Source organism: Melospiza melodia, chromosome 2 (genome assembly GCF_035770615.1).
Source record: "Melospiza melodia melodia isolate bMelMel2 chromosome 2, bMelMel2.pri, whole genome shotgun sequence".
In the NCBI taxonomy this organism is placed as follows: Eukaryota; Metazoa; Chordata; class Aves; order Passeriformes; family Passerellidae; genus Melospiza; species Melospiza melodia.
In genome coordinates, this window is record NC_086195.1 from 76564195 (window position 1) to 76705857 (window position 141663).

Consider the following 141663-nt stretch of genomic DNA (forward strand, 5'->3'; position numbering starts at 1 on the left):
CTGAGAAGCTGCTTGTTGTGGTTTCCTTAAGTCTGTTCATTATGTGAATACCACTCAAACTTGCTGAGTGTTTTATTAATGATGTGTAAAAAGCAAACATTGCAAGTAGAGTTTAAAGAATGTATCAATTATTGTTAAACAGAAGTGCAACTTGGAGTAGTGTATTCCTGATTCTCTTATCTAATTCCCCCTTGTGTTCCAGATGATTTGTACTTGATCCAGAAGAATCGAATGGCTTTATTCCAACGTTTAACATGTGTACTCCCAATCCTTGGCAGTTTACTGTCAGCTAAAGTGATAACAGAACTTGAGCATGATGTTATTAAGCAGAAGACTCAGATACCATTGCAGGCAAGGGAACTGATAGATACAATTTTAGTGAAAGGAAATGAAGCAGCCAGCATCTTCAGGAACTGTCTACGAGATTGTGACCCTGTGCTTTACAAGGATTTATTTGGTATGTCTCTCTGGTTTCCTTTTGTTTTTAAAGGATATCCTTTTATAAAAGTCTTACCAGTGCTCTCACAACAGTCTAAAGAAAAATAAACAGATGCTGTTTGAACATAGATTAGTTAAATGATAAGGATTTTTTTCTTTTATTCTAGTGGAGAAGACCATCAAGTATGTTCCCACAGAAGATGTTTCAGGTACCTTAAATTCTTCCTTCTTATCTTAAAGATTGTTGTAGAACAAACAGCTAACATAAAAAAGGAAATTACTTTAGTTAAGAAAAAGTTTGGTGCTTTACCCTCTCTCTTATTCTACTTTAGTAATATAGACTGAATAAGTTAACCAAAAGTTAAGTGCACGTGCATACTTGCAAGTAAGTCTATCAGCTCTAAGCTGTATCCTGTGCCTTGCTCATGCTTTTGCACATCACAGGATGTAGAGCTTTCTGGAGCTCAGCAATTCAAGAAGCACATGCTGGACTTGATTCTGATAGAAGCATTCAGGCATTTGGTAAAGACTGGAGAATTAGTAGTTGGTTAGCATTTTGGAACAGGTATAATCTCTGCTTTTACCTATACCTATTCTGTACTCAGAGTGGGTATAGGTGTCCTGAGATCTAGCTTGACCAACAGGTGTGTGGATAAAAACTTGTCAGACATGAGATTGAGTTTGCTCTGGTCCTGCAGTTTAATCTGTTAATAAACTGCAGAAAGGTATACAAGCCTGGATAGAGCCCACTTCCACCAGTCAGGCTGAGTTTGTGTTTCTGATATCCAACCAAGAAAAGTACAACATTTGCAAACACTGGTTGGCCTCCAATCCCTGGGCTGTCCATCATCTCACAGAACTTACAAGTACAGATTAGTTCTTTGCATGACACTTTCTGAGTCTAAAAATGCTCACTGCCATCTATATTTAGTCAATACAGGTAGGGAAATAAAAGGTGAAAAGGGGCATGGCTGCACTCTAAATAAATATATTTTTGATCACATATATTCAGACTGACAAAAATATAACTATTTTTTCCAGGTTTACCTATGGAAGAACAATTAAGAAGATTGCAAGAGGAAAGAACATGTAAAGTTTGCATGGACAAAGAAGTTTCTATTGTTTTTATTCCTTGTGGTCACTTAGTGGTGTGCAAAGAATGTGCACCATCCCTTAGGAAATGCCCTATTTGCAGGGGGACAATAAAAGGCACAGTCCGGACATTTCTTTCGTAAAGAGGGAAATTTGCAAAGTCTTTGCTCTGTCATCCTCCTGCTGCTGAAGCTTAACACAGCAGTATCTTAAGAATGGAAAATTGTGGTACAGAAGAGGATTAATCAACTACCTAGCAAAGTATTGTGATAGTAAAGTGTATCCTCATTATGATGTGTGTATAATTATATATAGAAGGCCTTCGGTGCTAAAGATTCTCTGTTCATAAAACTAACTTAATATTAGGGTGAGGTTTTTGTGGCATTCCTTTCTGAGTAGGGGAAGTAGTTTCACTAGTGTCACTTTTATTCAAAGAAGTTTTTTGTTAAGTTCCTAAAATGGAGCTTGACATAACACTTGAGTTTCCTCCATGTGGATGTGAGGAAATGTACTAAAATTGCTGTTATTAATAGTTAATATTAATTAACTTCAGCTACTTCTGGTTTGGCTTTCTTCTCGACTTAAGGAGAAAAGAGGATAACTGTTGCAGGAACAGCAGGACTTCTAAAGTTTTTTCATGTCTTGATACTTGTGTAGTAATGTATATACTAATAGTTTTTATGAAGACTGAATTAAAATATTTCTACTTCTCAAACTTGGGCTTATTTACTCTGTTGCCATTGTTAAAGTCTATCTGTAGACTGCAGTGATAAGAATGCTGTGTCTTTTCCTGACAAAAGTTTGGGGTTGTTTGCCTGTAAAAGTACAATAAAACTTAATTCAATTTGTCTTTCTTTCATTTTTGAACAGAGAAGTGAATGTTCCTGATGTTTGGTGATTTCCTCTTTATTTAAAAATAAACAGTTGCCCCCCAAAACCGCAACAGCATCTGATACTTCCTTCTGAATTGATTCCTCAAATGACAGAAATCCTGGTCCTCGTGACCTTGAAGATGAGACCGAGAGTAGCTATACAGTCTGTGCTAGGGATTAAATGTAAAAGCTACTTTTCTGTGTTTGGAACTTTATAGGGATTGTGCAGTTCTGAAGTCAGCACCTCTGAAGTCTTGGATTTTGTTTTGTAAGCTGATATTTTGGGAGCTCCTATTCCCTTACTGGTTGACTCATTACCTTTTCCAGCTTTTTATCCCTCGACTTGCATGGTGGAGACCTCCAAAGAGAGGTGTTCATAGATAGTTTGCAAGGATTCATGTCAGTCACTGGAAGAATGCTGCCAGGTTAATGGCAGCAAGTCCTGCAGTGGTGGAGTCAGTTTGTCTGGCTCTCATTTAAAGTCAGTCATCTTCAGTCCACAGCTGCCCACACTTAGAGCCTGACTGTGGATAACAGAGTTTGGGGATAATAGAGTCTTCAGTCCAGACCTGGATTCTTTACCTGTAGATTGGCTTGCTGTAATTCTTTCAAATGTAGACTTTTGTTCAACTTTATTACATGTACATATTTTCCATTTATTTTTATTACTTAAACAGTAAATGTTTCAAACCTAGCATGGAGTTTTAAACAGCTTTGATTCATGCGCTTTTCCTTTTCTGGTTTTGAAATGCCTCTAAAAGCTCTTCTGTCTTGTGAAACAAGAAGTTTTCACAACCTTTGACAACGTTTTAAGTAAGAAAGCTCGGGACTGGAAATTTCATTGATTTGTTCCAGGTGAGAAATTAGTAATATTAGAACCAAGTGTACTTTCGACAGATTAAGATGAACCTGCAAGGGGAGCTGAGGAGGTCAGACTCACCTAAAGAGTGTGGAGTTGCTAGCAGGTACACCTTGTTTCTGAGCAGGGAAGAGGATAGGAATAAACATACTGGCAGGCAGACTTTTTAAGCAATGCATTATTCTTTAGAACTGTTTGGGGTGGAAATTTTTCAGACACTGCAATTAACTACATATAAATCAGATGAGAGGATATTCAGGGCTTTACAAAAAGTGCTCAGTGTCATTTGTGATGCCTGTGTGTATCTCCCTCAGGTCCTGCAACACAGCCCATCACTGAATGTTTGAATATCCCTTCAAATAGCAGCTTCAAACAGCAGTGGCTCTCTGCACTAGGCACCTGAACATATTTGAGAAGTGGAAGAACTTGATCTAGAAACTAATGGGTAAAACTCTGTGACCTGGTTTTGCCAGGAAGGCTGATGTAAGTTATGACTCTGCTACGCCCTGCTGTAATGACTGGGTGCCCTGATTGATAATGCTGTGCACGTGAGCACTTATGGTCTCCTTAGGACTAGTCCAAGAAAGCTGTAGTCAGGCTTGGCTGTAGCACATTGCAAACCACCCTGGCAAAAGGGTAACCCATGGGTCACAGCCTAGTGTTCCACTGGGAGAGGGTCAAGTGACTTCTGTCACTTGTGAACCAGCTGACAATGCTCACACTTCATTCTGCATCAACTTCCTTCTTTGAAAGCTTTTCCCAGGGCTCTGTCTGGGTTAAACAATAAAAAAGCCCCTACCCCCAGCATCCTGTGCAGCTCTGCTGACTGAGCAGCTCAAGTTCTTGGCCATCAGTGTTTCAGCCCCGTGGCTTGTCATGAGGTGACAGCATGGGTTGCAAGGCTTAGAGGGTGTGGAGGATGTGAATTTCGGGATCGTTGGAGTTTAGTGATCAGTCTTGCTGTGGGATACAGATAGAAGGAATAATGCATACATCCTGTGTCTGGAGCACAGCAGTATTCCCAGCTGGAGCACAACATTTTTGGAAATAACACAGCAGCTGTGAGGACCACCAGCTGGAACTCCTTCAGTGCTGTCTAGAAAATGCATTTACTTTCTCCACAGGTCCATTCTCATTCCCTCTGCTTCCCTATCCTAGCTAAATTCTTAACCTCTTGAATTCTCTAGGCAATTTCAGTCTCTGGTGCCTTCCACTCGCTTTTGGCAATACTGTCACATTGTTGCTTACATCTTTTTCAACAAAGCTTGTTAAGAATGCTATGTAACTTTTCGGGGTAAAAATGGAGTGGCATGAGTAGGTAAGAGCTCTGAACAAAGAAGAAAGGTATGAAATATTTACAAAAGGATGATGTTCAAGTTACTGAATATTATCACAGCAACATGATCTTGCTTTAACAGTATGGGCTTTTTTTTTTTTTAATAAAAGTGCAAGTACAGCACCACATTTCCAGATTGCCTGGAAGCCTTTGATGCAGAGCCCCATCAAACCAATTAAGCTGGAAGTGCTATGATTTGGTACTGCAATACAGGCAAAAGGAGAGCTGCATGAAAAGGAAAGACCTGTGGGATGAAAGCAGAATGCTGCAGCCCTGAGATGTGACTGTAAGGTTGACCTTGATGTGTTTGAAGGGCAAAAGTAACATTTATGAAAGCTAACCTAAACTGGCATGTTCTGTAGTCAGTGACTCCCCCAGCCTGTAGTATTAAATAAAAACACTTTAGCATGAAGCACAAACCCATGAATATGAAGGGTAAAATGTTTGCATAGAAAGAGCTGCAATAACAAATTGAATGCCGGCTTAAAACATGATCCTGTAAATGCAATTCCTTGATGTGTCAGCAGAGGGGCTGCTAAGGCAGTTGGAATTGGGAACTGCATTGCTTGGCCACCGGCACTGAAAGAAAACACACACACAGTGGATGGACTAGAAACGATTGAATCATCTTTACAAGTATTAGCAAACTCAGTTAAGGAAGGGCTGAATGACCATAGCATCAGCTCCCTTTATAAATCAGTAAAAAAGCTGGGATTTCACTTCCTGTTGGAAAGCAAAGATAAAGTAAAATTCATCAATTGCACTGCCCTTTGTCAAGATTCCAAACACCTGAAAGAAGGTCTGGTTTTATCTTTGCACTGACACTTCTGAGGTCTTAAGCCCATACTTTTGCTTTACTAAAAACAGTAGTAGTACTTTACTACTAACAGTAGTAATTAGATTACAGAATAAATTAAAAATTATTGAACTAGGAAAAATGAACTAGGTCTGGTATTCTAGCAATTAAAAGTATATACAGTAGATGCTCTTATGAAATGGTTATGACTCTGGAAAGGACTGAGGGAATTACAAAACCAGCTAATAAATTAAAAATTCAACTGAAATTAATGTTGTAACTCCAAAGATTTAATTTTATTTGTCTGTACAGCAAAGGTGAGACAATCCCAGTAACTGAGTTGCACTTAACTATCTTAATTTCTACAAAGTAAGGAATTACAGTTCCATGAAAGAATTGTTTCCATAACTCTTCAAGTCAAATCCAGTAATATTCCACCAAACAACACAATTAAGAAAAAATACAAAAGTTGCTTCAAATCACTCTCTCTCCCCTGACCCTCAAACGCAGTAAAAAAAATGAAATAGCCCTGTTACCCCCTTTTCAGGTGAGTAGCTACTAAGATGCCTCACTAGCCATGGTTTGCTAGAGTTGCCTGTGCCTTAGAAACAGTTTTACTTATTCCATGTGAAAAAGAAAAACCCCCATACAGCCACTTTAACATTGCATGTCAGAATAAACTATTGCTTAAGAAAATAATCTGTTCCAGAGTAGTTACATTTTCCCTGATGAGTTGTTCCCCAGTCCCCAACAGACCTGTGTGCACTTCCCACTGTGACTTTCCTCACCTGTCACCATGTCCCGTGTGCCCAGCATGAGGCACTGGTGGCAGCAGTAACCAGGACAGTCAAACCTTACACACCAACCCTCTTCAACAGGGATGGGTCTAAAGTGAAACCTGAGCACGACTGAACAATCATTCAGTGGCTTAAGGAGATGCAGGCCTGTGTTTCCTGATCCTTGTTCTAGTTTTCCTTACAGCAGTGGAAGTCAGGAGCCCATGTGCTGAAGTCAGCAGGTTTACCTGAGTGGTGACAGATTTACCTGCAGATTTACCTGACATGGGAACAGCACCAGCCATCCTGCACAGGACCCCCAGAGCATTTGAGCCTTCAGCTGAAGGTGTGCTCAGAGATGCCCCAGTGCCTTCAGCTGGGCTTCTGACCAGACCTCTGCTCATCTGTGCAGCACGACCAAGTTCTGAAAACAGCTGTAAAAATGCAGTTTATAGTCTGCTAAAATGCTGTCTTATAGGTTTTCCCTTCTTTATATAACTTTGAATTATTATCAAATGCTGCTAAAACACTGCAGACAGCTTCATAATAATAAAAACCAAGAGCCAAGCGATTGCTACCTTCAACTTAAAAGCCAATTTTAGAATTTTTTTATATTTATAATGGCAAAATTACTTTTCTCCATTTGCATTAAATCTTCAATTGCACAAGCTTCATTAGTACACGCTAGAAAAAAAGAAGCTTTTAGAGAAAAGGGTTATGGATGGATACCTCCACTCTGTCCCTGTTTCCTGCAGCTACTCTCCTTATACAGCCTATTAAGGAAAGTGTCTGCAGCTCACGGGTGAGCTAATGACTGATATTTAGTAGTAATCATTATCACCTTCTATACATTTGTCTAACCACACCTCCTTTGAAGTCTATTAAAAATCAATTGAGTTGTTCAAAACCTGAAATTTCTAAACTAACATTCACATCAAACTTCAAAATAAATACAATTTAATACAAAATTTTAGAAAAAAACCCTGAACTTACTTAGAATCACATGGATGCAATTGCCTGTGCTAGTAATTAGCTATTTTAGAGAGCTGTGTGTGTACCTTAAAATGACTCAATATGTGATTTTCTCTAAATCTGGTTACAAGTACTGGAAAAAGAAAATACTGTCTCTACAAAGGGCTGAGTTCCTCTTACAAGAGCCAATGTAAAAATCAAGATGTTTAAAAGCTTCTCAACATTTTGCAGGACAACACCCAGGTTTAGAGACTGTGATAATCTTCATGAAAGAAACTCTTTCAGTAGTTAGAACAGCTGTGACAGGATGGGTTTCCAACATTGTCTTCTCTGAAGTCTCCTTTAAATGATGGCATCGTGTTCATCACTGTAACAGAAACACAGTAATTAATGTTCTGCACTACAAGCAACAGCCAACATGAGAAAGAGCCACCTGCTGCTGAGGTTATGCTGCTGAGAAGGTTATTTTGTGAGCACAGGATGCCTTGCTAGGAAGGAGTAAGGACACACTGATCTGGGAGTTACTGTCCTCTCTGAGACAAGCCTGAATTCAGCTGAACAGTTTTGTTTTGTCAACACTCCTCCAGCTTCACTGGCCTCATTAACACCTTGTCTTCCACATGACATTCATGCACTCTTACATCAGCTGTTGCTCAGGCCTGTTTATCCTATCTGTCTTACCTATAACCAGTAGTAAAGTTCATCAAAGCTACTGCACAAGCTCAGCAGCAGGTTCCCTTTGTTTTGAAGATGCTGTTGATGTGAATTTTAAAATACCCATTCATGAACACCACTTTGGGTAATGGTGCAGCAGGGACTAGCTTCATTCCATGACCAGTAAGGAGGAGTCAAGATGGAGTGAAAAAAAGGCCTGGATACCAGTATCCCAACACTGTAATGACATCACCTCACTTAGAACAAGCTTCTTGACTGAGACGGATGACACTGAAGAGGAAAAGTAAAGCAACCTAGTTCTTAAACTAAATGTGGGTGAGTCCTGAAGCCTGGAGTAGAGAAGAACATAAATAATAGCAAGTGGGATGGTAAGATAAGAAATTGGTAAGGATAAGAAACTTTGATTAGAATTCACTACACATTAATGGCAAGCGGGACGAAACACCAAAGAATGAACACACAAACAGAGTCTAGGAGAAACAAGAAATCTTGCAAACTGCAGGAAGTTTCAATGAAAAGTTAACTATTCATGGACTAGCTAAAAGACCTTCTAAAAAGAATAGAATTATTTTATATAATAGATGAGAGAAAAGAAGAACACACAGAATAGAGGCATATGAAGAATGACAAAAGTGGTGGAAGACAAAACATCAGAGTTAAATCTCTCAATGATACTAAAATAATGTACATTAAACAAATGTATCAGAGTTCATTCTACCCATTTGGTTTTCCTTTTCCCCCTCAAGAAAGTAATAAATGGCCAAGGGACAACGCCTTGGGAACTTACATGGTTCTGTACTGAATACCTCTTCTAGAGTGGTAAGTTTTGCATCCGATGTAGAGAATGACTAGGACTCCAAGAGTCAGCACAATGCCACCTACAAAACTGCCCACATCAAATCTGGATGTTTTGACTATGACAGCCTCTGATTTTGATGTGGCTGAAAAGAAGAAAACAAAAGGCACATTTTAAAGACCTTGCAAAATTGTGTTTTGAAGGACTACTACTGTACATCCTGCCCTCACCATTGATTTATCACCTAAAGACCCACTTAGACAAACTTAACCAAGATCAACTGACAAGACACAAGCCAAGCACACAAACCTAGGGCTCTGGTTTTAAGTGCCATCTTCTGGTGACATGGGCACAGCTGATCCAACTGCTTGCTGTCTCTGCAAGACCAACTGCTCTTTCTCTCCACCCCCCTTTTTCTCCCTGCCTTTTCTCTCTCCTGCTCTCCCCTCCTTCTACACATGGAGCTCTTGCTCTTAGGCCAGTTCTAGTGTTTTTCATACCCTCCATGAGCCAATTTAACTCACTAAGGTGGCCTGAAACGAACCCAAGCATAAAGGAAGCTGCTTTCATCCAGATGAACATAACTGAGTCATCCTGCAAGGGGGTCCAACAGCCTCCAAGTGAGTCAGTGTAGTGGGAGCAGAACACTTGGCGGCAATGAGCTGTCAGGATTGCTTTACCTTGTCTCATGGAATTGTACCCTCACAGTCCCAAGTGAGATCAGCCCTGTAGCCTGACACAAACATTGACACAGACAACATGGCCTCAGATAAGCCACAGCTAGAACTGGTTACATCTGCTACAAACTCACACCAGTCTGTGCCTGGTTCTATTTGTACTCGCTACATACAGAGAGTTACATGATCAACCTCAAATTCTTCTGGTGACACCTTCACTCACCCAATGACGCTTCACTGACATGTGAGCACTCCTGATGTGTTCAGAAGTGCAAGGAAATACTGAATTCTGCACTCACTGCTTTTGTATTATCAGGTACAGTTAAACTGTATTTGGCAACTTTTACATACAGGGTGACTCATGCACAGTCATGCTTTATTCTCTGTCAGGGTAACATTCATTACATTGCTAACAGAACTCAGTATTTTTACCAAGCCAGTGGACAAATTCTGAGATATAGGTCAGCTGTGAAAAAGGAAGTACTAGAGATGAATTCAAATAAATTGCAGAAAGGAGAGCTGAACAAACACAGAAGTTGTATTCAAAATTGAGGCTTTCTCCTTTGCATTGCTGATCTCCTTGCTGATGGCTGCTAGATAAGACCACTGCACTTTTTTTCTTTTCCCTATATCTGTCAAGTCTCTCAGTAAGCGGAGTAGTCAGAGCAACATTATCCAGCTTAGTAATGAATTCCCACTTCACTCTTGCTTTTTAGCACGCAAAACCTTCTTTCTTCTTTTTTTTTAACGCTGCTGTAGAATGAACTGTTCTACAACCCATGTGAATGTGCATCCAAGCCTTAATGAGCTTGCTGAAATGAACTCACCTGTTACAGAGGCGGAGGAAGTCTTAGAAGCGGTCACCACTGTAGCGTTGCCTTGTGGCGATGTGACTGCAGAGGCAGTGGTGGGTGTCACTGTCTGGCTGGTTTTGCTGGGCTGAATTGTCAGGATCACAGACGTGGCGGTGGTGGTGGTGTTGGGCTGACTGGTATTGGTCACATGAGTAGTACTGCTGGACACTCCTGGAAATTTTTGTGATACCACGCAGAAAAATTAATCAAAATAAACAACTGTACACTCATTCAGTAAGACCACATTTATCATGCCCAAACAGAATGACAGAGGAACAATGAAAATGCCACTGCATGGTGTCCAGGCTTGCATACAGACTTTCCTTTGGGAAGGTCTAACTTCTGATTTCTGGGCCTCAAGGTCAAGAATTATTTAACGGAAAGGCTATAAAGAAAACCTGGATAATATGGATAATATATGATGACTTTTAGGTGAGTCATGAGTTAGGTGATGACTTTTTTTTTTTGGTAACAACCTAGTTCCACAGAATCATGCCTAACTTATAAGATGTTAAAATGCAATAAAGTTCTCAATCAAGCATTACTTTTGATTTGAAGTGCCTACATTTTCAGACAACAAAGCTTTTCTGGTAAGAACAGAAGAATTTCAGTAATGATTTGATCTTTCATTTGCTTTTGAACGAAACACTAGCATTACCAGGGTTCCATATACATTAAAATATACCATCGAGAATTCTGAATTTATGTGGTAGGGATAAAACATGATAAAATTTAAACTAAATAAATGTACTGCTTAAGTTAATTATTTAGTCTTGCCAATGTTAAAACAAAGGCTGGAATGCTTTTTCTCAAGTTTCATTCACGTAGTGTCTTTACTTTTACTTACACTTCCCCTTCCCTCCTCAGAAAACACTAATGAACTGTTCAGAATAAAAATACCATTGTACAAAACTCAAGAATAATAGAAATTTCTATTTATAGCAAAATCCTTAGAACTTTCATGGAAGGCAGCCAAACAGAATGATTGTAAGACAATTACTTATTTTTCTAAGAAGGAGCTAACAAGAAACATGAGACTGTTATGCAACTAAACATTTCTTTAAGCAAACAGTAGTATGCAAACAGCTTTTATGTATGAAAGAATTCTAGAGAGAAACAGCTCCTTTGCAGCTGTCTACTTCTGTATTGTTTCTATAGCTTCACACAAGCTGGGCTCATTTTACACCTCTTGAAAACTTTTCAACCAGGAATTTCAAATATCTAATCATATCTAATTATCGATTATCTAATCTATTCTATTATCTATGTAGATCTATTATCTAATTATATCCATGTTTTCTTGAAATTGTCTAAAAATAGAAAAATTGGAGGATAGTTTCATGTCAATTCTAGAGTAACCGTGATGCCCAATTTCTGCCTTTTTTTAATACAGCATTTAAAATGCTTCTGTAGAATAAAATTCTTGTTTATGTAAAACATGAAGAACGACATACAAAACTGTCTTTGCTAAGATTTAAGTATCACAGCTTCCAGTGCTGATATGAGCATCAAAACCTAAAAAAACCCATTAATATAACAACGTAAACATGCAGAAAGTAACTAACCTACACAACGCTTCTGAGACATTTAGCATTAAAACTACTGAAATACCAAAACAGAGATTCCTTTGTAAATGTAATTTGTTTTCCTGTTCTTTAATGTTTTAACTGTATTGTGCCATAAACCCAGAAAACCCTCTGAAATGAGCATTCATTGAGGTGGAACAATTGGAACACTATATTGATTTGCTTACCTTGTTGCAATTACAAAAATTCAGTTCCTCTGTGAAGCATGCATAAAATACATCAGACAAAATTCAGGGCACATTTTAATACTGACAGGTAAAACTCCCCAAAGGCACAATGATCCATAAATATCAAATGGTTCCTCATTGTAGGCAGCAAGCAAGGAAATGTCTACATGGAAACCATCTACAGTTACGTGACATGAAACCACCCCTGGTAAGTACATTCCTAACATAAGTGATACCAAAAAAAAGGACCAATCTGGATACGAGTGTCAAGCAGTTTTCTGTGGGTTGTTTTTGAGCCGAGATTTCTGAGTGTCAAAGAGCCTTCTGTTTCTGAGCAATACAATGGCTAACTGTTAGATGTGTAACATTATAAAATGATGTTACACAAAGCTGGTACTCATTCCATGGGTATTAAATTACCCTACGGAACACCTGAATCAGGATGAAAAAAATCCAAACATCTATGAGGGATTTCAGCACATTTGCACATTACTTTTCCCCCGCTCTCTTTTCTAGTAGCAATCCTTTTTTTTTCTACTTAATCAAGATTACAGCCCTTGGTGATTTAACTTTAACAGTAAAATCTGTCTCATCTCTAGACCTATCTTTCATAATGTGTTTAGCATCAGTCATCTCAAAACGTCATTGGGAAGCCACCTGAGGCAGCTGGAGAATTTGGGAAGCTGACATGAATCAGGCATGAATCTGTTCCTCTCCATCTTTGAAAAATCTTACCTGTACTATTTTACAAACAGAGTGAAGATGAAAGAATATTTACTAGCAACATCTGTCTTTTTATCTTTTATTGCCCTAATTACTTTCCCCCCAAAAGACCAGCTGGGCTTCATCGAACACTGCACTAAACAAACCCTGACTGCCTGAGTTATTTTTTATTATTGAAAAAGGATGCATGCCAGTAATATAGTTCAGGTTTATGATGCTTTGTTTTTAAGTGACAAGTATTTTACATAGTTTGCTACCTGTGTTTAAGTATTAAATAACTATGCTATAATCATCAACTTAAAAAAAATATAAATAGCATATAGATAAGAATCCTTAGAGCACTAAAGGAGTAGCAGCATGTGCTGCTAACTCAACAAGCACAAAATTCAATTTGTGCAAGCACTGTGCTAACATGCAAGATTATTACGGAATACCCTTCCTAAAATAAATACTTTCTCTTGCAAGGAAAATGATTGAATGAAACAGACTTTTGCCTCCCTCACCAAGAACTCCCTTCCTCCCACTCCTCTCCAAAAAAGTAATAGCAGAGACTTTAACCAAAATTAATTAAGCACATATACCTACTATTCTTTTTTCTGAAGAGGGTGAGACAGATAATCAAAATACATGAACACTGTATTAAAATCTATGACATTTCTAATGAGGGATAAAAAAAAGACAAAAGAAGGGGAATCACAAAACCTGCAAAGCAAGGCACAGCGATCTGATAGGTTTATCCTATGTCTAGCAGTAAAGGGCTCAGGCTTCTTTTTAGTGTTATTATCCAAAACTAGTAAAACTCAGAGCTCTCCAAGAAATCTGCAAGGGCTGGAGCAGAAGTCAGAAGGAGCACAGGGTGGGTGAAACACTGTGGCTTCACACACTTAGGGGACGGCCATAAGGCAACAAGGAGAATACAGAAATCTCTGGACTTTCCAAGTCAGACATGCTTGAACTGCTACACTGCAGGCAATGGAATGAGACACTGCACCACTTGCTTCCTATCAAAAGGAAGGTCTTTGCAAAGACCTTTGTAAAGACCTTTGGGGTTTTTTTTTTCTTCCCCAAGTGAGTATTTTATACTTAAATGAAAAAAGAAGCACCTTCTGAGTGTGCTAGCTCAGAGCTTATCTGGAAATTACAGAGACAAAATATAAGAGTTGTACTAGAAATGAAATTACATAGCTGGGACTATAGGATCAGCATAAAACTCCACAAATACACAAAGCATCTTAAGCAGACTAAACATTTCTGCCCTGCTTTCACATGGCTCAACACAAAGGAGCCCCAGTTTCTAGCTTCTCTCAGATGCAATATTCTATCTGTGCACCACAGCCTGAACAACTGCATGATATTAACTTATATCCAGTCCTTACTAATGCAGTGAAATCTCTCTGTGCAAGTTCTTCCAGGAGATTAATGTTTTAACTCCCTTTTTTAACTTACTTACAGTTGTTTGGGCACGTTGTGAAGGAAATACAGTAGTGCTAGAACAATGAAAACATACTCATGACAAATTGTTCCACTTGACTGATACTGGTTTAAATGGCACTATTTTGTGCTATGATCTCTTTATACCTTATTTTCTGAGGTATTAGGTGCCATAAGGTTGTAGTGAGGTGACCTTCGGTCTCTTCAACCATGTATCAAATGAAAGGACAAGAGGAAATGGCTTCAAGTTGTGCCAGGGGATATTAGAAAAAAAAAAATCACTGAAAGAGTGGTTAGGCATTGGAATAAGTTGCGCAGGGAGCTGGTGGAGTCACCATCTCTGGAAGCGTCCAAGAGAAGCCTGGATGTGGCCCATGGGTACGTGGTTTAGGGGTGATTATGGCAGTGCTACACTGATGGCTAGACAGATGATCCTGAAGCTCTCCTCTAACCTTGATGATCCTGTGAGTCTTATGTAAAAAGAAATGGAGTCCTACTCTTGAAACTCAAGCTCCCAGGATTTCATTATGCCCTAAATTTGTTTTTTGTGAAATAACATTAAACAGATATGCACTGTTTGCATAACAACCTATTCATCTTCATGAAAATGGAAGAAGCTTGCCTAAAGATGAAGAATAAACATTTAAAAAACCCAACTTCTTGCAATTCTTCCTCAAAGTTAAATTTTGATTCCTGTGTCTAAATGGCAATAGAAATATAATTTTTGACGAAGTATGGTATCTAAATTTGAGAAACAATATAGCTTCTTTTCAGAGTTGTTTTACATGTTGCTTCCCAGCCTTAAAATGGTAATACCTGTCTCAAATACCCACTTTTGATGGCCCGTTCTTTAGAATTTGGTATGATCAGGGTTAGGGGTTTGGAACTAACTTCTATGTTCACAGTAATGAACAGATACATACCTCTTGTAGGTGTTGCTGTAGTTTGTGTGGATGATGCAGTGGCACTGGGTGAGCTGCTATTGTCTTCAAGGAAAAAAAAGGCAACAAGAAAATCAGTATTATTCATGTTAATTTTAACATACGATAATTAAGGTACCCACAACACAATACTGTCTTCAGGGTATCTGTGCTTGGAGACTACAGCTGGGAATACAGCAGAGAGTAGCCCATCCCAAAGCAGATGGCTTTTATCCCTCTGCAAAATGCTTCCAGATCTCAGTGCAGCAAGAACACAGTTAACACTGTATGCACAGCAGTGCCCAAATGACTTGCATCTGATTCTTTACACATCCTCTGTGTTGTCTTCCACTTCTATGTCATGTTTTATTCTGTTTGCTGCAAAATAGCCATACTGTCACTAATTTTCTTAACCTACTTACGCACTATGAGGGAAGACAGCTTTTTATTTTTATTCCTCTATTTCAGTTCCATTTTCTATCTCTTGATTTTTCTTTCATTTTGTTGCATCTCTGCTGCATGATGATACTGGGAATATACTGCAGTCAAGTAGGGGCAGACAGATACTCTGAGAAACATCTTACTGCATACACAAAAAAGTCCCAAGAATGTACCAGTTTCCAGACATAAAGTGCAACCCAGTCTTAGTGGCCTTTCTCTCCTTTGTTTCACTTCTCCTTTTCCTGTTCTCTTTTTCTTGTCCCTCCTTCCTCCTAATAGTCCTCCTTCCTGCTTCTAGGCTTCTCAGGCACTCCCCCACTCATTTCTCTCCACATTGCTGCATCCTTTTTCAGAGATTAAGTGTCTCTTCCTCCTGGCAAAGATTTACTGGGCTGTTGCTGGGAGTGCCACTGCCCATACCTCCCCCCCTTCATTCTGCACTGTTGTGAATGCTCATTCTGTGACCATTCTTTTCTCTGAAGTAAGTCATCTTTTACAGCACCCTCCAACACTGGCAGGGCTATGTGCCTTGCAACAGCTCTGCTGCTTTTCAGCATGGCTGAAGAACAAAGTATAACCTCAGAGACTAAGAGGAGAGCAACAGAGTTACTGCAATCAAGAAGCAGACCCACACCTATTTCCTCTGAATGGATCTGCTGTTCTTACCACTGGAAAAGTCTAGTCTAAAACTCTACATTATAAGCAAGGTCAGGTTAAGAACAAATACACCAAATTTACATCTTCATACCAAAAAATGGTAGGAGGGGTGGAAATTACAGAGGGCATTACTTTGCTTTTTGTTTGGTATAATCACAGCCAAGTAGCCCCCCACACTGTGTACTGCACAATCAACCCTTACAGGGACATAATTGGGACATTAAGTTGCAGATTTAACTGCCTTTGAGAAAGGGTCTATGACTGTACAATTACAAGCATATTCTCTCTTACATATGTTGACTTTTATCCCACCATAAGCCATGGATATGCCTGGGGTTAAATTTTTTCCACAAAGACCCAACACTGTAACCAGAACACATCTTTCAGTTTTCCCAGGTTCCAAGTGCTTACTTTGGCAACCTTGGGACAGCTCTGGATGTGGACTGCATGTTCATACAGGTAAAAAGGAGCCACATCTACTGCCTGGAATTTGGGTGTGAGTCAGTACTGCAATTCACACAAGACAGAGTGAGTTAACCAGCAGAGTATTGTTGGCCAACAGTAAATGAGATGACTGAAGTAATACAGGGCAAAAATGACTTAAATGAAAAAATGCCTTGCCTTTCCATGAAGATCACTGAATTCTAATCTAGCACAATTCTTGGTTCTCCTTTTAACTGTAAATTCACGTTGCCAGGTGTTTCTAGTTCTATAAACAATATTTTCCCATTTTACTTCTCATCTTTCTGTTGCTCTGGGGTACCCAAGGATATGAACTGGGTTTTACCTTTCCCCTTAAATATCTTTAATTGTCCCAGAATAGGTGTGGCAATCAGAGTACCTCCCTTCTGCCCTACAGCTGCTCACAATTCAGTAAAACAAAATAAAATAAAATAAAACAAAACAAAACAAAATAAAACAAAACAAAACAAAATAAAATAAAATAAAATGCAAATTATTACAAGACAGTTTAAGGAACACAACAAACAATGCATATTGCTTTTCTTGATGCTACTGAGGAACAGCAACAGAAATGTCTAAAGCATTACCTGGCAACCTACTGCCTGGAATCGGAGTAGTGCTGTTCACATCTTCAGTGCCGTTTGTCCCTTCATTAACTATATTAAAAAACACAGGAATAATAAGATTGTTTTAGGTGGAAGAAGAAAAAAAAGGTATAGCATCTGCCACTTGCTTTGGGCATATAAATGACTGATTTACCATGGACAGGAGTCAGTCATAATGATGATATAGAAGCATGATAGCACACCTGATAGCCTGCTCTGAGTGCATTAAAAGTGACATCATTTATACTACCCAACCACCAAATGAAACTCCTCCTACCCTTTATCTTCTCCATCATCCCCATCCCAAGTTTTTATCTTCCTTAAGATGAAATGAGACCAAAAGAGGCAAAAAATCAGGCCCATTCCTTCAGTAATAACATCTGACCTAAATCACCTACAGCAGAAGAGAAAGAATTTCTCACTTCTACCTCTTCCTGTGAAGTTTGCCAGGCCTTTTCAGGCAGAGAGGTGCTTCTCTGGCCCTAAATGGACAACATGATAACACAATGAGCTCCACTAAGAAGTTACATTATTCAGTTTGGGACTAAGGGCATGTGAATGCATCCACTGAGCATTTAGCAGGTGGGAAATGGGACTGAGAAGGATCACGCCTCCAAAGAAGTGACAAAATTTAAAGATAAACCACAGAGAATGATTAGACTGACATTATCACACATACAAGAGGATCAGTCGTGGATTCTGCCTTTGGTAACCAGTTTAGTTCTGATCACCTAATATCGTGTAAAAGACAAGCAAATAAGCTGAACTGAGTATCACAGAAATAGGGCATTTTCTCCATGCTTACAAAACCTTCGTCAAGGTCTCAAAATGGTGAAGTTTGCAAATGGCAAAATAACTCATTGTATCTCATCCCTACAATATCAAGACCAAGGGCAGCATGGCAAAGTATGTTACACTGTTTAATTAGGGAGATCAGGGAAAACAAACAAACAAAGGATGGGACGCTGCTAAACTAAGCTTCCCCACAGAGGACCCAATCCTGCAAAAACTGTTCTATATCCCCACATTAAACAATGATCTGACTGGGAAAGCTAAGCCACCACAAAACAGACACTACATCCTTCTTCAACAGCACACAATGGTTTTTTCTGCAGAGAATTTTTTTAACCAGTAAAAAGGGCTCAGTATATTACTGGTTGAAAGACACAGGCAGGAAATAGAGGTGGAAGTAAAGGCAGGACTGTCTCAGTATAGTTCAGACCAGCTTGGACTGCACATGTTGAAATATGTCAGGGACCTTATCCAGTTTAAAAGATGCTTATTTTTTTCCTTCTTAAACAAACCAAGTTAAACTGGTAAGTTTCTTGGTTTGAATAACATGCACTGGCTCCAGAATATAAATACTCCTTAAATGGGATTTTGCATAAGCATATTCCACATTGGAACACATCACAGTCAATGGGACAAGGCAGATAAAAGATCATCTTAAAATGACACTATTCCCAAAGTGTTCTCTAGCCTGAGACTGTGCCCTTGAATTTGAAGCTGCATGAATCACTGCAGTGGCAAGCAGGAGACTTCAAATGGAGGCAGAAAGGACTCCTTTTATGCAGGGCTGGCTCTGACAAGCAGAACCTCTCATCCCAGACCACAGGCTTCACCGTTCAACTGTCCCAAAGCAAAACAGGGAGGGGCTCTGGCCTTCTCCAGGAAGGAGAAGTGCAGGGGTTAGAAATCCACACTGGCCCAGGTGTAGGCACACATGGGCTAGCACAGGAAGGAAGGGGAGAGAGCCAGCAGCCAGCTGCAGCATCCCGTGCACAAGCAGAAGCAGAGCTCTTGGGGCCACAGCATCAGCTGCAACATCAGGCCTCTGAATCTTAAGCAGAGAAACTCTGTGCTGAGGTTTACTCTCCCTGTGACCCAGAGGAGAGAGGACAGAAAGAAAGGATCTCCTGTTTTCATTTTTCACAGCTAAAAAGAACCAACACAAGGATATACCCAACTTAAAGCTGGATCAGAGCACCACATACTGGAAAAGCACAGAGATGAGGGATCAACATGAGTTTTGTCCAACAACCCTGTTTTGCTCTGTTTAAGGTCAGGCACAGATACAGCTAAAAAACCACAGAACTGTGGCTGGCTGGGGTGTATCTGAAGGCAAGTGTGCTTCCTGTGAAAGCCCCTGTCAGAGTCTGGCATTTCGAGTGCTTTCAGGGCCTCTTGTGGTTTTGTTGCTCTAGTGCATCAGAAGTCACGAACTGGAGACAATCGGGATATGCAAACTTTCAAAAGGGCAAAATCAGTCCAGTTATTCCAGTTTCATAGCTGGAATTGGGATTGCTGAAGTGGCAGAGACTGAAGATTTGTGCTTGTGTGTTAAAACAAATACATACAGAGTGAGTGATAGGGATAGCTCTGATACCTGCTAAAAATAAAAAGAACAGGATGTTAAATGGACTTGATTTTGCCAGGTGCTGCAAAAATCAACACAGTGGATAGCAGTCATTTGGAATCAGTAGTCTCCATCTTAGACACATACCAAATTACTATTCTCCATGGCTGATCCCTGGTAGAAATGAATGCCAATAGTCAGTCAACTACCTGCATGTGACAAAGGTCAATTTGTTCACTCCAACCATTACATAAAAGACAAACTCCTTTCTCAGGACTCACACACTTTAGTGTAGTTAAACTTTATGCTGCACAAAATGTTGGTATATGAACTCCCAATGTTACTAAGCACAGCTTTACGTACTCATTTTGGGGACACGGCAAAAGTTGCATTTAAAACTCTCTTTGGGCATTTTCTCAAGATTAATGCATAGCAGGCACAGAGGGGAGTTTTACGCCCAAGTAATTCTGCTGTTGTTGGTTTAAAACCCCAAAAGTACAGAAGCACTGATAAGGTGCAATCCATCAGAAAGGTCACCCACTTGCTCAGTAATCTCTAAGAAACCCAGATGAGGAAGAGCTGAGATGCTGGAATGCTTAAAGCACAGATCTTAGATTAATATGAATATAACTTCTTCTAAGAGAATATGATACACTAAAATCAAAATATCAAGCCTGTTTTCAGGCCTGAAGGCTGCTGCTGATTTTTTTACTGTGAGTAGTTCTGTACACAAGTAAGCTTTTGGAAAATGTCACTCACTACCTTTTCTCAACACAACAGGAAGGGGGTGGGGGCCGCTTCCTGACAGGGAGAGGGGATTTTCCTTACTCAGGTACCAGGAAGCCAGATGGATTTTACATAATAGTGTGAAGGATTTTTTCAAAACCATATTATTTTAGTTAAATAACGTTTTTTCCACTGGCTTGACTAACACATAGAAATAAAACTGTCCAGCAGAGTAAAAGAGCAGCATTATATTGAAATAACCAGTCTGCACAAAAATATTAACTGGAGTGAGACACATCTGCCACTTTCACTTTTTGCATATTGGAGTATCTGATGAGGTTCACACTTCCTCCTGTAGTGCTGATTAGATAATCACAAATGTCTGCTGAAATCAACACAAATCTCAGCAGTACTTTCTGGAAGTTTCTAAGTGGACAAAGGGAAAAAAAATAAAAGCTATTTCAACAGATACATTAAACTGAGCCTTAAAAGGGCACAATTTCTTTCACATATCACAACTGAGCTCCGGAGGAAGCTCACATACAGAGGAATATGTATGTATAGTATAGTATGTAGCTCACATACTACAACAACTGAGTTTGAGGATTTACATGAGAGCACCCCTGTCCCAGGAGACAGCAGTGACTGTATTTTGAGTTAAATCACCACATGCACTCAGGAAGCAGCATGATAGGAGACAGATCAGTGCAGTCTTATATCACATGAAATGACAGGCTATTGTTGTTAAATGGAGGCCGTAAGATCTTAGCAAAGCAATAAACAAGTTACCTGTTAACTCCTTTTAAAAACAACTTGCTCTTCTTTTTGGAAGGGAAATTATAATAGCTGTTTACATTCCTCATTCTATTTTTTAAAAATCAATTTATATTACAACTTCACCAGATGAAACAACAGCATATTAACACTGCTGGACTGAGATTGCTCGGCAGTATTTACAGCAGGTTAATTCCAGTACCCATAATCTTCTGGCTTCTTTACTTTGGAAAATTGTGTGGCACCGTATGGGACAGTTCAGTCTTCTGAAAAGGCAACTTCAGCAGCTCAGACCTCTACGTTTCTCGGTTTATTTCATGCCTGTCAAGGCTGATTCCCTGGCTGTGATGTTCTGAGCCCGGGCACAAGGCTCTGCATTTGCTAGAACCGGCCACTGCTGCGAGCGCCTGCCAGAAGCGCGACAAAGCGCGGTGGCTGTGGCATCCGCACCGCCGCCCTGGGCCCGAAGCCCCTGGCCCCAAGCACAGCCGCAGAGAGGGCAGGGATCGGCCCATCCCGGCCCTGCCCCGGCCGGACCCTCCCGGGACGCTCCGGCTCCCGGGGGCGGGGCCGCGCCCGCGCATCCCTGCGGGCTCCGAGCGCTCCCCCAGCCCAAGCGCTGCCCGGGGGTCCTTCTGTCGTTGTTGTCTCTGCTTAACAAACACCCCCAACGTTTCCCGCTCCTCCCCGTTTCTGTCACAGCTCCCGGCACGCCGGCCGGGCCCCCTCGGCTCCCGCTCGGGAGCAGCCAGTGACCGCCGGCCCGGCCCGTCCCGCTGCCGCGCCCCGGGGCGCTCGGGGGCAGCCAGGGCGCAGCCCCGGCCCCGCTCCGGCCACCAGCGGCGGGACGAGGCCTGGGTGGGCCCAGCGGAGTTGTGGCGGCAGCCGACAGGCAGGGCGGCTGCGAGGGGCGCAGGGCCAGCCCCTCCGCCCGCCCGGCTCAGCCCAGCCCAGCCCGGCCCGTCCCCCCGCGGGCGCTACTCACGGGAGCCGCGGGCGAGCAGCAGCAGCGCCCACAGAGCGCAGGAGGCGCCGCCGAGGAGCCGCATGGCCGCGGAGGGGCCGCCGGAGCTCGCCGGGCGCGGTCTGTGCGGTGCCGGGCGAGGGGCGGGCCGGGGCGGGACCGCGGGGCGGGGGCCGGGCTGGGCGTGGGCGCGGCGAGGTGGGCTTCTCTCTCTCTCCTTTCTCCCAGCATTTTCCGGCAGGCTGGGCGGCGAAACGCTGCGGTGGCCGTGAGGGGAGGTTAGCAAGCGGAGAGATGCGTGTGCCTCACCAGGTGCTACAGAGGTGACACCCGAGCGGCGCTCTGGCGGTCTGTGAGCACCTGTGGAAACAGGGCCGAGCTGCAGGAGCGCCGCCTGCGAACAGCGCTCACGGCTGGTGATGTGGGGCTGTTTTCCAAATACCATTCAACATCTGCCAGCAGAGCCTCAACTCCGTGGATTTATCTTCCTTGTTAAGCATATCCACCTAACCAACACCTGGATTCACTGCGCACGCCTTCCCGAGGTGCCTGAAATTTCCTGATATGCTTGGAAAATTGTGAAACCGACCACAAAGGCGATGGGGAAAAGCGAAAGGGAACAATCGTATTGTTCAGTTCTTTCAAATTTTTCCTGAGAACTTCTTACATAAACGTGGTGTTGGGAATTTATTTTTCAAAGGGGATTTGTCACTATGTTCTTAAGAGTGAAAACAACTTGAAAAATATTTATCAGAGGAAAGAACAATTTTTAATGTGGATAATTAAGGATCAGGAGCAAAGCCACAGTAGAATATTTTGCATGTACTACTACACTTATGTTCGCTGCAGCACAACGGTGTTCCCATGTTTAGCCACATATCTGAGCCAGAGAGAGTGAAGTGTCTCACTGAGAGCTCACAGGCAGGTTGTGAAGCTGTACTCGGGTACTGTGTGAAACCTAGCTCACTTCCCTGCAGGCAGACGTGTATTTACTCTGTAAATCTCAGCAAGAAAGTGGTGAATAGATATTTTATTCCTTTTTAATTCTAGCCTGTTTAGGCCCCTCAGTCTGCATTCAGAGAAAACAGCTGCATGCATTGTACTTCCAGCATTCTCTTATGCCTTTGTTCTGCAGAGCTTCCTGGGTGGTTTTCATGACTAAGGTACCCAAGGATCAATATGCACCTTTTTACTGTGGATTTTCTGAGATGATCCTGCAAAGCTTTTCTTTATGATAGCTGTAGGACTAGTGTCTCCAGCTAGCATAATTCCAGAAAAGCTTAGAAATACTAGTAATCCATATGTTACTAAGTATCAGGGCCTATGGTTACAGAGGCAAAACTTATAGTGAGAAAAACAATAGTAATTTATTAAACTAACATACATTTAGAGGATATCTCTCTCCATACAAGATATATCTGTATCTTTAACATACCTAGATCTTTCAGCTCTTGCTGAAAGAGTGACCACTCCTCCAGTGACCACCAGGCTTAACCAGACAGGGAACAATTTATTTGGGAGCATCCTAATTAACATTGCTTAATTTAACTGCAGGAAAAGAGCAGTTGAGATAGATGGAACAAAGAGCAGTCATGGGATTGTGGGAGGTAGGAGTGTAGCTAACCTAGAAGTGATGAGTTAGCAGGCGCTGAGGTACAGTTGCACAATTGCACAGAACCTTTGCTGTGTAAGGCAGAGATGCTGGAAGTTCTTGTGTTGATTGCGTAGTCTTGTTTAATTTTGGTGTTTGTTGTTCTGTGCAAGGTGAATTTCAAAGTGTTGGGGTAGCTGGAAGATGTTCCTACACTGTGGAAGAGCCATTCTGGGAAAACTTAGTAGGAGTATTCATATGCTTTTGGTACATAGTGTAAATAATGATTTCCCATACAGATTCCCACATGGAGATACAAATGGTGAGAGGACTCTTTCCCCCCCAGTTCTGTATGATATCCAGTGGCAGGGAGCAGGGAGAATGGGTGCTGAGGGTAACCACAGGAGCTCACATGGTGCACTTCCACAGGAGCTGAGCAGGGCAGGATGGTGATAGTGACAGGGTCCCACAGCAGCCCCAGTCAAGGTGATGAGCCTGATCCTGGGAGTCCAGTTGGGAAGGAACAGCAGGAGAGGGCTTAGAAACAAGGCTATGTCATAAATTTAATGTCATTCCAAGGGTCATGATTTAAGGCTACCACTTTTGTCAGTCTGGAGTCCTTTTAGCAAAACCAGTCTCTAAATCAGGACAGTTGGGGACAGGCTCAGCTGTGCTGCAGCTCAGGCAGGGGCTGAAGGCTCAGGCAAGAGCTGAAATAGAGCTGCTGGGAGAATGAGCATAGACGTGTGCATGGAGGTCACAGGTGAGGTTGATCAGGCTTGTTATGACCAGTTTAGGCTTGCCAGAGCACTCAGAGCCCTGACAGGAACTGCCTGAAGGCAGTTCTTTCAGAGGCACAATCTGACCTCTTAGAGGAATGTCCTTGATTGGTGAGAGTTGTTCTTGTGTTGTTGAGGTAGATGTGTAACTCTTAGGACATTCACACAAGGATTATAAATTAAAGCCTCACAACAGAATTATTAAAAACCTAAACACCCTAAACATAAACATCTCAGATGTATTTTATTCATGAGATGATAAAATGGCTTTGGGGAGATGGCGAAGGTGAAACAAAACAGGCCCAGCGTAGGGTTAACTCACAAGGATGATCAGTGAAAGACCAGAAACACCCAGCTTGAAGAAGGAAAACTTTTTATTCACATGGTGAAACCTGGTCCTCAGGAAAGATCTACAAAGGCAAACCTGGGAACCCAAAATACCAGCTCCAGTCAGTATTCAAAACTGGCCTCAGTATTTGATTAGTAAATGTTTTATGAGTGCTGTGGTTTTCTGTACATCCCATTAGCTAGTAACTCATTGTTGTGCCATGGAAGTTCACTTCTGTAATCTCTCATCTCTCCTAGCTGACATACTTGATGAGCTGTCTTGCTCTCTTAAGGAATGTTAATTTAAGTTACAGCCAGAGCAGTCACTCCCAGGCTGTACTTGGCTTGGTGTCTGCTCTGTACAGATCCCACTTGTAAATTAGTTTTTATTCTCCACCCCTAAGTGCCTTATTCCAAACATAACAGATGACACCTTGCTTCACATCCCATGTAATATTTATGTTCTTAGATGTTGGAGTTAGAGCAACACTGCTAGCTTACAGCAAAGTATTTCAATCAGGAAAAGACAGGAATATGCAACATGTTTTGCTGAAATACTAGCAAGGGCAGCTTTAATCCTTGCTTCTTTGCAATGCAGAGTTAACACTTGAGCTTTGTAGAAGGAGAGATAACAACACAGGTTGATCAAAGTGTCAATCTCCTTAATCAAGACCGTTAGCATTAATGGGTTTCTTCATGCAATTTTTTTTTAAAGTAAGGAATTAAGTTCTAAATCATATCGACACAACCACGATTAGCCATATTTTTTTCAGAAGCGGTGGCCACATGAAGCATCAGCAACTTACAGTGTTCATTGCTAAAACTATCCTGATTTTCTTACTGATCTGTGGGTTTGCCTTTGCATTGTTACAATTTCATCAGCTCAGAAGAGCCTGAGCCCTAATTCTGGCCTTTGCAGGTCTTGCATGACTACTGCTGTTGCAAGGAGTATTTAGCTCTCTTGTATTTGTACTGGAGCTGAGGCTGGCTTGTGCTCACTGACTTTTTAAAATTTTTGGTTTCTTCTTTTGTGTTTGAGAAGGAGTAGGATCCTAGTGCTCTCCTGGTTTCCATTACTCATTCATCCATGCCTGTTATGAACATATTGCTGGGTTAATTTTTGTGAAAAAAATGTTCCACATAGTGATCTGACCTCATTACAAACCTACTAGAAAATTAATGACATCAAGACCATTTACTGAGAAAAAAAAAATCAAAAATTAGACAGAAAGTGGTTTCAAATAGGGACTAGAAGAGTCTGCAGAAGACAAGTCAATAAAAATTTTGCTTCCCTTATTTTTCTGTTTCTAGTATATTCTGGAAAATAATACTTGTCCTTTTTTCCCCAGCTGAATATTGTGTTGATATTGGGGAAGATTTCTACTTTTCGTTTCTTGAGCAAACACACAGGTTGAGGAAACAGTAGACAGAATAAAAAAACTTATTATTATAAGAACTAATAACAAAGTAATATTAAATTATGATTATGTTATTTAAAAATAAGTGGGGCAAGCAGCTTTTGCTGATCTTGTCAGAGTCCAGAGGAGCAGGATAATACAAATACAAACTGCACTGACAGGGTGGTCAGGTAAACTCTTGGCAAGATGAAGTCTTGCTGCTACTGCTTCTGGCCTCTATTTGCACTGATCCTGATAACAAAAATCCTGAACCCAGTCTGATTAGGTCTGGTGCAATTGTTAAGCTTACTAGGAGCTGTAGTATGTGTCATCTCACAGGTTGGCATGCCCTTGCAACAAAAAAGGTAAAAAGCTATTTCAGAGTGTGGTTTGGAAACATGACTAATATTTATCTGACAGATCTTTTGCAACAGTCCTTCTATGTTTTACGTCTTTTCTCAACAGTTTGAGTGACATGAGGGTGTCACACTTGGCTTTGAAAAACATGATTTTTATGCACTTTTTTTCTACGCAGTGAGATTTCTGGGAGGGGTGTGCCTTGAAAAATCATAGCAGAGGGCAAGGAAGGAAAACAATAGATGGTTACATTCCCAGTGTAAGTCTGTAAGTCTCCTTTAGACAGTATTCTCTTTCTTTGCATTACTTGCATTGTATTATCTGATTAGCAGTGTCTTTTATTCAAATATTTCTGTTATTCTTTTTATTCAAATAAGAATTAAAATAATCATAGAAAGATGGCAAATAATATTCAACTAAGCAGGAATTAAAAGAGTGCTGTGCCAGTTCTCATGACATAATCTACTGCAGAGACACCTGAATCATAAAAAATTGTCTTACATGCCATGTCAAAACTTAGATTGAACCATGAGTTTGGGAAGTTATCAATATATTTTTATAAAATACCAGTATTGTCTTGTTGACATTGACTTAGATTAATGAGTTTCTGAGAATTCTAGGGCATTAAAATAGATATAATGAAATATTAAAGAAAAATTATTTAACTGTTGAAAAAAGTCTGCCCTGGATTTCATGCACTGTATGGTAATGTTGCAATTAATAAATCCAGAATACTAGCCATATGCATCTTCAGATGAATCTATAGGGAATTCCATGCCCAGTGGGTGTTTTCTAGGAGAAAAAATGTAAGACAGTGAAATGTTTTCCTTTAACAGCCTTAGGTGAAAACCTACAGAGACAGAGAAGAAAACATCTCAGCAGTGGACTTGGAATGAAATGACCCTGTACTGAGGTCTGCATGGAGCCCATGTGCCACAGGTTGAACTCTGCCTCCTGCCTCATCCCACTGACCCAAAGACATGGCTCATGGCCCTTACCAGCATTCTGCCCGCTGTCACCCAGACACCTCAGCATTGGGGGAGCCAGGGCTGATGGAAGGCCCAAACAATTACAAAATTTCTTTAAAAAACCAGCTACATTAAAACTCCACAGTTAAAGCACTCAAAAATTCCCAAGATGAGGTTTTCTCTGCCAAGCCTTATTCTATCTGATCTTATTCTATCTGATCTTCAGTACCATCCCAGTCTCTAACATTCAGACTTCTCTTTTTCTATTTGAAAAAAATCATTATGTAATTTTACTACCAATACATTGTTCACATGTGTTATCTAATAAGCTTCCTTTTCAGTCCTTTTGCTTCCTTTAAAAGTGTCTGCTGATATAATTGTAAAAGATGTAATTGTTTTTATTTTTAAATAGCTAAGCTTTCTAGATCAGCTGCAAAGAATTCTCAACTTCAGACTGTATTAATTCAGAGCCTAGCACTCTGTGACAGTGTATTGCAAGGAAAGCAGCATTGAGCAGTCTACTTCAACTACAGGGTTGCCAAGTTTTTCCTTTTTTCCCTAATTTTTTAATTTTAATGTTATTGAGTATCCTGAAATACGATGAAATTTCTAGTAGGTTTCATATATGTTCTTGTTTGTTCTTATTTCTGTTGAGGAAAAACAATTGAAAAAAATTAATCAGTCCTGGTGTATAAAGCACAGACCAAACTCTTTCTGAAAGCAAGATTTTGTGATTTATCAGCTGAAAAAATCTGTAAATTATGTCTGTCATAGAATTCCTTGCTTTCGTAGTGGGAACTATGCTACTCTCAGAATGGATGAGTAGATTGCCCTGCAATATATTTTATTCAAATAGATGTAGTGGCAACATTTTACATGTGAAGTGCAGAAGCTCCAGGTGCCTGGAGGAATGTCAGTCAAGTTGACAAAAATACTCTGGGACACAGGATCCTTTTTAAAAGCAAGTTCCTTGCTTTCAGTATTGATGGTCTTAAAATGCTTTCATCCACTTTAACTGATCCTTTTTTCCTGATAGTAATTATGACTGATGTGTTTTAAGCAAGGACTGCAGATATGTCTGTTGTTGCTATGAAAATGCAAGTGAACTAGGTCATTCCTGCAATATGCTGCAATGTGAGTCTTCATTTAGTAAATGTTTTGGATTCCAGAGGATTTACTTCTGTTTCTGCTCAAATCTACCATAATAGTAAGATGAAATATTTATACTGCAGTTGGTTTGGTTAGACCATCATTTTGTTTGGCAGATTGGGTCACCTTTAGGGGAGTTAACAGTTTGTGAGCTGCAAACTCTTTTGGGGTTTTGATACACTGCTCATTGTGGGCACCAGGATATTGGCACACATGGGCTAATACTGTAGCAATGACACAAAGCAGCTGGAAAGCACATTTTCCTCAACCAGCCAGGGTGAAATATCAGACTTTGGTCCTGAACTGGAAAAATGTGCTGCAGGACTCAAGAAGGCAAAAGCCAGTATCACAAGAAACTATTTTCCATCAGTAACTCTTGGTACTTTGGGACAGCTTTTCCAAATATCTGAACTTCTCACTGTGGTTGCCTGTACATCCAGCAGAACATATCTCTAAGCATCTATGGCAGATTATGGAAGGATTGTGGCTAATGCTGAAGCAGGTACACTTTGAAGCATCTGTGGCTGTGGATGGTGCACATCAGCTTGTGAATGCACAGTTTATATCGTCTGATACCTGAAATTAAATTTGAAGTAATTGCTAAGATGGTACTTTTTCCTGTGCTTTATAGACATAATCTAGAAATGAAGTGCCAACAGGGAATAATGTAACTTTCACAGTTTGAATTTCTCTGATAGCACAAATTACCAGATGATGTTTCTTTTTCAACTCTTTAAATTACTGCTTGAAATAAATAATGCATTTAGGCACTTAAGCCTTAATTTATAAAACTTCTGGTTACTTTCATATGGGTTCAGTGCATTGTTTGCTTGGTAAAATAGAACTTTGATCTCATGAGTAATAAATGGAATTGAAGATGTGAAAAAACTGTGATATTCTCAGAATGGATTAATAGATTGCCCTGCAATATATTTTATTCAAATAGATGTAGTGGCAACATTTTACATGTGAAGTGCAGAAGCTCCAGGTACCTGGAGGAATGTCAGTCAAGTTGACAAAAATACTCTGGGACACAGGATCCTTTTAAGATCAATGTGTTTGTCTCAGGCACTTCCAGGGTATTCACACTGTTATTCTTGCTAGGTGATTTTTTAAATTGTTAAATAAACTAGTGCCAAGGTACTACTTCTAAGGTGTAATTAATTTGTGGGAAAGGGGTGAATATTATTTTTTATTGCTTCCTCTTCTGTAATAACAAGGAGGCCAAACAAACAGAACAGAAGGCAAATCATTTTAGGTACCATATAAACATGATGAAAGCACAGCTAACAACAGAAATTAGAACTAAGAGATAGCAGGGTAATAAAAATTTCAGGATAACAGTGTGCAAAGGTTAGGATTAGTGCATTTAGTGATAGGTATGCTGGATTCCTAAGCACCTTTTTGTTGAAATCCAGTGTTAAACCAGAATACGAAGATGGGCAGTGTAATGGTGGGTGGAATTTGCATGGGCTTTCCTAAAGGTTGTATGAGAGAACATGGAGAAATTATTGAGCTGATCTGGCAAGCAGCTTAGATCTGCACAGCTGGCAGACACTTCCAAATAGGTGATCTTATTCCTCATTTTACATACAGGGAGTGTGTACAGAGCATCCCACATCCACATTTCTGTACTGTAGACATCTTATTGTGGGAGATTTGCAATGTGTATGAACCCTGAGCTGTTGGAACTATGGAAGTAGCCTGACAGTGATATGATACAAGCATTCTGCTTCATAGCCATAGTAAACATGAATAAGAAAAGTGATTTTTCCTTGATCATATTTATTATCATCAGAAAGTAGTCTATTCACTGCTAAATTTAAATTATATATTTTTGAATAAGGACTGGATGATCACCTAATGTTTTGGAAAATTATCTCAAGGAGAACTCTTAGTGGTTTTGTTTTATTTACAAAGTTAAGGCACATTTAAAAGAATATTGTGCCAATATTAGAGTAGCGCCAGCATTTTGACTTCTTCTCAAATTATTACCTAATTTTTTGCTCCCAGGAGGTAAAAGTCTTAATATTTTTATGCAAAGAATCAATCCTCATTCCTATTTCTGGCAGTGAAGGTAGGAATGAAGAAAATAACACAACCAGGGAGAAAAAGTTAAATTCAGCTCATTATGATTCTTTCCCACCTCTTCTATTGTTTTTTCCATCCATATTTGGAACACCTAGAAAATATTGCAAGAATTTTGAGGCAAAAATGTCTCTGCTAAGCCAAATTACCAACAACAGCACTGTTATTATATACTTTTCTACTTCAAAGCAATGTCAGTTCATACTGCATATACCCCCATATATTCAAAAATAGAGCAACATTGTAAATATTAAAGTAACACTAGGAAATATTTTCGTATATTTTGTAATACTTTTCCCTTTCACCCTTAACTGCTGTGAGTTGTAACCATCCTGAGAAAGAAAGGCTCTGTTAGGTATAAATACTATGATTATAATAAGACTGATTCCCTTTAAGGAAAGATGAGACAGTACTGTTTCAGGCTGTTCCTGATCCTATGTCCAGTCACAAATGACAAGAACATTGTTCTCGATCTTTTATAAATCTCATTTTTGTAATGCACAAATTGATTTTTAATTGGAGAACCATTCATTTCAGAGTACTGGTTGAATTTGGAGTGAAATAATTGTCTAAAGTAGTCTGCATTCAGGAGCACTACCATGCTGTCCAGTAATTGAAAATAAAAGCTATTTAACATTAAAGATTCAGTTTTACCTTCAGGATTTTGGTTAGCATTAATGGAAAGGCATTCCCATGCTCTTGGCATTCCTGTGAGTATGCTTACTCATACTGTATTCTGTAACTCATGCCTGAGCTGTGTCCATTGGTGTTGAATGCAAACTGCTTTTTTGGCACCACCTTACTTAGCTCCTGGATATCTCTGCTTTGAGGCAAGAATTCATCTAGAGAAAGCCCACAGTAGTACCACAGATCTCTTTCAGCCTCATTATGGCCTTTAGAACATGTGTGGTGTGCCTTGCTGTTGGGACAGTGGTTCTGAACCAAGTGATTTCCAAGAAAAGAACTTGAAATCTTGGTACATAAGTAGATCCACGTGATCTTCTAATGCGAGGCAGTCACTGAAATGTTCGATGCACTCCTTAACCAGCCTTTGTAGACAAGGTGCTTCCTTTTCCCTGTAGAAAATCTTGCAACGTTAGCACAACTGCGTCAATTCACATGGATTCTACCTTTGTTATTCAGCAAAACAGTGAGACTCTACATCCTACCATACCCTCATGCTTAGTAGCTGTTATGCTACAAAAATATATCTAAACCTTCCAAATTCCATTTATGAATTTGGGTCACCACTGTCATTGAATACTCTGTGTTAATGAATTCCATAACTGAATTGCTTGCTGTGTAAAAATGTACCTCCTTCTTCTTTTAAAATCTTCCACAGCATTTAATTGGGAGTGGGTTGCTTTTTGAGTTGCAAAAAATAGTGACTCTCTCACTGCACACAGTGCAGCAGCTCTGTCAGATCATTTAATGTGGCCAAGTAGAAGACCTCTAATGTTTTCTGTTTTCCTGATGTGGATAGACTTCCATATTTTTCTATATACCTGAGCAGCCTGCTGCTTCTCTCTATGATTTTTGTTTTATTGTCTGTACACTTTAGGGCTGGCAGAAAGCAGTAACAATTTTCACCCCTTAATAATTTTCCTCAGCCTTGTCCAACAAAGAGTGATTACCTGTAGCTCTCAAATAGCCAAACCACATAATATTTTCTCTAGTGCTTTGCTAACATTTTTACTGTAATAGATGAATCCCAAATAATTCCATTGATGTCAGTGTTGCTACTTCTTGGAGGCATTTTTGAGACTGAAAACATCATAATGATGCCATGAAGAGCATCCTGTCTGAGGCAGGTTTTGTTGAAGATCTAATTTTATAAAAAACAAAAAATTAAAATATATATTAATATGCTTTAAATTTGATGATTAAAGATTTGGGATTAAATTTGCAGTTTACACTGTGAAGAAAAAATCAAGAGGACATCACTGGGGCAGGGCATACTTACACTTTTTGTCACTCTTCTGGTCTTTCCCATCACATATCTGTGAACATTTATGTGTAACACCCTTAATATGCATTGCTAAGGCTGCTGATATAATTATTTTTATTTTTCTGAGCTCTTTTTCCCTTCTTATTCTTTCTTCATTCTTCTTTTGTGTTTGTTATTTCTTGTTATTTCCCCTTCCTTTTCTGCTTTATTGAATTGCCTTTGTCTCCACCCATGTATTTTACCTTTCTGCATTTCTCTCCCCATCCCACTGAGGGGTGGGGAGTGAGTGTGGTGTTTGGTTACCTGTTGGGTTGGACAGTGTCAGTCCTTTTTGGCAACTACAGGAGGCAGAAATAGCAGCAGATCTGACCAGAGCATGTTAAAACAAATTTGTTGAACGTATCCACAGTGTTAGTTAAATAGTCATTGGTCAGAGTGTTGATGCATTTGCTCTCCGAGTTGGGCTGCATGAGCACCACGTTTCCTGCAGTGCTGTGTCACCTCTGGGGGCTGGGTTAAGGTTGTTCCTTGTACTGGGTAACACTGGTTTAGGAGACTGAAGATGCTGGCCGTGACACTGAGTTGGTGTTTGTGCACCTTATCTCTGTGCACAGGGAGCCATCTGTTGGAAACTATTAATAAATACATCTTCTACTTTGCGAATTTGGAAGATTTTGAATCTCCTTGGAGGATCCCTGTGGTGTTTATTCCTTGGTTTTTTTTTTTTTTTTTTTTTTGTTTTTTGTTTTTTTTGTTTTTTTTTTTTTTTTTTTTTTTTTTTTAAATAAATTTAAAAATACCCAAGGGAGCTTGACTATCACAGAGGACAATGGGAATCCCAGTCCACTTCTTTTCAACCCTGCTTCTCTGGAAAGCCAGGGAGGACATGATGATGAAAAGCTCTTCCCTTTGGGAAAATGTCCCAGCCCAGACTGAAGGAAGCACTGTGGAGACCTCCTCTATGTGTGAGCCCTATGGGAAGCACACTGATTCTGAGGAGTCAATACTGTGAAGTGGCAGGACATGCATGGGAATTGAAAGCAAGGCACTGATGTAAGAACAAACCCTCTTCTCTTCTGACATCAGTCGATGCACACGAGCACTTTAGGTGCCTATAACCCTTTTCACAAAGATATTGTCTGACTGTCTGTCATGCATGCAGGAGTAACTGAATGCCTCAGTGAAACGCCAGAAGAAAAAAGAAAAGCTTAGAAAACAGAGAATACATTTTTTTATTATTATTTTTGTTAGGTGAAATGGCATAAAGTGCAAATAAATCAATGTAAAAATTCAGTGAGAGAAAGTGCAGCCCAGGAGTTTACCATCTTAATTAGCTGGAGGATTAAAATTGCTTTGGAAGACCAAACCAATGAGATGTGAATTCTTTGCTCTTGTTTAAGCACTTTCTTCAAGAGTTTGATGGCTTTTTCCCTGTGGAAGAGAAACACAAAACATGGAGACCTACTGAAAATTGTCCATGCAGACAACTGTGCTTTCTTCCTAGTGTTCCTTTAGCATGCCCTGAGTTGGGCGGTGCCTAAAGAAAAGCAAACCTGACAAATTCTGTCTTGTGGGGTCAATTCTAGTTATGTTCCCCTGTTGCTGAGGAGTTTCTGCCTTTACTGAACTTGGTGAGTGGCACAGTGCTTCTCCTTTCCTGCCGGGAGCACCACTCACTGGAGGAGCTCATTTGCAGAGCAAGGGCCAGAGGAATGCTTGGCAGAATGCAGGAGTGTGGGAGGACAGAGCAGCAGGCCATGCACTGCTGCTTTGTCACCTCCTGGTTGCAGTGGGAGCAGGCTACAGAGGCAACATAGTGAGTGGACAGAGTAAGCAGGAGTTGTTTTTTCCCAAGTTTGTTCACTTTCTTTCTTTTTGGTACCATGATGAGGCCCTTGCAATCAGGGAGAGTGAAGGCTGTACCCTTGTAGATTTTGTCTTGAAAATCAAATTAATCATGAGTTTTACCGTATAACTTCTGAATTCTTCGCTTGTCCTCTGCTGGCAGTTTGAAAGTTTGTGGGTTCTGATATGAGTAGTAAGGGTACATCAAAGCTCCACGGACATTGGAATGAGTAAGTCCCAAAGAATGGCCAAATTCATGGGCAGCCACGAGGAACAAATTGATATCTGCAAAATAGAAGCACATAAATGGATGATAAAGTTACGAAATACTATTCAATTACAATTGACTTTTTAGTAGTGATCTACAATTGACTTTTTCAAGTTTAATTAATTGAAAGTGCAGGAGAATTTGTATATTTCAATCTATCTTGAAATGAAACCCCAGGCTTTCGATCCATTTTTGTTGAGCTTTCTTTTATTAATGTAACATTTTACAAAAAATCTACTGATATCTTGCATAGGCATCTAGAGACTCTGAGTCTCTTTTGGACTCAGCTTTTGAGCGACCACATTCCTAGAAGCAAGTCAATTTACGTGTTCACAATTTATGTAGGAATCAAGTGCTCCCAGTCCTTGTTTAGCCTGCAAAAAGTGCTTTAAATGATGGACAGTACAGGCATTATGTAGGTGTTCATGGTAATGAACCCCTGGTAGTTATAATGGTAGTTGAAAAGGATAGAAATGTTTGTACTGAAGTAGCACTGAAGGATGAAGAGGACTTGAAAGTATTTCCTGTGGCTGTGTACAATGTTTTCCTTTCCCTTTCATCTACACATGTGAGATTTACCTTGATTGACATCTGACCATTTTTCATCATCATCAAAATGAGCATCTCCGCCACGCCTTGTTCCAGGTAGAAATGCATGGGCCAGTACTCTACCTCTTCCATCGAAAGGAGATACATCACCATGGTCTGCATTTGAAATAAATCAATGTCATCAGATGAGATCAGTTGTCCTATTTAACTTCAGCAAGTAGAAGCATGCTGGCAGTTTGTATTCCTTTTGCTGGTTGCCAATCCTTAAAATAATCATACAGTGGCAGCAAGGTTGTGAAAATGAGAAGTGAGGCTTAGGGAAACACTCTCCACTGATTTAAGTTCAAATCTTGTATTTGATAGTTTGGTCTGTTGCATGTTTCAGGAAGAGCTGAATATTTTTCCCTGAACTTTTGTCAGAAGTGTGATCCTGAGGCTGAAATCAGGGATGATTTCAGAATAAATACCTAATGCTTGGTAATATCTGAATGTGTTTGTTATTGAAAAGTGCTGGACAATATTAGTTGTAGACATTCTCACTTGCACTGATTTTGGTGTGGATGGTGATTTTGGATAGTTATCCATGTATCTGTAGAGATAAATTCATTTATACCTAGCCTTGAGGTCTGGTCTATTATCTTCTTCTGTCATAGTGCAGGTGGAATATTGCTGTTTCCTACTTCAAGTGCAAGGCCTGGATCAGAGTTGAACCATCTTGGAAAAATTTCCTCTCCCTCACAGTGAGTCTGACTTTAGTGAGTCTCTGAGGAGTAGTTGGGAAATGAGATGCCATCCTGCGTCCTTTCTCTCAGACCATGTCGATGGCCCTTAGGAGGCCATCCTTAAGGCAGTAGAGACCTAATTCTAGTGTGTGACATGGAATTAAAACCCATTCCAGCTCGAAGGATCAGTTCTACCTTTGACTAGGACATGAGGTCGCCTCTTTATGGCACCCTGATGTTCTTGCCATCAGTGACACACAGGCTTTGGACATTTTGGTGCTCATCTGCTTGCAGGCCACGTGCCTGATCTGCACTACCAGTCAATGGATCTTTTTTGATTATTGTCAATGGATCTAGAGAGGAAGCCAGACAACCTTAAAGTGGGCATTCAGTCAGTCTAAGCTGTCAGTTTACATGCCAGGCACACGTTCAAGGCAGAGCTATGTCTATAGACTACTCCAGACCCCTCCAGATCAGAGATGGATTTCTGAAGTGACTTCTGTTCACCCCACTTAGCACGCTTTGGCTGCTGCACCTTGGTGCAATCTTGGGGTGCAACATACCATTCCTTCTAGAAACAAATCTACCCAAAGAAACTTTCTGTGGCCAAACATAATGCACGCCAGCTGCCAAAGTGTGCTTATTCTGGGAACCAGGCTTGGTCTAGGCCTGAGGAAACCTGCCTTAAGCTGCTTGAATGCAGCCTATGGAGGCTGGATTTTCAGAAGCTGCTAATTTGCTCTACAGAGCTCTTCTCTGTAGTTTGCCCATTTTATCAAGGCAAAAACACCTTGAACATCTGAATTTAAGTGTCTCATTCTGGAGCTGAATTCTCCCTTAATTTTACAGCTGTGACTCTGAAAGGATTTTTATAACTCTCTTACAGGAGTAAAATTGAAGAATGGCATAGAAAGTTGGTGGCATAATATAAAGTAGATAAAATTTATGCAGACTTTGATTTAATTCTCAACTCTTTGTTCTTTCTTAAAGCTATGGCTATAAAAATACATGCTTTCAGTAAAACATGGAGCAATGTATGTTAAAAAGGACAGGTATTCTCACCACGACGTGCAAATCTAATCTCAATGTCCGCACGGCCTGTGTCAACTTTTCGGAATTGCAGTGGAGTCACATCACTCCATACCATCAAGGCCCTTCTAATTGCATCTTCCACTTTCCGTCTGGGTAGGTCCTGTGTATAACTGAGAATCCTGTCAGGAAAGAAAAACATGTTAATTTCATTCAGGCTGTGAAGGAAACACACCTAGTTAAATACAGAGCAATCCCCTTCCCCAGAAAACTTGAAACATCACTTACTTGTAAGTTAAATGTGTCTTTTTCCATCTTGGAGTTCCAGCAGATGTTGGGTATTTTGTATCAGCCATTCCACATCTGGGCATTGTCATAATTTCTTCAGTTTTTGTGTCTAGTTTTCCAGTTACAGTCAGGTGGAAAAACTTCTGCATTTCTTTAATCCTTTCTTCTATGCTTAGGTTTTGTGTTTCTGGCAAAATTGGAAAGAATTTATCAAGATATCCCTGGAAGAAGAGAGGGAAAATAAAGGTTAATACATATATCTGTGATATTTTGGCAATTGCATTTTACATTTGTTTGAATTGTTTCTTCATCCTGCATCATTCATGTCTGGGTTTAGTTGTATCTTTCCATTTCAATGTACCAAATTCTGCTCTCTCAATAATAGAGATCAGCATATATAAGAGGAATCGTAACAGCAATGAGACATTGTAAGTAAGAAATCCTGTCAAGTGACCACGATTTACTGAGCATTCAAATCTACAGCCTTCTAAAACAGTACACATACAATTTTGGACTCCTTCTAAAAATTACATGCTCCCTTTTATTTACCACTTGGAACTTGGTCTCTTTTTAAAGTTAGCCTTAAGAGGTTTAAGCTAGTCAGCAAGTTTAAACTGTTTTATATCACGTCTGCAAAAACTGTTGTTGTAATGTAAGGCAAGGATAATACAAGCAGGTAGGAAAGGAATGTAGAAATTGAATCAAAATCAGATTACTCATAATGCAGTATTGTTTCCCCCCATGTACCATACCTTTACTTTCTCAAGGTCTATGATGCTCCATGGTTGTGGTCTATGTGGTAGTGGAAAAGCAGGAGTCTCAGGCAGGAAGATGAGAGCACAAAGCAGGAGGTAGTGCATGGTGCCCATCTTGATGAGGAGCCTTGCTGCAGCAGAAAGGGTTTGACTTTCTGTCTCCCAAGACCAGAGCTGAAACCCTTATATAGATCCTGATACCTCCAAGCAGCAATTACGCATGTGAGTCACTTTTAAAATTCTAGTTATGAATTTGTGTCATCAGTTCCCTTGAATATGCTTTCAATGAATTTCAGAGCTGACTTGCTTGCTATGTAAAAACACATCCATCTTCTTTGCAATTCTTCCACAATGTTTTATTGGGGTTGTGTTGTTCTTTGAGTTGCAAGAAATAGTGACTCTCTCACTGCCCACAGGACAGCAGCTCTGTCAGATCATTGCCTGTTTCCAAGTATAAGACCTCTAATGTTTTCTCTTTCCCTGATGTGGATAGACTTCCATATTTTTCTATATACCACAGCAGCGTGGTGCTTCTCTCTATGATTTTTGGTTTTTTGTCTGTACACTTTAGGGCTGACAGAAAACAGTAACAATTTTCACCCCTTAATATTTTCTCTAGTCCTTTGCTCATATTTTTACTCTAGTAGATTAATTCCAAATAATTCCATTGATGTCAGTGGAGCTACTTCATACTGGCATTTCTGAAACTGAAAACATCATAATGATGCCATTAAGAGCATCCTGTCTGAGGCAGGTTTTGTTGAAGATCTAATTTTATAAAAACAAAAAAGGAAAAGGCATCTTCAAATGCTTTAAATTTGAAGATTAAAGATTTGGGATTAAATTTGCAGTTTACACTGTGAAGAAAAAAATCAAGAGGACATCACTGGGGCAAGGCATACTTGCACTTTTGCATCTCATCAGATCTTTTCCATCACATATCTTGGACTTTTTATGTGTGACAGCTTTAATAAGCACTGGTAAGGCTGCTGATATCATTAATTTTACTTTTCCGAGATCTTATTCCCTTGTTAATACCAGGTATAGCAGGTATTGATTTTGCCCTCTCAGAATATCAGTCTGTGTTGATGGAGTGGGCTCAGGGTACCTAAGTGACTGGGTAAGTCCCCATAATAGCATTTCTAGATAGTGCAGGAGTAGAGTTTATCCTTTAAATGTTCATGGTCAAAGGACCCGTGAGAAATGTTAACACATTTGAGAATTCATTTGCTGCTTGTTGTACTATCTGGAACAGTAAGCATGAATTTAAAGATCACTTTATTTTAAAAAACAGTAGTAAAAGCAAGTAAAAATTCAAATCCCCAACAAACTAAATGTTGTGGTTTGCCATTTCTTCTTTGGTGTGGAAATGGAGGGAAAGTTGCTATTTGAGTAGCATTAGGTGCCTAGAGGTGTATTAGAGAGAGCATGTAAAAACTGACACAGAATGCAGTGGGATAAAGGGAAGAAGGAAGAGGCAGGGGCAAGTTTGCCAAATTGCTGTTTTCTCTGATTTCCCCCATCGATTATTTGTGCGGCAGTTCCGGCCCAGCTATGTGCTTGCAGAGAAGGCACACGCTTCACAACAGGCCGCAAAGCCAGCGCAGTTGGCCGAGCTGCGCCACTAGGCGGAGGCAAACGCTGCACGGTTCCCACCTGCTCAGCAGGGTGAGGTGCCCCGATGGCAGCGCTTTTCCCCAAAGGAGAGATCCTTATGGGGATGGAAAGGCAATGGGAGCTCAACAGGAAGTAAAATGCTGCTGGCAGCCTCATCAGTGGCTGTCTTTGAGGACAAAATTCCTGACTTCTGTTTTATTTCACTTGCTGTGGTGATGCTAACTTGGTGCTGCTGCCTCTCTTGAGATGGATCCTTCAAGACACAAGGGTGCCTCACTGCCCCCTGTGCTGGCCCTACTGCAGGCCAGTCACCTCATGTGGTCGCAGGAAGCTGTCTTCACGATGTGTGCCATTGTCAGGACAGTATTCCTAGGACTACATTTCTGGGTTCTATTGCATTTGTCTCAGTTCGTAAGGATGTTAATTGTACACTAGGAAACAAACGTGCTACGTTCAGTCTAGCATTTCTTCTCCTGGCTTCATTTGATAGAGTGCCTCCTCCAGCACTGTCCATGAATTATTCTGTGTGGCCTTAGGAGTGGTTTTTTTCTGCAGAGTCTTTGATAAAGCCTGTCTTCTATGGCTGTTTTCTCTTTGTGAAACTTTAGCAAATGACTTGAGCTTGATAAAGAGCACAGTGTGTCTCTGTTTTGTGCTTTGTTCCCTGTGGGGACTTTGGCCAAGGGAACAAAGGGTATTTTCTGTCAAACTGCATCTTTCCAGGACGGTGCAGATCAACCCATTTGGATCGAGCATCCACATAGCCCAGAGAGCCCTTCTTAATAGCCTTTAATACAGATTGGATCTGACCCTCCATTCTGGGGCTTCAGATTTTTTCTCATACCTGAAGACAGCTGTGTCCTCAGTATAATATCCACACTTAGTACCAGCCACTTCATCTTTGAGCTTTGTGTGGAAGAAATGGCTGGTAACTGATAGGAGCATTTTCAAACTAACGTTGATATCACACTGATGCTTTGGTTGTTGCTCAGCTGCCTTTACATTGAGTGAGGACTCTTCAACGTGGCACAGCAACCCAGCAGTGAGCAAGCTGGGGGGTATACGAAGCTGGAAGGGGACACAGCTGGGAGCCAAACTGGCCAGAGGGATTTTCCATACCACAGGATGTCATATTCAGTGTATAAACTAGAGGGAAAGCTGGCCAGAGGTTTCTGCTTGGGTACCATCTGGGCATTGGTCTGTGGGTGGTGAACAACTCTATGGCGCATCATTTGCTTTGTATATTCCTATTCCTATTTCTCTCCTTCTTCTTCTTCTTCTTCTTCTTCTTCTTCTTCTTCTTCTTCTTCTTCTTCTTCTTCTTTGTCTTCGTCTTCATCTTCATCTTTGTTCTCGTCTTCGTCTTCATCTACCTCCTCTTCTTCTTCCTCTTCTTCCTTGTCTTTTCTTTAACTTTCTTTTGCTTTCTTCTTTTTGTATTTATTATTTATTGTTATTTCCGCTTCCTTTCCTGTCTTATTGAATTGTCGTTGTCTCTACCCCTTTATTTACGTTTTTTCTGCATTTCTCTCCCCATGCCACTGAGGGGTGCATAGTGAGTGTGGTGTTTGGTTACCTGTTGGCTTGGACAGTGTCAGTCCTTTTTGGATCACTCAACATGAGGCAGGAAGGGTTGAGATAAAAATAGATCTGACCAGAGCATGTTAAACCACACTTTTTGTAAGTATCCACTGCATTAGTTGAACAGTCACTGGTCAGAGTGATGATATATTTGCTCTCAGAGGTGTTTTCTGTTCTGTGAGTTGTGCTGTGTGAGCACCATGTTGCCTGCAGTGCTGTGTCACCTCTGGGGGCTGGGTTAAGGTTGTTCCTTGTACTGGGTAACACTGGTTTAGGAGACTGAAGATGCTGGCCATGATGCTGAACTGCTGTTTGTGCTCCTCATCTCTGTGCACAGGGAGCCATCTGTCAGAAACTATTAATAAATACATCTTCTACCTTGGGAATTTGGGAGATTTTGAATGTCCTTGGGAGAATCCCTGTGGTGTGTATTCCTCGTTTTTTTTTTTTTTTTGGTTTGGTTTTTTTGGTTTTTTTTGGTTTTTTTTTAATAAATTTAAAAAAAAATACCCAAGGGAGCTTGACTATCACAGAGGACAATGGGAATCCCAGTCCACTGCTTTTCAAACCTGTTTCTCTGGAAAGCCAGGGAGGACATGATGATGAAAAGCTCTTCCCTTTGGGAAAATGTCCCAGCCCAGACTGAAGGAAGCACTGTGGAGACCTCCTCTATGTGTGAGCCCTATGGGAAGCACACTGATTCTGAGGAGTCAATACTGTGAAGTGGCAGGACATGCATGGGAATTGAAAGCAAGGCACTGATGTAAGAACAAACCCTGTTCTGTTCTGACATCAGTCGATGCACACGAGCACTTTAGGTGCCTATAACCCTTTTCACAAAGATATTGTCTGACTGTCTGTCATGCATGCAGGAGTAACTTAATGCTTCAGTGAAACGCCAGAAGAAAAAAGAAAAGCTTAGAAAACAGAGAATACATTTTTTATTATTATTTTTGTTAGGTGAAATGGCATAAAGTGCAAATAAATCAACATAAAAATTCAGTGAGAGAAAGTGCAGCCCAGGAGTTTACCATCTTAATTAGCTGGAGGATTAAAATTGCTTTGGAAGACCAAACCAATGAGATGTGAATTCTTTGCTCTTGGTTAAGCACTTTCTTCAAGAGTTTGATGGCTTTTTCCCTGTGGAAGAGAAACACAAAACATGGAGACCTACTGAAAATTGTCCATGCAGACAACTGTGCTTTCTTCCTAGTGTTCCTTTAGCATGCCCTGAGTTGGGCGGTGCCTAAAGAAAAGCAAACCTGACAAATTCTGTCTTGTGGGGTCAATTCTAGTTATGTTCCCCTGTTGCTGAGGAGTTTCTGCCTTTACTGAACTTGGTGAGTGGCACAGTGCTTCTCCTTTCCTGCCAGGAGCACCACTCACTGGAGGAGCTCATTTGCAGAGCAAGGGCCAGAGGAATGCTTGGCAGAATGCAGGAGTGTGGGAGGACAGAGCAGCAGGCCATGCACTGCTGCTTTGTCACCTCTTGGCTGCAGTGGGAGCAGGCTACAGAGGCAACATAGTGAGTGGACAGAGTAAGCAGGAGTTGTTTTTTCCCAAGTTTGTTCACTTTCTTTCTTTTTGGTACCATGATGAGGCCCTTGCAATCAGGGAGAGTGAAGGCTGTACCCTTGTAGATTTTGTCTTGAAAATCAAATTAATCATGAGTTTTACCGTATAACTTCTGAATTCTTCGCTTGTCCTCTGCTGGCAGTTTGAAAGTTTGTGGGTTCTGATATGAGTAGTAAGGGTACATCAAAGCTCCACGGACATTGGAATGAGTAAGTCCCAAAGAATGGCCAAATTCATGGGCAGCCACGAGGAACAAATTGATATCTGCAAAATAGAAGCACATAAATGGATGATAAAGTTACGAAATACTATTCAATTACAATTGACTTTTTAGTAGTGATCTACAATTGACTTTTTCAAGTTTAATTAATTGAAAGTGCAGGAGAATTTGTATATTTCAATCTATCTTGAAATGAAACCCCAGGCTTTCGATCCATTTTTGTTGAGCTTTCTTTTATTAATGTAACATTTTACAAAAAATCTACTGATATCTTGCATAGGCATCTAGAGACTCTGAGTCTCTTTTGGACTCAGCTTTTGAGCGACCACATTCCTAGAAGCAAGTCAATTTACGTGTTCACAATTTATGTAGGAATCAAGTGCTCCCAGTCCTTGTTTAGCCTGCAAAAAGTGCTTTAAATGATGGACAGTACAGGCATTATGTAGGTGTTCATGGTAATGAACCCCTGGTAGTTATAATGGTAGTTGAAAAGGATAGAAATGTTTGTACTGAAGTAGCACTGAAGGATGAAGAGGACTTGAAAGTATTTCCTGTGGCTGTGTACAATGTTTTCCTTTCCCTTTCATCTACACATGTGAGATTTACCTTGATTGACATCTGACCATTTTTCATCATCATCAAAATGAGCATCTCCGCCACGCCTTGTTCCAGGTAGAAATGCATGGGCCAGTACTCTACCTCTTCCATCGAAAGGAGATACATCACCATGGTCTGCATTTGAAATAAATCAATGTCATCAGATGAGATCAGTTGTCCTATTTAACTTCAGCAAGTAGAAGCATGCTGGCAGTTTGTATTCCTTTTGCTGGTTGCCAATCCTTAAAATAATCATACAGTGGCAGCAAGGTTGTGAAAATGAGAAGTGAGGCTTAGGGAAAAACTCTCCACTGATTTAAGTTCAAATCTTGTATTTGATAGTTTGGTCTGTTGCATGTTTCAGGAAGAGCTGAATATTTTTCCCTGAGCTTTTGTCAGAAGTGTGATCCTGAGGCTGAAATCAGGGATGATTACAGAATAAATACCTAATGCTTGGTAATATCTGAATGTGTTTGTTATAGAAAAGTGCTGGACAATATTAGTTGTAGACATTCTCACTTGCACTGATTTTGGTGTGGATGGTGATTTTGGATAGTTATCCATGTATCTGTAGAGATAAATTCATTTATACCTAGCCTTGAGGTCTGGTCTATTATCTTCTTCTGTCATAGTGCAGGTGGAATATTGCTGTTTCCTACTTCAAGTGCAAGGCCTGGATCAGAGTTGAACCATCTTGGAAAAATTTCCTCTCCCTCACAGTGAGTCTGACTTTAGTGAGTCTCTGAGGAGTAGTTGGGAAATGAGATGCCATCCTGTGTCCTTTCTCTCAGACCATGTCGATGGCCCTTAGGAGGCCATCCTTAAGGCAGTAGAGACCTAATTCTAGTGTGTGACATAGAATTAAAACCCATTCCAGCTCGAAGGATCAGTTCTACCTTTGACTAGGAGATGAGGTCGCCTCTTTATGGCACCCTGATGTTCTTGCCATCAGTGACACACAGGCTTTGGACATTTTGGTGCTCATCTGCTTGCAGGCCACGTGCCTGATCTGCACTACCAGTCAATGGATCTTTTTTGATTATTGTCAATGGATCTAGAGAGGAAGCCAGACAGCCTTAAAGTGGGCATTCAGTCAGTCTAAGCTGTCAGTTTACATGCCAGGCACACGTTCAAGGCAGAGCTATGTCTATAGACTACTCCAGACCCCTCCAGATCAGAGATGGATTTCTGAAGTGACTTCTGTTCACCCCACTTAGCACGCTTTGGCTGCTGCACCTTGGTGCAATCTTGGGGTGCAACATACCATTCCTTCTAGAAACAAATCTACCCAAAGAAACTTTCTGTGGCCAAACATAATGCACGCCAGCTGCCAAAGTGTGCTTATTCTGGGAACCAGGCTTGGTCTAGGCCTGAGTAAACCTGCCTTAAGCTGCTTGAATGCAGCCTATGGAGGCTGGATTTTCAGAAGCTGCTAATTTGCTCTACAGAGCTCTTCTCTGTAGTTTGCACATTTTATCAAGGCAAAAACACCTTGAACATCTGAATTTAAGTGTCTCATTCTGGAGCTGAATTCTCCCTTAATTTTACAGCTGTGACTCTGAAAGGATTTTTATAACTCTCTTACAGGAGTAAAATTGAAGAATGGCATAGAAAGTTGGTGGCATGATATAAAGTAGATAAAATTTATGCAGACTTTGATTTAATTCTCAACTCTTTGTTCTTTCTTAAAGCTATGGCTATAAAAATACATGCTTTCAGTAAAACATGGAGCAATGTATGTTAAAAAGGACAGGTATTCTCACCACGACGTGCAAATCTAATCTCAATGTCCGCACGGCCTGTGTCAACTTTTCGGAATTGCAGTGGAGTCACATCACTCCATACCATCAAGGCCCTTCTAATTGCATCTTCCACTTTCCGTCTGGGTAGGTCCTGTGTATAACTGAGAATCCTGTCAGGAAAGAAAAACAGGTTAATTTCATTCAGGCTGTGAAGGAAACACACCTAGTTAAATACAGAGCAATCCCCTTCCCCAGAAAACTTGAAACATCACTTACTTGTAAGTTAAATGTGTCTTTTTCCATCTTGGAGTTCCAGCAGATGTTGGGTATTTTGTATCAGGCATTCCACATCTGGGCATTGTCATAATTTCTTCAGTTTTTGTGTCTAGTTTTCCAGTTACAGTCAGGTGGAAAAACTTCTGCATTTCTTTAATCCTTTCTTCTATGCTTAGGTTTTGTGTTTCTGGCAAAATTGGAAAGAATTTATCAAGATATCCCTGGAAGAAGAGAGGGAAAATAAAGGTTAATACATATATCTGTGATATTTTGGCAATTGCATTTTACATTTGTTTGAATTGTTTCTTCATCCTGCATCATTCATGTCTGGGTTTAGTTGTATCTTTCCATTTCAATGTACCAAATTCTGCTCTCTCAATAATAGAGATCAGCATATATAAGAGGAATCGTAACAGCAATGAGACATTGTAAGTAAGAAATCCTGTCAAGTGACCACGATTTACTGAGCATTCAAATCTACAGCCTTCTAAAACAGTACACATACAATTTTGGACTCCTTCTAAAAATTACATGCTCCCTTTTATTTACCACTTGGAACTTGGTCTCTTTTTAAAGTTAGCCTTAAGAGGTTTAAGCTAGTCAGCAAGTTTAAACTGTTTTATATCACGTCTGCAAAAACTGTTGTTGTAATGTAAGGCAAGGATAATACAAGCAGGTAGGAAAGGAATGTAGAAATTGAATCAAAATCAGATTACTCATAATGCAGTATTGTTTCCCCCCATGTACCATACCTTTACTTTCTCAAGGTCTATGATGCTCCATGGTTGTGGTTTTTGTTGTAGTGGAAAAGCAGGAGTCTCAGGCAGGAAGATGAGAGCACAAAGCAGGAGGTAGTGCATGGTGCCCATCTTGATGAGGAGCCTTGCTGCAGCAGAAAGGGTTTGACTTTCTGTCTCCCAAGACCAGAGCTGAAACCCTTATATAGATCCTGATACCTCCAAGCAGCAATTACGCATGTGAGTCACTTTTAAAATTCTAGTTATGAATTTGTGTCATCAGTTCCCTTGAATATACTTTCAATGAATTTCAGAGCTGACTTGCTTGCTATGTAAAAACACATCCTTCTTCTTTGCAAATCTTCCGCAATGTTTTATTGGGGTTGTGTTGTTCTTTGAGTTGCAAGAAATAGTGACTCTCTCACTGCCCACAGGACAGCAGCTCTGTCAGATCATTGCCTGTTTCCAAGTATAAGACCTCTACTGTTTTCTGTTTCCCTGATGTGGATAGACTTCCATATTTTTCTATATACCACAGCAGCGTGGTGCTTCTCTCTATGATTTTTGGTTTTTTGTCTGTACACTTTAGGGCTGACAGAAAACAGTAACAATTTTCAGCCCTTAATATTTTCTCTAGTCCTTTGCTCATATTTTTACTCTAGTAGATTAATTCCAAATAATTCCATTGATGTCAGTGGAGCTACTTCATACTGGCATTTCTGAAACTGAAAACATCATAATGATGCCATTAAGAGCATCCTGTCTGAGGCAGGTTTTGTTGAAGATCTAATTTTATAAAAACAAAAAAGGAAAAGGCATCTTCAAATGCTTTAAATTTGAAGATTAAAGATTTGGGATTAAATTTGCAGTTTACACTGTGAAGAAAAAAATCAAGAGGACATCACTGGGGCAAGGCATACTTGCACTTTTGCATCTCATCAGATCTTTCCCATCACATATCTTGGACTTTTTATGTGTGACAGCTTTAATAAGCACTGGTAAGGCTGCTGATATCATTAATTTTACTTTTCCGAGATCTTATTCCCTTGTTAATACCAGGTATATCAGGTATTGATTTTGCCCTCTCAGAATATCAGTCTGTGTTGATGGAGTGGGCTCAGGGTACCTAAGTGACTGGGTAAGTCCCCATAATAGCATTTCTAGATAGTGCAGGAGTAGAGTTTATCCTTTAAATGTTCATGGTCAAAGGACCCGTGAGAAATGTTAACACATTTGAGAATTCATTTGCTGCTTGTTGTACTATCTGGAACAGTAAGCATGAATTTAAAGATCATTTTATTTTAAAAAACAGTAGTAAAAGCAAGTAAAAATTCAAATCCCCAACAAACTAAATGTTGTGGTTTGCCATTTCTTCTTTGGTGTGGAAATGGAGGGAAAGTTGCTATTTGAGTAGCATTAGGTGCCTAGAGGTGTATTAGAGAGAGCATGTAAAAACTGACACAGAATGCAGTGGAATAAAGGGAAGAAGGAAGAGGCAGGGGCAAGTTTGCCAAATTGCTGTTGTCTCTGATTTCCCCCAGCGATTATTTGTGCGGCAGTTCCGGCCCAGCTATGTGCTTGCAGAGAAGGCACACGCTTCACAACAGGCCGCAAAGCCAGCGCAGTTGGCCGAGCTGCGCCACTAGGCGGAGGCAAACGCTGCACGGTTCCCACCTGCTCAGCAGGGTGAGGTGCCCCGATGGCAGCGCTCTTCCCCAAAGGAGAGATCCTTATGGGGATGGAAAGGCAATGGGAGCTCAACAGGAAGTAAAATGCTGCTGGCAGCCTCATCAGTGGCTGTCTTTGAGGACAAAATTCCTGACTTCTGTTTTATTTCACTTGCTGTGGTGATGCTAACTTGGTGCTGCTGCCTCTCTTGAGATGGATCCTTCAAGACACAAGGGTGCCTCACTGCCCCCTGTGCTGGCCCTACTGCAGGCCAGTCACCTCATGTGGTCGCAGGAAGCTGTCTTCACGATGTGTGCCATTGTCAGGACAGTATTCCTAGGACTACATTTCTGGGTTCTATTGCATTTGTCTCAGTTCGTAAGGATGTTAATTGTACACTAGGAAACAAACGTGCTACGTTCAGTCTAGCATTTCTTCTCCTGGCTTCATTTGATAGAGTGCCTCCTCCAGCACTGTCCATGAATTATTCTGTGTGGCCTTAGGAGTGGTTTTTTTCTGCAGAGTCTTTGATAAAGCCTGTCTTCTATGGCTGTTTTCTCTTTGTGAAACTTTAGCAAATGACTTGAGCTTGATAAAGAGCACAGTGTGTCTCTGTTTTGTGCTTTGTTCCCTGTGGGGACTTTGGCCAAGGGAACAAAGGGTATTTTCTGTCAAACTGCATCTTTCCAGGACGGTGCAGATCAACCCATTTGGATCGAGCATCCACATAGCCCAGAGAGCCCTTCTTAATAGCCTTTAATACAGATTGGATCTGACCCTCCATTCTGGGGCTTCAGATTTTTTCTCATACCTGAAGACAGCTGTGTCCTCAGTATAATATCCACACTTAGTACCAGCCACTTCATCTTTGAGCTTTGTGTGGAAGAAATGGCTGGTAACTGATAGGAGCATTTTCAAACTAACGTTGATATCACACTGATGCTTTGGTTGTTGCTCAGCTGCCTTTACATTGAGTGAGGACTCTTCAACGTGGCACAGCAACCCAGCAGTGAGCAAGCTGGGGGGTATACGAAGCTGGAAGGGGACACAGCTGGGAGCCAAACTGGCCAGAGGTATTTTCCATACCACAGGATGTCATATTCAGTGTATAAACTAGAGGGAAAGCTGGCCAGAGGTTTCTGCTTGGGTACCATCTGGGCATTGGTCTGTGGGTGGTGAACAACTCTATGGCGCATCATTTGCTTTGTATATTCCTATTCCTATTTCTCTCCTTCTTCTTCTTCTTCTTCTTCTTCTTCTTCTTCTTCTTCTTCTTCTTCTTCTTCTTCTTCTTCTTCTTCTTTGTCTTCGTCTTCATCTTCATCTTTGTTCTCATCTTCGTCTTCATCTACCTCCTCTTCTTCTTCCTCTTCTTCCTTGTCTTTTCTTTAACTTTCTTTTGCTTTCTTCTTTTTGTATTTATTATTTATTGTTATTTCCGCTTCCTTTCCTGTCTTATTGAATTGTCGTTGTCTCTACCCCTTTATTTTACGTTTTTTCTGCATTTCTCTCCCCATGCCACTGAGGGGTGCATAGTGAGTGTGGTGTTTGGTTACCTGTTGGCTTGGACAGTGTCAGTCCTTTTTGGATCACTCAACATGAGGCAGGAAGGGTTGAGATAAAAATAGATCTGACCAGAGCACGTTAAACCACACTTTTTGTAAGTATCCACTGCATTAGTTGAACAGTCACTGGTCAGAGTGATGATATATTTGCTCTCAGAGGTGTTTTCTGTTCTGTGAGTTGTGCTGTGTGAGCACCATGTTGCCTGCAGTGCTGTGTCACCTCTGGGGGCTGGGTTAAGGTTGTTCCTTGTACTGGGTAACACTGGTTTAGGAGACTGAAGATGCTGGCCATGATGCTGAACTGCTGTTTGTGCTCCTCATCTCTGTGCACAGGGAGCCATCTGTCAGAAACTATTAATAAATACATCTTCTACCTTGGGAATTTGGGAGATTTTGAATGTCCTTGGGAGAATCCCTGTGGTGTGTATTCCTCGTTTTTTTTTTTTTTGGTTTGGTTTTTTTGTTTTTTTTTTTGGTTTTTTAAAAATAAATTTAAAAATACCCAAGGGAGCTTGACTATCACAGAGGACAATGGGAATCCCAGTCCACTGCTTTTCAAACCTGCTTCTCTGGAAAGCCAGGGAGGACATGATGATGAAAAGCTCTTCCCTTTGGGAAAACATCCCAGCCCAGACTGAAGGAAGCACTGTGGAGACCTCCTCTATGTGTGAGCCCTATGGGAAGCACACTGATTCTGAGGAGTCAATACTGTGAAGTGGCAGGACATGCATGGGAATTGAAAGCAAGGCACTGATGTAAGAACAAACCCTGTTCTGTTCTGACATCAGTCGATGCACACGAGCACTTTAGGTGCCTATAACCCTTTTCACAATGATACTTGTCTGACTTTCTGTCATGCATGCAGGAGTAACTTAATGCTTCAGTGAAACGCCAGAAGAAAAAAGAAAACCTTAGAAAACAGAGAATACATTTTTTATTATTATTTTTGTTAGGTGAAATGGCATAAAGTGCAAATAAATCAACATAAAAATTCAGTGAGAGAAAGTGCAGCCCAGGAGTTTACCATCTTAATTAGCTGGAGGATTAAAATTGCTTTGGAAGACCAAACCAATGAGATGTGAATTCTTTGCTCTTGGTTAAGCACTTTCTTCAAGAGTTTGATGGCTTTTTCCCTGTGGAAGAGAAACACAAAACATGGAGACCTACTGAAAATTGTCAATGCAGACAACTGTGCTTTCTTCCTAGTGTTCCTTTAGCATGCCCTGAGTTGGGCGGTGCCTAAAGAAAAGCAAACCTGACAAATTCTGTCTTGTGGGGTCAATTCTAGTTATGTTCCCCGGTTGCTGAGGAGTTTCTGCCTTTACTGAACTTGGTGAGTGGCACAGTGCTTCTCCTTTCCTGCCGGGAGCACCACTCACTGGAGGAGCTCATTTGCAGAGCAAGGGCCAGAGGAATGCTTGGCAGAATGCAGGAGTGTGGGAGGACAGAGCAGCAGGCCATGCATTGCTGCTTTGTCACCTCTTGGCTGCAGTGGGAGCAGGCTACAGAGGCAACATAGTGAGTGGACAGAGTAAGCAGGAGTTGGTTTTTCCCAAGTTTGTTCACTTTCTTTCTTTTTGGTACCATGATGAGGCCCTTGCAATCAGGGAGAGTGAAGGCTGTACCCCAGTAGATTTTGTCTTGAAAATCAAATTAATCATGAGTTTTACCGTATAACTTCTGAATTCCTCTTCTGTCGTCTGCTGGGAGTCTGAAGGTTTGTGGGTTCTGATATGAGTAGAGAGGGTACATCAGAGCTCCACGGACATTGGAGTGAGCAAGTCCCAAAGAATGGCCAAATTCATGGGCAGCAACGAGGAACAAATTGACATCTGCAAAATAGAAGCACATAAATGGATATTAAATGTATGGCATTTATTTTTGAAATACAATTAGCAGAAAGTGCAGGAGAATTTGTATATTTCAATCCATCTTGAAATGAAACCCCAGGTTTTCGATCCATTTTTGTTGAGCTTTCTTTTATTACTGTAATTTTTTATAAAAAATCTATTGATTTCTTACATATGCATCTAGAGACTCAGAGTCTCTTTTGGACTCAGCTTTTGAGCGACCACATTCCTAGAAGCAAGTCAATTTACGTGTTCACAATTTATGTAGGAATCAAGTGCTCCCAGTCCTTGTTTAGCCTGCAAAAGTGCTTTAAATGATGGACAGTACAGGGATTATGTAGGTGTTCATAGTAATTAAGCCCTAGTAGTTATGATGGTAGTTGAAAAGGATAGAAATGTTTGTACTGAAGTAGCACTGAAAGATGAAGAGGAATGGAAAGCAGTTCCTGTGATGGTGTTCGCAGGGGTCTTAGGATGAAGGATGAGACAAGAAAGTTGACTCCGTGTTTCAGAAGGCTTGATTTATTATTTTATGATATATATTACATTAAAACTGTACTAAAAGAATAGAAGAAGGTATTTGTTAATCAGAAGGCTAGTTAAGAAGAGAAAAGGAATGGTAACAAAGGTTTGCAACTGACCGAGACAGTCCGGACAGCTGGACTGTGATAGGCGATTAATTAGAAACAACCACATGAGACCAATCACAGATGCACCTGTTGCATTATGCAGCAGCAGATAATCATTGTCTACATTTTGTTCCTGAGGCCTCTCAGCTTCTCAGGAGAAAAAAAATCCTAAGGAAAGTATTTTTCATAAAATGTCTGTGACAAGTTCCTGTGGCTGTGTTCTTCCAACATGCACAATATTTGCCTTTCCCTTTCATCTACACATGTGAGATTTACCTTGATTGACATCTGACCATTTTTCATCATCATCAAAATGAGCATCTCCACCAATCCCTTCTCCAGGTGCGAAGGCATGGGCCAGCGTGCCACCTCTTCCATCGAAAGGAGATCCATCTCCATGCTCTGCATTTGAAATAAATCAATGTCATCAGATGAGATCAGTTGTCATATTTAACTTCAGCAAGTAGAAGCATGCTGGCAGTTTGTATTCCTTTTGCTGGTTGCCAATCCTTAAAATAATCATACAATGGCAGCAAGGTTGTGAAAATGAGAAGTGAGGCTTAGGGAAACACTCTGCAAATTCCTGACTTAAATTCAAATCTTGTATTTGATAGTTTGGACTGCTGCATGTTTCAGGAAGAGCTGAATATTTTTCCCTGAGCTTTTGTCAGAAGTGTGATCCTGAGGCTGAAATCAGGGATGATTTCAGAATAAATACCTAATGCTTGTTAATACCTGAATGTGTTTGTTATTGAAAAGTGCTGGACAATATTAGTTGTAGACATTCTCACTTGCACTGATTTTGGTGTGGATGGTGATTTTGGATAGTTATCCATGTATCTGTAGAGATAAATTCATTTATACCTAGCCTTGAGGTCTGGTCTATTATCTTCTTCTGTCACAGTGCAGGTGGAATATTGCTGTTTCCTACTTCAAGTGCAAGGCCTGGATCAGAGTTGAACCATCTTGGAAAAATTTCCTCTCCCTCACAGTGAGTCTGACTTTAGTGAGTCTCTGAGGAGTAGTTGGGAAATGAGATGCCATCCTGTGTCCTTTCTCTCAGACCATGTCGATGGCCCTTAGGAGGCCATCCTTAAGGCAGTAGAGACCTAATTCTAGTGTGTGACATAGAATTAAAACCCATTCCAGCTCGAAGGATCAGTTCTACCTTTGACTAGGACATGAGGTCACCTCTTTATGGCACCCTGATGTTCTTGCCATCAGTGACACACAGGCTTTGGACATTTTGGTGCTCATCTGCTTGCAGGCCACGTGCCTGATCTGCACTACCAGTCAATGGATCTTTTTTGATTATTGTCAATGGATCTAGAGAGGAAGCCAGACAGCCTTAAAGTGGGCATTCAGTCAGTCTAAGCTGTCAGTTTACATGCCAGGCACATGTTCAAGGCAGAGCTATGTCTATAGACTACTCCAGACCCCTCCAGATCAGAGATGGATTTCTGAAGTGACTTCTGTTCACCCCACTTAGCACGCTTTGGCTGCTGCACCTTGGTGCAATCTTGGGGTGCAACATACCATTCCTTCTAGAAACAAATCTACCTGAAGAGACTTTCTGTGGCCAAACATAATGCACGCCAGCTGCCAAAGTGTGCTTATTCTGGGAACCAGGCTTGGTCTAGGCCTGAGTAAACCTGCCTTAAGCTGCTTGAATGCAGCCTATGGAGGCTGGATTTTCAGAAGCTGCTAATTTGCTCTACAGAGCTCTTCTCTGTAGTTTGCACATTTTATCAAGGCAAAAACACCTTGAACATCTGAATTTAAGTGTCTCATTCTGGAGCTGAATTCTCCCTTAATTTTACAGCTGTGACTCTGAAAGGATTTTTATAACTCTCTTACAGGAGTAAAATTGAAGAATGGCATAGAAAGTTGGTGGCATGATATAAAGTAGATAAAATTTATGCAGACTTTGATTTAATTCCCAACTCTTTGTTCTTTCTTAAAGCTATGGCTATAAAAATACATGCTTTCAGTAAAACATGGGCAATGTATGTTAAAAAGGACAGGTATTCTCACCACGGCGTGCAAATCTAATCTCAATGTCCGCACGGCCTGTGTCAACTTTTCGGAATTGCAGTGGAGTCACATCACTCCATACCATCAAGGCCCTTCTAATTGCATCTTCCACTTTCCGTCTGGGTAGGTCCTGTGTATAACTGAGAATCCTGTCAGGAAAGAAAAACATGTTAATTTCATTCAGGCTGTGAAGGAAACCCACCTAGTTAAATACAGAGCAATCCCCTTCCCCAGAAAATCTGAAACATCACTTACTTGTAAGTTAAATGTGTCTTTTTCCATCTTGGAGTTCCAGGAAATGTTTGGTATTCTGCTACATCAGGCATTCCACATCTGGGCATTGTCATTATTCCTTCTGTTTCTTTGTCTAGTTTTCCAGTTACAGTCAGGTGGAAAAACTTCTGCATTTCTTTAATCCTTTCTTCTATGCTTAGGTTTTGTGTTTTTGACAAAATTGGAAAGAATTTATCAAGATATCCCTGGAAGAAGAGAGGGAAAATAAAGGTTAATACATATATCTGTGATATTTTGGCAATTGCATTTTACATTTGTTTGGATTGTTTCTTCATCCTGCATCATTCATGTCTGGGTTTAGTTGTATCTTTCCATTTCAATGTACCAAATTCTGCTCTCTCATTAATAGAGATCAGCATATATAAGAGGAATCGTAACAGCAATGAGACATTGTAAGTAAGAAATCCTGTCAAGTGACCACGATTTACTGAGCATTCAAATCTACAGCCTTCTAAAACAGTACACATACAATTTTGGACTTATTTGTAAAACGCTTCTCTTTATTTACCAGTTGGAAGTTGGTCTCCTTTTAAAGTTAGCCTTAAGAGGTTTAAGCTAGTCAGCAAGTTTAAACTGTTTTATATCACATCTGCAAAAACTGTTGTTGTAATGTAAGGCAAGGATAATACAAGCAGGTAGGAAAGGAATGTAGAAATTGAATCAAAATCAGATTACTCATAATGCAGTATTGTTTCCCCCCATGTACCATACCTTTACTTTCTCAAGGTCTATGATGCTCCATGGTTGTGGTCTATGTGGTAGTGGAAAAGCAGGAGTCTCAGGCAGGAAGATGAGAGCACAAAGCAGGAGGTAGTGCATGGTGCCCATCTTGATGAGGAGCCTTGCTGCAGCAGAAAGGGTTTGACTTTCTGTCTCCCAAGACCAGAGCTGAAACCCTTATATAGATCCTGATACCTCCAAGCAGCAATTACGCATGTGAGTCACTTTTTGGTTCTGTTAGTGTAATGTCATCAATGCTTTAAGAAGTAAATGAAATCACCTTAAACAAATCTTTCCTGTAACTTCCCTGTTGATGTCACGTCACAGCTAGCAGCCAGCTTTGTCTCTCTCTTTTCATGTTATTCCAGTAGTGAAACCACAGGGTCATAGGGAAATTCACTTTCTGTAACTTTATCGGTACAGTTACTGTGTAATCACTTCAGACTGTGCTTTTCCCATGTTCCTTATACACAAAGGCATTTTGCAAGAGCCCTTTGGCTGCCTGCCTGTATCAGTCTGTGTTGGGGCAGAGAGGAGATGGGTATGAGCAGTGTCTCACTGAAACCACTGATGTTACAGCACTGCCCGTTCAGTAAATTTGCAGAGGTTCCTGCAGTTCAGGAGACAGCTCTTTAAACGCACCCTATAGAACTGGGAGGACATCAGGTGCCTTTGTCCCTTTTCTTCCAAATTGGATGTCCTATCAGAAGAATCTCTTCACATTTGAGAACTTCTTAGAGAACATAGCTTGCAAAAGTAGGTGAAACCTCTCAGGGGTAAGAGAGGAGCTTTCCCTAAGCAATATGGAGCTATATTAGACCTCCTGCTGTACCAGTGCAACCTGAGAAAGCTGCCTGAAGCACTGACACAGCAGGGCAGCTGTAACCTCCCTGGCCCTCCGATACCAACACTGGTCCCAGCTTCACTCTGCTAAATTCCAGTGGATAGCTTTGGGGCCTGGAAACACCAGTCCACAGACTGACTTATGAATTTTATCTCGGGGTGTGCAGTTTTGTGACCATATTACCTCTAATCTGAAAGGAAATGTGCATAAATAGGAAAAGAAGGTTAATATTTCTCACACTCAGGGAGCTCTTGATGGCTATAGCTTAATGTGTATGGAAGTGTTTGTGGGTTATTAGCTTGTATCCAATGTACTGATACATACTGATGATCAGAAAGAATTTCATTTCAGAGAAAGATGATCTATACCTCATACAGCTGAACTATGCAGGAGAGGACTGCAGTACACAGCAATGTCTGAAACAGCTGCTAAAGGAATGAGGCTGTCACCTATTATTGAAAACAGCCTACTTACTGACATGTGATCATTTCTGTGTGTTTTTGTACCTTACAGCAAATCAATCCATGTCCAAATGTTTAGGCTTGATTAAAAAAATCAAAACATTTTATTGCTAGGAGTAGGTTCACCTCCTTCTTCCTCAACAGCTGCCTTTATGTACGACTGTGTTAATAAAGTTGTCTCTGGACCAGGTTCTGGGTTGCAGGAGTTGAGGATGTGTTTAAAACTCTTTGAACTCCATGACTCCAGTGTGTGGGATTGGTTATTTCCTCATAGACACAAGAGGAATCTGAGGGCTTGAGAGCTGATAGACTGTTGAGCAACTTACATATATCTTTGACTGGGATATAAGCAAGACTAAAAAGGAGGGTTTAAACACAAGAGCCTGATGGAAAAGGACAAGCTCTATGCTGTATTTAATTTTCTGCTGGAAGCTTGCTATCTAGTATTTTTTTTCTCAAAAAAGTGAGAAGATTTTGAAGAACTTTAGGCTTCAATGGAAATGGAAATTCAAAATGAAAATCAAAAAGGAACAGATTCTGTTCCTTTAGATTTAGCTATGTGAATTTTGCAGACTTTATTGCTTTGTCTTGGTCTTGAATAATAAAAAATATTATGGGTCAGGAAAAATAATTTCCTGCACAAACATCATAGTCGTGTGACTTGTACTCAGCAGAGAATCTGTCTGTGTTGGAGTGTACGACCTGTGTAAACAAAGGTCAAGGAGATCCAAAGTAACACTGTAGAGATATTTAATAATAGAAATTGCTGTAAATTCCATAAGAAGACTTACAACATTGCCATGGAAAAGTTTATACTGTCACGTTTTTGAGGATATTAACCCTGCTGTGATCAAGAATGCTGCATAAAACTGTGTCCTATGTGGAACTCATTGATAGACACCAGACCTTTTGAGTTATAGAGAAAAAGACTTCAGTATAAAGTAATACCAGAGTCTCCTTTGAGCATGACTAGGATGAAAAAGTGAAGTAGAAAAGAATGATTCAGTAGTGAATGATCACTGTCTTGGTCATTTGACTTGGGCAGAAGGCACAGCTGAATTCTGCCCAATCTGAATGCAGACAAGAGTTCATACAAATCAATAAATGTTAAAAAGTCTTTATTGGTGTTATGGATCTATCTGGGATAGATTAAATTTATTAATAGCAGCATGTATGGTGTTCTTATCCCCATGCTCTGGGTATTGGTGAAGGGTGTTCCCACAATGTCATGACTTTCTCTGCTCACACTTAGCTCTCACACTGTATGGAAGAGGCTGGGTGGAAAAGTGGCTGGGAAAGGGCACATCGAGGACAATTCACCTGAGTTCTCCAAAGGAAAATTCCATATGATATAATGTCATTTTCATCAATAAAACTGAGCTAGCATAAGAAGGAGGTGGAGTGAGGGTTGTCTTCCAAGGTGGTTATTGCCTGGAGGCTGGTTGGACATCAATCTGTTTGCAGCAGGTGGTGAGCCTGTGCAACACTTCCCTCCACCTTCACCTCATCCTTTCATTATTAAACTATCTGCACTTCCTAATCTCTCCCGCTGTGCATGGGCAGCAAGTAAGTGGCTGTATGGGTGATTAGATGTTGGCTGGTTTCTACCCGCTGTGGTGAATATCAAGCAAAAAAGTATTGCCAAAAATTCCTGAGAAATGTTTCATTTGGTTCACTTGTGAATTATGCAATATTGTATTTAAAGTCCTACCAAACAGGATAGACCTGTTTTCTTAGGATCTGCAGGACACCTGACTGGTTTTGTTCTGTTATCTGGTTATTCAATTTGACTAACTAAAAATAAAATTCAAACATGGTAAATATCTTTGCAGAGCAAAATGTTTTGTTTTCTGCATTGCAATTTCTGAAGCTAAGTCCTGCGAGGCGCAATCTGATTCAGAAGCTTCCTAGCTTCTGCAGTCCATTTCCATAGATTTTAACCCAAGGGGTCTCTCTACAAAGGAGTACCTTGGCACCTGTGATACAGGGCTGTGTATCATTTTTTCATGCTGTGTGATGGTAAAACCCTCCAGTCATTCCTGCCTGGGCACCAAGGTCGTGCCAGGGCCCCTCGGCATTGCGTCAGCTCGTCTCAGGAGAAAGACAAGCCAGTTCTTCTCTCCCGTTTGGCTGGATCAACCTGCATTGAGATATTTCTCAGCAATATCCCACTGCTTTAGGGAAAGGCCTGAGGAAGGGATTAGATGTTCAGATTCAGCACAAACAATGTGATGACAACTAGCACATCTATGTCACTAATAGTTAAGCAATCAAACTTAACACATCTCAGCTTGTGGATTTACCATCTTCTCACAGTGTCTAGAATTGCTTTGCTTTGTTTCTCTAATTACTTTGTATTTATAACAATTTAATTGGGACATCTGGTGGGAAAAGATGCAAGTATAGAGATAAGTCTTTACAATAATAATCTTGAGCAACAAACCACAAGGGAAATAGCTTTCCTGTAAGTGTAACCTACCTGTGTGACCTTCAGACACCCTCAATTCTTTGATTTCTTTTATCCTTTGGTCAATGATAAGGAGTCTCTTTCCTCCAGCTAACAGACATGTGGATCTCTCAAAAATGTCAACATAATAATTGAATTTACTCTCTTTAAGTAGAAGTCATAACCTTTATCTGTATGCAGTCATTCTGTCTTCCAGCAGTAGTGCACAGGACATGGGGCAGGGAAGAGGGCCAGAAGTCAGCCAGCTGCATTTAACTGCAGCGTGATTTGAAACCTTCCTGGATAGGAAAAGTTACATAACCTCCCATAGTCATCTTTCATTCATGAATTCACTTTTTGTAGTTGGCTAGCCCCATCCATTTGTATGTCTGTCTCAATACTTTAAATGACTGAAACAATATGTAAACTAGAACACTGCCTACATCTCGGCTTGACAAAACCATATTACTTAGTGTAGGAACCCCCTAACTTAGCATTTGCACTAAGGCAACCTCAGACTGCCTGTAATCCTGCAGCAAAACCCTGTGAATGAGCTGCAGAGTCCCACCTAAAACAGACTCAGCTTGTAGTGGTCTTCTCTGTCTGCAAGGATGGGCAGAGAAGCTGTGGCAGCATGGGAGGCATGCTGGGCTTGGCCTGTCCACACTGACTGTAACCCAAACTGAGGAGCAGCCGACGTGCACAGCTCCTCCTGACTCATCCTGATGATCTGCAGGGGTCTGTAGGGATCTGCTGAGACAGCATGGTGAGTTTGGGCTTTGGTGATTGTGGAGAACAGGGTTTGAGAGACAGGATAGACACTGCAGAACTTGACGTGTGCTGAGCCTCATAGACTTGTATAAGTATTTGGAAAATGTGCTGGGAGTATGGATGACATCAACCAAAAGTTTACCTTTAGTCTGATTTGAAAAATCTTGCTTCTATACAAAATTTCAATGGCCCTGAAATACCAAAAGGTTGATACAAGATTTCATTGCAAATTGACATGCAGTAAAGCAATTCCAGAGGAATTACAGGCTTACCTCCATGGTGTTATACTCTAGTATAGAAGTGTGAGATTGAATTTGAATGTAGTCATTATAAGATCAATGCAGAAGTTTGATTTATCTCATGTGTATTGGAACTGACATTCAGCTGTGAGGATTGCAAAAGATCACAACTAGATGTATGTGAACACAAGTGAAAAAATTTGTGTACCTCTATACCATTTCTCTGGAAGTTGTCAGGTTTCATCATGCTATTGTCACTATTCAAATGATTCCTGATTCCCAGCACTGATTCATGTCTGGAAGCTGTTTGCTGCTCACCACTCCAGGTGTGGGACAGGTCCTTTTCTGTTGCCCTGTCTAGTTTCCAGTAACTGAGTGAAAAGACAATAACATCACTTTATTGGTAAAACTGGTTATATCACTGAGGTTCTCTTTCATGAAAAATTTCTTTCCTTGCACAGACTTGCAGCGTCTGCGTCCCACAAATCAAGTTACACTGAGTTTTCCAACATGGTGGATTTTGACTTTGGCACCATTAAAAAGCAATCCAACCGTTAAAAAGTGCACCACCAAATAAGGACTGTTAGCACTGGGATGGTGAGGAGTGAGTCACAAAGAAGTCTTGCTGATTTTAGAAAACTTTTTCATGCAGCTGCTCAGTAGCCTGAGTGATTGCTTAACCAAACCCCATTTGAGTAAACCAAAGTCTCTGTCTGTTCCAAGGAGTTAAGTGGCTGCAGAGGGTGAAACAGTGAGTGCTGAGGCCTGGGTGCCTGTGTGGGAGGGGAATGTCCCATACCAACTCAGGAATGTCCCCTCCAGCAGGCTGAGCATCCTCAGTGGATTGCTCAGCACCATCCCAAAGGGATGCAGTTGGCTCATGCCCAGCTGATCCTGGTGTGAGCCCAAGTGCCACAAGAGCAGATGGTTACAAGGCTGGAAACACATACCTGGTCCGGTGTGGAGCACTTCTGGAGGCACACCCAGCACCCTGGCCCTTTAAAATCTAACTGACATCATTACATTTTCTCCAGAGGCAATTTTCACTGCCAGGTGGCTATGGCTGATCACAGGTCAGGAACAATAGGCTTTTGTAAATGTTAATCCTTAATTATCCATTGCATTAATGTGTAACAACAGGAGATTGCACCTTGCAAGAGGACTCACTCCAGTCCTCATTCTATGTCCCAGAAATTTACTGTAAATCAAGTTTGCATTTTTACATAATGCAAGTTTAAATTTTTATGAAAGAAGGAAATTAGCCTACTTACCTATGTTTTTGGGTGTGTTTGTGTGTGTTAGTTTATTTGGTTTTGGTTTATTTTCTTTTTTTCTTCCTACAAATGAGCAGCACCTTTGCAGGCAGAATTAATTTGCCCCAGCCTGCTGCCTTGCTCTGGAGGTTGTTGTTGATTACTGTTCTGCAAATGGTGGAAGGAATTTGACTACATCACACTAATAATAGATCCGTGGCTGTACCATGACAAGGAGGGGGGAAAAAGCAAATCCAGGATGCTTTACACAGTTGCAATACAGATGTTTTTCTGTAGTTTACAGTTAGTTGAAATTCATCTCTTGTGTACAGTGAAACCAGCTGTGTTGCCCTAGGGATGTGCTCTCTGTCCAGGTCAGAGCAGGACACTAGACTGTATAGGCTGTTCTACCTGTTGTGCTGTGAATTCTGACAGCTTCCCAATTCCTGAGAAGAAATATGTAATAATTTCAAAAATGTGAACTTTTTGGCAAGCAAGTGTGACTTTTCCCCCACTTAATATAGACAAAAGTGACAGATCTTTAAAGAGCAATCACATCATGTGCTTGGTGATACCAGTATTTGTAGAATTAATAGACTTAATTTCTTACCTTATTATCATTGTTCCTTGTGAAGAAATAAAAATTTTTATTGTTCTGATTTCACTCAGGACATCTGACCTAAAACACTGAGGGGAGTTACATAATTGCAAGAGAGAAGTGGGCTTCTGGAGAGCTCGGCCATGGTTTGCAGCACCTGCCCCCAGGCTTCAAAAAGCCCCTAAACCATACGTGCCAATCAAAACCTGCAGCTGATCGTAAAACAGCTCTAGAGATGCCTAAAAAGCCAAAGCTGTGAGCACTGTTGCATGAAAACAAAGTTCATATGCTTGTACCAGAGGTCTTAAGGATGTAAATTTGGTTTAATGTTTGAGCAACTGTTTTTATGGTTATTGACAACTTTGTCTGTTGGACCTGATGTATAGCTGGCCTGTTCTATGGCTTATAGTGTCTTCTTTACCTCTACAAAATTTGGCTCTGTTGCAGTCAGATATTTCTCATTATTCTTAATTTCTACATAATATTTTAATGGATTTTTATGTGCCTTATTTCTTTGCAACTTTGTCTTGTAATAAGAGCTTGAACTGGGGAGAAACATGTGAAATTAGAAGATATGGTTATTTACTTATTTTTTATAGAGTGCATGTATGGTAGCAGGCTGTTCACGCCATGTAGTTCTATAGTGGCACAACCCTATCATGCAAGCCAAGTGTAAGAGAAGAGTACAGAAAGAGGTTCTGTCATTAAGGACTATACATAAGTGCAAATGAAATGAGTAGATTTTAATGCTATGAATGGAAGAAAGTGTGTCATGAGTATACATCAGGATTGCAATACACTTTTCATGTGGTGAACAAGCAGGAAATGAATACACTGAGCAGCAAAGGGGATGTTATGCTACTTGAACGATGAGATGTTATGGTTGGAGATACACAGGAGGAGAAATTGTGGAGAGAAAAGACCTGAATGTGCCTATACCTAATGAGAAAAATTTTGTGGATTGGAAAAAGGAAAATTTCTGTAATGGTGAATCTACTTAAAACAGGTTTCTGCCAGCTTCCACTTTAGGGTTGCAACCTCATGCAACTTTACTGACTTACCAATTGAACTGTGTGAATGCTTCACTTGTTGAGCTATCATGGGATGTAAAGCACCCTTGCAGAGGTCAGGAAGCTATCCACACTTCCTCAGTGAGCTAGGAAGGCAACCCACTTGAACTCGAGTGTGTATCCTCTTCAGCAATTTTCCAGCCACCATCAGTCAAAGCCATTGCAATGCAATTTCTTGGGGGGAGAGGAGTGGTTTACTTACTTCATCTGTACTAGGCAAGTGTACACTCGTGCCACTGACATCTTTTGAACATTATCAAAGACAATAAAATACAGTTTTCATTTCACTGTCATGAATGGGAGAATTTCTAGACCAAGGTTGGTGACTAGATATCAGATGCACGTTCCAGGCAGTTAAAGATCTCAAATGTATGAACGAGATGACTTGGTAATTACAAGAAGTCTGTGGATTTGTAGAAGCAGAATCTGAGAGACCTCAAAATCACGAATGTGCTCTAGCTTGACAGGGCTCACAGCTGCAGCCAGGTGGTAAGGCAGGAGGAAAACAGGTGTGTTTTTCTATGACTCTTAGCAGTTTGTTTGGGTTTTTTCTAATACAACAATCTGAATATTTATACTATTTATTCTCAAATTATGTTTATCTTACAAATAGAGCAGAGTTACAGCATGCTTACTATGCTGCAGTGTGAGTGAGGATGGACAAGCAATTCAGCTGGACTAGATAGGCAAGAGCTACACTGATGTACTTAGAAGTGGTCTAGTGCAAACTAGGACTTTAATCAGCTGCTTCTCTGATTCCAGCATCTTCCCAACAGCTTCATTAGTGTTTAATGATTATAGAATATATTTATCCCTCTGGGACTGAAGGAAGAGAATCCTACAGTAGTAGATAGCTGATATGAAGTCACTGTAACAGCAAATAAGACAATCATAAGTTGTCAAGTTCTGAATCACAATCAAGTAGAGAATTTTTAAATGAATAATGAATTTTTAAATGAATAATTTAATGTGAAGTACAAATATCGTAGTTAGAAACAGTGGAGACTTGAAGAATCTGCTGTTGCGCTTTAAATCAGTGATTCACATTTTAGTTCAAAACCTATCCTTTGACCTCCAAGATCCAGCCAAACAGCCAGTGCAGTTTTAAAAGGAATTAGAATCATGTGCTGTGATTGTGGTTAAATATTGCACATCACTCGGCACAATGAGTAACTGGTTAATAGTTGATCACAAGTAGAATGGGAGTAAAAAGAGTGTTTTGCTCTTTTGAAAAAGGCAAACATTATTCCGGGAAGTGAAACAAATGAAGTCATTGTTCTGCCCCAAGAGGTGGTGGTACATCTCTGAGGAGAGTTTCACACACAGTTATGTGCACCATATATCTAGAAAGGTGGGAACCAGCTGAAGAGGGCAGAGACCTGAGCCACAGGAATGTTATTTTAAACATAACTTCCATGGAAATGATGAAGACAATGGGTTTGCTGGATCTAGAGAAGAAAGAGTTGAAGAACAGCTACACGGTGATACTGGCAAAAGGGCAAGGAAGTGTCTGCTGTGAATAGATTCAGCTTAGCAGGTAGGGCAAATGCTCTAACACCAAGATAGTTGAGGTTGCAGCAGATTACTTGATAAGGTTACTTGTAAGAAATGTGGGTTAAAAGACACCACTCATTTGTCTACTACTCTCTCTGGAGACTGGAACTTCATTTGTAAGGGACAGTTGGGTTTAAGGCCAACAGAAGCAAGATAACCAGAACTACATTGTCTGAATTTTAGATCTGTAGTACAAAAGAAAATGAGTGATTTTTTCAGGTACTATCTTTCTTGACCAAATGAACTTTGCATGCTTCATTTTCTTGCAATACAAGAGGTGATAGTATCCCGAAAGAACTTGTGCAAACTACACAAGTGCTCAAAGTTGCATGCATGTAAAGGAGTGCTCTGTATTCATATCAACATCTGCATTTGATGCACTTGATGTCCATTTGATGCCTCTGGATGCTAAAACCCAGGCAGAACTTTTTCCTATTTGTAATTGTACGTATGTTCATGAGAGACATGAATAAAAAAAAAGAAATCTAGAAAAATCCCTGACCAAACCTTAATTGATTTTTACTTGCTCATAGTTCCTATGAATTATGTAAGACTATGAACATTGTTGACATTAAGGAAATAAAGTATGCTGGACCATGTAATTTTTTTTCTTAAATGAGGACTAATATTCTTAAAGGACATTCACATATTCCATTGACCTATAATTATTATATTACCTCCGGGCCTTGGCAAATTATTCATCCATATGTAGATTAGAATAAATGCTAATATACTATGATGTGTTTGGGGGGAAGAGAAGTTTAGCCTTACACATGGGGAGCATTTCAGTTCAACTTGCCATACAAGACATATATTCGGCCCAAGGGCACAACAGAAGGGTAGAATTTCCTCCCTGCTGAAAAATGTCTATATTGTGGACATGACCAAAGAAATGGTCAAATTCATATGTTATTTTAACCCACTGATTCTTTTGAACTGATTGCTCTTCAACCCTTTGGCACATACTGCAGTAGAAGACCATGGTGGAAAACCCCAGTTTTGACTGAAGGTCACTGTGGACCCATCTGCTGAGTGACACGTTTGTTACCGGCTGAACACGAGTGGCTTTGGATTTTCACACTTCCTAGTTTGCTACTTCATCATTCTGGACAGGATCCAGAGCTCATGGAAATTGTCAGAAAGGTTTTACTGGTAAGAGGCAGAGGACAGAGCTTGTAGGACATAGTTTGTTGTCCAAAGTTCGTCTTCATCTCAGTGAGTATAGTCTCCTGTTTCCTCTCCTTCACATCCTTATGCATGTGCTAGCACAACAGGACATCCATCAGATGGAAAGAAAAATTCTCTTGTTGCTGTAGCAAAATGCATATTGGATTTTAGCTGGCAGTTCTTGTCCTCAGTTCAACAGAAACAAGTGTAATTTGAACCTAGAGGATAATAATCCTTGTATCTTTCTTCCCTGTTAGCTTTACTTACTTTCAAATCCCCTATACATGCTAAGACCAAAATAAGTTGTCCTTCCTCAGCAGTGCTTGCATGAGAAGGTGACACTGATGCCTTGAGGGGGTACCTAGAACAGAGGCTAGAGAGAGTTAAAGGAATGAAGTAGGTGTTTATTAAAAAGGCCGTCAAAGTATGCACCTTGGGCAGTACAAGAGCCCAGCTGAGGCTACACTCAAGTTGGGCACCGAGTCATGAATTTTCATAAGTTTTAGTCTATTTACATATTGGGGTTAATTGTCCAATTAAAGCTTCAGGTTATGCAGTCCCTGAATGCTCCTTGATTGCTCTCCTCAATTCACTGTTGTTTATACTTTCTTGGGCTTGAAGCAGCAATGGTGTCCTTGGTTCTCAGGCTGGAAAAGGATTGTTTTGTCTAACTGAACTGTGAGGAGAACTTGCTAGCACTCTCTTTGAAGTTCAGAGTTTTCTACTAATGCAGTACAGAATATGGAAAATATGAAAGCTAAAACTTAAGGCATCAACATAACAGGAAGATTCTCATCACTTCTCTAAGAAGAAAACCTTCTCTTTGAAAGCTGATACACAAAAAACCCCAACAAAACAAAACCAAAATCTAAGAGCCAAACAAAAACAAACCACCAACACAGAGAAATCAAATACCTTTAGCAATTTTTCTTTTGATATTGGTGCCCTCACTTTGCAGTTATAAGGAGTTTAGAGGTGTCATATCCCTTGAGTTCCTTAGAGCTCTCTTCAACTCTTTGTCACCTCTTCCTGATGCATCTGTATCATTGAATTTGTACATTGTATCATTGTATTTGTATCATTGAAAGTTAAAAAATATCTATATTGATATACAAATATTTTATTATCCTGTCTAGGAAGTTCTGCTTTGTTTAAAGCTGCATATAAGTAGCGCTAAGTACGTCCAAAGCTGTTGACATTGCAATTTCCCTTTGTGTGGGGAAGATTGTCTGCTGATACAAGGAAGCCACACGTGCTTGTCATATCCTGATGAGTTACTGTAATGTACTTTTAGGTATTGTTTAAAGAGAATGACACAAAATGTGTCCTCTTATATATTTTACATATTACATGTGTCCTCTTATAATATTTACATTTATTGTAATATGCATTTATTCTTCTGAAGGTAATGCTGCATTACAATCTAAAATCAAGGTGACAGAGATATAGAGCACTGCTCAAAGCCTACCACAATCATAAAGGAAAGGTTGCAATCTGGTAATAGGCTAAAATATTGACTTTTGGCCACATGCTTTGAAATCCTGTGTCTGTTCCATAGTGATCATAAAATGGAGAGTTGTAAAACAGCATTGCCTAATGGTCTAATTTCTCAGAGCAATGAAGGCTGACCCAGAATAAATTTTGGCTGACTCTGTGGCTTCAGGAAGCAGATTTGAAAAAAAAGTCAGAAGATTTTTTTTCCCTAAAAATCCCCAACATCTCTATATTTTACTATCCTTATCCTTTCTGTCAAAGCAAAATTCTTAGTCAGATTTATTTCAAATATTTACTTTGAATGATAATAACAGCATTGCCCTAGCTAGCAGAGCAAAAGGGTTCTTGCTTTTGAATTATATGCAGTGGTATTTTATTGTTCAGACAATTCTGGAAAATGTCTATATCACTTTATGGTTGCTTGGGGTCATGTCATCAACTTATGCTTTCAGAATAACAAAGTAAATAGAGGTGTTGCTAGAGTGTCACCATCTCTCTTCTGACCAGCACTTTTCAGGGTCAAAACATATATTCAAATATTAAATGCTAATAGGAACATGTGCTTTTGCAATGCAGGACCAGGAAGTGATGCTCAAGTTGACTCCCAAGAAAATAGTTCAGGGAGAAGAGAATGCAGTGGGGAATGATGGAGGTCCAAGCAGAGAGCTCCCAGGGGTATAGCAGCACAGTGATGGCATCACAGCAGGAAACTGCTGACAGACACACTGCATAGTGCTCAGCTGGGCACCACGGTTATTCTTTCCTTTCTCACATCCATTATTTAATGTGCTTGTACGTTTTGACCATGTTGATGTTCCTTTGGAATTTCAAAAGGTGTGAGGTTATGTGAGTATGACTATGGCAATCACACTGATGGTGCAGAAGGCAGATCATACTCAATTTATTGAATAGATTTTTTTTGTTTCTAAAATTTTTACTTGATTAAATTTTCATCAGTGTAAAACATTCCAGGTACTACCAAAAGAGGACACCTTTCTACTGTGCTACAATTCTACGACTCTAGAGCAATGCAGCCAGTATTAGCTCTGCAGCCAGTGGGTAAGGATGACAAAGAGAAAAATGTCACATTCATATGAAAACAAGAAGAGGGAGAAAATTGCCTTGTCTCCACATCAGGAATTCCATATTGGCACTGTTTATCTTTGTGACTTTCTGAGCATCCAACTTTCCAGGGATATGAAACAGAAAGTATGTATTAATTTGATCATATTGCTCTCAGCTATCCCTGAAGAACTATCTGTAAACCTGTGGCAGATACTGCTGTTTGAAAACAGCAGGTTCAGAGGTTGTTCGTGGCAGGAACTAGATAGACAAAACAAGAGGCAATATGTCTAGCCTCTGAAAGAAAACCTTAGAATGATGATATTTTAGGCAAAAAATTCAAATGCAAATTCAGAAGCAAATATATAGATTTTGTAATTTCTATTTTCCATTAACACTGACTGAGTAGTGGCGAGTAAGGAGAGCAGCATGAGTGAAACTGCTATCAACACAGGCTGGGGAACAGAGGAAACCTCATGCCCAGACCACATATTTGCTACTCTAACCCACGTCTCAGGCTGTCCTGTTGAAAGACACGAAGCCATTTCTGGATGTGAGTTGTTGTTCAGAATGAGCATTGGAGGGAACTGAAGGACACTGCAAGTACAGCAGGGAGCTGACAGGAGCCAGTCTGCCTGAAAGCAGGCATGTGTTGGGGTCAGAGGACACAGACGTCAGTCATGAAGAGAAAATCCTACCTCACCTACTTATGGAATCATAGAGTGGTTGGGGTTGGAAGAGACCTTGAAGATCATCTATTTCCAGCTCACCTTGCCATGGCCAGGGACATCTTCCATCCAACCAGGATGCTCAGAGCCCCATCCAGCCTGGTCTTGAATACTTCCAGGGATGGGACATCCACTACTTTGAGTAACCTCTTCCTTTGTTTCACTTCTCTCATATCAAATAATTTTTTCCTTATATCTAATCAAAACCTCCTCCCTTTCAGTTTAAAGCCATTCCTAAATGTCCTATCACTATGTGGCCTTGCAGGAAGTCCCCTTCTACCTCTCTTGTAGCCCCCTGGAGGTACTTGACAGTGTCTCTAAGGTTCCCCCAGAGCCTTCTCCTCCCCAGGCTGAACAGCCCCAGCTCTCTCAGCCTGCTCCAGCCCTCTGACCATTCTCATGGCTGTCTCCTGGACTCCATCACATCCACATCCTTCTCCAGACGGCTTTTTATGAGAGCAGAGGGTAATGGGAGAATCATGTCCTTTGTCCTGCTGACTACTCTGCTTTTAATGCAGCTAAGGATACTATAGCATCTAAGGTTATTCTTGAAAATAAAATTACATAGGGTTTATCTATGGTTATTCCAAAATCAAGCATCCAAAAGGATGATCAGAAATACTGTGGTACTACAGTCTGACGATGATGTACATGTTGTTCTGCTTTTTCATGTCTGTAACATAACCACAGGCTTTGACTTATGAGGGCCTCAGCTGTCTTGTGAATCAAGCTGAGGTAATCCTTTGGAGTCAAATCAATTCCTGGGAGCAAATTCAGCACCCTTCATCTACTGTAGGCCTATTCATCTTCTGTCTGTAAAGAGATGGTTTGCCTGAGTAAAGAACACAGCATTGCATCATAGGTATCATCAACTCTTGTTGATAGCAAATAACTTCTTTCTCCACGTTTTTCCACTTGCTTGGCTAGGGCTGTTTGTTGTCCTGCAGCTTAGCCAGGGCAATGAGATCAGGATGTGGCCCACAAAGTCTGCAGCAGTCCTTGGAGCCTCACATAGCACTTGTGGGACCCAAAGGTCCTGCCTTCTTTATTTTGGTGCCTTCCAGGCTGTGAAAGAGTTTGCATCTCCTTTTGCTGAGGAAAAATCATATTAAGTTATTCCTTCAGGTTTGTGTTGCAAGGTTAATCAAAACTACAGTCCAGAGTTTAACAAAAGGAGGAAAACTGAACTGCTATCTTATCTTCTGACAGAACTTCCTTCTCACAACCAGTTTCCCCCCACTGATGCAATTTTCCTGTAAGTGATTTATGTCTACTTATATTTTGTGGAAGGTGGAGCTCACTTCTGAGCCCGAGACTATTATAGAGATGGCAGTATAATAATAGATGGATCAAATATTTTAGGAAGAAAGTTGTTGTGAGTATACTCAAAGACTGTAGAAAAATGCACTTCTACATTACTGGTGATAACTAACTCCAAAAAAAGATTCTGTCCAGTCAAAATTACAATTTGTCTTTTGTCACTAACAAGTGCTGATGTGTGGATACACCTTGTGTAAATGCACCTGCAGTGCAGAAACAGAGGAGGGTGCATTTTGCTAATATATTTCAAATCGCAGCAGGAACAGAGTGGACTGAACTCTTCCAGAGAAATGAGCCATCTGTTAAAACAATGCACTTTCACGTTGCATAGAACAGTTTCTGACCTCAGCCCCAATTCATTAAATAATTTCAGCCCTTCCCAAATATTTGGCTATTTTGCATCTTTGAGATAAAATAGTTTTGTGCGACTCATGATATTTCAAAGCTACAGTATCTAAAATTTTAAAAGAAGCAAATATAATATTTCAGGTCAAACAAAATATTTAGTCTGACTGAAACACCAGCAGACCTACAAAAGTGATTTTTTGAGTATTGACACAAACCAGTTCGTCTGTAATCTGATGTCCAAGTGCAAATTCCTGTTAATGAGAGACCTAAGGTGAGATATATCGCTCCAAACATTTAGTGTTGATCCTCCTATCTGGTAATCTTACTACTAGTGCAGCTACCCTGAATGTAAATATTTGTAGGATTTGATTCCTGGACATTTGAATATTTTTGTTGGAATAAAGATGTACCTTCAAATATGCTCTTTATGCTTGGAAAAGGAAGGTACACAAGTTTTCTAAAGGGATCTGTTTGGGACAATAGGTATTTTGACTGGAAACTGAGGTTTATATAACCAGTTCCTTGTCTTTGAAATGAGATAAGGTGAACGTCAAAACTTCAAGAGGCTATGTCAAAGCATGGCTTGAATGATTACTTGTGATCTTATAGAGTCATCTCTGTGCATTGACAGGATGTACCTCTGGCATTGTCTTAAACCATTAGGAAGGATAGTTAATGCAAGACTAACACCACACAAAAGGGCAGTTTTTGGACAGTCAGCCTTAACTTGTACTCTCTGCAGTTTGGTGTATTGGATGCACTGACACCAACACCTTTTCTCTTCTGTAGCAATTTCTTTTGCAGTATTTGCATTTACCATTTGTACTAGATGTACATAATATGGCTCAATGTGTTTCATGGCAAACAAGTGTTTTTGTTTGTGTTCCTCTACTCAACAGACCCAGAACAATATTCTTTCCTACTTTCTGGGTTATTGCCAGGAGAATGTAATCTACAGAAATTGGGATGCATCAATTTAGTGGGTTTAAATTGAAATTTAGTGGATGAGTAACAATCCTTTCATCTTCTACTCTTCCTAAAAGCCCATCTCGGAAGAAACAAAAATGATTGTATGGCAAAGAGCTGTTAATTAAAATCCAGTCCCGAAAATTCAATAGATGTGCAGCTATGTGTGTTATATGAAACAGTGAAGCAAGCACTTCCTCCAATTAGGACCTAATCATGCAAACCCTGTTCCCTCCTGAGAAGTCCTAGGACTACTTAAGTTAACCAGCATTTGGTGAGGATGTCAGCCTTCTGTAGTTGAAATGATAGATTTCTGGGTTGCATTTCCCACTGTGAATCTCTTCACATTCTCAAATCAAATTTTCCAGCCCAGTTCCTCAACTCTAGATTTGACAAGAGTTGCACAAACAGGAGGCTAGGGAGTTCTAAATGACCTTGTTGTGGAAATGATCTCTATACAAACCTGCAGTGTACTTAGGCTCAACCATTAAATTGCTAATGAATGCATTCATTCTTCACAGCTTGTTGAAGACTAGGTTGCAAACTATGTTTGCTTCAAAACTGTTTGCTTTGACTAATCTGAGTTTGTCAAGTGTGATTGGTCTCACCCTCACAGTGCATGAACTGTGCGTCCTGGCTTGGCTGTGAAACTTTTGCATAACACAGGGATCCAATTATGCTGAGTTTTGTGTTCTAAGATGCAGAAGTTTAATTATGTGGAGTGTCTGATAAGGACTTAGCTGAACTCAAAGGCAATGAAGACAGACACTTTTGTGTTCTCTGACTCACCATTAAAAATAACTTCATTTTACTTTTCAGGTGTGCACCCTTGTTTGTGTAGGGTGAACATTTGCATAATGGACAGCAATTAGTCCTTGAGCACTTACTGGAAGGAAGGCTCAAATAACTAATCAGAAATGCTAATTACAGTGAAAACCTATACCTTTTGACAAATTTATAACAATGAACCAGAGATCACCAGTTTCCCTCTAATCCCACAGTTTCTCCTTTATGGCAAATTACCATGGCCTCATCTCAGTTCTACAGGGTCACTGATCTTCACATTCTCTGTCTTGTCAAACCTAATTACAAAACAACATGGAAATGGTTTTTTTCCCCACTCTTTATACTATTCAATGAAATGAACCACACTGTTGCCCCTTAGTCGTGTGTGGTTTATGCCACATCTCTATTCCTAGCAGCTCATCTTCATTCTCTTCTCCTGGAACTTTGATTCAGTTGTTCATGGGCAGTGTCTGAGATCCCTACAAGACACAAATTCAGAAATTTCTACAATATTAAGGTTTTCCCAGTGGTCCCTCTGACTTATTGTAGTATTCCTCCCTATTTATTCTTCAAAATACATTTTTATTCTTTTCTACATTCTCCACCAGGCATTCAGCTTTATGCCAGTTAAATTTGCATAGCTTCATGGGTTTGTTTGTGTGTGTTTTTTTGTTTTGTCTTTTTTGTTTGTTTTTGTTTGGGTTTTGTTTATTTGGGTTTTTGTTGAGTATTTTGTTTTGTTTTGTGGGGGGTTTTTGTTGTTTTTGCTTTTTTTATTGCTGTTGTTGTTGTTGGTTTTTTTTGGGTTTTTATGTTTCCTTTCCTGGATGCATTGGAGGATGCGTGGGCAGATGAGTATGAATCAGTTGGCTGGGAAATTTCTCCCTGTCTGATTGCTACATCAGCGTCTACAAGTTCATGAGCATGGTAGCCCTCTAATATTAGCCAGTCACATGTGCTTTCTCTATTGAAAAGAATGACAAACAAGCATGACTAGGAAATTATTTATCCTGTCCTAAAATAGGTGATAGAAAATGCTTCAGTCAGCTGAAACAAACTGTAGAAAATATTTAGTCCTGGGTCCTTCCTTCTTCTGTAATGGGGATTACATAATCTATTTCTGATCCTTAGTTCAGAAATTTTTCCAAGATTGTGACAGCTTCTACTTTCAGCTTCTACTACTGAAGTCACACTTTGACAGAGCAAAGTGTTCAATAACTACATTATTTTTTTTAAAGAAAAAAATTGCTTACTTTCAAGGGACTTCCTTGCCTATTTAGGATCATTTAGGTTGGAAAAGATCATAAAGTACAACTGTTATCCCAGCACTGCTCTGTTCACCACTAAAGCATGACTCCAAGGACCATGTCCATATCTCTTTTAAATACCTCCAGGCCTTGTGACTCCACCACTTCCCTGGGCAGACTGTTCCAATGATTGGCAATCATTTCTCTGAAAAAAAATCTTCCCAATATCCAGACCTTCCTTGGTACAACTTAAGGCCATTTCCTCACCTGTTATTGCTTGTAGCCTGGGAGAAGAGAGAAACCCCTCTGCCCACCAGGCAGCTGCAGAGAGTGCTGAGGGCCCCCTGAGCCTCCTTTTCTCCAGGCTGAACACCCCCAGCTCCCTCAGCTGCCCCTCACAGCACTTGTGCTCCAGACCCTTCCCCAGCTCCGCTGCCCTTCCCTGGACACGCTCCAGCCCCTCAATGTCTCTCTGGCACTGAGGGGCCCAGAACTGAGCACAGGATTGGAGCTGTGGCCTCAGCAGTGCTGGGTACAGGGGGACGGTCCCTGCCCTGCTCCTGCTGGCCACACCTGGCTGAGCCAGGCCAGGATGCCATCGGCCTTCTGGGCCACCTGGGCACACCCTGGATCATGCTCAGCTGCTGTTGACCAATACCCCCAGTTCCTTTTCTGCCTGGCAACTTCCCAGTCACTCTTACCCAAGTCTCTAACTTGGGGAAGCTTGAGACTTACTCATCTGGTGGTTTTGATTCCATTCCCCTTCACAGGAAACTACTGCCAGATGATATTTCACCAACCTCAATCCATCTCACATCAGCCTCTTCCATTTTAAAGCTTACCATCCATTCCTTCTCCCTTTCTCTTCCTACAAGTTCTTTAGCAATTGCCACACTGGCCAGAGGCTCCTTAAACAGATGTATGTTCTCCTTGAGTTTCCCATCCTCATCTGCCTCTTCTAATTGCCTAAATATTGACTTTGTTAATGGGCAATGAAGTAAATGAGAAGACATGTCTTCAGATGCAACATTCTATTGTAGTTAAAACATTTCTCCATGGAAATGAAAATTAACAATAGTGGTCAAAATGTTAAACTGACCTAGCACTTGAATTTTTAGTTTTGATTCTTTACTAGTAGTGGAGGAAAGCACACATGAAATACTTAAATTATGTATTTTACTTAAAGCCCTTTTTTTTTCCTTTAACAGGGCACTTGGGAAACTTTTGCATTTCTTGATAATTTCTGTTCTACAAGTATTAGAAAAGGTGAGGCAGAATGCTTGTACTAAAAAATGCACTTTAATATGTTACATGTTCTGTAAGTTTGTCAATATAGCATGCTGAAGGTCATTCTTAACAGATAGCTGTTTACGATTCAAACAATAGACAGATTATATCCGTTTATTCAAAGTCTCAAGTAAGAAGAAATAAAACTACATCCTTTTCCTTTTGTCTGTTTTGGACACAGACAAATTTGAAAACCTTTAGTGTCTGATGAAAGTCATAGAACTTTATGAAGATCAGATAAATTTCTTAAAAACTTTCATCAGATACAAATGCACATAACTTAGCATTGAAGAGGTATCCTGTAGCCTTCTCTTGGGTGTAGGATTCTGTGTTCAGACGAAAGTTCAAAGCAGGAGAAGGAAATTACTTCTATAAAGCATGCTCAGCTAGAGATTGCCTTTTCTTCCTTGTTACAGGTACGAATGAATCAGAGTGTCCTGTTTCTGTTGGAATTAAAAAAATTTCTTTCTGCTTTTCAGAATGAATGGTATCATATTTACTGCATAGGTTTTAGAAGAATGCAACACTTTTCTCCCACACTGCTAACAGGATCAAGGTTAGTTTTACCTGAGGACCTGGATTGATCATCTCTTAGTGATGCAAAATAAATGAAATCTTGAAAATATTTTTCCAAACACTAAAGTTATTTGCCAGGACAGGGCCTATTGTTTATGTGTTTTTCCTGGTGCTTTCCAGTGGCTGTCTCTGGCTGCCACAGAGACCTTGAATCACATCAACTAAGGTATTATCATTTGTATCTTAAAGTCAGTGTCAGTTTCGCTGGCGATTTTCAGTAGGACCTGAATTTCAATGCAAGAAAGATTTGATTTCTTATGACATCTATTAAGAAAGAAGAAAAAGATTTCTTGAAGACACATTTCTTGTTGACTTAGCACAGCAGCCAGAAAGGGTAGGGGGTGTCTGTTATGCTAATGTTAAATAAATTGTGTTATGTTTGCACCCTGAGGTGTTGTACAGAAGATCTATGATGCACAGAATCTTGAGAAGAAACTATCTATTGAATTTGACATTTGTGTCCATTGTTATTGTGATGGATTTTATTCCTTTAGTCACTTCCACCTGTTTTATTTTAAATCCAGAGGGTATGCATGAAATTTACAGTGCCATAAACAGGGAGAATTAAGACAATGTTTAAAAGAAAGTCTGTGTTCTTCACATTTCTTTGTGCTTGCTTATCTTTGCACACTGAGGTACCTCCAGGGAAAACAGCAAGACGGCTCTGACAAAACGTATTTTCTCTGTGTGTGAGCATTTGCAGAACTGCAGTCTAAGAAAGAACACTCCCCCGCTTGAGAATGCAGCTATAAAGAGGTGTGTATGAGGAGGGATTTGCTGGGTTTGGCAGCCTTTATTGCTTCCTCAAATTTCACATTTGCTTTCGGAATGAAACCCTTGGGTTCACAAACATTACCTTTGTTATCATGTTCCTCCCACCCCTTAATGCATCCTCGCATTTTCGTATTAACACCTGGTGATACTGCTGGCAGCAGGCCCTGTTGGGTAATGTGAAACATGCTCTAGTGCACGGAGTGCAGAGCTGTAAATGGAACTAATCCATTCATGCACGTAGACTCACAGCATCAGAGAATGGTTTGGGCTGGAAGGAACCTTAAAGAACATGCAGTTCTGACTCCCTGCCATGGACAGAGACGCGTTTTACTAGACCAGCTTTCAAACAACCTGGCCTTGAACACTTCCAGGGATGGGGCATCCACAGCTTCTCTGTGCAACCTGTTCCAGTGTCTCATGACCCTCACAGTAAAGAAGACAAATATATAGAAGACAAAGAAATCTAGAAGTTTAAATGAAACAGTAAAAAGTCAGAAAAAAGTTTGTTTTGGCTAAAGGAACACTTGGCACTGATGCTCGTGATGTCTCCATGCACATTAGTGACAGCTAAAATACACATTGCTGTAATTAAAAACTGTAGCCTACAGGTATTATTATGCCCAAGCTTGTTGGTAGTCAAAGATAATTAATCTGCAATGTGTTGCAAAGTACCTGATAACTGCATTGTTTTAACACAGCTATGCCTTAATTCCACAGATATCCATCATATATTAAGCTGGACTTCACCAGTTTCCTTCACTGTCATCTTTACTGGTGTCAGAAGAGCTAAATCTGCTGAATTTGATAGAACAGGTTTCTTGCTTTCTGCTCTGGAACAATTTTATGTGTAAAAAAACTATGTAATGAAAAAGCAGCTGGTAACTTCACAAGTAAAGTCCAAACTGCTGACAGTTGAAGCAGTAATTTGCATCTTTGCAGTGAAGAGAAGCCATGATTATATAATTCCAGTAAATATTAGGGATCAAGCTGGAGGGAAGACAATTAAATTTGCAGGATATAGAAATTTCTGTGGAAAAAACCCCAGAGAAATGCCAGGCAGGTTTCAAATCACCAGAGGAATGAAGCTCTGAAGCAGCTCTCTTGTGAGAAGAGGAGTAATTGGAGATTCTTCAAAAAGAAATTTGGTAAATCTTTGCGGGGGACTACTCAATTTGTTTTCCAGACAGCTCTGAACTCAGTGAACAAGAATGTCTTTCACATGGGCCTTCTCCTTTAAGTTCTTCCTTCCTGGGTGTGTTCAGGTTACATTGGAAATTCTTCATTTTCAGCATTTGTCTTTCTCATTTGTGACAAGGTATGAGAGCAATAAAAAAGTGGAGGTGACAGCAGTGACAAAGACGTTGTCCCAAAATAGACCTTTCACTGTTATGTGGCAAAATGAGTTCAGCACCCTCAGTGCACCTTGGCCAGCTTGACAGGAGCGTGCTGTGCTGCAGCTCGACTAGAGAGAGAGAGGGAACACTGAAGGGAGGGCCAGCACCAAGTGCCAGGGCTCACCTGGGACGGTGCAGAGCCTTTGTGCAGGACCTGAGTGGAGGCAGATTGCACAGGGCTCAATTAATTTTCTCCCAGTTATGCAACTTTGTACTTCACACAAATAACAGAGGAGCCACTATTGTAAAGCACAGGTAATGCGAAACTCCAAAACAAGGAAAACACATACATAATAGATTTATTGTGCAGTTACTGGGTTACATAAGCATGGTACGACGCATTTCAAGTTATAAATTGTGGGTGGGAATAAGGCTTTGAGATCCTGGATTCCACAGGTCTTGGGGCAAACCTCTGACCCCTTGAGGCCAATGATAAAAATCACTGATATCAGTCCAGGCTGCATTTCCCTTCAGATCTCTTTATGCTGTTCTCACCAGCTGCCACTGTGTTGCACCCCATAGAGAAAGCAGGTAAAGAACAGTTTCATTGTGACCTTTCCATAAATCACTTTTCAATATGGAAAAAATCTAACTCAAGAACCTGTCACAATTTGTTGTTTTTTTTTTGTTTTTTTTTTTTTTTCCCTACAGAAATTAAGACTACTTAAAAGAACAGGTTATGTTTTTTCAAAGAGACAATTAAGAATAGCCCTTTTTTTTCCCAATAAGTAAGAATCCATTATTTTGCTGAAAACACTCATGGTGGATGAGACTTTTTTCAGACTGAAACAGTAAAAAAATTTCACCTCTCTAGACAACTTAGCTAATGCTTCAAAAGATTGTCATTGATGACATTAAATAAACTTATTGCTATTTTCATAAATCATGCATATTAAAAACCAGAACATTTTCCATGCTCCTTCCAAAATCAAGTACTAGGGAAAAATGTATTCCTATTGTGCAGTCTGAATGTTTTGCAATCTTTTCCTTGATTCAAATATTTTAATGTGAAAATAAATGGAAAATCATTATATCTGGACGCTCCAGATCTAATATGTAATGCTGAAGTTCACAAAGTTGCACTGAAAATCCCAACAAGAAACATTACATAACAAAAAAATAGATAGCCTCTAATACCTCATTTAACTTGAAATTAGAAAATTGCCATTTTTGATGGAACATTAAAAATTATTTAGTTCTCAAGTTTCTTGGCATATTTACAAGTCCATGCAAAAATGTGTAAATTTTATTATTTAAATGCTATGATTCTATGAAATACAAGAATTGTAGATGTTAACTAAATGTTTACTTATAAGTCCACAAATAAGTTTATTGTCTACTGTGATTTAATGTTACTTAAAAATGTTTTGATTATTTGTAATTATAACACACATTTAAAATTTATTTCTTATTTATTTTGATGGTTCAAAATGTTTTTATTCAATAACCTAGAATGTGTCCAAAAAATCAAATCAATTATTTAGTGCAGATGATCCCAGAAGGAGCTTCATCTTCCTCCATAGAGTAATTATTCCTCTCCTTTCTCTATCCACAAGGCCAAAATCTCATCAAATGTCCTGTTTCCTTTGTCTGAGGGGATTCTGTTCTGGTGGACAGATGGTGGTATGGCTTCTCCAAATTTTAATCTAAGAGGTCTATTGCTTAAAATAATCAGACTCCCAATGGAAGGTCTTGATGTCACGGAGATTTCATCTGTTATAACGGCACCTGCTTTTCTTGTCTTGGAAAAAGTAGCCTGTCTTTATCTTAGCCAGTCTGTTATGGATGCTGATCCACAGAGTTACTGTTCTTACTTATAGATTTGTGCCTTTGAACAGGTCTCTTAAACTCTTGACAACTGCTTCCTTGTGTGCTTGTCCTGATTTTCTGGATTGCTCATTGATGTCTGCTAAATTCAATAACAGCAATAGATGTTTCCTTTTATCAGCGTGTTTGACAAATTGTGTTTTTGCTTTTTTGCTCAAGGAGCAAGACATGAAAAAGATTTTGCTTTTCCCTGGTCGAAGTAGAAAAGAAAGGGATATGCATTCAGGACACTCATTTGGATGTGCAAAACTGGAGGCTATGTGAGGCAGGGAAAAATTTGTCCCAGTTTTGGATCATAACTTTATTCCTCTTGGTTTTGTTTCTGAGGTAGAAAGAAAAGGAGGATCCATTCACTAGAAGTAGGGCAAAAGACTAAAAATCATTCAAGGAATTGCAGATACCAGATGTGAAATATGTTTGTTTTCTGCATAGGTTCCACAGTTCTGAGGGAAGACATAATAGCTTTATATTCCACGTATACCTAGGTCTCAGGCTCTCCCAGGGTTCAGAATGGCTTATTCCATCTATTGGTAAAAGGAATAGAGGCAGAAATGCTCTTGCCTAAATTGCTTTGGGTCCAAGTGTCTTACACATTTGCAGGTTCTCCACAACACAGATCCACTGGCTAGTCTTCTGGCAGTCATCTGAAGTGTCCTGGATGAAACAGTTTCTAGCAGAGAAAATTTATGATTGGCATAAAAAGGTACAAAGGAAGGAATACAAAACCTAAATATGTTTAAATACATATAATTTTTTTGGTACAATGCAAACAGCTATGACGACAGAACAAAACAACAACAAAAGGCATCGGACTTCATTCATATCCATGCTTTAAACTATGATTCCTCAGTGTTTTAATGAGTGATATGCAAATCCTCTGCCTCTGTTTTCAGCTAAATAATTGTGCAGTTACTCTGTTAGGTCCCCTTCATAAGATCACACAGTAAGTTCTTTCAAAATAAAAAGGCAAAAGTGGTGAGTGGTTTCTGCTCTGTCATCACCTTCTCCTTGATGAAACCAGATTGTGTTGATAAAAGCACAGGCTGAAGATGCTGTAGATTGAATTCCAAAAATAGATACTGGATGGGCGTGAATATTTGGTTCTTTGCTCATCAGTCTTGCATAGGACCACTTAAAACACAAGATGGTTCTTCCTCCAGAGAGCTGTTCTCCAGAATGTTTTTCCGGTTCTTTTGGGAAAGAAGAATGGCTTCTTCAATGGTTTCCCATTTTGACACCCTGTTCCCTGGAAATGCAGGTCTTTGAGGAGAGGCCGGAAAGGGTTTCTCATTGAAATCCATTAGAATAGATTCTATGTAAAAGAGAAGTAAAAATATTCTGTTCCTCTGAGTTTCTGAGGTGCGACTGAAGTGCTTCAAAATACCAATGTTGATTAAATGAAGATGTATTTATTAGAATAATGTTATATTGCTAGGTTGAGTTTTGGCATTTCCTCATTGTGCTCTGTGTTTCTATAGAAGGAAAAACCTAAGAAAAGGATTAACCCTGTTTCTAGACCTCGTGGTCCAGTTTTTACTTTCTTCTATGTCCATCTGATGTTCTGCTGAATACTGCCATAGCAACCACTCTAGCAACTGGTTTTCATAATATTAATCACATTTTCCTTCTCTCTGCATAATTATAGGGCTTTGGACCAGAAAAAAAGTAAGAAAATCCTTAAAAATGAGGAAAATGGATAAAAGGAAAAATAATTTGTTCATTACAGGAGCTGCAAATCTGGACTCATCTTGGAGTCCTTTACCTACCTTAGGCTGATTGTCAATGACACGTTTCAAACAGAGCAGACAAATTCAATCTCATGTACCTTTAATTTACTGTCACGAAGAAAAAACCTTGGTGAAGAATTTCTGGGATTGAACTTCATACTTGCCACATCCTGTCAGCATTCATTAAATGCCCCCACTGCCCTCTCTAGGCTAACACGTCTGTTGGCAGAACCGTGTGATTGATGTTGAGTCACAGAGAGGAGTTTTGTAATCACCTCTAGACAGAGCTCTGAGAAGCAGTTCTTCTGTGGAAGGGTGTGAGATGTGAGCCCCAGTGAGCACCATCAGCTGCTGACTGATACCCCTGAACATCTGCAGAACTTGTCTTGTGCTGAACCCATGTCAGTAGCTACTGCTGCCTGCCACAGGAAAAACTGTTTGTCTGACTGCTACCAGCCTCTTTTCAGCTTTCTCATGCTCTAGAAAAGTTATTTACATTTTGAATAAAAGATAATTAACTGTTAGATAATTCAAAATCAATTCACTAAATTAATCTTTTGGAGGAGAAAATGTTTTCTGTATTTGATAGGGGTTTCTTCACCTATTTAGAATCATTTACGTTGGAAAACACCAGTACGGTCATCCAGCCCAACTGTTAACCCAGCACTCTGCATTTACCACTAAATCATGTTCTTATGCTCTGTATCTAAATGTCTGTTTAAACATCTTCAGGGGTGGTGATTGCCTCACTTCCCTAGACAGCCTGCTCCAGTGCTTAATACCACCTTTTCCATGAACAAAATTTTCCTACTATCCAATAGAAACCTCACCTGGCAAAACCTAAGGCGTTTTTTGTCTTGTGCTACCACTTGTCACTTGGGGGATGAGACCAAGCCCCAGCTCGCTGTGACCTCCTTTTTGCATTGTAGTGGTGGCTCTCCCCTCACCAGGGTGCCTCAGACACTCACCTTACATCATGAACCAATGCTGAAACCTGTGTTACCCCAACTCCAGCTTTAGCAATACCTGAGCTGTTGACACACAGTGCCCAAAGGCAGCACAGACTTGGCTATCTGGGCTGCGCTACGTGTAGCACCTCCATACATTCATTACCAAACAACCCAAATTGACTGTCAAATCAACTCTGAAATACTGATGTCAGTACAAAACTAACATCCTTACTTGCTCTTGACATTCATGGGGTCAGCATGAACTACTCATCTCTTTGTTATGGTAGGTTTTTTGTTGAAATAAACATGGAATAAACTAGATTAGGCTAGATTAAACTAGAAGAGTTCCGGTGGAGAGGACTTACAGTGCTCATCCAGCTCAAGTGCCTTCAAGGCTGACCAATAGTTAAAACTTGTTACTAATGGGATTGTCCAAATACCTCTGAAACACTGACAGCCTTGGCATATCCACCACCTCTCTAGGAAGTTGTAGTGTTTGACCACACTGTCATCAAGAAATGCATCCTAATGCACACTCTGAACATCTTCTGGTGCAGTTTTGAACTGTTCCCCTGTCAGCAGATCCCAGGAAGAAGAGCAGAATTATATATTGGGATTTGAAATAATCTGATGATTACATGGCTTGGATATGGAGCTGATACATTTCAGTGTTTCTCATAGCAGCTGGTAAAGAAATTGCATTCAGCTTAATCACAGAGATAAATCAACAAATGTGCTATTTTAGGAAACAATTTGCTTATATTAACTTCCTTATCTCCACAGAGCACAGGCTGACAGGAAACAAAGCCTGTTTGCTGCAAGGAGAAATACTCACCCTTCATTTTCAGTGTTGCATCTACTTTACTACTGATTCCTCTGAAGTCTTTATGAATACTATTTGGATGGCTCTTTCCCACATTTCTTCAACTTTTTAAAATCCTACATTTGGAAGAAAAAAGAGATAATGTTGTATTTGTCATATTTTTGAAAATGTATTTGAAATGGCAAGATTTCTTCACTGCAGCCATATGATCATGGGGTCATAGAATGGTTTGGGTTGGAAGGGACCTTAAGGGTCACCTAGGTCCAAGCACCCTGCCATGGACTGGGAGAAGTGAGATCTAAACAGTGCCTTTGATAGAGAACTTTGAACATGTGATATCAGAAAGTGGGCAGAGGCAGGTCTGTTCAGCCTGCTGGTGGTGTGAGGAGCAGTGAGATAATAAAAAATATGCTCCTTCCTCTTCCTGTGGTTTCCCCCTCAGGAAAGCATGCAACCCTTACACTTGTACACTCCCAGCAGCCCTGCTGTGGCTGACTAACCTTCAGTCCTCATCTACACAATTGGGTTCAGGCAATTTCACTTGGCTGGTACAGTTTACATAATATAATCTGCAGGGATGCAGCTAGACATTCTCATACCTTAAAAAAAAAAAAAAAAAAAAAAAAAAAAAAAAGAATAAGCCACAAAACAAAATATTTGAAGATTTTGGTGTAATGTGCTAAGTAGAAAATCAATGTGGAGGCATATGAAACTGTTTAGTCTAAGAAGAAACCTGAAGAAACTACAAGTAAGAAACATCATTAGAAAATTAAGAAAGTTTCTAGGGTGGATAGAAAAGGCTCATGAACACCAACCCATGACTGCTTTTCTCTAAGGATGATATCCACTGGAAAGAAGATCTGGAAAATCAGATTTAAATCTTTGATGGTACTTTTAGTGTTAGCCTTCAAGGAAAGTCAGATGTTCTGCACAGTGCCTTTGCTGAGTCCTAGCTGCAGTAGCACAGACCTTTGGTTTAGTTCTGTGTGTGTTTATTTTATTACCCACGCCTATGCCAGAAAACACACAAGCCCTCTATTCACCAAGCCAAATGAATTCAATACCTCCTATGAAGATTTTATAGCTTTTTCAAATGTGGTTTCTTTAGAATGAATCAATGTGTTTGCTTAGTGGTTGGAACAGCTGCAATAACATTGTATTCACTGTCCAACCTTATTTCATTTGCTTAGTAAGTGTGAGCTGATTTTAAAGTAGGTGGGTCAGAATTTTCCAGGAAAGATTTCTTGTAAAAGTTATGGAGATTTTTTTGAAAAGTAACTGCCTCTTTTTTCAATTTTCAGTCAACAATAATTTTTCCTGTTTCATTAGGAAAAGAGAAGAGAAGAGAAGAGAAGAGAAGAGAAGAGAAGAGAAGAGAAGAGAAGAGAAGAGAAGAGAAGAGAAGAGAAGAGAGCAAATTAAAATTATTTAGATAAGTCAGAAAAGAGAAGTATGATAGATATGAGACATAAATTGATTGGGAGGGAAAAGATGTGAAAACAATACACTGCTTTTCCACTGATTCTTTTATAATTTTATCCATTTTAAGGTATTTTTATTATATACGTCCTTAATTCATGTAAATATTTCAAATATCACTTCTGTGTAGACAAAATGAGAGCATTTTAAGAATGATCAACATTTTCCTGGAGAGGGGATGAGCAGTAGTGATGGTGGAAAATATGCTCTAGGTAAGAAGGTATCTGCTATAGGTACTTAATACCTTGCCTGCAGATTTAGGTCCTCAGACTTAAGATACCTCTGTGACAGCTGTTGTTTCCATCTGGTGTGGTTTGGAGGATATCTCTGTGTTGTCCTTTTCTCTCTTCTGTGTTCAAAGATCTTTATCTGAACTGTTTATTTCAGGACTAGTTTGTGCCTTGTACTATGTGAAAAAAGATGAAATAAATATTTTGTGGATCTTCTAGACAGTCTTACCTTTAAAACTGCAGGAGCCATGATTTGATGAACCATGCCTGTGCTTTATATTTAACCCTGGCCTGAGTATAGATCTCACCTTGCCTATGAAATTGGCAGCCTTGGGGAGGCTGAAGAGATGGCAGAGCAATCTTTGTCTGCCTTTAGCTCTGTTCAGGGGAGGCATCCTCTAAATTACTGTCCAGAGATTGGAGTAAATCAGGTCTGGACTGAGTATAATGATGCTTTGATGAATGGCACATGGCAGTGTCTTCCTTGACAGCTTCAGATTTGTGTTCCCATTAGACAAGGAGATTAGGAACACCTGTCAGAGCTGTACCACTGGGCTAGCAGCAGAGGGAACACTAATGTAGGTCATGTACAAAGAATCTGTCAAAAAGAGGTCATAGAAAATCTGCACTGGATTTGCTGCAACAAGGACTGCTGCCTTCGTCACAGCGAACCCAAAGTAACCTTGATGGAGGTGTGTGGGGTGGAAGGAGGAGCAGAAGAGAGTCAGAGGGCTACTGATCAGCCAAGTTTAGCATGCCCATGCCCATGTGCAGCTACCACTCACAGAGCATCTCTGCAGTATGTTGCCTGAATTCTCCTCAAAGTTATAAAAGATTCTGTGCTATTTTACTGGGCCAGCCCTCCAGCATAGTCCTCTCTCTGTTCATCCTACCAACAAGACCAATGTGCTTCACATCTGTTTTGAAGGAGCAATAGCAGTCTCCAAAGGATATCCTACTTCATAATTTCTTCCCATTTTATAATTGTGGAGGGGTGGCTGCTTACAAGTCACAGCTATGATGGCTCTTGTGAAATATTTGCAGCAGCTGCAGCTCTGATTCAAATTCTTGTGAAAGTCATCTGAATGGTCTTGTCAGACATAAGTTGTCTTGTTAGGCATAAAATTAAATGGAAACAAACAAAGCTGGCATAAAAATTCAAAGGAAATAGTCCACAAAATATTTTGCCAATAAACCTCACTGAAAGCTGCAGCACAAGCATCTGTGAGCCTGATGTTCAATGGACTTTGAGAGAGATGGAATGATGCTCAGGCTATGGCTGGTGTCAGTAAATTTTGTGGTACTGAAAGCATTCGCAGGCACTAGATCTCAATCCTGTTTCCTGCTGGATTGCTGAAATGTCTCTTGCGTGTCTTCATTTCACACCAACCCTCTGGATGGTTCCCAGGCACTATTCAGGACACGTCATATGTCAGGGACAATTCCCAAATAACCTGTTTGGAAGTAGACAAACTACCTGACAGATAAAGAGCATTTAGAGCCTGAGTGTGAGCAGTTTCACGTCTCTTGGACACCATGTCTGTGAATGGTGCCAATTGTATTCCATCTCCTGCTGGAGACATAGCCTTAGGCTTTAGGCTCCATCTTATATGCTTCACCCTTGCCTCAGTCCGATGATTTCTCTTTGATCTGGTCATATCACTTCTATCTACAGCTGGAGACCAGCCCCCAGCACTGATTAGAGTATTAGCTGAGCTACAGTCACGTCACCTCTGGTAACATGCATTTTTGCACGTGGCACTGTACCCTGTGAGCTTCAGAATTAAAGACTGAGTGGAAATAAAATTAGTCTTGTAACAGATTTAGGAGATGACTCACATGCCAGAAAGAATAGGGCAACCAGTTTATGAAACATTTTTCTGGGGCATTTTCCAGTTTCTGATGAAAAATAAAAATTGTATAAATTGCATATTTTTTCAGGAAGTTTATTTTCCCAAGAATTTCTCAGAATTTATTTTTGGCCAAGTGTCATAAAGGTACAAGTCCAGTGAAATCCTGTGTGAATTTCTACCAGCTTGTGGAAAGCTGTGAAGGGTGGCTGCAGTATATGGGATTTCACTGGACTGCTCCAAGTGGATTGCTCCAAAATGGTATAAACAGGCTGACTGCTCCAAGTCTAGAAAGTCCAGCAGAAACAGTGATTGTCACAGCTTTTAGCACAATGCTGATTGAATTTTGTCTGAAAGAACTTTACATTTTTCACAGAAGAGATTCTGGTCCCCTTGGTTCCGGGTGTCACAGTAACTGAAGTGGCAAGGCAGTAGAGCCCAGTGGAAGAATTAGGGTTTGGGATTTCTGCTGTAAACTTGGGCTGGAATGGATCCAAATAAACATTGTCTGCCCTCTTCTAAGTGACAATTTGATTCATGCTCTTGCGGAAATGGTGTGCATCCATCTTCACCCTCTCCAGCTGTTGAAGCATTTGCTTAGGGGGTAACAAGTCAGCTGGGTCAGAGATCTGTGGCTAGAGTGTGACCTCTCTGGTAAATCAAAGGACTGGAGAAATGATGTTGGATTTGGCTCCTAATTTATTGAGATGACTGTCTGTATGGATGTTGAAATTAAACAGATGAAAGTTGAACTCTGGGGAAGATTAGAAAAAAGGTAATCTAGAGCTTTGTGGAGCCTGAGGTTTGGCAGAGAGATCTGCAGTCAATGCCTTGGATATGCTTAAAGTTGGTTGCTGTTTTGACTAAAGACCAAGTGGCACACTGATGAAATACTTTAGTGCTAACTCTGCCTTGTGGAGAAGGATGTTATGATGTGTAGTTGACAAACAGCAGACATTGAACAGGACCTCCCAATGGCATTAGATTGCAATGGCACCCTGAAGCAAACCCACCCAAACAGACTGAGATGATTGAAAGGATATGCTCTTAAAAAACCTGAAATACCAAGCCACAAAAACATGTTATGAAACAGTGGAATATTCAGGGGAAAAAGAGGCTTTTGCAATTTTTACAGGGTTCTAAGGCTGGACCTATGACTTTTATCTAACATTCAGATTTGTTTTCCTTACCATCTCCCAAAATAAAGGCTACTAAAACTTGGATATGCTACCAGAGTACCCTGAAGGGGAAAGAACTGAGAAAGACCCAGCTGCATGACAGATGACCAGTTGGGAAGAAAATGGGGTGATGTAGACAAGAAAGCAGGGTTGGGTATGCTGCGCTTATCCACATGAGTGTGGCAAACCATCAAAGGTGCAAAGAGGAAACACTGACTCTTGCTGTACTAATAAAAAAATTGGAATGAAACTACTTTCTTCTTATCTAAAATTATCTTTCGAAACAGGGCAGATACATGCAGATTGCTTGATTTCTTGAGGGAAGTCTCTGCACTCTACTGACTCCTGAAACATATCCAAATGCAAATTTGTGCAGGACAAAATTGTGTCAGGAATAAACTTATTAATTTAACAGTATAGAGCATTAATTCTCTGCTGCTGGTCAATTTACCTCACTGAAGACAAGGAACCAGTATTTCCCAAAGACATTTCAGGATTTTTCTCCTCAACACTACAAGCTGACAAATGTTCCAGTCCTGATCTTGCTAAGCTCTTCAGGATGTGCTTAATATTAAAGGACCAATTCCTCATATTAGGGTCCTACAGCCTCCTCTCACACAACAGGGAAACTTATCCAGAGGCTCCTTAGAGAAATACACAACAAAAAGCAACATTATAAATTAATGTTAATATTTATGGCCAGTAGTAAAAGCTGTGACTTGTGGGTTTTATTAAATAATTTTTGCAGGCAATGATGGATTAAATTTTGTTCTTCCATCTCTTGTCTCACAATGATATGTCAGAAAAAACTTCCTCAGAATTTATTGAGTCAGTCCAGTTTTGAAAGAGTAACATTAGATCCATTCCTTTATAATTGTTTAAATGAGTTTGTTTGGGATTAAGGCTTATCAGTCCGTTCATTTAGCATTCACTTTCTAAACTGACCTCAAATTTATCCCCTAATGGGATAAATTTTGGATTTCACACAAATACCAAGGATTTTGTATTTCACACTTCCACATTTTAAACTGTTCTCATGTCCCGCATTGTTATGCTGTTTCTCCCCAGGTAGCTCAGGAATAGACTGATTTCTCAAAGTAAGTTTCAAGGGTTGGTTCTCAGGTAATCCTTGAATTTGCAAAGTTTATTTTCCACGTACCATTTGTTCCCACAGTCCATTCCTCTGTGCTGGCAAAATTATTGTCCCCTTCTAACTCGTCCCTGGGGCAGAAGCACATGCCAGGGTCCCACAGGGGCTATCAAAGGGACTGAGTCACAGTGATGGAGCAAAATGACAGCAGAGGAAAGAGGAAGAACGCCCTGACACAGCATGCCAGAAACTCTATTTCTAATGAATAACTGAAGCATTTCCTTCTTGAAAGGAAAGACAACCCAGCATGTGACCATGAACAGTGACTGAAACACTGCATGGAAATCAATCATTTAGGCACTTCAGGGAAGGAAATCAGATCTAGGGAGAAATGTTATGTCTCCACTAGTGCAAATACAATGCCTTGTGTAGAGTATTCAACTGAAGGGTTAAGGTTGTGCAGTGCTATGAAATAGTGCTACAGCACCATTCTAAAGCAATTTAAACTCATCCCAAGTAATTGAATTCAACACTATGTGCATTATGTCCCATGGCTTTCCTTCTAGTTGGGAAGGCGTAAATCTGATATCAGCTTTGGTTTTAGTATAATTCACTGTGACCAAAATCCCTTTGCATCATTCCACTTTACACAAGGTACTAGAAGAAAATGAAGTTCTCTGAAGCACATTTTTTCCATAAACCTAGATAGAGAAACCAGATTAAACTGCTGTAATCACAGAATACAGAGCTTAGCCTGTATGCTGATAAAAGCGGGAAGCTTTTTTCTCCTGTTCTATGCAGAACATTGCCTTTTCCCTGTTCCTAACCTTTCTAGCTCTTGTCCTGGGAAGCATTGATCACAATGGCATTCATGGTTGGAGGCTGGTGCTTCTGCTGTGTACCAGGATATGGTCCAGGGCTGTCTTCCTAGCTTGGATCTTTGCAAAAATTCCCTTAAACTGCTATGGAGAGCAGCCATCAACTGTGTATGTTTTCAACTCCATGATACAACACAGAGGATGTACCAAGTCTCCTTTCCTTTACAGTGTCCAGTTTGAAAACTCCTTTGGGTGTAAACAGGTTCACCACCAAGCCCCACAGTTATTGTAATTTAGCTGTGAGAGTGCGGCTGAGGGGCAAGGCCATGGAGCCAGCTGAGGTGTAAATACAGGTAAATATGTACTGACTGAAGGAATTAGACCTGATAGTTTATTTTTCTTTATCTCACTTTAATTTTCATTGAGGAAGCTCTTAGTCCCATTTTTCCATTTCTGCTTAGTGTTATAGTTGTGATAATGCTGAAGAACTCCTGTAATGCATTGGGATTCATTTTGAAAAATGCTCTAAAATAGTTTAATGCTCTAAAAATAATTTAACAGCCCAGAGGAAGAAGGTGACTTCAAGAGTTTTCCTGTGTTCTTGTGTGTCACAGCAGTGCAATTCATCCTAGAAAACCCATAATTTTATACTAGCAACAGCTGAAAATCAATAGCTACCTATTTTTATGTGGTGACTCCTCTTACCCCGTGCAACAGTTCATCTGTTGACCAGACTCACTTGTGGGGACCAGTGGGGCCCGTTCACCATCTGACATCTAGTGGCAGTGCTGTGCAGTAGGGACGAGGTCAAAAAGAAAACCAGGGATGTCACACCTTGGGAAAATTCTAGCCCTTCATGATTTCATATCGTGGGATCATTTCATTTACTGATAATCAACCTACATTTTTAAATTTGCAGTCTTCTTAATGTAATGCTATGCATTTAGTTGTGCAGTGACAAGTGTGTGTTTCTCACTAAAACAGATGGAATATTTTGCATTTGAACTTGCATTGCGCCCTTTTATAATACAGTCTTCCTTTAATTCTAAGTACTGGGAATTTATGGAAAAAATCTTAGAGACTTATTACAAAGTCCTTGCTGAGCTTATAACAGAGGTATAAGGTTTGAAATACAAAATGAAGGCAACATTGGCAAAAATTTAAAAGTCAAAGGTCCTTTTAAATAATCCAAATGATACCTACTCATTTCCAAAGCCAGAAAATCCACAACTCTCTACCTGTGTGTTCATTTGTTCTTTATCCATTTAGGCTCCCCTGAAAAGAGCAGGGACTTTGCTGTCAGGAACACCATACCACTGAGTCCTTCATGCTCGTGGTGCTGTATCCCACATTTCTGGCCACCTGAAAAGTTAGGAATGCCTGCATGTCCTTAAGATTTCCTGTCATGCTGCTGCAGTCATCTTCACAAACCGGTGCCCTCTCTTTTGGATATAATACATGTGAAAGAAATCCTAAAAAAACCAGAAAATTTCAAGCAAATTTTGCTCATTGACCTGTTGATATTTTGATTGACAAAAATTGAGTATTTTCCAATACAAATTTTGCAATTTTTAATGTATAAAATTATGATTAAAAAATCTAGATGAACATATGATTATTAGAAAAGTCTGACAATGCAAACTGAGTTAGTTTATTAGTATGAAGATAGTATTGTGTATTTATACTGAAATCTTAGATCTTACGCTGATTGAGGTTTGATTCAGAATGAAAGGAAATTATAATTTTGGTATTTTCTGTGATATCAAACATTCAGGTTTTGATGATTTTAAGTTCTTTGCACCAGCTTTCTCTAAGGCAAATAGAAATATGGCAAAGAAATCTAAGCAACAACTTCATTGCAGTATGTAAACTGTATATTATTTTGTAGATGGTTCGTGCTCAGCTTTTCTATTTTGAATAAATAGATTGTGCTGTAACATCAGGCATGACTTGTCTAGCACGTCTTTGTCTAGCATTAGCACCAGAAAAATACTATTATTTCCACTTTTTTTCTCAAGAGAGAGAAGTAAAATTACTGTTGTGCATGGAGATAAACTTACTAAGTGTATGTGGTAATGAAACAAGACCCATGTCTCCTTGTCAGATACCACACACTGCTGGCACTTCCAGCTGCTAGCCAAGGACTATGGCACCATTGCTGGAGGAAGAAAATTGTATTTAGAGTAAGAGAAAGCAAAGGAACCCCTCTGTCTTGCAAACTAGTGGCTCATAAGTGTGCCATATTACAGAGGTTCACACTTTGTTTTCCTCAGTGTGCAAATAAAAGCCCCAGCAGCCCCATAATTCTCTTACAGTGTCAGCCCAGCCTTGGTGACCAACAGCAGGTGCAGAGTCCAGGGTTTTAGGTAGTCCATGCCTCACTGAGAATGGCTCCTGGCCCCATGATGAAGGGGGAAAAGGTCTCAGAATTTTCCTTCAGGAAATAACAATATGCCTTTTTTACCTAAGTGTTGCACAAAAACTTTACCTGAGATCTATATCCATCTTTTCCCTAAGTTTCTGCTGCTGTCAGCCACACACAGGGAAAGCACTCAGTAGCTGACTTGGACTGACTTCTGGTGCTAAAACATTTGCCTTTGGCCACATAGTTTGAATGTGTCCAAAGGACCATTCACTGCTCTGAGCTCAGATGTCTCCATTAGGCATTTGGACAGGTCTTACCAGGATTTTGGGTTTTGTGCCCACAAAGTGCTCCACAAACTAAAAACAAGCTGGGCATGTGAATATTATGAAGAAATTGGCTTCAAATTCCTCCTTGTGTTAAAGTCCACAGTTCATTTGTCCTTTCCCCAGATAGATGCTCTAAGAGATGAGATCTTTATTCCTACCTGTTGGCAGTATGTTCTCTAAGCTCAGAATCCTTTTTTTTCACAAGCATTTTATTTCACCCTCACTTTAAAGCTTTAAGAATGACATAATGATGGTTAAATTCGTCCCAAATTGCAGAGATTTTACCTCATGGTTAAGCATCTTTAAAGGCTCAGATACAGTCAGGATGACACCAGACGCAAGGATATAGGTGGAAATCCATACTTACATACCTAGAACTTGGTCTTTACAGCATAACCAAATTCTTACAAAAATTCTATATCTGCAGAAATATCTCACAGCATATTCAGGAATGAGAGGAAGATCTCTGTATCTCCCTTTGTACAATTTGCATTTTGTTTAGACCTCTGCCTTTTGATATCACTGATTCCCAAAATTATGGCCTCCAATAATCTGTACCTGAAAATAATATTTGCAATACCAGAGGCAGAAGCAGAAAGGTTTGTAAGGTGGGGATGAAGCTCTGGGAAGGAGAGTCAAGGGGGACTGCAAGGGGAAGGAACCTGGTGGGGTCCATTCTCATTTACACACAGATCATTTTGAATGTACTGGTGTGAATGCACATTTCTTCAGCCAAGTGCTTGAGGAGTGGCCATGCTTTGTGTGAACTTTGCTGGGGCAGTGCATTTCTATGCTCATAATGAGCACAGATGTCCCATTGTGCATGACTGCACAAAAGATTTCAAAAGTAGTGTTACTTAAATACATGTTGGAATTTTGGCATGAGCTGGAAGGCTTTGCTGAATCAGCACCTTCTTCTCTAATTAAATCCTGTCCTCCGGCTCACAGTGTGCAAGGCTGCACTGTGTTCCTGGAAATGAGGGAAGAGTTTGTCACACTCAGAAATCAAAAAGACATCTTTACTAATAGTCATTCTCCTTCCATACTCTGTACATCACCATAAACAAACAGTTGTTGGCTTGCAGGATTTTGCTCCAGAACACACCTGTACCTGTTTGGTCTCCTCCTGAGATCAGTGTAAACTTTCCTTACTTCCTTACACCATGTGTATTTATTTAACACTAAAAGCCTGGTCTGTTCGCAGTAATCCTATTTACAGTAGTGTGAAGTGATAAATGCACTGTTCAGCTGCTTGGAAAATTATAACTGAACTAGGAATTGCATCATGATTTAAAGAGTTCATATATTCATTGTGTAAATCATGTCCTCTATAATCTTTGGTGAAAATTGAAAGCTATAGTTATAAAAGTAATAGTAAATATATGCATATATATTTGCATACATTATATACATACACACACATTTGAAAAATGCTTTTCATTGCTTTTTGTAAACCATTTATTTTTCATTTTTATTACCAAATTGTTCTGTTTAATAATGACATTTCCATATGTCTGTAAGTATTTATTTAATGAAAATACCTGCATTTTTAAGTATCAATTTTTCATCCTAACAACTGTAACCCTTTCAGTTTAGGGCAAAACAGCTTTTACCAGTTCTTATAATAGTTACTGATAATTTAGGGGACTCAGTCCTTCAGAACATAGTTTCTAGTACCCTCTTGGTGCTTTTCTTTATGTTTTCCTTTTGGTGACTTTGAATCACCACCAACATGGCAAGCACACAGCTCAGCTTATTCAATTTAAATAACCCCATTAGTAGATTTAACCAAGCATTTTTCGTTTTTAAATCTGAGTCCTTCTCCTCACACACTTTCCTCTCTATAAAATACCTTTATGCAAACTCTTATTTAGAAAATCCTGAGCGGCAGAATTGAAATGAAACATCTGAGGAGCTGAGCTGCCGGGTGCCAGCTTGGGGCAGATGCCGGGGCGGCTGTGAGCGCGGGGTTCCAGATGTGACTGCGGAGCGCCAGCTGTGAGCGCGGGGCGCCAGCTGTGGGCGCTAGGTGGCAGCGGTGACCGCGCGGTGCCAGCGGTGAGCCAGGGTGACAGCGGCGACCTTGGGGCAGCGGCGCTGAGCCCCCAGCCCCTGAGCGGGGCCCCGAAGCAGGGGCAGTGGGCAGCGCTGGCAGGTCCCTGCGGGCTGTGCCCATGGGAATTGCTGGGCTGGGCAAGGTGAAGCTCTTGACTCCAATCTGTTGCAAGGAGCAGCGTTTTATTTGGGAGCCTGTGCAAACCTCCTGCAGCAAATGGTCCAAAAGTGATCACCGCCTTTGTGAGTCCAAGGTCAAACAGACACAATATCCAGAGGCTGAGTTACCCACCCCAGACCCAGACCTAGTCTTTAGGAGCCCATGTTAGATTTTGATCTGATAGTTTGGAGCCTTGTGCTGTTCATTAATGTGGAGGTTGTATGTCCTTGGTTCCAGCAGCAGCATTTGTTCCTATCATACTGAGAAGGCATTTCCACACCTTCCCTGCTCCGTCAGCTCCTGCAGGCTGCAGAGCCCCACAGAGCCTGTGCAGACCCACAGGCACCCATATGGGGGCAAGGTAGTCCAAGGAGCACACAAAAACACATACATGGATCTGTGTCCACTAAGTTATCTGAAGTTGGCAAGATACAGTGCTTACAGACTATAAAAACAAATAAAGCCTGGGATGCCTGAGAAAAAATCCAACAGACATCCCTTATCCCAAGCTGATTTAATCAGTTAATGCAGATAGACCATGAAAATGTCTGATTTACAGCCAGAACCACAGAACCCACATGTCAGATCCTTAGATCCTGTCTGCAGAGTACACGTGCAAGGTACACTCAGTAAGATCGCTGAGATGGCTGTCATTAAAAGGGCTCACCCTGCAAGGCTCTCTGCCTGGGCATGTAGACCTCAGCAAAGTGCTCTCCCTGTTTTGGCCAGGCCTCTCATCTGCATTGTGCCACTCACCCTCAGTTCTTGTTGATGTTCTGTTTCAGCACCTGCAATGTCTGGACTGGGTTTCAGTTCTCTGCTTTGGGCGTGGCTCTGGCATGTCTGATGGACCAGTGTTCAAAAAGGTTCAAGCTTCATAAGCTGCTCAAAGAGCAAGTTGGCTCTCAGTACTCAAACAGAGCCTTGCACCTTCATTTCCTTTTATTGGGACTTGGGCAATTTGCAGCAAGGGGCATGAAGTCATGAGAGAGTGCAGGGAACAAAGGTTATGTACAGCCAGGCAATAGCAAGTTCTTTCTTTATGTGTTAGCTCCCATGCTTGTCTTTTTTCTTCCTTCAAGGTACCAAACCCTTAAAAAAAATCAGTATCAGTTTTCTCAGGGCTTCTGGTGTATCTGTCTGTCACCTGAGAGCTCAGGAGAGAATTGCTCCCTTGAAAGGGTAAGATGTGGCTTTTCAGGTCTGCTCTAGCAAGTATTTAATCATACATAGCTCCTGCCCCACTCTGTTAGCTGAAACACTCCCATGCCAGTGTCGAGAGATCAGGTTCCTGCAGGCAAAGAAGTGAGCAGGACTTTTCAGGACAATCTACCAGGAATGCTGTAGTTTGTGTGCCTCAGTAACACATTACATTAGGATGTATAATTTCCTTATTTTAGTTCAGTCTCATCATCTTAAGATCTTGTTAATTTGAAAAACAGCTGCTGAAAACCATCAATTGGATGAGAAACAAATGACCATTTTTCTTGGTGACAGGAAACAACTGGAAAGACAAATGCGGATTAGCTGTCTCCTTGGTTTTATATGTCATTTCTGCCTTTCCTTGTCTGCTCTCTCAAACTCTCTTGTCAACAGTAAGGGGAATCCAATATTATAAAACGGAATGTAAATCTGCAGTGGAAAGCAAGAAGAATGTTTAGTGAAAACACTGAGACAATTATTTCAGCTTTACCACATGGGATCCTGTTTTCTGTGTGTCCATCTGGTTCCACAGCAACTGGAGGTTCTGGCCAATTTTTCCAAGCCAAACTGAAATTCCACAGTTCCTTCTGGTTTTGTGGAAAATAGCAGCTGACTAGAGGAGGAAAAACCCCTTTTGATGGGAAGACAGATTATTCATCCCTGGGCTGGGCTGTGGGGCCAGTGGCTGGTCACCCCACGGGTAACTGCACAGCATTACCCAGCTAGATACCTAAATATAGTATGGGGACATGCATTATGAGGAGCTATAGGAGGAAAAGGAGAGGGGGGGAGGTACTGGGGACTCTCTGGGGCTGTGGGAGGATACAGTGAGCTGCAAGACATAATCCCATGCTGTCCAGAGATGGAAGGATAGGGTCACCAGTAAGCACTCTTCTGTTCTGACACTCCTATTCTGGTTCCTACTCCTCCAATGAAATGACAATCAGAGAGGGAAAACAGAGTCACCAAGCTGTTACCACTAATCAGAAGTCAAGTCTTTCTGTGTTGGGAATGACTTTTTAGGCCTTCTTTGTTAATAAAGGAAAAGCAATACAGATTGCTTTATTTATTTTCACAAGTGACCTGCGAACATGAACTTCACACTGGTTTAACAAAATGCCAGAGCTGCCAGTCAGAACTTTTCATTAACTACCTTCCACTGTTAAAGATTAACTTGCCTTAAGACCAGGGTTTTTTATAAATTATGAAACAATATTTCACCTAAGAAAAGAAGGAGTGCAGGTTAATATGATTTTTATATATCTGAAGACAGTGGAACTTGCCTATGTATTGCAAAGAACAGAATAATCTCCTCTATGACTCAATGATTAAATGTTTCTTGAAGTTAAAATTACAATCATATTACACGCTGAGCAGACAGTGTGTTAAAGAGTAATCTTACCTCTGACCATAAACACCTGGGTGTAACTTGGCAGCTCCTCTGGCTGTGCTGTTAAACTGTGCTTTCTACTACACAGCCATCAATTTGATTGAATGCTGGAGAAGAGTTTAAGGAGCCTGAAAAGACATAAATAGCTAAGGAATCATCTCTGTTCCACCTGCCTCCAGCATATTCTGCTCTTTTTATGTGGGATGTCACAAGTGCAAGCAGGTGCCTTCAGACAACTTTTATCATTGGCTTGTGGTGATAAAAAAAAGCTGCTGTTGTAACTTGTCAAAAAAGCGAACATCATAGAGGAGAAATGTAGCATGTCCTGTTCTGAATAAAAACTGAGAGATAGGCATCAAAGATGCTATTAATTCCACCCAGCCTTATCTGTCTGAAAGGCAGCTACTCTAGGCTAGTTGGGTAGCCTTCTCCTGCAAAGAGATGTTTTCTATGGAGGCTGAAGACACTAGTTTGCTCCAGCATAATCTTTGAGTGAGATGAGATGAGTAATGTTGTGGAAAAGTTCTTCCTTTTCATATATCTAGACAGGAAGCTAAAGCAGTCAGATGACTATCTCCCTCAAATGTCTACCATACCACCCCACTTTAGGCTTACATTTTCTTAGGGATGAAAATGGTGATGGTGCTCCCCATGATGAGGCTTGCAGATTAGTGAAACATCACATTCAATCCTTTACTTTGATTTCCTGGTGGGATCAAAGCCAGTGGGTTTCTCACAGCAATAGCAGCAGCACGGTGGTACTGCTGCTGTCTACAGCAAGTCAGGTGGGCAAGGTTCATGCTGGGGTCACTGCATTGTTATAAAAATACACACAGCAAAAATCTTACTAAATCATGGGAGAGGTGTGTAAAACAGACAAATATGTGAGAATTGGAGAACAGCAGGACAAACCAATACTGAGACCAGGTTCTCAGATATTCCCAGCCATGCACTCAGTATGGCCAACAACTTGGTAGTGTGTTCTGGGCCTGTTTCCAGAACTAAATGTAAAAGAAATACCTGTAGAGGATATGACTGTGACTCTATAAATTTTGTCTGATTTTGTGAGGAGTTTGCATGGCCACAAATTTTGAGGCATCTGGAATTTGCATCTGGCAATAAATGCCAGATGTATGAAAAGCACATGATTTGTATCAGCAGAGCAAAGGTTGTGCTCCATGACCTGGTGGTTGAATCTATTCTTGAACAGGACAAGCCTGATGTGTAAAGGATGTAATTCATAGCTTCAGACAAAGTGGACACTGATGAAATGGTAATTTTTATGCTATAAAGACTGATCAGGGTGATTATCAGGTGAAATAATTTATTCAGACATTGGCACTTCAGAGTGATTTGGTGTCAAAGTACTGTTGTGATATGAAAGGGACAAGGCTACAACAGCCAAAGAAGAGCAGGACAAGAGGCAGGAAAATGCATCTTCTGCACAGTGCAGAAAAGCAAGTGGCTAATGAAAGCTTGTATCTTGCAGATGGAGAGAAGAGAAGCTTGCTCTTTGGAGAGAAAAGAGGCAAAGTACAAACATTGTATGCTGGAGGGATAATAGAATATCAACCTGCAGCTTTCACACCTCAGAAATGTAGAATGCCTTCAACAGATGAAGCAGAAAATAGTGCCATCAACATAAAACTCTTTATTGCCATACTATTAAAAAAAATCCCCCAAACCATCTGGAGAATAAAGTAGTAAATTATTTTGTATAATTTTCACTTATGGGAAAAATGCAATTTTGTTCTAGTATTTGAAAATAAAATTTAAGCTGACATGTTAATTTATTAAAATGCATGAAAAGTATTTTTGAAAACTAGTCCTGTAGCCTATTCCGTAGAGCAGTGTACATACAAACAATTTCTGAGATCTCTGGAATGGTAGTTACTGTCTTTCACTGAATGTAAGAAAGTTTAATGATGCTAACAGTGAAACCAGCTATTACTCTTCATTTCCCTGATAACTTTTTTAGCAACAGGGTCAAACTCCCACTGTTTCAGTCCATGAAAGAAGTAGAATAATCCTGGAAATGAAAAAGAAAAGCGTTATGTTATGGATACAAGAAATAGCTTCATTCTGTCAAATCCCCTTCATACACACAGGAGAGCATCTCTTCATTTCTGTCTTTTGCAGGATGCAGCAATAATGACATTCATCATAGTTTCAGAACTTACGATCTTTCGAACTAAACTGATTTTACATAAAGGCTTATTTCATTTACCTTTCTGTTGAAAAACAGCATCAACTCTCTGACCAATTCCTGGAAATTCATCGATTGTCAGTCTAGGATAACCCTTCTCCATGGACTGGTTGCTTTCATCAAACCTAAATCATATGAAGGGAGACATGCAATTTTCCAGAGTTTAGACTTCAATTCTGCACAGAATTTAGCAGCTTTTAAAATATGCCCACCCATCTGCAATTTAGTTGGTTTCTCTGGGGTTGCAAGAGAAAGTTGTGTTATTTACTTCCACACATGACTGCAGGATGCTGGCCACTGTGTTTTCCAGGAGGTTGTTTCTTGTTTGCTGAGAAAGGTAAACACTTCCAAAGAAGCATCTTAAGTGAGAAAAATGGGAGGAAGACTCACATTTTTGACTCCAGGGATGAGATGTCCCTCCTCTGATGATAAAAGTGTGACAGTGCATGGAAACTGGACGGATTCATTCTTGCCATAGCACATACTTATAGCGTGAATTTTGACTCTTCCTCTCAGACTTTGATAAGATATTGTACATAGTCCTCTACTAGCTGACAAATTTAGATGGTGGCAAGGAATCTGGCTTATTTCTAATACATCAAGTTCTTCCCATGTGAGCCAGGACAATTTTTATGAGATAGGACTAAATTCAGGGGACTTGAAAGGAGAACCTGAACTGTTCTTCCAGATTTGAGGAACCCTCTCAGGGGAAAAAAACCCAAAACAAACCAAGCAAACAAAGCCTTTGTTTCACTTCTCCTTGGATACAAGAAATATTTTTCACAGGCATCTGAGGCTGAGAGAATGAGTTACTAGGTAAGAAATGCGTGTTGTGGTTTACTTCCATGCTGTTGTCTTGTGACCAAGGCAGTAAAAGAACAATGCAAGATATTGTAAACACTCTACCCAAATTAATCAAAACCAAAAAACAGGAAACCACAGGAATCTCAAAATCCAGATGACACTGTATGCATCACTGAGGAACCCCACAGTTAGTCACAATAAAGTCTGTGTGGACCATGCTTGCCCTGGCTCTGTCCTCTGATTGTCTGAGGACCTTTGCAGCCACTGTGCTTGCACACAGAAGGAATCTTTCAGCTTCCCAAAGCTGGCTTCTTTCTTCCCCTGCCTGCTCTTTGGGTATCAAGACTCACTCATGCCAGTTTGGGAATAGGATTTGGAGGGAACCTACAGTTACCTGAAAGGTCTGCTTTCTCTTTTATCACAGGTTCACTTTAATTTTTATTCAGATTATATTTGAGTTATTAATAGGAAAACATTTGTCAATTCTTCTTACCTCCAGTACTTGTCACCTATGAAAAAGTCTGTCTTCCCTGTATTTTTATTATAAACAGCTGCATCAACTCTCTTGACACCTTTAGGGAAGCCCAGTGTGTTGATATTCTTTGGATAACCAAGCAACACCTGATATCTGCTGATAACCCAGAATTTGTTGCCTGATAAGACAAATTAAAATATTTAGTTTTGCCAGACATTTTCAGACATTAAATTACAAAATGCATTCCTTAATTGTAGGTTGTAGGAAAATAGATGAAATATTATGAGTTTTTATTTTTACTTATTTGAAAAATGTATTTTATGCAGACATCCCTTCTGCCCACATCATTAAATTACGAAAAAAAATTAGAGAAAATCTCATACTTCACCTTTGAAAAGCAGGATCTGATCTTTTGTGTTCTCGTATGCAGCTTCAATACCAGGAGGCAGATTTGGCCAGAAGGCCGAAATTAATTCACGTTCAGCCTCTGAGTTATCAGGATATACCCGCCATAAGTGCCTGATTTAAATATGAAACAGGTTTGCAGTACATAACAAACCACAGAAACTTCTGTGTGTGCAAAAGAATGTGAGCAACATTGTGACTTACAAGCTCTTTCTTGTCAGTGGAGCTACCTGGCTTGATGTGTCAGAAAGGAAATAAGTCCCCGGACTGGGAAGTGTCTGGTTTTTTTTATTCTATCTTCATGCTGGCATTTCATTGATACTGATTGATAAATGATCAGTTATAAGCAGTTGAATATTTCAAGTTGTCCCTGTACTGTATAGTGAGAGGTTTATAGGAGCCCAGGTAGAACTTACTGTAACCTCTTCAGCAGATAAATTCCCCAGATGATTTTGGGCTTGCAGAGGGGATTGAAGGAGAGATTGGTTCAACTGTATGGTCAAATGTACTTATTTCCTAGTTTGTTAGTTACTTAGATTAGTAAAATTAGGTCACAACTGAGTGCAACCATCTATGTGTGCATTTGGGAATAAGGTCTCATTGGGATTGAGTTTTTTTCTGGAAAAACATGAAGCCATTTTTTTCAGGGGATCCTGTAAAATATTAATACAACTAATATCTGCTAAAACTTTCATTTCCATGAATTGAAATACTTTTTTCTCATTGTAAATGCTGTAAACATGTGAACCACAAAAGTATTCAGTCTTTGTATAAATCAAGAAAAATTAAACCCCATGCAGACAAATGTCACATCAGTATTTACCTGCCCTTTAGAAAAATGATTTCTTGTCGGAGTGTAGTTACAGCATCAAAAGATATCTGGGAGCCACAGATTTCAGGCGAGGTAGGGGTGGTTGGCCTTTTATCTGGGGCATTTGGTGGGGATCCTGAGGGAGAAATTTTGGAAAGATTACACCTAATTGTAGAAATATTAAGGTTTCCACACCTCGCTTTTTTAAAATATTATGTGAATATGATTAAGTTTATGGTGAAACATTGTGAAAGAGATTATTTCTCCTCTGCTTACTTTTTTTTTAAAGCCATGGATTTACTCACCATAAATTGATTGAATGCCACTTATATCATCTGGAGAGAGGGGAAATTCACTGGGGCTGACGTAGGCATAATTGGGGAACATGAGAGCTCTCTGATCATTAGAATGGGAGAGACCCAGGGCATGGCCAAACTCATGAGCAGCAACAAGGAACAAGTTGAACCCTTATGAAATGGATAGAGAGAAGAGATCAGTCAAACTTTACTCTGTGAATGGCTGATATGATCACAGCATCAGGCTATTGCTCAGACACAGTTTTCATACAGTATATTGACCTTCACTAGGAATGCATCTAGGTGAACATATTTTTTGCATAAGACAAGATTGTGGTCTTCCCTCAGTAGAAGGGGGAGGCTTTTGACCCTCTTGCTTTCTGTTAGCTACTGAAAGTGTGCGTGTGTCATGAGCAGATATCTGGAGGTGAGTGTGGGTGCAGCTCTTTGGAATGTCCTGGCAGGGTTTCCTGGCTGAGGAAGAACAGATTGGATAGTGAGTCAGATCAAACTAACAGCTCTCCAGGGCAAGGCAGGAGGACACACTTTGTGCTCACCGCAGGTATCAAAGTGTCACTCTGTGTGTCACTCTCCCTCCTACAAACCTGAGAAGGAAAGGTGAGATCATGAATGGACAAGGAAAAATAAAATAGCAGCAGAATGCTTTACCTTTTTACCATTGGGACTTTAAAGCATACGGTTTCTTAAGAGATTTATGAAACAAAATAAATTTTTAAAATATTATGCTTCTGCATGTTTATTCTCAGTCAAATATGTTAACCAAATAAAGAAATAAAAATGAAATTTCCTTCAACATGCGTCTCTCCAAGTAAGATGCCTTTCTGAATTAGGGAAGAATGATCATCTGTCCTGCAGACCAAGATCCAGAAATGTCAACAGATTTAATGAAGAGCACAAGTCTGTGGCAGAGGAGAGGACTGGTCATGGATTGCCCAAGAAAGGCTGGCTGAAGCCAAGATATTCATTTCTCAAGAACCCAAACAAAATAAAATCTCATTTTTTCCACACATATTTCCAGTCAGTCCTCCCCTCTCACGAGTCTTCTGAGTGCTCCAAGTTCTGCAATGTCTGGCTGCTGGAGCTGGGCTGCTGAGGAACAGCAGAAAACATGTGGTTGACCCATTCAGTCCCAGTGTGGGGAGAACATCACATTTTATCATGTGACATGTCCAGCACTCATCCCTCTCTTTTTTTTCCCACTTTAATAAACCCACAGTCTCCTCCTTGTGCAGTGGTTTTACAGCACTTTGTTCATTAGTGCCTTGCTCTTCCTGACCTCAGTTCTCGTGTTGCAGCTTTCCACCCCAAAAAGTGGATGAGAAAAGGGTCTAAAGTAGCAGAGGGTAATGCGCCAGAGGCAGTAGGTGCTGTACAGCCAGCCTGGAGGCTGAGCACAGCAGACATCCCCAGACAGATTGAGCCTGGGCACTCAGTGTTCCCCTCTCTGCTGCCAACTGTTGAACCTACCCTGGAATTTTTAGTCAGCTCTTCATTATCCCTGGTGGATGTATTGATTTTTAGGTAGTGGGGATGTCCTCTGAGGGCTCCTGCAAAGCACAGGCTACGGTAGTGCCAGGCCTGGTGTGCACCAGAGGGGAAAAGAGAAAGATTTTATCAAGGCTTGTGAAATTCTGGGTCACCACCAGTCCCCAGGTAACAGTGCTGTGTCTGTGGCATTGCTACCTGAAAAGAATTGTCCTGTTGGTATTTTTACCAACAGGACTAATTAGGGACTAATTAAGGACTAGAGTAGATCAAGGTGTTTATGTCTGTGTCACTGTAAGTATCCCTGTTAGTGAACAGCCTGCAATATCTGTGGAGAGTCTGGTTCAAGCGTGGCTTAAAGAAAGAGGCCATGAAGGTATACAGCTGATGGGAAAGTAAAAGGCAGCTGTAAAACAGCAGTTCCCAGGCTTGATTTTGTAAATAACTAGGCTCTCAGACACCTTTTCTATAAACAGCAGGATTCTCAGACAGTCTTCCCATAACAGGCAAAACATTCTGTCCTTGGGCTCTCTGGGAACAGATAGCTGCTCTGGGAAACAGATATGAAGGTTTTGAGAACTTTTCATATCACAGTGAGAACGCTGGTCCTGTTTTCAATAAACAAACCACAGGTATTGTAAAACAAAAGGAGGGGCTAGAGTTTTCTCTGTAACCTATTGTGAGCTCGAGTTTTGCAATATGCATGAAGTTAATTAACACTATTATAAAGGCTGACTGATTTGATCAATAAATCGGAGTCGTTGCTGATCAACAACAAGATGGGTTGGCTCCCTTCGCTTTCAACAAATATCCTCAAACTGCTCTTATAGTTAGTACAGTGTTTCATCTCAGTCTCTTCCTTCACTTAAATAAAATCAGAATGAAATTTATTCATCTGCATAACACTTTATAAACCAGTTTTGAACCTACCAGCTGAGCCTGTGGTCCAGTCTTCATCCTCGTCAAAGTGCACATCACCGCCTAAACCATTGCCAGGTGGAAAGGCGTGAGCCAGAACTCCAAGGGGGCCATCAAAATAGCGAGGGCAATGTCCATGAACTAAATAACATGAAGTTGATACAACACTAAGCTTAGATAATGACTATTGAAAAATATATTAATTAATTTTAGCATTGAGTGCAGTATTCATTTTACCTTTGGTCCCAAAAGCAATCATCATATCTGCTATTCCCCTATGAATGCGAGTGAAAATCAGCGGGGTGACAGCACTCCACACTTTAAATGCCTTCTCAACTGCTTTATCCACATCCTCCTTGCACATATCTGGTGTGTAGTTCACAATTCTACAGTTATGAGAATTCAAGCATAATATTTAGTATTTGCAGAAAAAGGAAAATCCCTAACATGGTTAAGAAGATGAACATAAAATAAAGAAACAATCTAACCTGTAAACAAATAGTTCCCAAGATTCATCTTGGGCTGAGCGAGTTTGATATGTAAATACAGAGTGTGTTTGAGTGTGTATGTGATAACTGTCCAACATGGCTTTTTCATAATAGTTGTGTACACATTATTGATTTTTTTCTTAAAATGGGCCTTAGCCAGGAGGTTTCCCCTTGAGCATGAGGAAAGTTGTCTCCTCAGATTTCTGTGACTACTCCACTGTTGTCTCAGCAATTTTAAAGGTATAAAGATATAAATTTTGTCCAGGGTGCAATTGATGTTTCTGTTTGGCTTACAGAATATTTGTCAGGAGTGATACATGACAGGCAAAATACTATGGTTGAACCAGTAAATGTAAAATACTCAGCTTGATTTTCAGAAATTCTTCTCAGAAGCATGCCTGGCTAACAGCTGAGGAGAGAGAAACTTTTTTGTATTCCCAACAGGAAACAATTGCTATAGAAGTTATATTTAAGTATAACAAATTTGGATACCCACAAATCTAAAATTTAAACTCAAAAAGTAATTATACTACCTGTATGTCAGTTTGGTTTTTTTCCATCCAGGCAGGGTGAAGCCATAGAGACCCACATCAGGAACCCCACACCTGGGTTTCTTCATCATTTCCAATGTCTCATTATCCAGTTTTCCCGTCACTTTCAAACCAAAAAATTGTTGCATTTTCTGGAGTTTTTCAGCTGCAGATTCAGCATTTATTTTCCATCCAAGTTGATTTGGATCTGGCTCAACAGCATAGAATTTATTCAAGTAGTTCTAGTGAAAAAAAAAGCGACATGTTTCCCATTTTGATCTGTTTCTTGAACAAATAAATACCTTCAGACTGATATTATTTGTGTAGGTTGCTGGCAAAACTTTCCTGTGATTTTGGAGCACAACAGATGTTTTCATGACGATCATAGCTAAACAGAAACAGACAACATTGTCCTGACTCTTATTAACTTGACATTTTCAGTTTGTACAGATTTATCCTACTTTAATATAAAGTTCGAGCAGCAGAGCTCTATGCAGTAGCATTGTCTCAGAAATGCAGCAAGTCTAAAAATAGAGGGCTCATTAGATCCCAGATACGGACAACGCAGTTACCTGCACAAGCTTTGCATCTTCTTCATTGTCTTTCTCTGGGTGGAAGGGAAGAGCGCTAGAAACAGCTGTGCATATCACAAGCCAAAGTGAAAGAGCCTTCATTTTTACTCTCATCCCTGTCCTGGCAGGAGAGCTGTCTGCTTTCTGCTCCATGCGCCTCCTTTCTCGTGTCCCAGTTTGTATGGTTATGGGGTGCTCTGGAGAGTCAGCTGTAGACTGACTCAGAGCTCATCATGCTCTGATTCCCCCCACACAAGTTATAACACTGTGCAGACTAACACAATAAAACTTAATTGAGCCCATCCGACTTCACAGTCATCTGAAGTCAGTTGGGATTTGAATCTGTCTAAGCAGATTGGCAACCCTTTCAAAACTGGCACACAATTTCAGTTATTTTACACTGACTTTGACAAACCTGAGCAATTTCTTGCCAGATTAAGTGGTGGGCAAATGCAAAACCTTTTAAGTTGTCCCAACACACCTGTGTGAATTGGGACCACCAAATGTCAGGGTACTCTACATTCTCCACCTAGAAAATGGGAATTGTGCATGAGGTATGAATCCCATAAAAAAAGAAAACAGAACAGACTTTGGGAGAAATGACTGTAAGCAGAATATTTTCTTTTCAAATTGATTTATGATGGAAAATGCCAATTCCTTACCCACCTCTTTCTGGCAATTTTTTAAAACAGTGTGTTTCTTTTAAATTATTCTGGTGGAATCCAAAATATGCATAAATGAGCATTATAAATTGAGCCTAACGAATGTGAATACTCTTATATTTCTCTGTCTATCTATCTATCTATCTATCTATCTATCTATCTATCTATCTATCTATCTATCTATCTATCTATCTATCTATCTATCTATCTTTCTGCCATTTCATCACTAAAGGTTTTTTTCAGTTTAACCACATTAGCCACAGGGCATATGATTATTTCCTGTCTTAAGTAATTCAGAATAGGGGAAGTTTCAAGAGTCACACAAGCTATGACAAATTATGGGATTTCACCCAGTTCCAGCCAAGCACCTTCCTCTTCCACTGGCAGCAAAGGGAGATGAAGGTGTGTAGCACCCCCGAGGAGCTCTCACAGCACATACTCAGCTTTTACAAAACTGTTGAAAGAAATGCCTTCACATTGGACCGTGGCTTTTTCAGGAAACCCATGCTTCTGGTTTTTGGCTTTTTTGCTGTCCCTTCCAGCCAAATTTTCTCCAGCTGGAGGCATTAATGGTGAATTTTTTCATCCCGATATCCTCGTTGTTAGACTTGTTGTTAAAGGCGTTTCTCAGATGCTTAAAAAAACCCAAAACAACAAACTCTTCTCTTGATTATTATAATTGCATTGTATGGGCCCCATTCAGTTCTGTCTTTATTTTACCATATTGATTAGATTTTTTGTTGATATAATGCAGATTTAGACAGCTACATAACAGACACCCATGTTGTGAACAATTAGGAATTTTGAGTCCCTGCTGTTGTAGTGTTAAGGTCATGACCATGCTGCAGCACTATTTCTGGTTCCTTGGATGCTCTGTGAAACACTGTCAGTACTACTGATGTGATAGACAGTCAGCTTTCTCAGTTAAAACAGGGGTCACATTGCTGCTGCCTTCTCAGAGGAGAAAAGAAGTCATGGGGTAGTTCAATAGCTACCAACTCTAATAAATGTCAAAGATAAGCATTAGGAAACCGTAAGCAGAAGCTACTTTATACAGCTTCTTCTTTTCCCAGACCCCAAGGCCAGCTACAGACGTGCTTGTGAAACATCACTTGTGAACATTTTCCGGTCTCTCTCCCTTGGGCAGTGGGAACTGGCTGCTGAGTTGTGTAGATCGCCACGTTGCAAAACCCTGGTAGTGCTTTCTGTGATGTGTATCTCCATCATTTGTCACTCAAATGTCTTCTGAGCAAACACAAATGTTAGCTGAAACTAAAAATATAGTCCAAATTAGAGATTTCAACTTCTCTAGATTGAATGAAGCCACCATAGATGACCCTATTTTAAGTTAGTTGGTTGAATCACTCTCCAGAGGTAAGTATTTCTCTGTTTTCTGTAGAAGAAAGCTTCATTAATAAATGCATAAAGTTAGATGAGCTGATCTTAACCTAGCTGCTCTTATTGTCTCTATCCTTCACTGCTACATGGCAGACAGCTCTGGGGATCTGATAGCCAGCCACAGTGGGAAGCAAGAAAAACACTTTTCCCAGTTCATATCAAATCTGCCCATAGTTCTTGATTTTCCTATAAAATTAAATTCATGTCAACTGAAACATGTTTTCCAAAAATGTATTCTAGTGCCATGGGAAAATATGTTTGGCGCAAAAGCCCTGAACAGCATCTGTCTTTTGTGACATATGCATGAACGTAATCCAACTGTAGCACCTCTAGCTTTGAAATGTTTGAGACAAACAAATATATCAATTTAAAAATGTAAGACAGATCTCTAAAAAGAAAGCCACACTGGTGGCTGCGATCCAGAACCTAGAGGGGACCTGTGGCTTGTAGACTGGTAGTTGGAAACCAGCTGGAAACCTTCAGGCACCTTAATGGCCACTGCTCCTCAGGCTCAAACCTTCCACAGAGCCAATGAAATTGAATTTTCACTCAGCCTGGGTGAAATACGTGAAGGCAAAGGCAAATGGTCCATGTACTGTCTTTGACTCTTGATGGACTTCTAACAGACTGCAGTGTGTGAGGGCAGTACCCAACCATGCCAACACAGGTCCCTAGGGACTGTGTAGTCTCTTTGGGCCTTTGGGAAGTGATGGGCTCACAGGAGTCCTGTTCCATACCTGCATGGGTTACTAGGAGACCTTACAGAACTGCAAATGTACTAAACACATTTAGGGAATTGAATTCCTGGCTGGGCAAATCTATCTTTCTGATGATATGGGCAACAATTACACACACCACCTGTAGCAAGGCCCTGGGGAGGGGTACAGTACTTTAACGTAGTACAGTAATTAGCAAATAGAGGTAAACTTATTAAAAGGCAAAAAGAAAATGACAGGCAATTTTATGGACAAAACACCCTAATTTTTCTAATTCCTGAAAGCTTGCTTTGTGCCTGAAGGAAGACAAGAGCAGCTGGCACCAGATGGGCCCTCCTCCTCATGGTGTGGCAGGTGTGGAGCAATTGCTGCACTCCACAGCAGAGGAAATGGGCTCTCACACAAGCACAGGGCAGATTTCTCATGAAGGAATCACTTCATGTAGAGCTCTCATCTTCCTGTTCATGGGAAATTCACAAAGTGAATTTCAAAACTGCATCTGGCAACTAAAATTCGGACAGGATGCGAAAAGGCACGGACTAAAAATATTGCATTAGAAACTTCATCCTATTTTTAACTTCTTCATATTCCATAGCCTGTAAATTACCCTTTATCTCTCTTTCCTCTAAAACATGATCACCACCTTACCCCTCATCTCCCATTTAACTTTTTCACTGCCCCATGACTGCTCACCACTATTTTCTTCTAGAGAGGACTAGCATTCTGCTCTAAATCTGAGAAGCTCTTTTGACATCACCTCAAGATCCTGTGCTTTTACTTAATATGTGCAGGGAATATATGCCTCCAGTTTTTATTTTTTGAATATAAATTGTTCTAGTAAGAAATATTATCTTTGCTTGTAAATCTTGTGTTATATTTGTAGACCATTTCTGCTAAAAAAAGCAGAACACAACACAAAGAATTTAGATTAGTATACTTTTTTTTTTATTTAATTGTAATTAAAACCCTTTTTTATTTAATTGTAATTCAGTAGCACTGGCTTACACAAGAAAATATGATTCAATACCATTGCTGGTGAGGTTTGATATTAAAGAACCAGTATCTATAACACCATGTGAGAACTGGATTCACATAAATTAACTTCTTAAATAAAGCTTTTGATTTGCTGCAATTTTTTTATTATTTTGCAATATTTTCTTAGGTTTTATAAAGTATATGATCAAATTAATTTTCAATTATACAGTTACTTATCTTTGAATAATATTGAGACTGATCTATACTGAATTTAATAAAAATAAGAACTACTAACTCGGTTCTGTATTTATGAAGGATAAAATTTAATACCCTTTTAATAGACAGATAAGTATTATGACACTACACATTATTTCCTCAAAATATAGTAACTTTTATTACTCTAACCTTCAACCTTCCTCTGAAGCCCGTTGAATTATGCAGATATAACATCTAATAAATTTTGTTCTGTTCATATGGCTTCTAATGATATCAGCTGAGCTATAAAAGACTGAAGAGAATGTGAAGAACCCTTCAAACACCATTTTAATTGAGGGTTTTTGCAGAAAATGTAGTTAAGCTGGAAATCAAGCGGTCCTTTTTATGATTCTTTCTATCAGAGGTATTTTTGGCCAAGAATTTTAATCTTTTAGGCAAACTTCTTGATTCTCTAAACTGCTGGAATGACGTGGGATTTAGTAAGTACTGGAGTAGTAAGAGAGTAGAAAGAGCCTTGATTGCAGAAGTTTATCTGTTCATTACATGACGAACAGGTGATATATGTTCATTATATGATGGCTACCTTTGAGAGCAAGTGACGTGTTTCTTATCTCAGAGGTCATTTCTAATCTAAATTTGTGCATTTCTGGACTTGAAACCAGTTCCTAAACCCCAAAATTTGAGAATATTCCTTCTCCCCTAACCCCCTGCCCTCTTCCCATCGTCGTAAAGATGAACACCCTGGAGAGTAGTCTAAGAGGGGAAGTAGGGGAAAGAGGAACAGAAAGTGGAATTAGATCTGTACACTGATGATAATGAGCCCCAACTAATTAACCATCAGATTTTCATCAGGGTTTGTGAGGACTGGGGGGTTCAGAGACAAGTGTGTCCTCCTTTCTCTGTCTTTGTGAAAAAACCTGACATTTCCTGCCAGAATACATTTTTTAGTGTTTGAAAGTTAGACTTGCATCTTGAGCATCAGGGCAAAAACAACATCAGGAACAAAACTATATGAGAAACATAATTTATTAGGAAACTTGACTGTAACAGGAGAAGTTGTGATAAATTATATAAATTTATTTTACTTAAAATAAATAATTATTAAGAGTATACTGCCATAGAATTTGAACAGAAATCCTTTCTGACCTGAGAATCATGAAATGCTGAAAAGTGCAGCAGATAAAAACATACAATGTGCACATGGAAAAACATTGCAATTAACAATTAAACCAGCTGGTGCTCTTCATTTTTCGAACAATCCGTTTGGCATGAGGATCAAACTGGAACTGGGTTGTTCCATGGAAGAAATACACATAGCCTAGAAGTAAAATTTAATCCAATTATATTTCATTTGGAAAAAAAAAAAAAACGACTATAGACAGTACATGTATACCAGATATTTTTCATTTTCTCTTCATTAAGGTTATAGCAGCTTTTTGAAAAAAAATATTCTACTTGTAGAAGCCGAAATATTCACATAAGCACAGCTTAAAGGTAAGTTTCACTCACCATCTTTCCGGAAAGCAGCATCAACCCTGCCAATGTTTCCAAAGTCAGAGACTATTTTCCTGGGATACCCATGATCCATGGATTTTTTATTTTCATCGTATCTTAGAAGAAGAAATGTCATTAGAATTTATGAGGAAGCAGACATTATTTTGAAAGTTAAAAGCAAATTCTTACATGCAACTCTACTGTTACTAAGAAGTCTCATAGAGATTAACTTAAGTAGCTTTTGATTCTTCTTATCAAGTTTCTCTTGGAGATTTCACTAAGATTTGAAAATTCTGTCTATGGTAAAGTTTGTCACAATGTTTCCAGGGACCCTGGGAAGCACAGCTCAGAAATTTATTTTTGTATTTCTGGACTAGGAGAGCCCTGGCCATGACTTGCACATAAAATGAATTTCTATTTCAAGGATATCCAGTTCAAGATAAAAACAGAACATAAAATTGCGGAGAAGACAGTAGCACAGTCCTGAACCATAGTTGAATTAGTGTCACTAATTCAAGTGAATTAGTGTCACTAATTAGTGTCAAGATGGACTTGAAAAAATTGCTCTCTGAAATTTGTCATGAGCTTCAATTAGAAACATAAGCAACTTTAAAATTGGAGAATACTTGTAATTACTTCATAGAGGAATTGATTTACAGCACTTTGCACTGATTATTCATTTTGTTTGAAAAGTGAATTAAAAGTGGATGCTATCACAGCATAGCACAAAAAAGCAGAACTGTTGTGGAGGAAAAGTGAGCAATCTATTAGAAATTGACTCTTTTTTAATTGGGTAGCTTTTCATTCAGGTGAAAGTACTTATAATCCTGCTACAGGAGTCTAATGTTTTGGGAAAAAAATCCTGATGAAAGGGTGATATTTTCTAGGAAATTCCTAATTATTTTTTTAAATCCAAAGAAACACATCTAAATTTCTGGAATATGCCTGGTTTAAACATCAATCCACTCCAGCTATATAGCAATACATCAGTCCCCAGAGAAATGAAAGCATGTCTTCTGGTAAATGAACATGAGATCTTACCTCCAGTATCTGTCAGCTACAAAGAAGTATGTTTTCCCTGTGGCTTCATCGTTGTAAGCTGCATTAACCCTTTTGACAGTCTTTGGGAGCCCAAAGCGATAGATTGGTTTGGGGTAGCCAGGTAGAACATCATATCCCCTGATGACCCAATATTTATCCTCTGAAAAATAGGAGCAAGTTTCATTTGCTTTTGCTATTTATAAAAGCATTTACTTGTGCTTTAGATGTCTGGAAAACAATGTGTCTAGACCTCAGTATTTTTCCTTTCAGTTTACTACTTTAGAAAATGTTTCTAATTCTTACACTGGGACTACGTAATGAAGACAGTGGAAATGGCTTTTCTTTTTATGAGTAAAACATTACAATCATGAGGTGTGTTGGATAGCGCTTTCCCCAGAATGAAAAAAAAATGAATATAAGGTGTTTTTCGGGAAAACACCTTGGGGAGGGCTGAAGGTTGATGAGTTAAACCACTGACCTTGGATTGGGATATTGAATTTGGTAAATTCCTGCAATATGCTATTTGATTATAGAGCTATGTAATGTTTTGAAAACTATGCAATGTGCATCAAATCAAACTATTAAGAAAAGCACATGTCTAATCAAAATGCTCTGGTAATTTTAGATGCAAGGAGCATATGGTAATAAGTAATGTATATGGTAATAGGTCATGCACTAGAGCAATTGCATATTGAATTCATCTGAGATATTTGAAGGGTATTTGAGACCTTGAAAAAGAAGGACTGATTGTTATTTCAGTGAACAATTTTTCTCTCACAGTACAATTTTCCTCCAACATTTTTTTTTCTCTTTTCTTTTTCCAAAGTACAACAAATACTAATAAACATATCAGTAACTGTAATATAAAAATGCCTGCATTTATCAAATGAGTTCAGTAAAAATCCTTCTGCACAAAACGAAGTGCTGTTACCTGAAGACAGCCAGACCTGAAAAAGGGTAGCTCTTTTCATAACTTTTTTTTTTCAGGGCATTAACTATAACAGAGGGGAAATTTTTCTAGAGGATGACTTCTGGAGATCTGTTACAGCAATATGACCCTTTGGTAATTATTTTCAGAATTGTAAGATTATCTGTTCAATTTCCTTAAAAACACTTTAACTTCTGTAACTGTATAGTTTATAAGAAGCAGGAAGTAAAAGGTCAGAAAAAGTGGAGACCTTCTGATTAAAATACCTTTAAAAATTGTAATTTCATCTGTTTCAATGTTTTCATAAGCAGCTTGAATTCCTGATGGTAACCTTGGCCAGAACAGTGAGATAAAATTGAGCTCTGTCTCTGTCCTTTCGGGATGCTTGCGCAGCATGTATCTGTTTTAAAGAAAATTTAAGCCATAAAATAATTCCACTCCTATCAAAAATTCAAAATAAATATTATAGTTTCTGGAGTACAACAGAGAGGAGATGTAAATACCCCTGTCCACTGAGTGTAAAAGAAATCTGGAGCAAGGACATTAGTAATTTTAGCACCTCAATTATGTGCTAAAATTTCAGCAAATTGAATATGAGACCTTCTGCTTCTCTGTAGGGCAATAAGGCTCAGACATCCTTCTCCCTGGTAGTGCTTTCCCTTTTGTCCCTGCTCCTGTACTGAGGATGAGTGTGGGACCCATGGACACACTGCTGACAGATACATGAGTGCTCTTGCTTTGCTGTTTGTTTGAATCAGTTTCAGAGATAAGTGTGTCACAGTGACGGGCACAGTGATAGAATAGTTGGTAAACAACATACAAGCTCCTGTCACCTTCCCTTGTCTTGTCAAATAGGGCCCTTCAGATTAATGATCTGAGAAGGATCTTCTAGTGATTCTTCTCTTTGTATTACATTCCAAAAGGACAGTTTTCCCTCAAGGATTTTTTTTAACTACTGAATATTTAAAAAAAACAACGTGTATGCTTATTGTTGTTACCTGCCCTTGAAGAAGAATATTTCTCCACGCAGAGTAGTAATAGCATCAAATGTCAAATTTGGGTCACAAGCTTCTGGAGTCACAGGTCCTGTTGGCTGCACAGCAACATTAGACCGTCCTGTAGGATGAGCATTTATAATTTATTGTGGAGAAATATAAGGAGAGTGTTCAAAAGCTCTCTGAGGACCCAGAAAACATGTTTTATACAGAAGGAAAAAGGATATAATTTCAAAGTAAGAGTCTGTCATTAAATGCAGAATTATAATATTGATAAAACCAGTTGTGTTCCTCTTTTCAAAATGAGATTTTTTCTGAACTGGACTTCAGCTGAAGTAAGCTTCCAGGAATTTTCTCCCTTTTGTTATCCATTTTTCAGAAACTGATAAACTTCCTGTTTTGATGGAATGTTAAATACCTTCATTTTACCATTTTACCAGCCTCCCAAGTAGAAATATTAAATAAATATATTATTTCTTACCATAGATGGCCTGAATTCCATCAATGTCATCCTGAGGAAGACGGAATTCACTGGGGTCAGTGTAGGAGTAAGTTGGATACATCAGTGCTCCAGGATCATTTGAATGAGACAGACCCAGTGAATGGCCAAGCTCATGGGCAAGAACAATGAACAAATTGTAGCCTGTAGGATGAAAACCATATGAAACATAAAATCTGTTTCAATACTCAGCACAACTGACTAAGCGGGAAACTAGTATACACTAGAGGTACAAGAGAGACTGTAAGTAATCCTATCATCATAAAAACACAAAAATATTGTTACAGAAGACCTGTATGAGTATGTAAAGAATTTCTGGCCTTAATTGTGTTCTCATTGTCATCTCTCTAGTGTCCTTTTGTCTTAAGCATGAGTTGTTTCCCCTGCTATCACATACATTGTTCACATCAAGGATCATGCCCATGACGAGGGATTGTTGGCAGTGATCCAACAGAAAAAAGAACTTAAAAACAAACAATGAGATTACAGTTTCGGTGATAATTGGAGCACCCTAGTTAGCACTAAACTTTGAAATGTTAGGTTAAGAAAAAGAAATAATTTGCCTTCAGAAGTCTACCAACAGATTTCCCTGTATCCAAATTTTAGTTTTCCTCTGAACAAAAAAGTATTTTAAAGTGCTGACCTTAAAATCATTATGAAACGTTACGATGTAAATATTTATATGCCATTATAAATGCCACTATGATCTAAAAATCAATTTTCTGCAAGTTCATGCCTAAAAGTGGCAGTAAAAAACAACGACAAAGGGAAAGCAATTATAAATTAAAAGCTCTGTCTCTTTTTCTCACTTTTCTGCCTGTAGGGAGGCTCATGAAATAGTAAACATCATGTGAGGTAAGACCGTGTGAGTTTAAAACTATACAGATTCAGCTACAAAACTTACCTCTTCCATCTTTTGTCCAAGCTTCTTCCTCATCCATATGCACATCTCCACCAAGACCTTCACCAGGCTGGAATGCATGAGCCAGCTGTCCATTGGGACCATCAAAAGGAGAATTGTCACGGTGGTCTAAATTAAAGAGGGAAAAAATTAGTTAAAGTCCTGAATTACTCCCATAACTTCAGATGGGTATTTAATATGCTGCATTATCACTGTTACCTCTATAAGCAAAAGAGATCATTATATCTGCTACTTTGTCCTCAACCCTTTGGAATGTCAACGGTGTCACGTTGCTCCAGACATTGAGAGCTTTTCTGATGGCTTCATCTACATCAGCTCGTCTCATCTTTGGGGTGTAATTCAAAACCCTTCAAAGAAAACCCAGCACATAATAAATACATTGCTTAGGAGATATTTGAAATTTCAGCATTTTAGCTGAAATACAATTACTTGAGAAAAAAATCAAAAATCTTAGATGTAGTATCTTTTGTGAATGAAAATTAATAAAGACTTTGTTTTAGATACTGCCTTCTAAAGTATCTGTTTTCTTCCAGAAATCACTAAATCACTCCATATGTCCATATATGAAATAATATGATTCCTTCAGACTCCCCCATCCCAAAGTTGATGTGCTAGATTTTTTTGAACCAGATAAGGAAAGGTTACCTGTATGTCAGATTATTTCTTTTCCATTTGGGATTCCCTGGTGTGAACGCATATCGCTGCACATCAGGTACACCACATCTGGGTTTTTTCATCACCTCCAATGTGTCAAGATCAGGTCTTCCAGTCACTTCTAGTCCAAAGAATGACTGCATTTCCCTGAGCTTTGCAGCAAGGGGGTTTTCACCACTGCTTCTTAAGTGGGGATGGGGATCCTTTTGAAGGTCATAGAAATTCTGTAGATAACTCTGAATCAGAGTTAAAAAAAAAAAAAAAAAAAAAAAAGAGAGCATTGTGACTTATCAGTACTGCTTTTGGTTACACTTAAATTTACTAAGTAATCTTAAACTATTCCCATATTGACATGCCCTGTGTTTACCAGGACCAACAACAACCTTTTTTCTTCAGTACAGTTTTCCTATAGTTTTCTGAATTGTTTGTTTCATTGATGAAATATATCAAGAAATGTCTTGAAAAGTCTAATATTTACTATTGATAACTAATTCTACATTATTTACTGCTATCAATTACTCTACATTAAAGCTTACAAGGAAGTTTATAACTGGTCTCATGCAAGGAAATTGAGGCTGGCGATGAGACTCCACACAGCTGGGACTCCCACTGAAGCAGCTGAGAGTAAGACTTGGTGAATCATGCCTTTTATTTTTAGCTACAGATAAATTCTGATACTAGAAACTCAGGCCTTCCTACTGAATTTCAAGAATTTTGTCTACAACAAATTATGTTGTGTCTGTGTTAGTTCCCTTTTTCCAAAATATTCTGTAAGAGATCTCTTCAGCCAAAACACGGAAAAACATGCCTGCTTCAAGCAAGTTTCCTTCCTTATATTATTAAGACCAGTCATATCACAAGTTTCAAAGCACATTCTGAAAAGTAAATTGCTGCTGAATTTGACTGTTCCAGCTAGAACTCACATCTCAGTAGTTTTGTTATTACTTTACTGGCAACACCAAAAATGAAGTATATCATATTCAGATGACTTCTGAGTAAATATGTTCCTTGCAATTTGCACACACTTTCGAGGCTGATAGGAAAAACTTTCTCCTAAAACCTCTCCAAAATGGTACATCTTTAGTTTCCACCCATATTCTGTGAATTGCAGTTATAGTTATCTCTCAGAATACCTTATGTTTCCCTTAGATATGCACTGAAAAAATACTTACCTCTACAAGCTGTAGGGTTTTTCCTTCATCTTCTGCTTCTGGAGCCACAGGAAATGCGGAGGAGATGGCCACATAAAGCGACAGGAGAATTGCAAAGGTCTTCATCCTCATCTAAGGCTGTGTGCCTCAGTTTCACTCTTGAGCTACTGAGCACACTTCTCAGCTGTGTTTATATAGCTGATAATAAATCTGTGACAGCCTGACTCATGCTGTATAATATCCTCTGATTAGTAAAAATGATGCATAGCAGTTTCATCATCAGGTAGTGACGCAAGGTGTTTAACTAATATTACTATCCTTATTTTGCCCAAGTCTCCTGATTTGTGCAATTTTATAGCATATTTAACAAATAAGGAAATGTTTTTCAGGTAAGATGTTGAGCTACATTTCATATGGTTTTTTTGAATCATGAATTTAGACTATTTATGGCACAAGGTTTTGACAAACTGGAGAAATAATGAGAAATGAGATTTACGAGCAACTTAATAAATTGTATGATAATTATTCAAATTATGCTACATATGCTGCACATGATTTAATCTTAAATAGACTATATAATATCATGTAACAATATGTAATATCAAGATAAAAATGACAGTACAAAGAACCAATCTTTTTTATGGAATAACCAGCAGCATAACTCCAGGAAGACTGTCATCTAACAGTTATCTAACAGTTCTATCTAAAGCAATCTTATGATATTAGCAGAAGTGAGTGCTAAAATGATTAAATGTTTTTTTACCGATATTAACAATTTTGGTCATGCTACTGGAATGCATAATCTGGGTTCCCATTTGTATGGTAAGTAACATTTCTACTCTTGCCAGCATGGATAACCCTCTGCTGGAATAGTGTGTTTTGATTCAGGCAGAGTGAGATGATAGAGAAGACACCATGAAGGACAACAGGAGTTTTTATCAGTGTGGAAAAAGAAGATTAAAGTAGCCATTTTTATGCTGTGTTCACTGTCTTGTAGAAGGAAGAGTGAGATGAACAATGATAAAAGCTGGTAAATATAAGGAAGTATTTAAAAAAAATTTCACAGCCTCCAGTCTCCAAGACCCTAGTGTGGTCTTAAACAAGAGTGATGAAGTTTATATATGGAGTTGGGGATTCAGCTGCCTGAAGATTAGTGTTATTTGAAATTCTCTAGGGAATCACAAATGATCATCATTTTCTTTGGAAGGATGCAGGTAGCCATAGCTCCTGTGCCATGGCAGCCAGCCCTGGGTGGGTGTCTCAAGTACAGGCAAACGAGTCATGAGGTGAAATCTGCTTTAAGTGTTCTGTTGTGTTGATATCTGTAAGTTATTTCGGTCTTCAAGTTCCCCTATTTTGGACAATGAATTCTAGAGAGTGATTCAACTGACCACACGACACGGACTTCTGGATGAGAAGAACTGCTCTTCATGCTACATTGACTGTATTGGCCAGGTCCCTAACAGTGGTAAGAAGAGTTTAAATATCCTGGACAGTATAGACTCCTAAACTGAGGAAAACATTTCTAACTGCAAGCATCAGAGTAATTGGCCTGAAAGGGATGTGTGTTTGCTAACTCTGCAGGCTGTCAGGTACAGGCTGAACATCTTTCAGGATGGTTTTGATGCTTCTGTTCTTATTGGAGGTAAAGATCCTCCTTGTAAACCTTAAAAGAGAAACAGTAAATGTTAGTGTGAGAGTGAGAAATACAAATAAATATCATTATTTTAATTATGTTGGGAAATTCTTGACTTACTTTCCCAAATATAATGAAAAAGAATCTATTTCATATGAGATGCTACACTCACTGTAGTGTATCACCCCCTAATTGCATCTAGGTTCAGTAGAGCGTACATCACTCGTGGGAAAAGTAAATTGCCTTATACCTTCCAATGCAAGTTACACAGTTTGCCTGGAGTGACTGATTGAAGCTAATACAGGACACTTCAAAAGCAGAAGCTGGGATTTTAGATGACTAGGAAAAGAATACCTCAAAGGGTACAGTTGTTGTAGACTAAAGAAATTCAACTTCATGGTTTATAATCCAAGGAGACTTAATTACTGGTTATTCTTACTCCATCTTGAGACATGTAGAAACAGAATTTTGTGTTTTGGATACTTCTCCAAAGATCTAGCTACAGCTTGAAGGATTTTGGGATTTGTGAAATGCTGCTTAACTTCTCCAACTCACTTTCTAGACTAGTCTTATGACCCTGTAAATTTTTCTTGTTCCTGTGTTTCTTTAGGATGGTTAATATTGTTCCTGATTCAATACCTTCACTTCTTATTTTTTTTCCATAAGAAGTAGCTAGCTTCTTGTTTCTTTTATCTTTTCCTTTTTATTTTCTGAAGGCATCATAGACATGTTTAAATAGACACATGCAAACAAGGGAAGCACATTAATCAGATGCATCTGGTGGCTGAGACAGGAACATAAAGAAATCCTGTGGCTTTCACGGAGTTTCTTCTGCTTTGCAGATTTCTGTGCAGGATCTGTGGCCATATTTTAATGTGATCAAGAGGATACTGAGTTGAGCAGAGGGTCAGAGAGGACTCTTGGATTTTTTTTTTTTGACACTTTAAATAAATTACTTTCCAAGGCAGCAAGTGGAAGGACTAGATAATCCTGGACTCCAGCACTAGCTGTGGGAGCTCTGTAAATTTGAGGAGTAAAAACTGTAAGCAGTATCAGGAAGAGGAAAGAGAAGCAGTGGTGTCCCCTTCTCTCGGGAATTTCCATGGTGATGGGTTACAAAGTCATCTCCCATTTCACCATCTGCTCTGACTTCCTACTGCGTGTGCTTCGGCACAGCTCCCTCGATCCCACACTCAAGGGAAGGACAGGTTTCAGTCATCTGCTTTGCTGTGGTGTGGCATCTTCCCTTCTCAAGCACTTGTCTATAGACAAAGGCTCAAATCCCAACAGAAGGAAACCAAGGAGACCAATAATGAATGCCAAAATGAAACTGAGACCTCTTCAGAGGACAAAATCTCATGAGAGTTATTACCGAGTGCCAACTGGGGTCTGCACAGTTCCTCATTTTCCTCACAGGACCATTGTGTTGTACCTGCATTTGACTGGCACTGTCCTGGCCTCTCACTAAACCCCGTTTCAGATTATTTTTCTGTGTGAGGGGCTCTGTCATGTCAGGGGCATCTCAGTGAGAGCCTCTGGGGTGGGGCTGGGCCGGGAGGCCCCTGTGTCAGTGGTGCTGTGACTGCAAGGACACCAGGGTGCCCACATTGGGTATGTATGTACGTGTGTATGTACCTGTTGGGATACAGGCAAAACCTCTCTGCTGGACCTGGGGCCAGGGAGCTGCAACAGCCTCAAGTATATCAGGGTATCAGATCTGGACCACTCCAAACACACTGTCCCTGCCTGGAATTTGTTTAAAATCACAGAAATTTAGAATCATAGAATGGCTTGAATTAGAAGAAACCTTAATAGCCATCTTGTTCCAACCCCTTTACCATAGGTAGGGACACCTTCCACTAGACCAGGTTACTCAAAGCCCGATCCAGACTGGTCCTGAGCACTTCCAGGGATGGGACATCCACAACTTCTGTGGCAACTGTTCCAGTGCCTCAACAGATGCCAAGAACCTCTTCCCAAGATTTAATCTAAATCTCTTGTATTTTAATTCAAATCCATTTGCCCTTGTCCTATCTATCCCTATCTACACCTGTAAACAGTCCCTAAACCTCTTTGTTATAATTCCCTCTTAAGTACTGGAAGCCCACAGTGATGTGTTCCTGAAGCCTTCTCTTCCCAGCTCTCTCAGCCTGTCCTCACAGCAGAGCTCTTCCAGCTGTGCTTACATGGAAAGCCTCCATTCAATCAAAGGAGAGAAGGAAGCTTTACACTTACCTATCCCTGACAGCTCTCACCCTGAATCACCCTGCTAGGTGTGGTACCCATCTGCTAAGCCACTGCTAAGGAAGAGGAGGTGGCACAGATGTTAAGTCAGTGTGTACAAGGGTTTTTCCAGTGTATATCCAAGCAGTACACATTTATGTCTGCCTATATTAACAATAATCCTACTTTATTTTTACATTTCTTCCTCAGCAAAACTGCACCCTTGTTCCTTGTGTTGAGACGAGAGACCTCAAAACGTCCCTTTTCTAGGTACTCTACTGACTGCTCCTCACTCTCTAGGTCTTCACAGAAATGTAAGCATTGCCAGAGTTCTACCCAGAATTGTTTCCCTTTTCAGCATTAACTGAAAAAGACATTTAGGCAGAGGCATTAAGAGGAGACATATTTCCCCAGAAGTTCCTAGCCTTGAGCAAGATTCTCTCTCTGTGATTTCGATTTACTTTGTACCTCACCTACCTGGGACTTGGATTTGACTCGTGTATTTCCCCTTTCCCCTAGCATTCTCTGGTAACATGTTCTAATGACTTCCACCCACACCCCTGACTGAATAATGTAAAAATAAATACACAGCGTGAATCATTGTGGGGTTTCCCTAAATCATCTCTCACTACAAAATTACTGTAGAAAAGGGAACATTGTTTGGTAGTTATGTAATTTTAATGTTCCAAAAATGAAAATAGGTACCTCATAATTCAAAGAATTGTTTACAATTTGTCGCAATGATGTTAGCAACTGCTTTCTCAATAGCAGGTGGTACTATGAAATAATCATCATTCCCACAGGAAGTATTTTCTTTCCATTCTGTGCTCTTATGTATATCCTAATCTTCTAACATCTTTCCAATCTATTTTGAAACAACAAAAATCTTTCTGAAAACCTAGAATTATTATCCTGAAACAAGCTACTTTCCTTGGAGGTTGTCACTTTTCATGTGAAGTCTAATGTGTCAAAATATAAGTCATGTCACAGTGCAGCAATATTCTACTGATTGCCTGATATTTGCTTGAAGTTAGAGTGTTCATGAGGAGTTTTCCCTGAATGAACCAAGTACATTTTAATAGTGAGATGAAACAGCCAAACGTAAGCCTCCAAATCAGCTGTCTTGAAGTTTGCACAAGCTCATGGCTTCACATCACCCAGTGTTAAACATTTCCTTTATAGAACTGCTGTTGGCACAGCTCCAGGGGAATGATCAGTCACTCGGTTTACAAACCAGGGTGCAGTGCTGGGCAGTGTTAGGAGCACAATTCTATAGTTCAAACCACTCAGAAGTCCAAAGGCCACTGTGATAGGGCTCAGGATGACAGGTGCTGAATCAGTTCTAATTATCCTATTGTAGAAAAGCAATTCAGTGTGACCAGTCCCACAGTGGGGCAGCACTTGTTACACCTCAGTGACTGGCACAGTCTCAGACATGGCATCATCAATGACTTTAGTAAAAGGAGAAGGGAAGGAGTGCCACTTTCCATGCCAAGCACCTGTTTCCTGAACACAGGAAACTCAAATTACATTCTTCATCTTTGCAATTGAACTGTTAACTGGTGTGGGAATCTGGTCTGTTGTGTTCAAGTCTTGATTTCCTTGATGGCAGATAGGCCTTGGGATGCTCTGCAGAACCAGCATTGCCAGCTTGAAGTCCTTTGCCTCTAAACTTAGTGGTTTTCACACAAGTTGTGCAGATGTAAACCTTGTTCTGAAAGAGGCAGCAGGAAGAAATCAATGTGTCCACACTGATCTACAGACTAAATCTGCGTATTTCCTGGAGATCTGCAGCATTTGGGACATACTGGAACTCCTACAGGTTCACAGTCCCCCAGCTGGATACATGGCACAAATGCCAAAACACTTCATGAGGCAGCTACTTCTTCTGAACCTGCAAAGGCAGTTTTCTTTTCTTCCTGGCAGCCAGATGGAAGTTCAGAGGCTGCCAGAGAATAATCTGGAAACAAAGCCTACACCTTGTCAGTTTTAAAGTATTTTCTCTGTAGTATCAATGGCACCTAAGACATGCATTGTTGCAGCTCTGGGTTGTCTCAAACACTTCTGAACCTACAGATCTGCAGTTTTTGTTACTGAGAAAGGCTTTTTTCCCCCCACAGCATTTCCATTAACCAAACCAAACATATCACTAGGAACAAGTTCCTGCAGACAATATTTAAATGGACTTGTTTCAATCTTACTCTGCTCTGCCAGCACTTATCGGTTACTTTTGTCTGGTTTACTGAGGTGTAAACTCTCTGCTCTTAGTCTGCTTGTTTAAATCACTACACAATGGCTTTCCGCTCAGGTCAGCACCGCACGCCTACCTTGTTTGATCATGTATTTGTAATCCTGACAAGAACAACATCAAAGGTCATTTGCCCCTTCTAGGCGGGATGAGTGTGTGAAACTGGAGAAAACCAATAAATACCAAGAAAAAGAACTTCTGAGCCAAACAGCTTTTTCCCTTGGTTAGATAGTGTTGGGACTTCCATATTGGATCTTCTGGATTGTGTCTGATGGTTGTGCTGTGGAGTCCTTGAAAAGCAAAAGCTAAATATATACCTTCAGATGTAGGCAAAATGTCCTCCAAGACAAAATGGTGAAAACTGCAACAAAGGTGACCAGTATATATAAAACACAGAAGAAAACAGAGAAATTCTTGTGATCTGAATTCTAGAGTCACATGTTCCTTGTGAGAGATACTTCTGTCTTCACCCAAGTTTCTATACAAACAGAGTAGAAATTGTCTAGAACATAGAAAATCTGATGTGCTTAGAAGATGAGAAAACTATAACTGGAATGCTTGGACTAAATGTACCACAGACAAAGAATGTATTTAGCTCTGAGCCTAGGTCTCAAAATGTATTTTAGAAGAGCACAGGATATTGAATACAGGTCAATCACCTTTAGTTCAAAAGCCTGTTTTCACTCAAATGGTCAGGCTGTCTTGTTGGTGATACCAGAGATTTTTAAAGTAAGAATTGTGAAGAAAAAATTATATCAACATCTGACACTAAACCAGCTAAACTATATTAAGATAGACAGTACTGGAGTCAGCTAAGGTCTACTTCTGCCACAGATCTAAGACTTCATATTCACAATTGGTAGGACTATCTGTGTACACAGAAATAGGTAAAGAAAGAGCTACAACTAATCAGAAATCATCAACCCCCCCCCCCCCCCCCCAAAGAAGAACTAGTTGGATAAATATGTGACAGTCAGAAAACTACAAAACAATCATGAAAGGTCATGAAGCTGCTCCCCCATACCCTTTGGGGCTCCCAGTTTCCCTTAGTTCTAGGACCAGCCAGCTCTGTTCTGAGAGCTATAATCTCATCTGAAAGACAATATTTCCTAAAGAAAGTTGGATAGACCAGCGCTGGAAGAGATTATCCCATTTAAAAGAACATGGTCTCATGCAGTTATCCACAATGGAAGTGATGTGCAAGGCACAGACACCATAGAAGAGCATTAACAGTAGGAACAACAGAATAAAACTATTCAAACCAGAACAGCTGGAAACTTCCTGAAGGAACCAAAACAAACAAACAAACAAAACCCAAAAACCAAAACAACCCCCCCCAAAAAAAAACTCCAAACAAACCGACACTATAAAGTGTGAGCCAAGCTGTTAATGCATTTTTTTAACTTTCACTGTTTTAGCTGAGACCATGGACTGATTAAGACTTGCAGCTGCAAGACCAATCAAAAACCCATACCAGAAACATGAAGGAAATACAGAATTAAGGACATTACAAGTAGACTATTAAGAAAAATAAAAAACAAACAGCACAGAAATATTTCTTAATAAATTCAATAGAAACTTTCAAGTTACAAGACTTGAAGCTACTTCTCTGACCTCAGCAATGTCAGACACTGACCAGAGCTACTAATTTCCTTTTTTCAAGGTCTTGTGATTAAAATTAATCATTTTACCTTTAGTTTTGCTTTGATAGCAAACCTTGTTTGCCACCTCTACAGCAGGTGTGGCAGCAGTATTTGTCTTGCAAGTCTGACAGTGCCATTGTACATTTTTGACCCTGATAAAATTCAGATAAAGATTCCTCAGTCACTGGAGTGCCCCATTTGAGTAGCCCTGCTACCAGGAGTTTTAAAAATGCATCAGAAGAAAAGGTTACATAAAGTGTGTTGAAATATCTCCTTGCAATCTTGCAGTACAATTTTATGCATCAATAGAATACAATCACCTTATCCCAACAGGACTGAAACACGGGAGGTTCCCTCTCAACTTCAGGAAACACTTATTTTACTGTGAGAGTGAGAGAACGTTGTCACAGTTTGCCCAGGAGGTGGTGGTGTCTCTCCTTGTGCAGAAGAAGTGTCCCCAAAAGCCACCTAGAGACTCAGTAGCCCACTCTAGGTGGGTTTGAGCAGAGGGGGTTGAACATGATAAACTCCAGAGGCCCAACTAAGCTCAGTCATTCAGCGATTCTCTGATTCATGGAGAACAAGAATCAAATAGAACAACTATTTTTTCTCAGTTTTCATGTTTTTGGAGGGATGTTGTTTAATGAGGAGGAGACAATAGGTTCTGGTAGAGATATTTTTACATGCCTGAAAGAGAGGATACCTTCTCTAATACCTTGGATCTTGCTGGCTGTCCATGTGAATAATTGTGGCCCGAGCGATGTGGCTTTCAGCATCAGGTAGATGATGTCAGCAGTATTGAAGTGGCAGCTGGTTCATGTCTGCCCCTGGCCCAGAGAGCCGTGAGAGTGGCCACAGAGACCATCGAGCACTTGACAAATGGAGATTGGCCCACAGAAGAGTGTGGCCCACTCATTGGCTCACCTCCCTACCTCCCTGATGACCTTCTGTCCCACGGTGAAGCACCAACGTGAAAATGCCAACAGAGCGTGGAGCCCCCAGGAGTGCTCTTAGCACACAGCCCCTCCCAGAGAGCAGCTGGCCTGGCACCTCCTGCACCCCCAGGAGCCTTCATGTCCCTGTGGACTGCGCCACGCTCCAGCTGCTGGCATTCAGCTCTCTTAAGCCCTCCTCAGCCAGCCTCTCAGCTGCAGCTCACAAGCTCAGACTGAAGAGCTCATCCACACATAAGGTGGCCATCCCACATAAGGTGATTACTGAGAAGACAAGGACCAACTGTATGTGTAGGCATGGCCAAAGGAGTAGCTGACTGCAGTCTGTTTGCACACAACCAATCCCTCTTATGCACTTATCCCCCTATTTTCCCTTTCCTCCCCAATCTATCTTCATCCTGTCATTTCCTTGCCTTTGTTCTTTCCAGTAATCAACTCACAATAAATTTTGAGCATTCCCATAGTCCCCTTTAACATGAAAAAATAAATTATATGAAATGCGCAAACCAAAACTCTTACCCAGGATATTGATCCCTATCCCCCCAACCCCTAAGGTGAGGTGATGGGAACCTTCTCATTGACACATGACGGGTGTCCCCCAGCCCAAGGGGACTCCCCAGGGAAAATTGGAGAGGAGCAGAGGAAGGGCAGTGGTGTCTGGGTTTTCCCCACATGCCAGTGTGCCCCTCTGCTCCTGTGTCTGTGGAAATGAGCCTTTGCTGACAGAAAGGATAAGGTTGGGAGGGACAGCAGTAGGGCCATCTGCTCCATCCTCTCTGAGAGCACACTGCGCAGGAAATGACAAGTATCAATAAATAGTTTAGGGTAGAATTCGTCACACTTTAATCAAGCCTTCTATAATCAGGTGTCCAACATAAACTGCCTCTCCAGTCACTGTAAAAAAGAACTTCCACCTCCCAACACCCCTCTGGCTGGGAGGGATTGCCCTTGGGAACCCATGTATGTCTCACTGTAACTACCAGCACTAGCCAAGTCTTCTTGCTTAGCTCTGAAATATCTAAAACAGGTTGAGAGCAATCCTAGCTTTAGGAAGAGAAATACTCTTCCTCATGGATTCATGGCTCCATGGGAGGGCTCTGTGTAGGGTGATGTATGGCAAGAAGAGTGAAAAGAAGATGGCAGAAATAATAAAATCAATCACAATTTTGTATCAAAAGTAGAAACTGCATTGTTGTTTGATAAGCTAGCCAGCCTGATGTTAACTACATACATATGTACACATCAATATGTTAAATACTGTTCTGTTATTTAAAGAAACACAGGTTATGCAGGAACTGATATCTGCTGACTGGTGCTGAAGCACTTTTACATTCTACATGTTTATGAAAGAAAAAACTTTTCTAGCACAAGAACGGTACATTCTTTCCAACACCATTACATATTTCATTTTATTAGCATGGAAACCAAAAGTTTGTCTTCAGGAGGCGTGTAACTCTCTTCTTATTAAGGTCAAACTCAAATTGCTTTCTTCCACTGAAGAAATAAAGGAAGTCTAGAAAAAAAAGAAACAATAAAAACCCAAACCCAAATGAATTATGAGATTGCAGATATAAAGGCTAGTACACTTTAACAACATCCTCAAAGAGCTCAAAGCAACCTTTGGATACAATTATTCTGCCAACAGCATCTCCTCCCAGGTGTAACTTCTGCAACACATGACCCAGCAGCATGGGGACACACTCCACAGTAAACCAGCCATGCATGTGCTGCATTGTGTACTTGATGAACCCCACAAGGTCACTCTGCAAAGGATGTATCCTGTGCCTTTCTTTAGTTTGAAATATCTGCTCTTACACTCCAGCTGTGCTGAGCCCCTCAGCAGGGTGCATTTCTAGCCACCCGTGGGTAGGCATTGCACAGACCAGAGTGTGGCACAGAGCACAGCAAGGTGTGAACAGGTGCTTGCTTGATGGGTGCCATGCAGGGAAAGAGAGGTCCAGCCTGGGCTAGTCACATCCACACTGCCCTCTTGGGTGTCTCAGCACCACGTGTGAGACTCACTGAGGGTGAGGAAGTAAGATTTGCTATGAAACAATAAACTTGCATAGTTTGGATGAGCAGCAGATGAGGAGCAAGGAGGCAACTGGGAAGCTGTGACATGTGGCAGTGTGAATATATCCTCAAGTCTAGTCCAGCATTTCCATGTCTGAGCAGTGCTCACCCTCCTGCAGGAGAAGCTGGCTCTGACTGTTTTATGTCAGAGGGACAGGCTGTGAGAGGCACACCTTATGGTGTTGGGATGTCACTGTGTGGAGGGCTGATCTCATGGTGTGATGTGCACATCAGCATGAATACAGGTATATCTGTCCCATAGAGCTGGCCCTTTCAGATGTGCAGCTGCCACCAAAGGTCTACCATCTCCATTTTTGAAGGGGGTAAAGTGAAACATAGAAGTGTTTTGTGACTGCTTCAGGGTCTTGTTGGTCATCCTGTGGGTTCTGAGCAGCACGTAGATGTACCTGTCTCTGCCCAAGCACTCTCAGCCCTATCACGTTGAGCATTTCTTACAGATGTTAGCAAGAATAGTTACTCACTTTCATGTCGAAAACCAGCATCAATCTTCCCATTAATTCCTGGAAAGGCATCTCTTATCAGTAATGGCTTCCTATCCATAGACTGACTTCTTTCATCATAACTGAAAAAAATGATAAACAAACAGGAGTCAGCAAAACCTGCAAACAACTCATGATTAATTCCTCTCAGCTCATTATCTTCTATGTATCAACAGATAACCAAGTTCATTGAAGATTTTCAATGTCATTTGCTAGTGTAGAAAGAGACACAATTGCCATAAACTAATTATTACTTTATTATTTGCAACGGATGTATTGATTCTCTTTACTCCACCTAAGAATACCTAATACTGGAACCATCACCATGAATCTGTTTTTTATTTTTCTAAGAGCCCATGCCTAAAGGAGCAATAGATAATAGATTACAAAAAGATTTTTTTCACATTATATTTCTGTAGGAAAAGTTTACCAGGAAAAATCTGTGCTTTTTCTGAAATTATAAGGTATTTTAAGTCAATTTACTTAAGTTACTTACAGCAAGCTATTATATTTTTGGTGAAGTTTATCTATCAGTGCTGGAATAAGAAGGCTTGTGAAAACTTTTCCCTTCTGTAATTTCCTGTACAGGAGATTTAACGATGAAACTCTTAAAGTTATGAGAGTTTGACCGAAAATGTAGACATCTGATCTTCTGCTTAAAGTACAGACATGTGGCTGAATAATTCTCTAGAGTGATTTTTGTATATACAATTGTTTCAACATTGTGGTGGAAGGTAAGAGAAGATTTGTTGTTCATCTAAAATAATTTGAGTTATTTACTGCTTCCATTACAGGAGCACCTCCTTTGGCTGTTAGAAATCTATGTCCTGTAAGACAAAGTTGAGCAGCAGGATGGGATTGAAAAGAAAAAAATAATAACCATGCACAGCACATAACTCTTTGCAGTACATGGCATTCATCAGCAACTCTATGAAACTATCTGTTAGTAACTGGAAAGTGGGTGACATTCTTCTTCTTACTCCACAGAAACATATTTGATATGTGAATAGTGAACTTCTACCTGATTTCATGAGATGACTTGTGGAGCTATATAATGACCAAGACAGCTAAATGAAAACAAACAAACAAACAAATAAACTGCTAAATGAACTAAAAGGAAAACTAAACACACTGTTCCACCTCCTTTCAAATATTTTTCCACAAGTTGTGACGCTGAAAGAGATCACCAAAAGTGTCTGACTAATGCGTCCTAAATCATGACAGGATATTGATCATGTGATTATGTTTGCTCCTATTTAGAAAAGTACCACAGGAAATATTACCTCCAAAATTTGTCTGCTATGAAGTAATATGTTTTCCCCTCAATTCCATTATGAAAAGCAGCATCAATTTTGGAAACATCCTTTGAAAAGCCCAGAGTGTAGAGTTTTTGAGGGTATCCAGGAAGTATGGTATCTCCTCTCACAACCCAGAATTCTTTCCCTATTAACAAAAGTTGATAACAACATGTTGTGAGAATCTTCTGAGAATGACACAATCTTTTTAATGAAAGCTGATAGTTACTTGAAAATAATTGTTGAACTTGAAAACAACTGAAAATAGAGTAAAAAAAAAATACAACAGTTCTCCACATTACTTTTTTTTAAAACTGAAAGAAATTTCAGTTTCTTTCTTCATACTAATACTAGTATCATTCTTAAATTCAATAGAAAATTTCCCAGAAGAAAAGTAATGAAAATTATTTTGGCAGGGGAAATTTTCAATGTAGATAATAAAAAATAAGACAGATGTTCATTAACTTGGACAAAAACTTTCTTATTTCTGTGATTGAAACCAATTTATTGGACTAAATTCAAGATTGGAAAATCCTGCGGAAAGAATTTAAGTGGTTTTGAAGCCAAATGCAAACTCTCTAAGCTACTTGGGAAGACAACATGGGAAAATAAAAAGACAACATTTTACCTTTAAAAATGACCATTTCATCTTTTTCAGGAATTTCATATGCAGCATCAACACCAGGTGGCAGCCGTGGCCAGAGTGAAGATATCAACTCAAAATCAGCTGTTCTGACTGCTGGATGTTTGCGCCAAATATGCCTTGTGTAAGTATAGAGCAGGTTTTAAATAAAATTGGATGTTCACACTCACTGATGCATGAAACCACATCATGGCAACCAGGGCAGTATTTATCTGATTAAACCCAGCTGTGTATCCGAGTTAGTCACACTACAGTCCCTGTAACTTAATGTAAAGACAGTTATTTCCATAGAAGGATCGCTCTCTTCTTGATGCAGACATCTAAAATAGGTCAGATGAACTGTTTTGTCAAAACATTTATTTCCCTTTATGCAGAAGTGGAGCTTAGAGAGACCTGTTTCACAAGGATGATGCCCAGTAAGACTTTGGTAACAAAAGCCCAGTTTTCCTTTCCTTTTATTAGTATACTAAATCCTCACTACAGAGGGTCTTCAAGCAGGTATTTTGTCAGGGCTGGTGAGCCCTCAGCTCCCTCAAAGCAAGGAGAGCAAAGAGGCTGTGAGGTGTCTCAGAGCTGGTGATGTGTTTTTCCAAAGCTGAACTCTCCAGATGCTGAACACTTGGGACTTGCTTACAGCCTGAAGTGAAAACAGCACGTGTTTGCAGAGGAGGTTTCCCCCCACCCTGTTCAAAGCACCCTCTGTTCCAAAGGTCATCCTCCTCCTCCTTATACTTATCTCTCTTCATTTCTCTGCTACCCTCTTTGTTTTTTGTTTTCCATCTCTTTTCCTGATTCCTTGTCTTCCTGTCTAAAATGGTTGATATGCTAATTAAAGTTACTTTTCTGTGCTGTGGGGCATAATTTAAAAAGTGACACTCAGGTATTTTACTTTCAGAAGTTGACTTACTTGTCTTTAAAGAACATTATTTCTCCACGGAAAGTGGTGACAGCATCAAATGTCAAATTGGAGCTGCAGCTGTTTGGCAGTGCAGGATCTTTTGACTCAGTTGGGTCTTTTATCTCAGTAGATTCTGTTTGATCATTGTTTGTATTGGAAGATGGTCCTAAAAGAAGCAGTTTATGGAATAAATTATAGTGTGAACTCATTGAGGTATATCCACTACACAAAACTGTCACTGAAAAGTATCTGAAGTCTTTGAAATTACAAGCAGTAGTTGATGAAAAATTCTGAATTACCATAGAGGTACTGTATGCCAGTAATATCATCCTGATGAAGAAGGAGTACTGAAGGGTCAAATTTTCTGTAAACTGGATACATCAGAGCATTGGGGTCTTTGGAATGGGAAAGTCCCAGTGAATGGCCAAACTCATGGGCAGCAACATAAAACAGGTTTGTGCCTGAAAACATCAAACAAAACACATGAGAGGAGAGCTGTGTCTTTGTCCTGAATAACATGAAGAGCATAAGGTAGGTCAGAAGCTTTCAGAACTGCTTGTCCAATCAAATGAAATTCTTGTGGGAAATTTGGTTGGAGATGAAATTATGGTCAGAGGTAAAAATAAGGGAATCATTATAGGGGAGTACAAGGAAATAGCCTGTAGATCCTGCAGAATTCAGTGTAGAAGAAGGACCCTGGGCCAGTGCAAGGGAGGTAACTGCGGGAAGAGGTTTGAGGAATGGGAAGAAGTGGGGCCACCTTACAAATAAAGCTCCCCCTGTGCATGGCAGAAGCTGAACTGGGGCCTTAACTTAAAGCAGAGACTCAGAGGCTTTTTAGAACTATGCAAACCATACGCTCCTTCAAATCAGTGGCAATTTAAACACTTAAGGAAGAGAGGAGACAGACACTGCAGCCTTGATTCCATGTGCAACTTGCTTCAGGAAGGTCTTGGAGAACTTAATTACCTACCCTGTGTGCTTTTGGTCCACGTTTCATCCTCATCGAAGTGAGCATCTCCACCAAAGTCCTTGCCAGGTGCATAGGCATGGGCCAGGGAGCCTCCTGGGCCATCAAAGGGGATGAAGTCATTGTGATCTGAGGAGCAAATCCCAAACACAGATGACTGGGGATTCATGCACACACTGAGCAGCACAGAGCAGGTATAGATCCACTGAACTACTGGCAGGTCCCTACATTTTGTTCCCCTTTCTCTTCATCTGACTCTATGCCCTCCCCCAAAGTCTGTCAAGACCTGTAACCATAGCACCTTGAGCAAGAACTGTATTTTCCTGTCTGCTTGTTCAACTGGACATTGATCTCCTCACGCGCTGTGTACGGGAGAAATCATTGCAAGTCAACTGCTCCACATAGGCAGTGACTCGGCAAAAACTCATAATGGTTACATAGAGGTTTACCTCTGGCTGCAAAGGAGACCATTATGTCTGCATCACCGCTGTCTTTCTGGATGAATCTCAGCGGGGTCACGCTGCTCCAGACACGAAACGCTTTCCTGATCGCTGCGTTGACATCTGCTGGACGCAGGTCCGGTGTGTAGTTTACTATCCTTTAAAACAGAGGAGAGAACAAGTTGTGCTGCTGCCACTCACCCTGTACTTCACACTGCCTTGACATGAAGAATTCCATTGTGATTACCTGTATGTCAGGACATGTTTTGTCCATTTTGGCTCTCCTGCAAAGGTGGAGAACCCAGCTACGTCAGGGAATCCACAGCGGCGTTTCTGTATCAAGTCCATAGTGCCAGAATCCAGTTTCCCTGTCACCTCCAGCCCAAAGAATTCCTGCATTTCTTTTAGTTTTTGGGTCATTGCATTATTGCTTTTCCAAACAAAAGGTTCTCCATCTTTCTTAAAGCCATAGTAATTTTCCAGATACTTCTAATGGAAAAAAAACCAAACCCAAAGCTTAGAACAATCAATGATGTTTTCTTTGAAGCTTATAAGATATAAAACAAACACCAGTCAGTAGCCTTTGCTACTTTTCTTTCTGTTCTATGGCAGCATGGATAATAGTTAAAGCCTGCATGAATATTTTTCTCTTAATGCTGGCTTTTCCCATTGTATTATCACCATAAATATTTTTCAGTTATTAAAATGCATTTAAAATTAGCATTTGTTTAATAGATTATTTTCTGATAATGTAGCCTCCACTTACCCTGCCCCCCAAGATTACCTAGAGCCCTTTAGAAGAAGTAATTTGAAATACATTACTGAACATAAAATTTCAGTGGTTGTATCCTGTTTCCCCATATTTTAGACAGTAATAGTTCAGGAAAATATACTATACTTACTTCATGAGGAGTTATGTTTCATAATATCACAAGTCAAATAAATAACCACATTTCCACCCAAGCTACAAACCAACCCTAGACTGATGCAGAAGTTTAATTATTTGTAAAATTAACACAGAGTGAATGCATCATCAAATTTAATCAGTCTCTAAAGAAAAGTAAAATAAGATGGTGCTAAAGCAGCCTTTCTCATCACATGCCTATTCTTATAAATATTCAATCAGTTGTTTATTCTGCTTGCTGTTTGGCTGCACTATACTAGTTGCACAGACTGCTGTGGCTGCTCAACAGTAGCTAAACATCTCCCCAGAGCTCTACATTCCTCACCTGGATGAGCTGCATGCCTTCTTCCTTTGTCTGCCTTGTACTTGCAGGAAAAGCAGAAGAAAGTGCTGCACATAATAACAGGAGAAATGGGAGATTTCCCACTGTCATTTCCAGTAGCCTCTATAGAAGTCTTTTTTGTAGTCTGCCACACACCTGCTTCACCTTTATATAGTATTCTTTTGCTTTATAAAGCTTTCCAATTCCTGACTCATTGATTCTCACAATGTCTAGTTAGCAACAGAACATGCAAAACAAGAGTTTTACCATAAAACAGATCAGTGCTGTCTTTCATCCGGTTCCACCCTTGTGTGGGTTTTGCAACATGGAAATAATGATTAATGAGAAGATAATAGACCTGTAATTATTTCTAATTAATTTATTAACCTTTTAATTGTTAAAATGTAGCCTTACTCTCCAAAACTTGGAACATATCTCTTTAATGCTTCCTATTCAAAGATAACAATGATTTCAGAAGGGTTGTTAAAGTGCCTGAAGGGATAAATGATCACAGAATGTTACATGACTGTAAACTAAAACAGAAAATCAGTCTTCTAGGTTTTATTTCAGGGGATTTTATACTTTTTTTTTATTTTTGGAGGCTGTTATAGTGCCACCATCTTTCCCTTTGGTAGAGTCCTGTCAGTGCTATAACTCCTTGCTTGATGAAGCAATGTTTTGTTTATGCAGTTTTTTAAAAACAGTTTACACTTGGATGAAATGACCTTTTTTTCTGCAGGAAAGTGTGAAATTAACACAAATAAACGAAAGCATATATATATTTTCCCAGCATATATAAAAATTATAAAAATTGAGCCAAGATGTTTTCATGCTACATTTGTTCAGCAGTTTTTCCAGTGTTCTCAGAGAATTGCCCAAAGACTTTATTTCACATTCTCCTTCTTTGATACTTACTATAAGGTTTTAAAAATCACTCAGGTTTTCTGACAACAGAACAACAGAACAACAACTCTTTGATGGTTGTCCTTGTCAGAGAGAGGTTCCTCTGTTCTCCATTTCTGCCTTTGGTGTAGGAACTGCTGAGACTCAACAGCAGGCCTGCTCTAGACTGGGACCACTTTTCCTCCATGCCCAATCACACCCTCCATGCACAAACGAGGACAAACCAGTGGGGATGGGAGTCCTGAAGAGAGATGTTCACTGCCATTGAAGACAGCTCACATATCTGAGACTTCTGTGTGGGGCTGACACAGGATTTCAGGTAAGCCTGCAGCACTGAGGAGCAGGTGAGACTTTGAATGTGCAGAGAGATAAACCCCCTTCCACGGAGCTTCCAGCATGATAGATATGTGAAAGGAGAGTTTATAAATATACTGTATACTCGAGTTATTTGGTGAAATTATTTCCTGCTGAAGAACACTGTGTTGGTACTAGAAGGATCCCCAGAGCACTGCGTGCCTGTGGCCATCCAAAGGCAGGACATGAGGGATTGCTGGGTCTGGGCAGCTGAATCAGCAAGGCAAGGCTGGTGGGATTCCACAAGGGTTATCTGGTCTCTGAGGACTGAATTCCTACCCTAGGAGCGGACATCTACCTGAGGCATTTCCATTAGGGAGAGAACCCCTCCCTAGTCCTGGGAGGAGATGGACAGGCTCAGGGAATGACCCAGAAATGGAACAGCTGAGCCAAGGTGAAGCAATCTCTTGAGGGAGCTTCTGGTAATGACTGCATTCACAGAGTTATGTGAGGTGTACCAGGGTGGGTGAGATGAATCCAAAACTTGGTGTAGAGTTCTCCTGTGCAGCTTACACACTGACAGTAGCACTCTGCAGAAATAGCTTCTGGAACTTACAGCTCCCTACAGCCTTCCAGCTCTTTTTTCTCCTCCCTCACTGTCTCCATGTGCTAGAAGGAAGAAGTAACTTTCCAGCCTGTAGGAATTAAATTTTCATCACTCATCTTGCTCTCTAATCAGAGGGCTACTAAAAGGCATCAAAACTGTCTAGGAATGCTTTGGTCATTAATGGTATTAATGACATTTATATAGTTTTCTTATTACCAGCTTTCTCAAGTACATACTTCTGCTACTCTGTCAACCTCTGTCTCACTTTTTTGGATACTATTCCCCATTTGTCTCAAGAGATCAATCACCTAGAATATTCTATATAAAAAAAATTCCGTAATCACAAAGACCTTCTTTGTTGTTTGTCACTTCTTTGAGGTGGCTTTACCTAAAAGTAGCACACTATGTAATGCCAACCTCTGGTTTCAGTTTAAAGAAGTCAATGTGAAAATTACTGTGCTGTCCTTTTTACAACCTGTAAATTTGTCTGGGTAAGCTCCTAGCATTGCCCTTCCTCTTCAGGACTTAATCTTCTGCCTTGGATGCATTCCCATAGCCCCACCATAAGACATATAACACAAGACATATACCACAAGACATATAACAGGTAACACAATATGTTTATTGTTATTATTATTAATAGCCTTGACAAAAAAGTTACTGCTAAGTCACAGTTTATATATTTTAAAACTAATGAATAATGTGGTATAGAGAAAAGAGCATCTCACAGAGCCTCAACAGGATGAAACTAAGTTGGCTTGCTGTGCAAAGCCAAGGGCTTAATTACTCAGAGCTTGAAATGGCTCCTATCTGGTGCCTTATGTGCCCTCAGTGTCCTGGCCAGGCTGAACTCTGGTAGCAGTGCAGGACCCCTGGCCAAACCCTGGGAGAGCAGGTCTGTGCAGGGGAAACTTCTGAGCTGTAAAACTGCAACTTCAGCCTGTGCTGCCACCAGCCTTGCTTAACTCAGTGTCTCTGGCACCTCCTTCCTGGCTGTGCTGCAAACCCTCAGACCTGGCAGCACAAACCTAGCCTCAAAAACATCTTATTGCTGACAAAGTGTGACCTACTTCTGGCTTTTATATAACAGCCGTGGGTCTCCAGCATGGCAATGCTGATTCCCTGGCAGCATTCAGTGTTCCAGTTCCAGTCAACTTGCACATGGGTCACCCTTGCTCTGTCAGTGAAGTCATTAAGGGAGTTTTGAGATTTCATGTGCAAGTGGTTTGGTCTAGGTCAACTGTTGTTGCAATCAAGAATTTTAGATGTAACAGGTTATATTTTCTGACTCTAATTTGCATGCCTGCCCTTGGGTTTCAAGGAAAGTTCCTATTCATACAGGACAAGTACTTGAAATTACGTTTGTGGATAAATTTCCCCTGCTGGCACCTAAGAGGTCTTTAATTTCAGCAATAATTTATGATCTATGACAAAATCATGGTTACAAGAAATATTCCCTTGTTCACTGAGTATAGACAGCTCAAGCACTCCTGCTTCTGATGTCTCCAATATCATCTGAGCTACATCTTCCATTTACCAGGAATTTCATTGCTTTTCCCAAACTGAAAGTAGTGCTGTTTCATTTCAAATTTTAAGACATTAACAAAGCAAAAATACAGACAGAAATTCCATGATTAACACATCTCATTAGTCCCCTGTCTACGTGAAATCCATGGCATGTTGTCATCTGTTTCTGCTCCAGGCTACATTTTTCTTCACAGCTAAGTAAATATCACTCATTTTTCAGATATTGTGAGTTAAAGGTACTTAATACTCAAAGGTGGAGGGAGTGTTTTAATTTTGCTGTTTCCTGGATGTCATAACTAAAAACTTATTACTAACCTTATGCAGGAGAAATACTTTAATCTAATGTGAGTCAGTATAAACACCAACAGTGGTCTGCTTTGCTGTTGTTGAAATGTTTCTTTTGGTTCCTCCCTAACCACTTTCAAGTCTCAGACAGCAACCAGAGCCTAAAGGCCTGATTTCTGAAGGTAGCCTTCACATACAAGAAAGCATCTATTTACGATATCAAAGTATGTAGGCATTTTTAAAAACAAAGGGAATTAACCCCATTAGTTATGCTATACTCGCAAGCACCCTGCCTAAGCCTGGAGGCATCTGAAGTCCTTGGACTGAAGTTTGTTCAGGATAGGCTATGTACAGGGAAAGAGCTGTTGAGAAAGAACTGGGAGATGTTGGGGCAGCACCAGTTTTCCTGTGTCTCTGCCCTGCCTGGACTGGTGCCAGGTGAGCTCAGTCACTTTTCAGTCCATGACTCCTCCATGGTGATCTGCTGCCCTTGGGGCAATGCTGAGCTCTTGTGTCCCTACTTGACACAACTGTAGGGACTGTTGTTAAAAGTTGTTAAAAGTAACTTTTAAGACATGCTCTGATTTGTAACATAGGTCGGTTTTAAACCCGGCTTTAGAGGTACTTAGAGCATATCTAGCATGGCACAAAACATGCATGAGGAGAGCATGCCAGAGATGAGATATTCCAAGATCATAAAATTGAAGAATTTTGGGGGGAGAAAGGGCTTCAAGGAAAATTTTGTTCCAGCCCTCCTGTGAGAGGCTGGGACACCTTCCACTAGACCAGGTTGCTCAAAAGCCCCTCCAACCTAGCTTCATCTCTGCTGCCTTTGTTTGATGTTGTCTGTGAGCACTGTGGGCCTGTGGATGCACTGGGACACACATGGCTTCCTGTGGCCCACATGGATGAGGGGATAGGTGGTAGTATGTCTTTGATCAGATGTCTGAGGCAGCTGCCCTGTGCAGAAGACCAGGAGCAAATTTTACCTCTGCCTAATGAGGTTTGAGCTGTGGCAATTGGAATACTGTCCTTGTCAGCCAGTCCCAGCCTCTCTTTTTGCCTTTGCCAATTCTGTTAGAGAAAGATTAACAGCCAGTTGACTTCCTTGCACAATCACATCATCGCATCAGTGTTGTAAGAGGTGGGATCAAATCCCTCCAAAGAGAGGATGTACCACAGCCAAGCTCTCTTAAAGCCCAAGGGGTGTTTAAAATCACTGAGCTATTGCCCTGTGAGCAGGACCCAAACAAGGAGGAAGCAGGTGCGTCTCATCACTCATCCTCTGGAGGATTCATCTGTGGTAGTTACATAAAAATCCTTAGGATTTTCTTATTATTTTGGCTTGTGTGCTCTAGCAGGAAAATGGTTCTTGTTTCTGGTTTGTTGTCAAGCATTGTGAGTTGGACTGCCAGCCCTTGACTCCATTTCCATGGCACATGGTTACAGCTCAGGAGGGCTAATCCATTGACTCCCTGCGACCCTGTGATCATATCTCCATCACTTCCCAACCTGCCTGCATGCTTCCTCCATCCCCAAACTGGACACTTATCCTTCTCTCTGGTTGCTCATGTCCTGCTGTACCAATGACTCTGTCCATTAAAACCACCCTCAGTGGCACTGGTCCTCTCAGCCACTGCCATGTTCCCGCCTACCTGTCCCCACCCCTGCCTCTGTCCCTGTGCCAGGAGTCATGGCATGCCATAGGCTCCAGTCTCTCTCTTCAAACACTCTTGTGTAGGATCTCCTCTTACCTTTTATGTCTCCCCCACATTGTTCCTGAGCAGCTTGTTTCCCTCCTTTGTCACCTGGGTAATTTCTAATTGCCCGCCAGAACTGCCCCTCCACTTCTCTTTAACTTTCCCCTCACAGGCACTGAGCCCTGCTGAAAATGCTGATGGAACCTGGCACCACTCAGCTTGTGTGTGGCTGCAGCAGATGCCTTGTCTCCAGTGGACTGAATCAGAGCACAAGAACTGCTGAACTCAAGCAAAATACTTTATTTCTCAAAAACAATTTGATTAATAAATAGATGGAGAACCAAAATAAATTAAACTGTACATTAGGTTTTACATTTCAAAGGTTTTAAATTAGAATTGCCAAAGGCCATCATTTCAGACTCAGATGCACAGGAACAGGTTAATAACACTGTTTAAAATCAAGAAACATGAAAAGCTCTTTCTGGTACAAATATACTCCTGTATCATCACTTAATATTTCTAGCAATTAAACCAGCTGTTGCTTTTCATTATACGGATGAGTTTCTTCCTCTTGATGTCAACCTCATACTGGTTCGATCCATGGAAAAAGTAGAAGTATCCTAGAATTGGAAGGAAAAAATATGGAAAAATTAATAGTTCAATTTTGCATACCTATTGTTACATGTTCACTATTTCCTTGGGTGACTTAAAAAATCAAACCAAAAATTTAATGTATGTATTTAAACATACTTTTTTTGCCTTTGGCAGGTGGTCTTTGGGGTTTTTAAATTACATTTTAATTTATTTACCATTTTTCTGAAGGGCAGCATCAATTGGATGGCCGATCCCTTGGAAGTCAGCAGCTATTTTTCTTGGATAACCTCTTTCCATTGATTGATTATTTTCATTGAAACTAAATAAAGAAATTGTATGGAAACAGAAAATTAGCATGTGACATTCAAAGTTGAAACCAGATGGATTTTTTACAAAATATGCCTACTCTCAGATGAAAATCCAGTACCTGCAATCTGTGACTCATAGAGCTGTATAAATCCTGGCCATGTGAATATTTACATCTTTAGTACCCTAGGTAAGTCTGTTTTCAGAATATCAGATTAGAATATTTACTTTCACTCCCTGAGACTGACAATAAGGCTGAATGGGGCTTATACTGAGTAGTAATCTTAAATAATTAATCAAACAGAATTATTTTAATTTTACAGCACACAATCTATGAAATGACCCCATAAGAGAAATGTAAATTCAGGTGTAATGACACTCTTTCAAGATAGTATTACAGACTAATTATTAGGATAAGATTGCTGCTTAGCTGAATTATTTCTTAGGAAGTATATATTTTAGTCTCCTATAACTTTCTTGGTTTGTCATTTATAAACTTCACAGAGTACTTCTGCTTCTTAGTAATTACTGAATGAATACCTGACATGATGACAAATTCCACTCGATTTATATTTTTATACTAATTATAGTACATTGTATTTTTATACTAGCTCACACTACTTCTTAATGAACAAACAAAACTCATCTGCCCCTTAATCACAGCCTGATAAGGGTAAGTGAACACTCAGGTGTAACAGACTGTTTTAAGAAAACACTTGAGTAATTGAGTTTCAGCTTTTGGTGGCTGAGAAGGCTGACAAAAAGAGGACATGAACTTCCTGTACAAATACATCACTTGATTAAAAAAGCTGTTTTGATTATCTCTTGTACAGAAGAGAGAAGAGCCTTACCTCCAGTACTTGTTGCCAACAAAGAAATAGGTTCTCTTGGTACTTTGGTCGTGAACGGCTGCATCGATTTTCCCGACGCTGCTGGGGAAGCCGAGGTTCTGGATGGGCTTGGGGAACCCTGGCTCTATTCTGTAGCCACTGACAGCCCAGTACTGGCCATCTGCAGGAAAACAGAAAACATTGTGAGGATTCTTGAGGAGTCTGATCTTC

General features: G+C 40.1%; 10 protein-coding genes across 16 annotated transcripts in view; 2 read left to right on the forward strand and 8 right to left on the reverse strand.

Moving 5' to 3' along the window:
• Positions 1 to 2374, forward strand: part of LOC134414395 (inhibitor of apoptosis protein-like) — a 19255-nt gene extending 16881 nt beyond the window's left edge. For all 3 annotated transcript variants that reach the window (XM_063148912.1, XM_063148911.1, XM_063148913.1), the window contains 3 exons: positions 203 to 457; positions 606 to 647; positions 1480 to 2374. In XM_063148912.1, the coding sequence (XP_063004982.1) occupies positions 203 to 457; positions 606 to 647; positions 1480 to 1673 (491 nt within the window). In that variant the 3' untranslated portion in view covers positions 1674 to 2374. The remainder of the gene's footprint in view (positions 1 to 202; positions 458 to 605; positions 648 to 1479) is intronic.
• A 3287-nt stretch (positions 2375 to 5661) lies between these two features.
• TMEM123 (transmembrane protein 123) lies at positions 5662 to 22060 on the reverse strand. Its single transcript, XM_063148915.1, has 6 exons — positions 21977 to 22060; positions 17118 to 17186; positions 14974 to 15036; positions 10117 to 10314; positions 8604 to 8757; positions 5662 to 7508 (listed from the first exon to the last, which is right to left on the reverse strand). Exons 1-6 carry the CDS (start codon positions 22038 to 22040, stop codon positions 7484 to 7486), a joined length of 573 nt encoding a protein of 190 aa, XP_063004985.1. The 5' UTR covers positions 22041 to 22060; the 3' UTR covers positions 5662 to 7483.
• Positions 22061 to 22227: 167 nt separating this feature from the next.
• LOC134414398 (regulator of nonsense transcripts 3A-like) lies at positions 22228 to 84301 on the forward strand. 4 transcript variants are annotated; one of them, XM_063148916.1, is made up of 7 exons: positions 22228 to 22500; positions 26585 to 26673; positions 27243 to 27345; positions 74683 to 74740; positions 75241 to 75317; positions 75983 to 76093; positions 84162 to 84301. In XM_063148916.1, the coding sequence occupies exons 3-7, from the start codon at positions 27326 to 27328 to the stop codon at positions 84262 to 84264; spliced, it is 369 nt and encodes a 122-aa protein (XP_063004986.1). In that variant the 5' UTR covers positions 22228 to 22500; positions 26585 to 26673; positions 27243 to 27325; the 3' UTR covers positions 84265 to 84301. The 4 variants fall into 4 exon arrangements, 3 of the variants coding, with proteins under 3 accessions (XP_063004986.1, XP_063004987.1, XP_063004988.1); XM_063148917.1 differs by having other exon boundaries at positions 26585 to 26665; XR_010026716.1 differs by lacking the exon at positions 84162 to 84301 and having other exon boundaries at positions 76032 to 76064.
• On the reverse strand, positions 33844 to 38197 carry LOC134415163 (matrix metalloproteinase-18-like). The gene is made up of 6 exons (XM_063150463.1): positions 38013 to 38197; positions 37261 to 37481; positions 37006 to 37154; positions 35252 to 35377; positions 34528 to 34689; positions 33844 to 33990 (listed from the first exon to the last, which is right to left on the reverse strand). Exons 1-6 carry the CDS (start codon positions 38127 to 38129, stop codon positions 33968 to 33970), a joined length of 798 nt encoding a protein of 265 aa, XP_063006533.1. The 5' UTR covers positions 38130 to 38197; the 3' UTR covers positions 33844 to 33967.
• On the reverse strand, positions 42147 to 46584 carry LOC134415165 (matrilysin-like). Its single transcript, XM_063150464.1, has 6 exons — positions 46376 to 46584; positions 45624 to 45844; positions 45369 to 45517; positions 43615 to 43740; positions 42891 to 43052; positions 42147 to 42353 (listed from the first exon to the last, which is right to left on the reverse strand). The coding sequence occupies exons 1-6, from the start codon at positions 46490 to 46492 to the stop codon at positions 42331 to 42333; spliced, it is 798 nt and encodes a 265-aa protein (XP_063006534.1). The 5' UTR covers positions 46493 to 46584; the 3' UTR covers positions 42147 to 42330.
• Positions 50513 to 55351, reverse strand: MMP7 (matrix metallopeptidase 7). Its single transcript, XM_063150465.1, has 6 exons — positions 55112 to 55351; positions 54362 to 54585; positions 54107 to 54255; positions 52349 to 52474; positions 51264 to 51425; positions 50513 to 50726 (listed from the first exon to the last, which is right to left on the reverse strand). Exons 1-6 carry the CDS (start codon positions 55226 to 55228, stop codon positions 50704 to 50706), a joined length of 801 nt encoding a protein of 266 aa, XP_063006535.1. The 5' UTR covers positions 55229 to 55351; the 3' UTR covers positions 50513 to 50703.
• A 14161-nt stretch (positions 84302 to 98462) lies between the features above and the next one.
• On the reverse strand, positions 98463 to 106229 carry LOC134415167 (matrix metalloproteinase-27-like). Its single transcript, XM_063150466.1, has 10 exons — positions 105988 to 106229; positions 105419 to 105657; positions 104635 to 104783; positions 104410 to 104538; positions 101983 to 102144; positions 101690 to 101813; positions 100850 to 100980; positions 100480 to 100639; positions 99204 to 99307; positions 98463 to 99005 (listed from the first exon to the last, which is right to left on the reverse strand). The coding sequence occupies exons 1-10, from the start codon at positions 106138 to 106140 to the stop codon at positions 98905 to 98907; spliced, it is 1452 nt and encodes a 483-aa protein (XP_063006536.1). The 5' UTR covers positions 106141 to 106229; the 3' UTR covers positions 98463 to 98904.
• Positions 106230 to 111171: 4942 nt separating this feature from the next.
• LOC134415168 (interstitial collagenase-like) lies at positions 111172 to 119873 on the reverse strand. 2 transcript variants are annotated; one of them, XM_063150469.1, is made up of 10 exons: positions 119863 to 119873; positions 116479 to 116739; positions 116032 to 116180; positions 115816 to 115941; positions 114894 to 115055; positions 114416 to 114533; positions 113684 to 113817; positions 112490 to 112649; positions 111464 to 111564; positions 111172 to 111272 (listed from the first exon to the last, which is right to left on the reverse strand). In XM_063150469.1, the coding sequence occupies exons 2-10, from the start codon at positions 116628 to 116630 to the stop codon at positions 111172 to 111174; spliced, it is 1203 nt and encodes a 400-aa protein (XP_063006539.1). In that variant the 5' UTR covers positions 116631 to 116739; positions 119863 to 119873. The 2 variants fall into 2 exon arrangements, with proteins under 2 accessions (XP_063006539.1, XP_063006538.1); XM_063150468.1 differs by lacking the exon at positions 119863 to 119873 and adding an exon at positions 117660 to 117770 and having other exon boundaries at positions 116479 to 116723.
• Positions 119874 to 127172: 7299 nt separating this feature from the next.
• On the reverse strand, positions 127173 to 134518 carry LOC134415169 (stromelysin-1-like). The gene is made up of 10 exons (XM_063150470.1): positions 134390 to 134518; positions 133408 to 133649; positions 133170 to 133318; positions 132724 to 132849; positions 132050 to 132211; positions 131760 to 131916; positions 130838 to 130971; positions 130198 to 130357; positions 128897 to 128997; positions 127173 to 127854 (listed from the first exon to the last, which is right to left on the reverse strand). Exons 1-10 carry the CDS (start codon positions 134495 to 134497, stop codon positions 127754 to 127756), a joined length of 1440 nt encoding a protein of 479 aa, XP_063006540.1. The 5' UTR covers positions 134498 to 134518; the 3' UTR covers positions 127173 to 127753.
• Positions 134519 to 139982: 5464 nt separating this feature from the next.
• Positions 139983 to 141663, reverse strand: part of LOC134415170 (stromelysin-1-like) — a 6434-nt gene continuing 4753 nt past the window's right edge. Inside the window, exons 8-10 of the mRNA XM_063150471.1 lie at positions 141454 to 141613; positions 140512 to 140615; positions 139983 to 140322 (exon numbers count right to left, since the gene is read on the reverse strand). Coding sequence (XP_063006541.1) covers positions 140222 to 140322; positions 140512 to 140615; positions 141454 to 141613 — 365 coding nt within the window. The 3' untranslated portion in view covers positions 139983 to 140221. The remainder of the gene's footprint in view (positions 140323 to 140511; positions 140616 to 141453; positions 141614 to 141663) is intronic.

Coding starts and splice junctions, on each gene's coding strand:
- TMEM123 (XM_063148915.1), bottom strand. CDS start 22,040: ATGCGGCTCCTCGGCGGCGCCTCCTGCGCTCTGTGGGCGCTGCTGCTG. Junction 17,187..21,976: donor GCTGCTCGCCCGCGGCTCCC/GTGAGTAGCGCC, acceptor TTTTTAATATAG/TTAATGAAGGGACAAACGGC. Junction 8,758..10,116: donor TTCCTCCGCCTCTGTAACAG/GTGAGTTCATTT, acceptor TCTTCTTTTCAG/CCACATCAAAATCAGAGGCT.
- LOC134414398 (XM_063148916.1), top strand. CDS start 27,326: ATGGAGCCCATGTGCCACAG. Junction 27,346..74,682: donor ATGGAGCCCATGTGCCACAG/GTTGAACTCTGC, acceptor TTCCTTTAACAG/GGCACTTGGGAAACTTTTGC. Junction 76,094..84,161: donor GAGAATGCAGCTATAAAGAG/GTGTGTATGAGG, acceptor CTGTTTCATTAG/GAAAAGAGAAGAGAAGAGAA.
- LOC134415163 (XM_063150463.1), bottom strand. CDS start 38,129: ATGGGCACCATGCACTACCTCCTGCTTTGTGCTCTCATCTTCCTGCCT. Junction 37,155..37,260: donor AAGACACATTTAACTTACAA/GTAAGTGATGTT, acceptor CTTTCCTGACAG/GATTCTCAGTTATACACAGG. Junction 34,690..35,251: donor ATGGTCAGATGTCAATCAAG/GTAAATCTCACA, acceptor TCTATTTTGCAG/ATATCAATTTGTTCCTCGTG.
- LOC134415165 (XM_063150464.1), bottom strand. CDS start 46,492: ATGGGCACCATGCACTACCTCCTGCTTTGTGCTCTCATCTTCCTGCCT. Junction 45,845..46,375: donor TAGACCTTGAGAAAGTAAAG/GTATGGTACATG, acceptor CTCTTCTTCCAG/GGATATCTTGATAAATTCTT. Junction 43,741..45,368: donor GATTAGATTTGCACGTCGTG/GTGAGAATACCT, acceptor TTTCAAATGCAG/ACCATGGTGATGTATCTCCT.
- MMP7 (XM_063150465.1), bottom strand. CDS start 55,228: ATGGGCACCATGCACTACCTCCTGCTTTGTGCTCTCATCTTCCTGCCT. Junction 54,256..54,361: donor AAGACACATTTAACTTACAA/GTAAGTGATGTT, acceptor CTTTCCTGACAG/GATTCTCAGTTATACACAGG. Junction 51,426..52,348: donor ATGGTCAGATGTCAATCAAG/GTAAATCTCACA, acceptor TCTATTTTGCAG/ATGTCAATTTGTTCCTCGTT.
- LOC134415167 (XM_063150466.1), bottom strand. CDS start 106,140: ATGGAGCAGAAAGCAGACAGCTCTCCTGCCAGGACAGGGATGAGAGTA. Junction 104,784..105,418: donor AAAACCAAACTGACATACAG/GTAGTATAATTA, acceptor TCATAACTGTAG/AATTGTGAACTACACACCAG. Junction 104,539..104,634: donor GATTGCTTTTGGGACCAAAG/GTAAAATGAATA, acceptor CATGTTATTTAG/TTCATGGACATTGCCCTCGC.
- LOC134415168 (XM_063150468.1), bottom strand. CDS start 117,770: ATGAGGATGAAGACCTTTGCAATTCTCCTGTCGCTTTATGTGGCCATC. Junction 116,181..116,478: donor AGAAATAATCTGACATACAG/GTAACCTTTCCT, acceptor TTTTCTTTGAAG/GGTTTTGAATTACACCCCAA. Junction 115,056..115,815: donor TTGGACAAAAGATGGAAGAG/GTAAGTTTTGTA, acceptor TTCATCCTACAG/GCTACAATTTGTTCATTGTT.
- LOC134415169 (XM_063150470.1), bottom strand. CDS start 134,497: ATGACAGTGGGAAATCTCCCATTTCTCCTGTTATTATGTGCAGCACTT. Junction 132,212..132,723: donor GTGGACCAAAAGCACACAGG/GTAGGTAATTAA, acceptor TGATGTTTTCAG/GCACAAACCTGTTTTATGTT. Junction 130,972..131,759: donor ATAATGTTCTTTAAAGACAA/GTAAGTCAACTT, acceptor TACTTACACAAG/GCATATTTGGCGCAAACATC.